Here is a 132,550-nt window from a genome sequence, read left to right on the forward strand (position 1 = left end):
ACTCGAGTAAAAATCAAAATAAAATGACCTAAGCTAGTAACCTGGGTAATTTTCTCTTAGAAAGATGCTACTTAATCCACTATCTTGTACCATTTTTAATGTTCTTATTACGTGGCGGTATTTCATTCGTCCAATTTTTCTCTAAATATATATTTTAAAAATCAACTTTTAATCGCTTTCCTTTTTTATTGTCACGTCAGGTGGATTAAAATGAAAGATTATATAATATTATTCATGAAATTAATACATTTGAATGTGTAAAATTTAATTTTTTTTTTATTATTTTCATAACATTAATTCTCTCTTTTCTAACTAGATAGCACAGACATGGAAAAATGGAAAACTTAAACACGCACACCGCATAACAGTGCTATATTAAGATATTCTGTGTGAAAAATGATGCTTCGTGTCTGAAACATTAAAATATTCGAAACATTTTTAAAACAGGAGATGTTGATTGAATGTCTATTAACGCATTTTTGAGTGTGAAATAAGAAAAAGAATTTTGACATAAAATGACTGAAACCTAAATGTAGCTGTAACATAATAGGGTACAATTGAAAGAAACTTCATAAAAAGTGGATTACAAATATTGAGACAATTATAAAAATAATTGTGAAGTGCTCCATATGTGAAAATTTATCATATTCCTCTGAAGGGGACATACACACTGTATGTATTTTCTTTCTATTAGTCCATTTCTAATACCACATTAAATTATCAATTCGGTAAAATTCTATCAAATATACTTATATGCAATTTTATTATTATGTATTTTATTTTTTTACTTGAAATTCGATTCCTGTCTTGTTCTAAGTTGGCTCTTATGGGTATTGGTCTCACCTTGACTCGAACTAGTCCTTGCTCGGGTCTTGGTCTTGTCTAGATCTAAGCTAGTACTAGTCCGAATCTTGATCTTTTATTGTCCTGAGCTAATTCTAATTCGATCTTTTTGATCACTTTGTTCGACTCACGGTATTATTTGGTTGTATTGATTGTGTTTGACTTGATAAATTATTTTTAAAAAATATTATTACCGAGACACATAATTATTATTTTTATTTATTCTATATACTAGTATATTTTTATCATAACTAAAATTAGTTGTCTATAATTAGATAGGACAGATATATAGTGTTATTCTAGAATTTTTTATGTCAAAAATGAAGTTTTATGTTTAAAACGTTTTGCAACATGATGTGTTGATTGGATAATGTGTCCGTGCTATACGCCTACAATTACGGGACCGGAATATATTATCTTATATTTTCATCCTATCTTATCAACAATTTCTGATTTAAAAGGTAGAGTTGCCAATGTTTCATTTCACTTGTACATTGTGATTCAAAATAGTTTCTGAGATTACCTACTTACAAATCTTTCCATGGAATCATCTTCATCCTTGAAAAACAGTGATGATATTTCTGTATCCGAAACAAATCAATATAAAGAAATCCAACTCTCAAACCTTGAACAGAAAAAAAACTGGCACCCAGCTCAAAACCTCCATTTATTCAAAGGCTTCTGGTTCTACCCAACCGAGTTAGAAGGCCTAATTTCATCTCAAGAACAATTCAAACCTCAACCCAACGACATAATCCTCTGCAACTATCCAAAATCCGGCATGACGTGGCTTAAATCGCTGTGTTACGCCATTATGAAAAGAACCCAATTCACCGATTCCACCGCAAATCGTTTACTCACTGAGTTACCCCATAACATCGTACCATTCCTCGAGACACCAGTTCATAACGATCTTCCATTATGGGCCACACACATTCCTTTTACTTTACTTCCAAATTCCATCGTTAAATCTAACTGCAAATTTATTTACATCTGCAGGAACCCTAAAGATGTATTAATTTCGTTATGGCATTTCATTGCCACCATCGGCGGGTCTGAAACGATTCCGTTAGAAGAAGCGTTTCAGAACTTCTGTGACGGAGTTTCTGCTTTTGGACCTCATTGGGATCATGTACTGAGTTACTGGGAAGCGAGTTTGAAATATCCTGAGAGGGTGATGGTTATTAAATATGAAGATCTTCAGGCTGATACGTGTGAGTTGGTGAAGCGAGTTGCTGAGTTCATGGGCTGTGGGTTCTCTGTGGAGGAAGAGAGGAGCGGGTTAGTGGAGCGAGTTGTGGAGCTGTGTAGTTTTAAGAGTCTGAGTAATTTGGAAGTGAATAAGAGTAAGAAATGTTTTGATATATGGCCGATTAAATTTGAGAACCGTGCATTTTTTAGGAAGGGTGAGGTTGGGGATTGGGAGAATTATTTGACTGGTGAAATGGCTACGAAGTTGGATGAAATTGCAGGGATGAAGTTTGGTGGCTCTGGATTAAGCTTTACCTGCTAGCTAGCTTTCTCTATATATTTGCATGTTTAATTTCGGAATAATCTATTTACGAGTCCCTAAACTATACATGTTTTGTTTATCTGGTACTTAATTTTTTTTATCCTTATCTAATCTGATCCTTTAACTAAATGAAAACGCATTTTCAAGTTCTAAATAACAGAAACGACGTTGTTTTGTTATTTTCGAAAGTGCAAATTGTTACTCTAAATGACGTCATATTTATAGATCAGTGACTGAAAAATAATTTTTCAATAAGTTGAAAGATCAGATAAAGATAAAATATAGTTTAAGAACCAGATAAACAAAACATATGTAGTTTAAGGACCTGAAAATGAGTTTTTCCTTTGATTTATGTGTTTATTAAGGTTTAATACTCTATGAATCACTAAAAAAATTAAGTTATTTCAAAAATAATACCACTTATTAATTTACTTCTTTAAATTCACCAAACTTTCAATTTTATTTCATTAATATTTGTCCATCTAATTTTGCTGCTTTATCCATATTAAAATTAAGAATATTGTTGGCTTCACCATTAAATAAGAATTAATATGGTTTTTGAATTTCTAACTTACAATCAAATAACCGAATCTCAACTATTTTAATCAATTAAATCTAAACTCTTTAAAATCAAATCAAATAACTCTTTCAAACATATATAATTTGTGCATCGCGCGAGTTTTATTCAAATGAGGAGTTATTTGACATGAGATTAGAAAGTTTAGAATCTATTTGATAATAGTGAGTTATTGATTTCGAATCACAAATTTAGAGAACGGATTAACATTTTGCTCATATTTTATTTTAAGAAGTAATATAGCTTTGTTGGCGTATGATTGAACTGATGATTTAAATGACTATATCAGCAAAATTAAATTGGAAATACTTTTTTGAAATAAAAATTGAAATTTGATTATCTTAAATAAATCAATTTATGTTTAGTATTGTTTTTGAAATAACTAACAAATTTAGTAACCCACATTGTATTTGACCTGTTTATTAAAATGTTAAGTTCCTCTATGTATGTTCTTTATTTGAAATAAAGATTTGATTGTTCTTCAACATCATAAAATTTGTTATCTATATTGGATTAATAATGAATTTCTCTCACAAGAATTTTGAGTCTAGGCAATAATTTCTCCACAACTTCTTTTAAATTTTCTCAAATCCGATATGATATGGATAATTACCTCATTAAATACTGAACTAATTGTCCAGATTAATAACTACCCCTATATTATAAAGTTTTAGCAATTTCATGTCAAGAATTTTTATTGATTTTAGTCAATCAATTTGATAAATCTTGTATAATGCTTGAACAACTGAAGAACCAGATTGCTAGCAGCCTAGCAGAGTCTTTAAAGTCGCAAGTTTGTAGCTTGATTAATCTTGTATATATGTAGAAATTCCATGGATCCTTAAAATACCGATTTTGAATAAGATAATATTTCGAGTGTAATATTTACATTCTGAAATTTTTTATTGAATGTTGGGCTACTGAATATTGGAGCTGTAAAAAATTATAATTCATATTATAAATAATATATATATTTTTTTCATAATTATAATATCAAGTACTATATTAAAATATAAAATATTAATTTGAATTTTTGTCAAATGGAAAAAGGGTCAATTTGATGGTTAAAACTGAAGGTGTGGATTTGGGCGATTATACTACGTAAGGGTGAAATCGAAAGGGGGTAAAAGATGAAGGGGTAATTTAAGAAATTAAGCCTAAATAAAATAAATTGGTATAAATGAATTGAATAAATTTGTATTAGTTAATCACCAAATCTTTTGGCGCCAAAACTGATGAGGTGTGCATCATCTTACTCTATGATCGGTTGCATGTGAGTTAATACAATTAGGGGCAGTTACAAAATCTTTCTGTTTATAAGTAAGAGTGGCAGGAGTTAATAAAAATCTCACAACTCACAACTCACAATAACCAAACCTGAGAGAAGATGAAGATTATAAAACTCTTCTCAATCATGCTAAGTCTTTTGCATTGCATTGTAGATTAATATTTAGCTTTAAAATTCGTGAAAATGAATTTAATTTTTTGTAGATTAATTCTTTAAATTTTTCATTTAGAATGATAAAGAACAACCTTGTGATGATGACCATACTGATTCGGATCGGACTTGTGATGATCACCATACTGAATTGGTAAGTGTTCTTTAAATTTTCTGTGTTTCTTTTACATGTTACAATTTCTTGAATGATCTTTCTTTTTAATTTCTTAAAAACTTAATGGTTTCTTTAAATTTTGTGTTTAGAATGATAAAGAACAACCTTGTGATGATGACCATACTGAATCGGATCAGCCTTGTGATAAATCGGTAAGTGTTTCTTTAATTTTTCTGTTTTTTCTTTAAAATGAAGCACAACATGTAACAATTTCTTGAATGATCTTTCTTTTTAATTTCTTGGATGCTATATGGTTTCTTTAAATTTTGTATTTAGAATGATAAAGAACAACCTTGTGATGATAACCATACTGAATCGGATTGGCCTTGTGATGATCATTATACTGAATTGGCAAGTGTTCTTTAAATTTTCTGTGTTTCTTTTACATGTTACAATTTCTAGAATGATCTTTCTTTTTAATTTCTTGAATGCTAAATGGTTTCTTTAAATTTTATATTTAGAATGATAAAGAACAACCTTGTGATGATGACCATACTGAATCGGTAAGTGTTATTGCTTTAAATTTTATGTGTTTCTTTAAAATGAAGAACAGCACGCTGCAATGATCTTTCTATTTAATTTCTTAAATATTAAATGGTTTCTTTAAAATTTTCATTTAGATTGATAAAGAAAAACCTTGTGACGATGACCATACTGAATCGGATCGGCCTTGTGATGAATCGGTAAGTGTTCTTTAAACTTATCTTTTGTTTCATATTAGTTTGAGTTTATTTCCATGTCATGAGCATGATTTACATTTAGATTGTTGAAAATAAAGAATCTAATGCATAGAAGATTTACATTTAGAGTATTGAAAATAATGAATTTAATTTCTGGAATCAATTTTTATAATTTAATTTTGACAAACACCAAACCAAATTTTGCATTCAGAATAATAAAGAGCAGCCTTGTGGTGGGGATGACAATAAAAGGAATAAGGTAAGTTACAATATATATATATATATATATATATATATATATATATATATATATGTTTCTTTACATTTATAATTTTATATTTTTTGATTTTCATTGAAGTGTTGTTGCAAACTAAGCAGAAAAGAAAAGGAGGGACGGGTCGGGGTTTGCAATATCAGCGTAGGCCTTATATGGGAGGAAGATGCCCACGCACGAACTGCATCTTTTACTTCTATTCGTTCAGCAGCATGACATACCAGTTCGACGGAACTCCTCCCCTTCATACAAACGCGGGCGACATAGAGCACAGTCATCCAACGCTTCATGTGAACCGGCAGGCCAAAAAGCAATTCTTTCAGCAGATAGTTCGCAGCCACCGCCACCGCTGTTTGTAGATGAGAATTGGTTTCATTTGAGTTGGTTTACATCATGGACCATATTCATTAGTTTAATTGAAGTCTGTCGATATTGTTTACATCACCATGTGATCAGTTTGAATGATTGATATCGTTTTTTTGTTTGGGAATGTGGAATGATACATTTGTATTTGTTGAGGAATGATTTTGGCAAACCATTCAAACAAAGCAATCGATTGTTAAACCATGAGCAGGTTTTGTGTTTTGATCAGTTAATTTAAAATGTAGTTACTTTGATTGAGAATTAGATGTCTACTTTAAAGAAATAGGACTCAGACAGGGTTGGTTAGTTTTAGCTTGCTGGTTTCAGAGACCTAAGAAGGTCCATTTGCTTGCTGCTTTAGGGAGATAACACCCGAACGTAATTTCCGCAAGCTATCTAAGCGGGAGAGGAGGCTTGTTCCACACGAGCTTATTGAGACCACTTCCATCTGGGTTCGCAAAGGCAGAAGTGGTGGTCGTGAACCAGCTTGAGGTCACCGTCTTTTTCACATTATAGAGAACTATTGTTTTGTAGTTTAGTAGTTGCAGAATTACAAAGGCCAAAGTGCCTGTTTTATGTTAGATAACTAATGGACATGGAGTCTGAAATCCTTCTATATTCTGAAGCTTCCAAGTCCCAATACAAATTATGCTTAACTAGCTGTTTCCAATCAACTCAATTTCCATTACAAACACATTATTTTATGATACATCATGGGAAAGACAGTCTCAAACATGTAAACTGATCTAGTTTGGAACACCTGCAGTTTCAGGCAACATGAGGCCTCTCAACGCACGGCGGAGATTGGGGATACTCTGTCAGAGTAGTGGAAACAATATGTTGAGCCACGACTCGAGTAAATTATAGGGCGGTCCCTCAACAAGTTCCCATAACTATTCTGTGTTCAACAGAGTAAACAGTCAAAACCCTAAAGCATGGTTCAATAATAGCTATTCTCCAACAAGAATGTCAATGTAATAATGAAAAGAGCAAAGAGTTGTATGAACTTTTGCGTTAGAGTCGATTAACTCACATATAGTCAATTGAGGACAATACTTTCTATTTTCTCAAATTGTACAAAATAAATGCACGACGATCAGGCCCGGCCTTAGGGCTAGGCCACTAAGGCCTACGCCTAGGGCCTCAACAATTACAAGGGCCTCATAGTTTTATGTCCATACATGAGGGAATGTTGCCTATCTCATAATTTTATGTCCCATACATGAGGAAATGTTGCCAAGTAAAACGTAAAGGATATGAGATATTTTAATATATCCGATTATGTCAACATAAATATTATTAAATGGCATCAAATCCTAATAACTTTTATGAGTCCAATGATATATACTAAAAGACCTTAAATTTTCTCAAATCTCCAAATTAATGCGATTTTTAATGGAGATTGCCTTAATAAAATTTGGTGCCTTTCAAACATTTTTCTATACACAATTGCTTCTGATTAACTATTGTTTTTTTAATTAATAATTTAGCTTATCACAAGTTCTTATACTCCTATTAAATTAAATTAATGAATTCTTTCAGACATCAAAGTAATTGATTAACTTCTTTATTTATATTATTTTGTTATTTATGGCCATTTTTTATTTAAATTATCTTTCAGCTACATTAAAAAATTGATTTATTTATTTTATATATTATATATTCAATAATGGTGACATTATAATTTCATCACACGTTTCTTTTTGAAATCAAATATTATTTTTGTTTTATTTATTATATTATCTTGTTTTAGTTTAATATAAAAAAAAAGATTGAGCAAAAGAATTACGTGGTGAATGCTTTATTTCAAAATTTTATAATTAGCATTATGTTTTGAAGTTTTTATGGATTTATTTTTGTGTATTTATTTACATATTATTTATTTTATTATTTATAATATAAAATGTTATCTATTATTGTTAAAAAAGATTAAGAGAAAATTACAGATTTATGCTAAACGCGGTCAATGTTTACATAAATGCTAAGCTTTCAAAATGTTTTCATTACTGCTAACTTTGACTTTACACATAATGTCTTAATTTTTATATCTATTTCACCTGACACTAAACCTCTCCTAAGAGCCAACACATGTAATTGTTTTTTTCTTTAAAAGAATGAGAAAACACACACCTTAATTTAATTATGCCTTTATCAATAATTTTAATTTCTTATGATTTTAAGGTTTAAAATTTCTCATTCCAATTTTCTCAAATGTAATTCCATATACACAATTTTAGATAATTTCATTTAATTTCCCTCACAAAATTGATAATATTTTTTAAAGTTCTAGGATTTGTAATTGAAAATTAGTATTTACCTCAATAAAAAAAAGCTTAGTGGCGAAGAAGGCAAATCTTTACGACTTGTTGAAATTTAAACCAAACTTTTTAAATTTTGCAATAATAGCCAAGTTGTATTTTTTTGTTGCAATTATAGCCAAATTGAATTCTTATGTGAAATATTTTGAGTTTTTTTGTCACTTCTTGTTACTTTTAATATATTATTATTCATTAAAAATAATAATAACCTAATATTTTAATTGAAAACAACAGGTTTGACTATTAATTTTGCTATAATTGCAATAAAAAAATACAATTTAACTATTATTGCAAAAATTGAAAGGTTTGGTTTAAATTGCAACAAGTTATAAAGGTTTGGGTTTTCTTACCATTAAACCTCTAAAAAAAAGATAGGTACGATTTGTTTTGTCCTCCATAGGCGTTGCTGCGGTGGAAGCTATCTTTTGACTTTCGACTCTTTCGCCATCTTCTCGGTGACTTTCATTGACTCTATTCCCTTTGGATGACGGTGCTGGAGTGCCAATAACGGTTTCATCCATTTAATTAACTCAACGAGTTAAATCAATAAGTAGGAGAAGCTACTATAATTTGTAAGCCAGGTAGGGACTGATGTGTTATAGAGTAACTGTAAGAGTAACACAGTGCTTTGCTATTTCTAATACAAAGCACTGGAGTGCTAATTTGCTATTAACTAACGAATACGTTATTGGTACATTTTTAATACATCTCTAATACATTTTCGATACATCTCAGATATATTAGATAATTATAAATTTATTATTTAAAAAAATAGTTAATCGACGCATACATGAGTTAATCTTTTTTTTTTAAATCTTGGATCGAAAAGTGAACTAGATGTAGTAAATTGAAGTTTAATTAATTGAAATAAATTAAATTTTTAATTTTTTATTTGTTATTTTTTACTTTTATCGATTTAATTGAATCAACCGATGAATATTTGATACATACAAAAGATATTTAAAAACATATTTGATACATCTACGATACATATACGATACACCTTAAATACATATTCAATACATTTGCAATACATATTTGATACATATTCGTTGTTCAGAACCTTTTTCTTACTGTCTTTTTTTAAGTTTTATTACTAACATTTTTATACATCTCAAAGACTTATCAAAAAATTTATTACATGTATTACATATATATTTTATATACATATTTGATATATCTCTGATAAATAATTTATATATATGATAGATATATTTTTAAAATGTATTAAACAGACACATCGTTGATATATAATTTATACATGATATATACATCTTTAATATTCTTTTAAATATATTTTTAGATACATCTTTCATATACAATTAAAACATCTCGGATACATCAACAATACATATCAGAAACAGCTCACAGAATATTTATATATATGTTTTTTAGATGTATTTGTTAGATACATCTTTCATATACAATTAAAACATGATAAATATATCCTTAATACATATCATTGATTAATATTTTATACAATTTACAGAGCATGTGGCATATTTTTATTTTAATATATGTTATTGATATATTTCAACTACCCGTAAATTATATATTCAATGCATTAAATATACAACTCAAATACAGCTCAAATGAATTTAGATAAATGAATTATTTATTTCAAAATTTAAAATAGTAATTAACAAAAGAATTATGCAAGCATCGAACATGTAATAGGAAGACACATTTTTTTATAGATACTTTTTTAATATAATTTATGTATTTTTAAAATATATAATACCTGTATCTTTTAATTTAAAATATATTATACATATACCTTAGAGGCATATAAATAATAAATATAAATAATATATATGTGTGTGTATGAGTATTTATATATTTATAATTGTTTTAAAAATAAGGAAAAATGATAAAAAAAATGTTTCCGATACATTGCGGATACATAACAGATACATAAATGATACATGTTTGAATATTTAACTTGTGACTGATGCATTTTTTTGACACGCGCGTCAAGCACATGTCTGAGCGCGCGTCAGGCGCAGATCTGACACGTTTCTGACGCGTTTTTGACCAATTTTGACACGTTTTTTACTTTTTTTCATTTGTTTTGAGTGTGCCATGTGTTGCATACTCATTGGAAAGATATTAGATGTAAAGTTTCAATTTTTTTAGGTGCTGATGTAATATTTCAGCAAACTTAGCATTTTTGTTATTTTCTTCCTTTTTTTGAATAGTTTTGTCATTTACTCAAAAATTAATATGTAATCTATATTTGTTAACCGCTTAGGGCCTCATTTCATCTAAGGCCGGCCCTGACGACGATTAAACTAAAAATATTCCCCCTCATAAAATCATGGCAAAACGAAATTTAGGATAGAAATAATCGAAATATAACAACCTAGACATCAACAACTATCCGATAGCGGATGTAGAAACATGAATATTCCGGACGAAAACAAAGAAAAAGTTTCAATAGTCCAGGCAAAACGCCTCTTTCGGCTCAATTATTTCGGAGTAAAGTCCAACTGATGCATTTGTTGGAAATGCAGTCCCTGAATACAATACAAATCATGCTTTCGAAGCTGCTTAGTCATTTTGCAGCAAGTTTAACATATATAAAGAGAGCTAAGTAAATTAAAATGTAAAAAAATTAAGAGACAAAAAAAAAAAAATTTCATTTTTCAATGAGAATAAATATAACTACGTTTTGGGAGAACCAGTCAGAAGCATAGAGCTGCAAAACCTTTTGTAGCATTGCTACAGGTCCAGGTTCTTCTACTGCCTGCAAACAGTGGAAAGATAATGAATATATAGATGAAAATAAATAAATGATTCATGGAGTTGTTCTGCTTTTAATATTCAGAAGCTACAAATTAGCCTTCAATAATTAAAATATTCTTTAAAGCATACGCACCTGGCTTTGTCCCTCCCTTTGCCAGCCATCTCTTTAATATCCTATATAGATAAGAGTTACTATTAGAGTAAAACTCTAAATTATTAGTCTAACTATTAAAATGGACTTCTAATAGAAATTGGACTTTTTAATTTGATTATTGCTATCCATATACAATTTCGTGATAGTGCTGATTAAAGATTAAGGTCTTTTTTTTATCAATTATCCTATTTAATCGAAAGTTAATTTATATAGTAGAATTAGATTTAGACTTGTACATAACTTCGTAATTTTAAAGATAATTACTAAAATGATATAGATATAACATTTTAGTGACGTTTGTAAAAAATGTTGGTATAAACTTCATACGACATTTTTTTAACCTTAAGTAACATTTAATCAATGTTACAATAGACCGTTCTTGTTGTAGTACAATTCTAATTCTAATAATTGTAATTATCTTAATTAGATACAGGTTAGTTATAATAAAAGTTTAGTTATAATAGGAGAGGACAAGTAAAATATTAATAGAAGACATATTGTAATTCTTAACGGGTCATATAGTACATAAGTCTATAATATATGTGAATATTCTAATTATGTTAATATTCTACATATGTGTCACGACTCAAATTATTGAGCCGAGACCGGCGCTAGGAAATGAGAGTGGTAGCTCCGAAACCCATAACTAGCAAGCCTAAAATCACTAATAATTTTTCGCATTTAAAAGTATCATATTATATATAAAACATTTTCAGAAAACTCTTTTAGATAATGTATTTCTAGATATTAAAATATCATAATAGAGTTTACAATATAAAATACTTTTTGAAGTCAAAAATGTCTATAATACTGACACCTACTGACTACTGCAGCTCTAAGAACTCATGCTTGTGCAAGTCCAGTGACTTCTGGCACAATGGAGATGGTTTGTCTGATCCGACTCTGTCTACCTGCAAACATCAGAGTGAGGGGGTCAGTATTTTGGAAAATACTGAGTGAGATCATTTCTACAGATGGTATTATAATCAAAATCATATAAACATCTAACATACTCGTAAATACTTGAATGATCAATTCATAGCTCAAGCATCAAACATCACACAGATGGTATTATAATCAAAATCATATAAACATCTACTTTTGCTATTTACGGAAACGGGCCCGATTTCAATAACGACTAATGAAAATATTAATTAAAACAAATAAATTAAATATAATTAATTAATTTAAAAATATTATTCTGTTCTATGTCGTTATAAATATTATGTATTTATCAGATTTATTTTTCAGTTATTTTGCAGTACAAGTGTGTTGATACAAAATAGGGGTGGGCATGGACCGATTAACCGGTCCATGAAGATAATTTGTAAACCAGTCTATTGAAATACGGTTTTTAAAATTAAAAACCTAAACCTAAAATTTTAAATGGTTAACCGGTAAATTGGTTAACTATAAAAAAACAGTTCGCTTTTTTGGTTTTGTGGTTTTTAACCATATAACCATTAGAAAAATTAAAAATAAAAAAAGATAAAATTTTAATTCTATTTGATTTTTTAGCAAACAAAAAAAACTTATTTAAATTATATTAAAAATATAAATCTAACCTATCTTATGAATAGTTAAATCAATGCAAATAATTAAAACTATTATTATTGATAAATAATTTATGAGTAATATTAAAAATAGGTTTGTATTTTTTGAATTGTTTGTGGTGTTGTTCACGTCCACTTTCTATTATTTATAGATTTAAATATTTCTATTTCCGTTAAATAAGTATTTTAATAAGAAAAACAAATTTCTTTTTTAAAATATTTTTATATATAAATTCTCTTAAAATATATAAATATTCCTAAATAAAATATCTGCCAATATATTTTTATATTTAAATTTTATTATGTATATTATAAAATTTATATTATTTTATAGATCATAAAATATATCTTATTAATTATTAAAAATATATGAATATATATATATATATATATAAACCGTTTAACTGGTTAACCACGGTTTTTAGAAATTAAAAACCTAAACTTAAAACATTAACCATGAAAAATAAAAATCTAAATCTAAATTTAAACTGTTAGACCGGTTAACTATATTTTCCGGTCCGATTTTTTAATTTAATTCGGTTAATCAGTTTGACCGGGTTTTTTCCCCATCCAAAATACAAAATGGATAATCATAATGGAACAATCCAGTAATTTTACAAAATGTTCCTATCGCATTCGACGTGGCACAAGGAGGTTCATCCTGTCCAAACTTCTGTCCACGTGTCCGACAACAGTTTGCACGTGTCAAAACCCCACAAACTCTCCTATATCTATATAAGTTCTTGGACTGACCATGACCAAATACACAGCAAATTTTAATCATTTACAGACAAAGAAGATAAGTGATTGAGAGTGAAAATGGCGTCGATGAAGGAAACAGCGGCCAACGTTGCAGCCTCTGCTAAGGCTGGCATGGACAAGACCAAAGCCAGTGTCCAAGAAAAGGTTTAATTCATATTTTATACCAATTTTACTTCAACTAATTTATGGGTTCAGAAAACGCTAATAAATGGTGTAATAATGCAAATTGTTTGCAGGTAGATAAAATGTCAACAAGTGACCCGGTGCAGAAACAAATGGCAACTGAGAAGAAACAGCATAAAAAAGCAGAGGCGGAACTGAACAAACAGGAGGCGCGTGAGCATAACGCAGCTGCCAGGCACGTTGAGAAGGCTGGCGGTCATACTGCTACTGTCGGTGGTGCACCTACTGCTGGCTATGGAACGCAAACTCATACCCACACCGGGGGTCCTGGTTACCCTACTGGTGCTGTGCCTTACGGTGGAGAAGTTGACTCATCTGGGTTAGCCAGGACTGAGCCAACTGGGTTGCCTGGTCACACCACAGGACATAACCCGCGAGTTTAGTGCACCTTCACCATCGGGTGGAATTGTCGGGTCTCGGTTTAGTCTCTGGTCCAGTCAGTGTTTCAATTTATGGAATATGTCCATCTGTTTTAATGTTTTTACTTTTTAGTTTGGAACAGTTTTATGTATTTAGTATTTACTTGAATAAACTAAAGTGAACATTTCCGTTTTACAGTATTTTCTCTTGATTTAGTTCAGTCTATTATTATTCCTTGCCAATGTGGGCCTACTCTGAATGGTTAAGGCGTCTCTAAGTGCATCGAGAAGTTGTGAGTTCGAATCAAACCTCGGTAACTAACAACTAACATAAGACTCTAAAGAGTCGATTTCCACTTTTGATAAAAAAAAAGTATTACCATCCCTTCTCTTTCATCAACAATCGCCATACTGATATTATTGAAATAATTATTTTAAATATTATAATTATTTATTCTTTAATTAAATATTACAACTGAATCAGATTTCTTTTATAGTATTTCCTTTTTGGGAAGTTAATTTTCAGAAAAAGAAAAGTATATTCTGTGAAAAGTTTAATATGCAAAAAAAGTTAAAAAATTGTTTGTTTTAGGTTAAGATTTTAGATAAATTTTCATATAGTTTATTATTTTTTAATCAAAAATAAACATTTTTTCTTCTTTTTGTATTATTAATTTGACATCTTAATTCAGTAATTATTTGAATAATTTAAATTTAAGAAAATGATAATTACTTTTATCTAAAAAAAATAAACAATAAGCATCCAAATGAACTCTTTATAATTCAAAATTTTATTATAAAGAGTATAGTTATAAAAAAAATCGGTCCAATAAACTCTTTATTCTTATTGGTTTAGCTCTCAACATCTAAGCCAAACTCACTTTTTATTTTTAAAACATACAAAAACGTTTGGATTGGGATTTTCTCAAGTTCATTTTCAACTTGAGAGGGTCATGTTTACGATCTACACCGTTCATTGTAAAATGAACGGTGTAGATCAAAAATGTACAATTTTAATTAAATTAATTTACACCGTTCATTGTATAATGAACGGTGTAGATCGTGAACATGTCCCTCTTCAGTTCATTTGAACTTGAGGGAATCCAATCCAAAATGTTTTTATCACTTCCCAACTCTCTCCATGATTTCTTATTTTTCTTAATAACTTCTATTTTAGCTATCTGTTTCCTTATTTTTCAAAAGATCAATCTCCATTGAATTATTATTGGCTAGCTGCTAGAGATGAAAATATGAATATTAACTGCAATCAAAATTTGTTTCTGGTCTTAAAAAAAGTCGCAGAAAAATTATTATGTACAATTCTTTATAAAATTGAAGAAAAAATTGAAGTTTACAATAGTTTTTCATTTTGAAAACTTATGGTAGCATATAATGAAATTTTCAACAATAATTATGATTTTATTTTGAGTTGTGGTTGAATATGGATCTAGTTGTGGTTGAATATGAATTCATGTAGAAAATATAGTTTTGAATCTCCGGATATGTATGAGGGTTGCTAGATTATGTTATTGCTTTGAGTGATTTATGCCGGAATGATTCACATTAATAATTCAAGAAGTTGTGTTTCACATAAATGATTTAGAACTGAATTATAATTTGAAGTATAATTTTAAATATCATTCATTGGACAATAAAAATATTAGCTGATTCAACACCTATTCAGTTTATTAATCATATACTCCTATTATTTTAAATTTTTCCAAAACTACATCACAAAGAAATGATCAGTGAAAAATATCTCATTTAAAAAGTAAATTGCTCTATATTTCCACAGTTGCATGGTTAAGAAGATTCTACATAAAAAGAAAATTAATGACAGATTAATGAAGCAAAATTTATCTAAAGATTAAGGTGCATCTGCAAATAAAAGAGAAAAAAATATATTACCAGATATAACAAAGAAAAAAAAGATGTGAAAATAATAAAATTAAAATAAATAAATAATCAAAAAAATAGATAATTTTAAAGAGTCTAATGAACACAAATAAAACAAATAAGTATTTAAGCAATTAAGTACCCTTCTCTCTCATTTCATCATCCTCTCTCTTCTCTCTAGCAAATAAAATCCACTCTTCAAAATCTTGGGCTTGAGGAGATGGTTTTCCAGCCTCTTGGCCGGCAAACCATCTCCTCCATTTAATTTTTCCTTATTTCCTTACTTATCTACCTATTTTGTTTAATAAATTTTTCCTTTTGGAGTTTTTTAAGATTGAATAATATTTTTAGAATGGTTTTCTCTTGTTACATGTCGTATTTTTTTGGGTCATTTTAAAGATCTATGGTGTTAGTTGGAGCTCATATTCAAACTTTTAATGATCCAAGAAGTTTTGATGTGGATAAAGAAGAAAATACTAGATCTATCTTGTTGATCCTTGTTGAAGTGCAAGCTTGTAAAGTAGGAACATAAAAGGTCGAGCGGTTTTACTGTTCAATCGGAGAGAAGAAAAATTAAGTCCCGCTCCTCCCTAGTTGAGGGCCTCAAATCAAGAAATGGAGGCAACGTCTTAGCGGATCAAAGACTAGTTTTCCTTTCATTTTCGATTATTTGTTGCTTGAATTCTTATAATTTCCTTTTTCTTACTTGTTTGTTGCTTAGAGTTTTGAAAGTTTTAATGGTGTGGTTTATATAAGACTTTTTAATACTTTGTAAGCCTTCATGTATAACTTTACTCATCAATCTATCTACTATCTCCAGAAAAAAAAAACACAAATAAAATTTCTACTCTTTATTTTCAAAGATGCTCTTTAGCATCATTGGAAATACTTAAGCAGTTTATGATATTTGATAGTTTCACTATACAAAAACATAAAAATTATTAATATTATATTAACAAAAAATATGTTAATTTAATGAATCTTAATTTTTTTTTAAAATAACTGTTCTTTAAAGTTTAAGAAGATTGCGATAAAAAAAGTTTAAACGAAACTATACTTAAGTGTAAATTGCTTTCTCAACTGACCAGCTGTTTTCTTTAAAAAAACACTAAATTTTTTTTCAAATAGCCCACAGAAGATAGCAAAAGAGATGGACACTAGAGTTGTTATCATCTAACTTTCCTAGATCATCCGCAATATTGTAGCAGAGACGATGGAAGGAACAGAGGAGAACTTGATTCCACCACCGAAGGCGTCTTGATATAAAATGGACAATTATAATAGCACAACCCATTAACTATATGAGGCATGTTTGATTCAATTGTTACTTGCAACTAATAGCTGTTAGTTGATAGAAGAGATATTATTATATAAACTTAATTTACCACGTCATCCATAAAATAAGCCAATTATATATATTATAACACGTCATGAAAATGATGATATTATTCTAATTTCGTTTGTTATTATTTACACTTTTCAATAATAATATTGCAATTACGTTATCATTTTAATAATGTGTTATAATGTGATTGGCTTGTCCATAGACGACGTGATAAACTAAATTTATGTAAAAATTTCTCGTTGATAGACAATATTTGTTCAATGTGATTTATTATTTATTGTTGATGTGTTAAAGGCCTAATTGCAAAATAAATTCAAATCTTTCATGATAGTTGCAATTTTGTTTAAATTTTTTAATTTTTGTTATAATAATAATCTAATTTCAAAATTCGTTGTAATTATGGCTCATTTTTTCAAGTAATTTAATTATTTCAAATTTTATTTGAACTTATAAATCAACTCCATATATAATGAGCAAATTTATTTTCAGAATTTCAAAATTTAACTTTTAAAAATTAAAAATAATCTTAAAATTTAATAATAAATTCTTTAAAAAAATTATGATTGAAGCAAAAAATAAATAAATCTAAAAGCTAAAAATGACCTGAAACCAAACAAATAAAACTTATACATATTGTATTGCGATTGAGATTCTTTCAAATTCATTTTGTCTTTTTCTTTAAGGCTACATAGTATTAGGACACGAAAGCTTGAGATATTTTTATAACGTTTATAAAATGCTGGCATTTAATAAGTTTGAGTTGCAAAATACAAAAAAAAAAGAAAAAAATATGATTTTTTATATAATATTTTGTATAATAAAACTAAATCGTTAAAAAGTTGAAACTTAAAATTTATTTTGGCGATTGTTTGTTTTTAATTACTTTATAAAAAACATGAAATTTATAACTAATTTTATAAATTACTTAATTGTAATTACTAATTTTATAAATTATTTAAAAAATTAATCATTTAAAAATAATTAAAATAATTGTACTATATTGTAAAATAATATATTTTCGTAGAGCATAGTTCTATTTAAATGATTAATAAAATCTACAATGATGGTGGAGGCGTACTGAAGTAATACTCCATATCCAGTCTCATTGGACGTGGCGAAAGAACCTTCGTGCTGTCCTAACTTCTTTCCACGTGTCCGACTACAGTTAGCACGTGTCGGAAACCCAGAAACTCTCTTATATCTATATAAGTTCTTCCACTGGTAATCACCATATCCACAGCAACTTATAAACATTATCGGAGAATTAACATATATTATCGTCGAGTGATTGATCGAGAAAAATTGTGAGTGAGAATGGCATCAATTAAGGAAACAGCGGCCAACGTTGCAGCCTCTGCTAAGGCTGGCATGGACAAGACCAAAGCCACTGTCCAAGAAAAGGTATAGTTCAGATTTCTTGTAAATTTATGTTTTTATTTGACACTAATACATGGTGTAATTTGTTTACAGGTAGATAAAATGTCAGCACATGATCCGGTGCAGAAGCAGATGGCAACGGAGAAGAAAGAGCATAAAAAAGCGGAGGCGGAACTGAACAAACAGGAGGCGCGTGAGCATAATGCAGCAGCCAAGCAATCGGAGAAGGTTAGCGGTCATGCTCCGTCGTATACTACTGCTGGAGGAGGTGCAACTACTGGTGGATATGAGAAACAAACTCATACCCACTCTGTGACTGGAGCTCCTGGTCACCCAACTGGGACCCATCAAATGTCTGCTATGCCTGGGCATGGAACCGGTCAGCCTTATGGCGGGCATGTTGATTCATCCGGGTTAGAGAGGACTGAGCCAACTGGGTTGCCCGGTCAGACCACGGGACACAACCCCCGTGTGTAGGGATAGGGTGAACCTGCTGTTCTATCCGTTTTAATTAATGTATTTTGATGTTTTTAGTTCGAAGTGTTTATGTATTATGTATTGAGTTGAATAAATTGAACGCTTCCAATATTTCTGTGTAGATTTTTATCATCTCTTTCAACATGGATGAACATACCAATCTTTTAATAATTAAGAGCGATCAAAACACATTGAGATTATTATGACAGGTACGATCAGAGCACAAAATGATAAAATACTGAATGAACAATAGAATAAACGGCAGATCAGAACAAACTGAAGAACTCGCCAAACTATTTTGCACTTTGCCAGCAAACTTCTTCGAGCTCAATTTCTAGTTCATTCTGGATAATGATAGTCATGATCTTTCCATGTTGATGACGGAATCATAAAGTCGTCGGATACAGAATTGTTTTTCAATGGACTTGACTTTAAATTCACCTTTAATTTTCCGGCAACTTAAGTTTAACCTATCTTTGGCTCTAAATTTATTACAAATTTATCTTTATTTTTAAAATAATCACTTCTAATTTTTCTAAAAAAAAGGATCACGTCCGGGGCTGAACCCTAGCTTAAGGGTAATTCTGTCCCTACATAGATTGCTCGACTTGATTTTTCATTCTCATATGAGCTGCTAATACTCTGTTTTATTTTCTAGAAACTGGAACAGCCAACTTGATGCATGGGTTGCCCACCTTAACCTACTTCACCGTTAGAATTATATACCATCTATTAAATGCATGGGATGCAGTGTAACTAAATGTCATATCCAATTAATAAGTATAACATCAATTAGCAATATTTTAATTAGAATTTAATGCTTTTTTATTGATTAATATGACATTTAATTACGTCAAGTATCATGCATTTCAATGGATGGCGTATAAGCCTACGTGCCGAATTAGGTTCATATTGCGCCTGAGATAGTTTGCTTTGGAAAATAATAAAACGTATATTTCTCAAAAGAAAATATGATGAAATGAAAAATAAAACATATAATGAATTTAGTGATTTTTTTAATATATTCTACCGTGTTTAATGAAAAATATATATAATATTTAATCATTTATATAATGATTGAGTTTTTATAATTTGGTATGAAAAAATTTGAGTATTACTATCAATTCAGGACAAAAAAGGTATTAATGTATTAGTGTAATATATATGTAATATGTACATATATAAATGTCACATGTTATATTAAAAAGCGAATGATGTTGCTCATAAACTAGCTAAGAGCTTCCGGTCGCCATTGGAGGTCCGAATGTTTTGAATTTCTTGTCATTCATCTTGCATTTGATGTCTTTATTAGCATGCATTAAATTTTATATAAAAAAAGAGATATAGTCTAATCAAGGATGATTGTCCAAAAATTTATTAATGTGAAATTATAATTATTATTTTGAAAAAGTAAAACCGCTAATAAACAGAAATAGTAGTTCAGACTTCAAAGTGGTTTTAAGAGTACTTACATTGCATATCCTATGTTTTATGCTACTTCTAGAACAAAATGCTTAATACAGCACATATTTTTTATTTTAACTCCAATCCAAAATGTTATATCGAGTGACTTTTTTTAGTAGCTACCACTTCACAAATATATACTCCCTCCGTTCCAAAACAATAGTCCACTTTTCTCTTTTCACACAGTTTAAAAATTACAATTAATGCTCTAACTTTTCACAAAATCATCTTCATTTTTCCTATTATACCCTTATTAAATGTTATGACTATAGGTTAATAGCAATAAATGATACACTTTAAATAAGAACAATATGGAAAATAAACACTCTAAATTTTGATTTACAAGAAAAGTGAACTATTGTTTTGGGACAAAAAAAATAAGGAAAGTGAACTATTGTTTTGGGACGGAGGGAGTAGTATCATAGAGTGAAGTATAATCAACCATCCTTCGACATTTACAATGTTACTAATACCTAAGAATTTATAAGGTCCATCCAAAACCATAGTTATTTAAAACAGAAAAGAAGAAAGCCAATGTTCAAGAACCACAGAGACAGTTAAACCCATTACAAACAAGGCATATCAAGAAGGATCGGGCATATTGCAGAGAGGAGGTTAAATATCTTAGGCATAACAAATTCATGCAGACACATACTATGATCAGGATTTCTAAGGAATTCAGCATCACTCATAACCCCATGTCAAAAATGTAAACAAATAATAATTTAAGAAGACAACTCTCACTGATACAAGATTATGCCACCACTAACTAAAAAGACTGAATCAAACAATTACACCCCTGACTTGCGTAATTCAGCAGCTCCATGAGCAAAGTGGCACCTTTCACCAAAGGTGCAAGACCCTTTTGAAAATTTCTCACATAGCTTTGTTTTGAAGTTGTTTCCTGACTGACCCTGATTCCCTGTTGGTCCAGGGGCATTCGCATGAGTTTTTGCCGAACTAATACTTGCAATCAACTCTGAAACCATGGCACTCGCTTGCTTGATTTGTTCAAATGATCCCTCAAATTCAATATTCCTGAGATTGGGATCTGTCTCATGGTCCCGGATGGACAGCTTAGCTCCCGTTTGGCGGCAGATCTGCTTTGAATTGATTCCACTCTTGCCAATTATTGCTCCAGCAAGGGAAGCTTCCACACTGATTTTTGCAGTGGCCTTGGCACCAAACCCAGCAGCAAGACCGTGGGGAGGAGGTGGTTCCATCCGACCAACCATTCGGCCTGGCATATTTCCGTAGGAGCGGGGATCATCATGGGGAGGAATGAAGGGCTTTCCAAGTTCCCACTCACCATGTGCAAAATTACATTTGTCACCGAATTTGCAGCCTTCAGCAGTGTTATATTTGTTGCACAAGCGGCTCTTAACTGCTGATGGAGCAGAACCATTAGGCATGGCTGGTGGAGGAGCAGGAATGTTTCTAGGAACTGAAGACACAGCTGGCCCCAGATTCATCATCTGTGCCACAGCATTATAACCACCGGGAACATAGTGTAAAAAATGGCAGCTCTCACCAAATGGACAGCCACCAGTACTGCAATCCAAAACATAACCAATCAGTTTCAAAAACATAACAACTATATAGACCACGATAGGCACTATAAACCCCATATAGCCACTGAGACTTGGCAATAAACAAAGATTGAGATGTTCAACTAGTAAGGATACCATTAATATATTAGTAAAACAGCAAACACCGTAAATTTCTCTGATATTTCAATGCAAGTTCCAGATGGAGAAGTAAATTACACAAAAAAAAGGACTAAAAAAAGATTAATTTAGTTAATGGGGCTCAGTTAAACCAACAGACAACACCATCCTGGGAACATACTGTGGTTACATATAAAATGATTGTTATCATAAATTAGAGGCAAACACATGAACAGATCGTATAACATGATCATTAGCACTAATAACAAAAGACAAGTTTAAATTTACAAATCATACCTGAATGCAATTCATCAACCCTTCATAAATTACCTTGTTTATGAGTAAATATGACTGCTTTAATTTTTTAGGTTCACTTAGACAGGTTCTGTATTTATAAATTACCAAGAGAAAGTTGTGTCCAACAGATGTAGGCCTATAGCAGACCACTTGAACACCAGAGATTACAATTCGGAATTATCACAATCAATTAAGTGGCAAAAATACTGCAAAAGATTCTTCGGGCATGAGTAGCATCTAAATCAATTAAAAATTTATAACATTATTTCTTTTTTACTCCATAGCAATCCAATAGGACTCCATAGTTAACGATTTTTGATAGCGCACAATTACATAAGGTACCTGTATAATGGCTATATACATACTCACTGCATTAGAGCTATGTAAATTCTTATCTTAGTATAATAGAAAATTGCATTCTTACAGTAATTTATAAACATTAGATTCAAAAATATTTATTTAGGTGAGAAAAAGATTTGAACCTGAAAAATTTGGTGCATGGCTTCAATTTGCTTCCTACACCACTTGATAAGGAGTCCATTTCTGTTACAAGACATTAATTGTTTGTTCTGAGTTACAAATTCTCCATGGTTTTAATTTTATCTAGCATTTCATCAAAATTTTGATTTCAGAAAAGTTATGTATAAGTATAAATAATAACAGTTGAAATCTCATGTACAAAGTTCCACTAGTATCTAACAGAGTGTAACTTATGGTTAATAGATATAGTTTCACAATAAGGTTCCAATATTTACCTTGTTGCCTGTAGGTACTACGTTTCAAATGTTTTTCCTCCTAATTTTAAGGACTGATGATCGGAAAAATCTGAACCTTTGCATGTTTTCCTCATGGTGTATGATTTATATAGTAATTTTTCCAATTGACCGAGCAGAGATTATTAGATTAGCATAGAATAGCCAACATAAGTACTTAATTGGTAAAAGTTATGACTTGAACTTTTTTAAACATGGAAACCAAATATCATTAAATTTCTTGGATTTCCCATATAAAAAAATCAATGTTTTTATGATTCAACAGTATTTTTTCCCAATAACTATAATTAGATATGCAGGGTTTGCACTATTTTATTACAGTGTTCCGCATTGCTATTACAACATGTAAGATTTAATTGATAAACATGCAACCATGCGGATCGTTTTGGTCATGTATCCAAGTTTTAGTTCCAAAACCCCTCTGGTTGCTGTTCTTGATTGAACAGATCGCAAATCCAAAACAAGAGCATAATATCCATAAGAGTGTATATCGATTTGGGCGACACCACAAGGGCTATTTCCTATTCTGCCATAAACACAACCACCACTACCGACCCGCCCTCTCCTCGCCTAAAGGCGGGGACACACATGTCAGGGATCAAGGGAGGACTGAAGAGCGGGTGAACAAGCAACACAGAATTTTTAGGGAAAAAAAGCTTGAATTTCACAAGTCCAGACTATAATTTGTACCTAACTATACAAGAACACTATATATCCGAACCCAATGCCAATATAATCTGGATTTTTTTCTTCTCCCGGACAAAAATAGCTAATTCTTGATTCACTTGTAATTTAAAGTAACTAAAACCATAATAAAGAAGAAACACATATGCTAAGAGTAGACTCTGCTTAAATCCCACTAATAAATAAACAAAACAATCTAAAAACTTCAGTATATACTAGTTTCTCGACTAAAGGGGTCAGCTCTAAATCAAATAACAGCATAAAAAATTATTAAAAAAGGAACAGCTTTGTTAAGTTAAAACAAAAAAAAGAACCAACCTTGTTTAGACTTCTTGAATCCGCCATTAGCATTGAACTCTCTCCTCCCTCTTTTTCTTGTATCCATCATCCTATTTTTTTATTGAACGGGAAATTACCACAGATCCAGATCCCCACCCAGTACTCCGAACAGCGAATTATAAAAAATTGTACGTAAGAACTGAACCTTGAGCTTGCCAATATAAAAAGAAAATTGAGATGTAATTGAATTAAATTGAATAAGAAAGTAAAAACCCTAACCCTAACCCTAAGGGGAGTGAGAAAAATAGTAATGGGGAGTTTGTGAAATAGCTGGCTGGAAGTGATGAGATAATATTTTAATGATTAAAAATTTGCATTTACAAGAAAAAACAAATAATTAATTAAGTGGTCTTCAATTCACATGCCTGCTCACGTGCTTTATTTATCTGTGTCAGAGCTTCACAACTTTTATTAAACGCAAAAATCTCAACAAAAATAAATACTTATCAATTTAAATTAGATTGAAATTATATTACTAGTAAATCTAAATTAATTTAGAGGTATCTGTACTTTATACTTTTTTTCTGTAAGTCTTTATACCTTAATTTTTATATTATCAGATCCCTCTACTTATTTATTTTTATTTTTAAATTTTTTTAAAAAAATTGCAGTCCTTTTATATAACTAGAAAAAAAAAATAGAGGGACTGAAGAAAAAAAATTGTAAATACAGAAATTGAAAAAAACTTAAATAAAACCTGAAAATTAAAAATATATAAATAGAAAGATCAGATAATACAAAAATAAAATATAAGGACATGTGTAAAGTACATAAACTTCTAAATTGATTAAGCCCTAGTATTTATTAAATGCAAAAGTATATCATTTTAAATTATTTTAACAAAAACTATACTCAAGTTTCTGGATAATCTTAAAAGTCACTAAACTATTATTTTTCTATTTCAATTATGAAATTTTAATGTATTTTTTCTTTACTAAACTTTAATTTTTTTCAAATGAGTAAAACTGCTTAGTTGTTAACTAGATTTTGAAATGTGGCACCGAATTTTGTTAGTTTTACCTTAAAAACTTATCACAAAAACGTTTTTAAGTCAAATTATGCATACATAACATGTTTTTATGTAATAAATTTTAGTTGTTATTTGAACATTTTTTACTGGAAAAAAATAGAATGTAAAAAAATTAAAATTCAGCGGCCAAATTAAAGGTTTGATAACTAAAATAGAAAAAAAAATCAGTGACCCTCAAAATCAATTATCCAATATATCTGAAACATCTAGCAACTTAAGTTTATTTCAATGAAAAAACAAACCATATATGTCTAACAGTGTTTAAAGAATAAAATATTTAATTTTTTAATTTAAAAAAAATAGATAAAAATTTATTATTTTTTTAAACAAGATAGATAATTTTATTAATAAATTTACTTACATTAAAATAGTATTTTTCATTTTAATGAAATCTTTTTGTTCCATGAAATTTGTCACTTAAAATTATAAGAGTATATTATTATTATATTTCAAACTTATCCTTCATTAATTTATTAAAAGAATATAATAAGATCAAATAAATTTAATTAAAATGTCAATAGATTTTAGAATATAATTAATTTAATAGTCAATTTATAAATTTAAACATAATAATTTAAACACTTGTTTAGTTAGAGGTTAAAATCGTGAGAAAAGATACATTTATATTTCGCTTCGAAAAACATCAAAGGCCAAAGTAGACTCATGGCAAAATATTAAGGTCATATATGCATTTTTTTTTCTTCTTCTTTTTTATCGCATGTTACCGTCTTCTTGGGCTTTTCGAATCACATGTTAGTATAAGTAACAGGTGTTTTACAACCCGTTAAGCAATGAGTTAAAATTGTGGGGAAAAAACATTAGGGTCATACGTACACTTTGAAAAATATTAAAGCCCAAAGTAAACCAATGGCAAAACATTAGAGTTGTATACGCATCTTTTTCCTTTAATATTTGTAAAAACCTATTGCCGCACAAGTAAAATTGATAAGAAAGCTGAAGCGTCCAATGATGATTTTCATATAAACTCGTCTGAGTGACGAACTAGCAATCCACGTGTTTGAATTTAAGCGGGTTAGATCAGTGCATAGTGACAAATTTGAGGGGTTGAAGTATACTTAGCTGCAAATAGCCTATAAAAGTCCAAAGGGGTCACAATAAAATCTAAAAAAATTGGACTAATTGCAATATTTTAGAAGTTTATGGGTCAATTTGTAAGTTTGACAAACTAAACTGATACCTAAACCTTTGTGGTATTGGTAGTCCTTTTTTATACTTGTAGGCATCAAAATAGATGTTTTTCCATTTCTTTTTTTTGGTATAGCCCACATAATTTAATACAAATTTAATTATTTAAACATCTAGGATAGACTTTTGACTCGACCCTAACACCTAATAAAATAGGACCAGTGACATTTTTGTCTTCTTTTTGTTAATTATTTTTCATTTTAGCCCCCATTTTCATTAATTTTTCATTTTGTGCCTTTCAACTCGTGTAACTGTTACGCGGGTTTAGTAACTCGCGGAACAGTTTCACGAGTCATCCTACGTGGCTCCAAGCTGGCCAGTCAGCGAGGAGCCACATAGGTAAACTAACTCGCGGAACACTTCCGCGAGTTACTTTATCTGACGTGGTAACTCGCGGAATATGTGTAGCCAGGTAATCTGATTCCCTAACTTCACTGATTGGGAGAGAATTCTCTCAATCATTTGAAAAATTACGCTGATTAGGAAAGTTTGTGGTCCCGGGTGTATCTAGAAGTCTCTGTGTAGGCTGATTTCACTAGACCTGAAAAGTAGGCGACGTAACTGGAACAAAAGCAGGTGGCGGTAGAACAAAAGGTGAAGAAGGTCCTGGTGGCACTGGATATGAATATGATCCCTGAAAATATTGATATGTCGAATCCCCGTAAAATTGGCCAGATGAAGAAGGAAGACCTGATGAAAGGGGAGGCGGTGCAGAGCTGGACCCCGTATAATAATAATGTCCCCTGAAAGGATGAAAAACCACTGGGGGGGCATAGGATCGGTGGGACACTGAGGTGGTGTAGAGGGATGACGCCGCTCTCGCCGTCGATGTCGCAGCACAGTCGGAGCTATCGGTGCGTAAGGTATGACTAGTAGTCGATACAACGGTGTAGAAGGCTCGATAGGGGGCGATTTAACATCACGACGGTCCTTTCTGGTGCCTCTCTGTGTGCTCAGAATTGGGCCCCGTTTGTGCCAATGAATTTAAAATTAGTTGTAGGCTTTATTTTTATAATTTTTCGGACCCATCCCATTCAACATCCTCCTGTCATGTTAGCAATAGTGGATCTATCATGTTATCATGGGCTTGGAGGCCCAAATTATCGGCCTTATAACTCCAAACCCTTTTTCTGCTGCATTCATGCTGGAAATCGACTCTGGTTTAGCCAATGGACTCGTATCAACCAAAGAAACGACTTCCGGGTTCTGACCGGATCTTGTATCCAGATGTATCGACAGACAAACAACAAACAACCACAGACATTCTAAGAAAAGAGATTCAAAAATAGTTCCGAACCTTATATGTATATCACATGAAATGTGAATGTTTATATTATTTGTTGCTTTTTATGCATGTCCAAATCCGTTATTAACAGGCTTAATTAGATAATCACGTTTACTTAGTTCAAAACTAATAAATTATATAGAAATCTTAGCATTGTCATGAAAATGTAATTAGTGTTTATATAGGAATTCAAGATGGTAAAATCTAAAATCAATCTCACGTATAAAACCAATTTAGGTTTTATGCATGCAAATAATATAAAAACCACTTATATTTGTTATATGCTAGATATCCCAATACTAGATGCTAATTTAGAAATAATTGATATTTGTCCAAATGTCAGTATAAATCGAGTTATATCCGCGTCTCAAATGTAATGCATGTTTACAGTTTCGCATTTACTTTTTAGTTCTTTACTTTCCTATTCTTTACATTACAACCCTTTATTTTCAGCTTTGTTGTTATTTGAATTTCATGCTTTGATGAGATGTTTATTCAGAACAGTGTTTTAAAAACCAAACTGGTGGCTGAACCAGTAAGGCTATCAGTTCATAGTTCAACCGGTTAAACTGGTGTAATTACCGGTTCAATCGATTTAATAAATTTTTTAAAATTTTAAAAAAACTTCGGTTCAACACCCGTTTTTTACCAGTTTGATCCAGTTCAATCAAAAGATCCGGTTTTTAATACAGTTTTTGACCGGGCCACCTGCCGGTCTCCGATTTAACCAGTTCGACCAGTTGGTCCGATCCGGTTTTTTAATTACTGATTCAGAATATGTATTTTAACTCGACAAAATCATCATGTACAAGATTTTTGGTAGTGTCCATATGCCCGATCTTTTGATCTGATACGCGATAATCTCATCCATAAATGCGTGAGATTATCTAGTCTAATTGAGTTAGGTGATAACTCCTTTTATTTTAAAACTAAACAGACCGAGGTCAATTATAAATCTAGGTGAGCGCTCTCAAAATCCGCTCCGCTCACAGTACTCAAATTTAACAGAATTTTATAATTGTTTGTATAATTAAAAATAAGGTACTAGTCGTTTGATTTTAAAATAAGGGATATTAAATTATAAATTATTACATATGTAGGGTCTTACAATAATTTATTCAAAAATAAATTTTGAAATTAAAATACATAAACAAAAATGAAGTGGCAAAATAGTACATTGAGTAGGACGCCAAAACCAAACAGGAGAGAAGGGAAGAGTGTTTAAGCCTGTTAAACCTCGGCAATTCCAAAGCTTCCTAACAGTTAACTAAACAAAACCCACATCGATTTCATCGAAACTCTTCTCCTAATCACATATTTAACCCCACTTTCTTATACCCTTTACTCCCCTCTTCTTCAACATCCCCACTTTTCTTTCAAACTTGGCATTCTCCATTAAGTGAGTTTCTATTCAATCTTACTATCACAAAGTTTTGATCTTTATGCTGTTGTATATCAATTGCTTTAGCTGTATCACATTGTTTGAATTTTGTGGTTTAATTTGTTTTATTGTTTGTATGGTTCATTGATCTTCTATAATCTTCACTACCCATTTGCATATATGTGTTTATGTGGCTGAATCCATTTCTTGTTTAGTTGTTTTTAACAAGATCTTTTGAATTTGATCATGTTAAACGAGCTGAAAGGTTTAACTGAGTTTGATTTTTGTTGTTATAAAGGTAAGGATTTGATAATGCTGCTCATTCTGCCTGTTAATTTGATCAATTTTAAGTAAAAACCTTGGATAATTGCTGATGCCATGTATTTGTTTTTTTTTTCATTTCCTGTCCATATTCAAGCTTTTGTCTTGATTTGGTTAAAAGCTATCGGTATAACAATGTACCTTTTTTGATGGTTGTGATGAAGTTTGCATGTTTAACTTGTGAAAAAACCTAGAATTGGTTTATCCTGGTAATTTTGGCAATTTGAACTCCCTGCACTTTGTATACTGAATACCTTGATGGTAATTCATTTCTGTGTATCAAGTTTTTTTATTTGCTCTTTCTTTTTCTCTTTACTTTGTGCAATTTAACTAAATTCTGGTTCATATGTTAATTCTATTCCTATTTTCACTAGTTATACTTATTGTTAGTCTTGCAGACCGTTTTAAATTTTGTAATTCGACATTACAAATTATGGCCGCAGCTGCAACTCCTACCACACATATGGCAACAATCAATCCTTGCATGTCTTCTTCTCGTAAAGTATTTAAGTCATGCGTTGCTAGTTTCAGTACTGAGTCTAGAGAACCATCTTGCACTAGGCTTTCAAGCTCCTCTCACATCTCGTCAAGGCGACCATTCTTTCAGAGCCTTACTTCAGTGCCTGTGAGTTTGAAACGGGCTTTAACAAGGGCAACCTCTGCTGCAAATGAGAACAAGCCTCTCCCGGGATTGCCTGTTGATTTGAGAGGTACTGCGCCATTGTTTGGACTTTTTTATAGCTTAACATTTAATATCTGCATTTTATCTCTTCGGAAGTTGATTATTTAACTAAAAGTAAATGGTATAACACCAAATTTATGGGAAGTGATAAGAACAGCTAACAAGATTCCATATTGTTCTATTTCTCCCTGCTGCAGGCTTGCCATATTTTTTTGCTTCATTAGAGATTTTCTTTATGGATTTGTTCCTAACTTTCCTCTGTATCTATGTACAGACATGAAATTTTTTGTAGCTGGCTAAATCAGTATGCTTTTGGAAACTGTATCATAGTTACATATGCAGCAGTGATTCTGATTTTCAGCTCAATCAAAATGTCTCATCTCTAACCTTTTTTAATAAATTTAATCTTTTTAAACAAAATATCTAAATACACATCGACGACAATTAAATGAGGAGTTAAATGTAATTGTAAAAGTCAATTTCTATCATATTACAGAGGTGCTATACAGTTGAGAAAAAAAAGCCAGGACTAGAAAAAGATGACATAGGTTAGCTAAAAATGATTCTATTAGTAAGTTTTCTTCAAAAGCTTTAGTCGGTCAATGGTCATTGAGAGCAAGTGAGGAACTGTCCTCTATGTTATTACTAAATTAATGCTTGAGGGTATGAAGATGGAAAAAAGAATGGACCCATAGCCTAGTATAACTTTTAACAAAGGTCACTTTCATATTAATGCTAAAGGCAACGGTAATCATACTCATTTTTGTGTGTATCGTTAGAGGTTGTAGGAAATAAGAAATTAAGGATTTACTCTTTGAGCATTTTCTCTAACATGTTTGGTTTGATTCTTCAAAACATTTAACAATGTTCATTCATAGGTAAGAGAGCATTTATTGCTGGCGTAGCTGATGACAACGGATATGGTTGGGCAATTGCAAAATCTCTTGCTGCTGCAGGTGCAGAGATTATTGTTGGTACATGGGTACCTGTATGTGATTCATCTAAATTCTCTTGTGCTGGTTGAGATTCTTAACTTCAGACAAAATGTAGAGTTTCTAATGGAAGTTTATGTTTCCAGGCACTGAACATATTTGAAAGCAGTCTAAGGCGTGGGAAATTCGATGAATCACGCGTGTAAATAAATATTTAGCATTTCTTTGATTATGAGTAGATCACTAAATAGAAAATGGTCTCTCACTTCCCCGTGCTTATTGATATCTAAATTATATTTTTCAGATTGCCAGATGGTTCCTTAATGGAAATTGTCAAAGTTTATGCAATGGATGCAATTTATGACACTCTTGAGGATGTTCCTGAAGATGTACTATAAATTTCATAAAATTTATTGATGAACAAACATGAAGTTACATTATAATTTATGTTCATATATGTTGGTTTGTGCAGGTGAAAACAAACAAACGATATGCAGGAGCCTCAAAATGGACAGTTCAGGTATCATTATAAATACGCATTTCTCATGTTCATGTCAACCGTTACTGGATGCTAATATGCTATATCTGAACCATCTCTTAGTTTATAACATGGCCATAATATGCAATAAAAATCTCTTCTTTTTTGTCATGTTTAAGGGCCATTATTAGAAAGCTCAGCATACACACGTTTCTCTTCTTGCAAATCACTGTTCAATATGCTTAAATTTTTATAATGAAAAGTCACTTCATACTTAACATGTCATGATCAATTTCCGACCTTGAAATTCATAAATATCTTCCTCTTCTGTTTTGCTGAATGGTTAAGATTCAAGTGTAGTTTCTGCCAGAGGAGTGGTCTAAGGTTTTTAAAGACCACATGAGTTACTGATTGGTAATATGTGATTATGTGATATTGTTGTGCAGGAGCTTGTTGAATCAGTGAAGCAGGATTATGGTAGCATTGACATCCTTGTGCACTCACTTGCAAATGGACCAGAGGTCTAGTGCCAAAACTGATGTTTACTTTTTGTACTACTATTATGGATTTCTTGTGGCTCTCAAACTATAAATTCTCCGCAGGTTAGCAAACCTCTTCTGGAGACATCACGGAACGGATATCTTGCAGCTATTTCCGCATCTAGTTACTCATATGTTTCCTTGTTGAAGCATTTTATTCCAATAATGAATCCCGGTACACTTCTTATTCAACTTTAAATTTCTTCATCCCTTTTAATGTTAATTTCAATTTCAGTGTTTTCCTGTTCCACTGTACTTCCTTCTGAAAGACCTGAGTTGTGTATTAAATAAGAATCCTTGGCCATCCCGAAAGTGTTTCCAGAATCTCAGTTTTTGTGTTGATATTACAGGTGGTTCTTCGCTTTCTCTAACCTACATTGCCTCCGAAAGGATCATTCCAGGGTATGGAACTTTTGGAGTTGCTTCAATTTCTCTTTTGTTCCATTTCTAGAAAAGATGAACTAAGTTCACTGATTCTACATGAACAGGTATGGTGGAGGCATGAGTTCAGCAAAAGCTGCATTGGAGAGTGACACACGAGTGAGCTTCTTGTTTTTTTAGCGTTACTGTATATCAGTTGCTGAAATCATTTTTGCAACAACTTCAAAGATTTCCAACTCTCTGTCAATGATTCAGGTTATGGCTTTTGAGGCTGGACGAAAGCACAAAATCAGAGTCAACACAATATCAGCAGGTATATAGCTGCTTAAATTTCAAAAGGCCCCATTCGGGCATTACCCAAAATGAGAATCCATGCAATTTCTATTACTGATATTTCTTGCATTCAAACTAAATAGTTTTCTGTGCTTCCCCTGAATACGTTACAATTGCTAGCTTCAAATTCAGCTTTCTAACAGTTGTAGCATATTGATTCCCAGATTAGGAAATAATTTTACTTCTGACAAAACTATCATTTGATAGATAACTAAAACATCATGGTTTTGGTCAAAATGATGGAGCCACATAGGCAGTTCCCTGCACTTTAACCAGCATGTCATAGCTGGTTCTATATGGACTACTTAAGAATCCATCCATCAGTTTCTTTTCGGTAACCAGATTGTTCACATTGGTGTTGCTGAATCTTCTGAATGCTTAAACGTACTACGATTGCCTTTGAAATTCAGAGCCACAAATTACCAAACCAAATGTTACGGAACTAATTTAACTGACAGTCGTAGTTATAATTGGCAAGATATTTTTAAATAATCGCTTTTCCAATCAATATGAATTTGTGCAAGTAGACGCCATTTGGTATTTTGACATTGCATGCTTTCTAAAACTGTCAGGCCCATTAAGAAGTCGCGCTGCAAAAGCAATCGGTTTTATTGATATGATGATTGATTATTCAATAGCCAACGCACCTCTACAGAAGGAATTATCTGCAGGTGAGCATGAACCATCTTATTATGGCCTAGTTTTTATGTCATTTTATTGATAATCAAGTCATTTCCGAGATATAGAAATTTGATTTTTTCAGGGAGTAATACGCTTCTTTTTGCATGTCATTTTCTCTTGTCAACCAAATGATTTATCAAAAACAATTGCGGTCCACTATGTTTTTCTTTTAAACATGTATAAGCTAATGTATGATTGAAACAGAGGAGGTGGGGAACGCAGCTGCCTTCCTGGCTTCACCTTTGGCTTCAGCTATCACTGGTGCTGTTATGTACGTGGACAATGGTCTAAATGCAATGGGAGTTGGAGTTGACAGTCCGATATTCGAGAACCTCAACATTCCAAAGTCGATATGATAAGTCAGGTTGAGATAACGACATTTCTTAGTTGATTTCAGATTTTTTTGTTTCTATTTAAATAAACATTTGTAACACCTTATTTGTTATTTGACTCGTAATATCTCGGGGAATATCTGATTTAATCCCCTTCGGATGAGAGGATAATCTATATGTCGTTTTAGTCCACCCTTCTGCAACCTTGATCTGCACAGACTATCTAGTTTCCCGCATGAACCCATGTCAGGCTAGTTTGAATCACTCATAGGTATTCAGGTTATCTGCATTTTCATGGTTCCTAAAAATCAACCATTAGAATAGACTCAATTCACCATGCTATTCGTAAACAAAGTCGATAAAATTATATACAACATTTGACGATATCCAAGTAATTCGATTGCATAAGTTTGTGTTATAGTTCTATTAGCTTCGTCAATAGATGACAATGATAGATCCACTCGAGTGGAGATTACATGTAATTTATAAGTGTTTTGGCCTGCACCTGTAAGAATGTAATAAAGATTCACATTTTAGAAATAATCATCACTATAGAGAAATTAATAAATATGCAACTCCATCAGTGCAAAAAACTGTTCAAGTGTTTTCAAGTCTAACTTCTAAAAATGAAATTAATGAATTAGTAGATTCCTAACTAAGCAAGTGCCGGGTTAACTGACTATCAATTTCTGCTATAGAATAAAAAAAAAACAATCGTCCACACTCCTATCATTGTCAACTCAACTCGATTTTCAGTTTCCTCTGTATATCAGCAGACCCCGCTCGAGCATTTATACTCGTGTTTTTTTCTTCTGGAACCAAGCTGCCGCTATTCCTCAAACACTTTCTGATCGGTGTGTCAGGTTCTTCTTCCTCCTGATTATCATGTGAGGGATTTGTTCGACCTCTATGCGGCATTAGCTCCTCCCCAGTGCTGACAAAAGCCGCCATCAACTGCAAAATTCATCAGACACAAAGCAATAGTATGACATATTTGCTTAAGAGGTTTAGAAGGCTAAACCTAATCAAATGTTGCAATAAAAAGTTCAAAATAAATAACATTGTTGGAAGAACTGTTATCAGCGGTTGGATTTCATCTAACGACTTCAACAGCAGTAACGGTTAAACCAAACATATCCGCAGTGTACAAAACTAAAATCAAGAAACAGGAAAGTTCAAAGAGGCAGTTGGGCTATGTTAAGCGAAATACAGTTAACCACTTAAGTAATCATGTACCTTCCAATCCTTGTAGTCAAATCTGAAGACGAAATGCCTGTATACAACCGCTCCTTTGGCGACTTCACTGGCAGATGCAGCATTCCTTGGAGCTGAAATTTAAAAGTAAATTAATAAACAATGAGAACTCCAGATCAGCCAAAGGATAAGAACTTAAGCTTTACAAAAATGAGACACATGAAAAAACATTTTAAATGATCTTACAAACTAAGTGCCAGCCATTTTCATCGACTTTAATTTCAGCGCGTCCATCTTTAACTAGAAAGGACAATGTAAACAAATTCTCTACTGTTTGTGCAAATGAGTTTCTATTCAATACTAAATGTTCAAGCCTCACACTTCTGTTCTTCCTTAAAATGGTAAACATAGTTGCCATATTTATGTCTGTATCTGTTCTCTTTTCTTCAAGGCCGTCAACCTGCACATTCATAACATGAACATTAAGTCTAGAAAGTCGATTCACATTGGATGCAAAAGTATAACACACACGTACACTCACACTTACCTTTTCAGGCTGAGAACTCTCCATAGGTTGTTTAATACGTTTCCTCGTGGTAGTTTTTCGCATCTTGAATTTGGTGTTCATAGGCCCTAGCCTGAGAAAGATAAAAGAATCTACAATCAATCAAAAGTTTAACTAAAATATGAAACAAAGCTCAAGAAAAGAAACAAAATCAAAGATTCTGCCGCTAAATTATACATAGTATGGCATCCAGAACAGGTCTTAAATACATCAGATACTGTAACTCCAATGTTTCTCCAGTTCATGGTTTCCCTCGCATCTTGTGTGCTAATACTGGTACACCGCTCGCCTCCATTCACATAGTCTCTGAGGAGACAGTTAACAAAATCAGAGGGAGTTATACCACCATTTGCCTGTGCCTTGACACACATTGCCAATGAGTTTGTGATACCCAAAAGGACATCTGCATCAATGACTTGTTCCCGCGGATTCCGAACTGAAACATTGATGCAAACAATGGTTAAAAAAACATTGTTATTATGGTGGCATCATGAGCAATTTGCATGAAAACATAAATACTGAAATTTGGAGTTTGAGAATCATTTTTTAAAATAAAAATGAAATCTAGGACTCGGATAACTTTTCCAAGCAACTACAAATCACAAAACCAAAAGTTGAAACCTTATGTTACGTTCAGGGGTGAGCACAGTTCGGTTTGTGTCAAAAAAATAAAAAAAATAACACAAATTTTCAATCCACCATCATTGATTATAAATTTTAAAAGCACCACTTACTTTTTGAGATTGTTAGTATATTTTGAAAACTAATTTTTTAATTACATTTTCATTAAATATAGTAATTGATAACGTAGTGATTCGCCCCTAAGACACATTATCAATAATTATTAGGGATGATTTAGAGAATTTAACAAAAGTGCTAATGAATAATAAATTGATATATATATATATATATATATCCGGTTTTTCAGTTCGGTTCGATGAACCGAGTCCCGAAACCAAACTAAAATGGAAAACCGAAATTTTTATAAATGCTAAACCAAATCAGACCATATATACTAACCACTTTAACCAATCCGTTCTCAATTTCGGTCCAGTTCAATTATTACTCACCCCTAGTTATAAGTTTTGAATTTAAAACAAGAATTTGAAAATAGTAATTAAAGGAATACCTAGTTCGTGCAAGCCATCCACTTGATGAATGATGGCACTGAACTTATCAGAATCAGCTCCTCCAATATCATTGGCTTCATCTACATCCAAAAATATTCCAAACCCATAAAACAAACTTCTTCTTTTAAAAAAAAAATGAACTTGAAAAATAAAATTTTAAAAAAATACCAATAGTAATGGTCTTGAGGGCTCTGTATCTCGGAGCAATATGAGCATAATCAGGCAGTACAATCATTTCCTTTTTATCAATAAAATCCGTAGAAGAAGGATGAACAACAGTGGTGACCCGTTCGCGTTTAGCCCGTAGGGTCATGGGTTTTGATATTGTAAGCAACTTATGAAACAAGAAAACAAAATTATGAGAATTTAGGGTTTCAACAAAGAATTACTAGATTACGGGAGAAGAATTTAAAGAGTCGTTTTTCTTTAATTTTCCCTCGTTTTTCTTCTTCTCTCTCTGTTTGCTCTGTTGTTTGTTATAATGGCGCCACTTTCACCGGTTTCTTTAAATACACGTACGTCTGTGTTTTTGGAGTTGGACGTGCGAATCTACGTTTTAATTTTTACCGTTCAAGACATTAAAATATAAATTCAATGTGATTAAATTGCTAAAACATTTTAAATATACTCTTCCTATTCCGTTTTAATACAATATAATTTCCTTTGTACATTTCTCATGCCATTATACTAATTTTTTGTTAATATAATATAAATTATTATTTTTTTAAAATAATATGCAAAAATAATTTTTTAATTAAAATGGGACGAGGGAAAATAATTTTACTGTTGAAATTTAATATATTATTTATATGTTTTTACGTAATCCAAACTTACTATATATTTACATACAAGGATACACTAAAAATTTAACAAATAATCTATTATTTTGTTTTAAAAGTTAATTATTAGATGAAGTACTATTGCTCACTTCTCTATCTACAAAATTATATTTACAAATAAAAATAAGAATTTTTTTTAATAATGTAGAGTACCGATTTAAAACAAAATACAGTCGACCATCTGATAATTAATATACATGGTGGACTAAAAATTTATTAATTATTAGAATTATTAATTTATTGGATACTTTATAAGACGTAATACTCAAATTGGTTCCCTAAAATTTTATTAATGATTAGAATTATTAATTTATTGAGTATTAATTATTAGAGGATCCACTGTAACTAGCATATAATTCATAAACATGTGTTTCATATAAAATTTAGAAATTTATTAAAAAGTAGTGTTGGGCTAGTCTAATAGCTAGACCTCTCTCTATATTCAAAGATCGTCGATTTAATTTTCAATTTATACTGCAGTTTTTGACTTGATCGAACATATATATTGAAAGAGGCTTGTTCTCCGTTCTATGTATGATCTGCAATTATAAAATATATATTTTAATATGTTTTTTTAATGCAATGCTAGCTAGTGGCAAAACTATAAAATGATCAATAATAAAAGATTAGGAAGAAATAATTTAAAAATAAAACCGTCGATAACCGGAGACCTAAGAGACGGCCGCCCAGCCCGCCCCTACTTGGTTGAGAGCATGATGCTAGCATGACCTAAAAAACAAAGTAACAAAGAAGCTGTTTTTGTGTATGTACAATTATTGAAGTTCAAATTGGAAAACCAGACAAAGTGTACATTTACCCTTTTATCAATATATTCAAGATCTCTTCAATTAATAGAAGATCAAGTGTTGATTTAAAACATAAAAAATAAGTTTCTTTATAGATGGTCATGTCGCCAAGCAAGAAACCCCACAAAATGACTCTAAAATATTGTTATGATTCTTGTTTAATTCAGATTGAAAATGAGATGAGTCTAATCCGAATCATATTAAGTTAAAGCTTGAGTTTGAATGTGTTAATACAAACTCAAGTTCGAGATTAAATCAGCTTAAATTACTAACTGTGAGTTTAAGCTCGGACGACATCCGATCTACTCGAGTTCAATAAAAAATATTTAATGATTTTTTTAAAAAAAATCATTGTAATATATACATCAAATAAGACTAAGCTTATGATTTTGAGCATCATTGTTACAATAGGTATTTTGACATTTTATCTCGTTTTACACAAATGGTCTAATAATTTACTGTCACTTTAGCTCGAAATGCTCCAATCATTTTGCGCTACCTCAGCTAATAACATAAAATGAGCCAAGTTATGATGTTTTTGTCCGAACCCACAAGCGCGCCCTCAATTGTGTTTTATGCCAAGTTAAGGGAGCAAAAGGAACCTTTGTTAATTGTAAAATTTACAAATAGTAGGCATATGTTAAAGTTTATATTTATTGCCAAGATCCATTAGAGCTCTAAAAAGCCAATTCAAGTTTGAGAAAACAATAGATGCTCGATGTGTAGAATCATGTAAGTCAGTATTTCTTGCTGTTTATATCAGTGCTTGATCAGAAAATTTCAAAATAATTATTTGTACCAAGATCCATCTAAAAATTTAAAATTAAAATTTGTGCAGTTCATCTCAACATGCAACCTGATCAAGTACACAATTAGGTAAATGAATTTTAGGCAGTGAAGTGAACAATCTGGTTTAACAATTTCTAAAGAATCGGACCAAAATTGGTGCAACTTCTATATCAGCAATGATAAATGCAACTCCACAGATGAATGCCACTAAAAAGCTGCTCCATAATTTGAAAACTCAGATGTTTTAAATTGCAGGCTGTAGACAATTGTACCATAAGAAAAGTAAAATCTTCACAAGAATTATAAGGGCGAATTGAATCAGGCAAACTGCGCTACCATTCGGCGGCTCAAGCAAGAGACTCCAAATTTACAATAACAAGAACAATTTAATTGACTAATTAATCACCATCTACAAAGCTTTCAACTGCTAAAACGAAAAAGCAAGTAGCTTATTTCCCAATTGTGCAGAAACAGTAGGCCAGGTTTATGTTACAAAATACGGTAGCTTTTTATAATCCGGAGACCACAGATACGTCAGAGTAATAGGATTAGTAAAGGGAAAAATAATGTCACCCGATTGCTTGGTTTTCGACATGCACAAGACGTTATGTTAGCCCTCACTGTGATGCTTTTTATGTCGAACTCTTTTCACAAACTCTATCCCCGGTCCATTGCTGGCATGTGCAAGAATTGTTGTTCACCTAATTTGACACAATAAGGCAGGTAAAAAAAGAAACTTTTAAAGAATCAAATCATCATGTCAATGCTGACAGGATATGCAGGTTGAAATTTAAGCTTCAGACTGAAACTGTGATCAGTAACTTGTTTCAGTATGTGGACACTTTTCTAAATTCTGAATTATTCAGTTCAAATTCTATTGAAATCATGAATCATCAAGCACAATGCTAATTTATAAGATAATGAAAAGATTCATTAATAAATAAAAGGATTAATTACTATCCCACGAGTTTAGGTCGCAATTATTGTTTTTAAACTGAAAGCCCCCTTCAGTTATCTAATACCTAAAATTCCAGGAAATAGAGATTTTTCAAAATTCAGGAGGAAAGCGGTAATGTTGACCTAACCTCATGGGTGATAATAATTAATCCTCTGCAAAATAATGAAGTAATTGCCAGTACTGTACAAGTCGAAGAGACAACTGTCATCTTCAAACAAAGGGTATGCCATGCATGTATAAATTTGTTACCGCTTTCAACATCAGACGCATCTGCAAGCCGAGCAATTGCTTCTACAAGTGCCTGTTCATGCTCCTGCATTATTCCAAAAAGTTGAGCATGAAGCCTTAAAGCAGCAAGGACAAAGTTAAAGCATAATGATCCAATGATCTTACTTTTAGCATCTTTTTTGCTTTTTCTAGCTCGAGAGGATCAGGATGACTCAAAGAGAACACCTTCTCCACCTGTTACATGAATTCCAAGCAACAGTGATCAAACTGACAAGCCTGTCACGTAAAACAGATTTGAGGCTACAGTACCTCCTGAACCAGTGATTCTGTGTTAAGTAATTCAATGTCATCAGAATCCATTTTTGCAAAACCATTCTGCGGAGGCAGATACTCTCTCTTGTTTTGACTCTTTACGGATCCCCTCCCTCTTCCTACACTAGAAACACCACCGTGGCTGCTGGATTTCTTCACTCCCCGGCCTGGCCCACCATGGACGCTGTATAAAGAAATTCCTGGATCCTCATCTACCCATTGGATATCCTCAGGAGAAATCTGCAAATGAACAAAAAAATAACACTGCCTCTTTAAATGATCATAACTACACAGAAGAAAAACAGTTGGAAGCATATCACAGAAAAAACAAGCTGATGAAGTTGCACAATTAGAAATTTGTCCCAGTCTAGACATAATACAAGAAAAACTGGAAAGAGCATAGCAAGAAAAGAAAAAGAGTATCCCGCAAAGTTAATTCGCTTCCACCGCTTTGTTAATAGAGAGCTGAAACATAACATTATTAAAAATTTAAGCATCTATCAGTTGTCACTGGTCAGCCGTCTCGATCTATCAGAGGATTTCAAGCTCAACATTTTAGGTTATGCAGTATATTTCAAAATGATGGAATAGTTTATGAGGTCATATCAATGTCACTCATTCTATCATGTTCGTATCACACCATGTTTCAAATTCAACCAAGCAATTCAATCCAAAAATACTCTGTAGCAAATTGAATTGAACCATTTTGGGATTAATGTAACATATGGAGCACAGCATCTAAACTAGGCTGTGCAATAATTGATTAAAACCGATTAACCAAATCAAACCGAGTTCGAATTCAGCTTTTGGTTTGATTTTTGGTCATATATCTTTTTTGAAAAAAATTGTTTAGGTGGTCCAGTTCGGTTATGAGAAAGAAAAAAAACAATAACCGACCAAAATATGAAACTACATCGTCTTTATATATATATATCCTAACCAAACCTCACTTCTCCTATCTTTTTCTTCCTTCCAAATGAGTTCCTTTAATTTGTTTCAATATTCCATCCTCTTTTTTTTCCTTCAATTGGTTCCATCCTTTTATAAGAATAAAATCCTTCCAATTTGTTCAAAAGCATAGATGGAAGATTAAAATAAATTTTTTTACTCCTTTTTGATTTGTTCCTTGCTTTTCTGTTTAAATTTTGTAACAATTGAGAAAATGCTTAAAATTTTGTCATCTTCCTCTGCTGCCGCTGCCTTTTTACTGCTGCTACCCTTATACTGTTGCTAGTTGCTGCTACTGATGCGTAGCTGCCCTTTTAATTTTTTGATAGTTAATTCTGCTGGTAAATATTGTTCTTAAAGCAAATAAACTGTTTTAGCTAGTTGTTTTAGGTCTGTTTATGTCCTTAAAGCTTTAAATTTTTGATGTTGTTTCACTCCAACTGATTTAAATTTCTGCTTTAAAAAATCGTGTTCTGTTAAACTAGTTTACTGCTTCAGTTTTTGGACTGATGCAGCTGGTTTATTAATGAAAATTTGATTTTTTGACTGAGCCAAAATATTTTGGTTGTCAAATTTGGCAGTAAAATAATTTTGTCAATTCAGTTCGGTTACCAATTTTTTTTAAAAACCGATCGGATATTATATTTTGAGTCGGTTCAGTGGATACACCTAAGCTAAACTATTTAGAAACAAATATGCTTCACAATATAAAACATGGCAATAAAAAAACCTACCCCTAATATCATATTACTTCATATCAATTGAGCCTATGATTAAACTATTAGAAATGGAAGAAATTATAAAAAGCAGGCTGCGAGTCTAATGGATACTGAAATGGGAAAGTCAGTTTCAGTTTTAGCTCATAGAAAATAAAATGAAATTACCTCTTTGAGATCAACCAATTCAAATGTTGCGTTTCAGTTTAAGTTTTAGCTCATGAAAATGAAAAATAATATGAAATTACCTCTTTGAGATCAACCCATTCAAATGTTGCATTTGCTGCACCTTTATCATAGACTAGATAGTGTTTGCCCTGTAAAGAGTAAAGTAATATATCAAATAACCACAGGCGAATAAAATTCAACAAGTAGAAGTATATGTCAGGAATAATAACAGGGAAAGATGGAGTGACAAAAATGAGCAATTAAAATTATAATCATGTAGAGCCCTGCAAATGTATCACTGTGTAAAATTAGTAACAATGACATCATAATGATAATAGTAATTTATAATAGTTTCATCTTTAACAAAAAGGAAAAGGATAGTAGTAATAGTTTAAAAGTGTAAAAAACCCATGTTTTATTTTCATAAACTTACTCGGTCTCTTCTAATTAAACCTCCAAAAATCCGTCTTACATTGTGTTGCAATAAGCATCCTACTTGTCAAATTGCAAGAGTTACTATTTTTACAGGGAAGTAGTAAAATTGTCAAAAATGCTTAACATAGCCTTGAAAAATATTAGAATGCAACTTAACCTGCCAAATAGAGCTGAACATAAAACAACTATAACACTGTTCGGGAAATTGCTTAAAAAGCCCCCCTCATCTTCTTTTCACTTCACTCTTCCACTATTTCATATTCTTTCATTTTACCACATGAATCCCAGAAAACCAAAAAAAACCTCTTCCATAACCAGGGGCCTGCCTTCGGTTCAAACTTAAGCGAACCAAATCAAATCCCGGACCCAATAACTGATTCCTATTCTAAGAATTTAAATGGTAGACATCAGTCTCTTTTACCTCAGATTCCATTCTCTATACCCAAAACATCGTACTTCATTGCCTTTGACCCTAAACAAGCATATTTCCCAGAATGCTTGATAGTGTACATGGCTGATATCGCACATTTGTCTATATTTTTCTACAAATTATAATACCTTAATTCTCAAGCCACAATCTCAGCTGTGTATATATATAAGTATCATACGTTTCAAATCCTTATACTTACTGAAGAAGGGTTGTAACTTATGATTTCAGCTTCATAAAAGCTGTTGTCATCAGGCCATCTTGTCAAGACTTTCCTTCCAATTAATTGATCAAAAGCTGCAGCTTCAGCAGGATCATTTGCTGCAACAGCACCAGAATAACTATGGCTGAAATGATGGTGATTTCCAGCAGGACCTATAGAAGGATACTGCATATACTTCATAGAGGATAAACCAGGCATTTGTTGACCCTGCTAAGCAAAACACAACAAAAGGAAATCCAAATGGAGGTCAAGCAACAATTATATTTGCAACCCTTTTAACCGCAGTCAATATGTGAAACTGGTAATTCGTAGCTCTATCATGAGCTCCATATGACAGTTACATGCAGATAAAGATTATCAAACCAGCAACACCAAAGAAATAAAGACAAAAACAAAAGCTAGACAAGATAATGATATCCAGAGAGCTAGTAAAAAAAACAATAGAGCAGGAGGCCACATAAATGCTAGATACATACCGCTAGGGAGGTCTTTTGTCTTTTGCGAGAGCCACCTGAAACAGTTGGACTCAAAACATCATCTCGAACTAATTGTGATGCAGTAGACCGAGCAGCTTGGTGTCCACCTGCCTGTCTCCATTCCCTAGAAATGTAAATCCACATAAGTCATTGCCTATTAAGTACTGACTCTCAAATTTCAGTTGCGACAATATGTAGGCAAACCTGATGCTTTGGATGATCTCATCCCCATTAACCCTAGTTAGAAGCTCCCTGTGTTGATCATCTGATACTCTGAGCTCTTTCCTAAGTTCGGTTATTAAATGCTCTTTCTCCTAAATAAAGAAATGCGACATGGCATCTTGAGCATATGATATGGAAACATGTAATTTAATATCTGGAGACATACGAACAAAGAGAAAGTGCATACCCAGGAAATGGCATCAGACTGAGCCTTAAAAGCACGGAGCACAGCACTATAAGCTTCTTGCTCAAGGTGACGAATATGAGCTTCCATGTCCTTTCTACAGTATGTGGGTGAACCTACAGAAGATCTACCGTTTCCTAATATTCTTTCTCCCTTTGGAATTAAATATTGACGCGATGGAGGCAAATCATCATCAGTTCCTTCAATTTTGAGCTAACATCATTAAACTGGGAAATTAAACTAAAAGACAGTCATGCAAATGTTATTGAGAGTCTGGCTAAATGGATCATTAATTACTCAACCCTCAATTGAAGACTTCATACACAAGGGAATGAAAATTCAAAACTCATTGCTGAAACACTAAAACACAAAAGAAGAAATAGGCAAAATGCCAATAAAATTCAGACAAAAAACACATGGATATACAATGTATGGAGAGCCAAATTTAGATCTCCAGAAGTGGCTGTTGCAGATAATGTCTTCAGAAGTAAATGGGTGTAGTCACGATCAGTTAAAAAACAACAAGAAACCAACTCAATGTCGACACAAACAATTATCATGATTCTATGTGGACGAGAATAGATTGATAAGGTATTTACTAGAATAACTCCTTAATGGGCGTTCCATAACTTTATATCTCTCTTATCAATTTAAGTTTTGCCATATACAATACATAAATCTAACATATTTCATCAAAATCATACGGGCAAAGCTCAAAGTTCCCCTGTTTTAACCACAAGTACCAAAAATTCTTAACATCAACAGTCATTTCTAATTCTTACAAGAACATAAACTCTTCCCATAAGTGTCTGAAACAATAAATCACTCTATAGTCTACATATCCACTTTTCGAACAACTTAAACCAAATTAAATCACATGTCGAATTATTGGCAATCCATTTACAAACATTACTTTAATTAACAGCAACACTAGCACTTTTAAAAACTATCCAAAAACCTAACCTCGTACAATGTTAAAGCTGAATTAACATCCTAAGCTTTCCTAAACCAAAATGAAATAAGCCTAAACCTAATTTCATTTCAATAATCAATCTAACTGACAACGGAAAATAATACAGCTAAATTTTTCAAAACCTAATACCTCACTTAAAATCTTATCCACATAGAAATATCCAAAATAACCTAAGAAACACAATTATTTTGAATTAATCAAACATTACATAAAAGAGCAAGTAAACAGAAACATACCGCTACTTTCACAGAGTTCATAGTCCATAAGAAAGAAGGGCTTGGAGTTTAGTAATGCATTGTAATTGCAAATGACGGAGTTATATTACATATACATACAATCGAACAAAAAGATAAACGGAGCTTGAAGAAGACAAAAAACACGGGTTTTGAGAAAGAATTTCGTGAGTTGTTTGATGGGTTTAGAAGGCTAGAAATCGAATCGGGTTGATTTGATTTGGAGCGAGGGAGAGGGGATGAGGAAACTTGAATTGTTCTTCTTTCGAAAAAATTAAATTTGTTTTTGGGGTTTTGAGAAGCAAACGATAACCTGGTATTAATTGGAAGTAAGAGCGGTCGGGTCTTTTGTTTTGGTCGGTTTGGATACTTAGATACGATGTTGTCACAACTTTACTTGTTTTACAATTAGATGACTCTAGTTTTCAGCTTTTTTTTTTTTTAAATTCTACTTATTTTTAAATTTACCAAGATATTCATTTTTAAATTTCTTTTCTTTTTACTCCGAAAAAATCTGTTTGTATTAATTTTAATGTATATTTTGCAAATGATTAATTTAGATTAATTTTTTATATTTATTTATAAAATATTGTCAGATCCAATTTTGAAGTTTTGACAAGTCCATAAATATAGGCCCATTTTTACTCCAAACTCGTCTTATTTCAAGAAGCCATGGTCTTGATCCGAGCCCGTTGTGGTAATTATGCATGGAAACATAAGAGGTAATTTTTGTAATGTGCATGGTGGTTGAGAAAAATATACGCAAATAGGAAGAGGTGGAAAACGCAACATATGATGTTGGAAGCCAAAGAAAAAATCTATCCACACCATCTAGGAATTACTTTTGGACCATAAGTCTTGCTCGACAAGTAGGTTGCAGCCTTAAATGATTTTGCTGGTCGAGCATATCATGAGATGGTCTTATGCTCGGCGAGCATATAAGGTGAATGAGGATTGAAACTCATCATTCTGAGACCATAAATGAGGACCAAGAGATTCTATCTTGGATCCTCCTTACTTTATATAAACCACCATTTATATAATTGTTGAAGTAAGCTAGAGGTGAGTCATTATACAAACATATACAATATGTGGGTTATATGATTTTTTAAAATTAAAAGTGCAACTTCTTGGAGTTACCCATTACAAGCCTTTGAACATGGGAAAAGTTACTAAAACGTATATGGAGAGTTACCATAACCGTGTATGAGAGTTACGATCATGCTTTCTGAGTATGGAACGATGAATTTTTTTTACCTGAACTATCTCATTTTGGGCTCCTATGATATAATATAAATCTCTAATACTGCAAATATAAAAAAATACAAGAGGTTGTAAAGATATACGAGAAGTTGGAAATCAAAAGTAGAGGATAAGCATAAAGAGCCTATATATACAACTTCAAAGGGAGAAATTACAACTTCACAAGGTCAAAAGAATACGCAAACGTGGAGAAAACTTCAAATGTAGACAATTTTATTTATTTTTTTGATTTAATTTTGAATATATGAGGGTCATATTAGCATAATTGATATATATATATATATATATGTATGTACATACATATATATATATATATGTATATGTATATATATATGTATGTATATGTATATATATATATATATGTATGTATATGTATATATATATATATATATATATATATATATATGTATAAATATATATATATATATGTATGGCACATCAATTATAATTATATTGATAAAGAATGTAGGAAAACAATCAATTTTTATCCGATTTGACATAAAATATAATGATTATGCTAAAAATAAAAATATGAATCATTACTCGCACATCGCCTCCAAATAAAATATAAATAAATTATTTAATTATATTGATGTATACAATTTCATCTAGTTATCCATCTCTTTACCCTGTATAGAAAATATATTAGCTGTTTTTATAATTTGGAAAGGATAGGGATTTGCCTTTTTTGTATCTTAAGAGCTAAGGGCTTTATGCTCTAATATTTGCAGCTAAAAGCAACATGTCTAAAATTGATCGTGTTATAAAGAGAATTAGCTAGACGGTTCTAACTAGTACATTTTAAATGAAGTTGAACTCATATAATAGAAGAATTAAATGGTGTGCGAGTGCACGCGGTCTCCTCAGGTCACATACATGCAGGTGGCTTATGGGCTACATAGGTAAATTTTTGCAGGATATATACTCTAAGCAGGGGATAGGGTATGATTTACAGTTTGTATCTTGCTTAGAATACCAATTTTAAAAATTTGAGAGTAATTATGACAGTCAAACTATGAGTTTGTTAAGAATATCAAGACTCAAGTTTCAAAAAGTTATTATTGAATATTGAAGGAAATTCAGAAGATGCTTAATTAAAAATAGTTAATAAAATTTGGCATGTTTACAACAAGATGAATAGAGCCGCTGATAGATCGATGACTTTGGAATTCTCCAAAAAAAATTAGGTTGTACAATATAGCATATTAGATAGCATATATGTTCTTCCAAGATTCTACTGAAATTGCATTTATTCAACAATGTTTGAATAACTAATGTCTTTAGACTTTTAAACCTCCTTTTGTATAATGATTTTCATAAAAAAAATGAAAGCCTTTTAATTATTATTCTTTTCTAGTTTTGAATTACAAATCACTTCGTCAAATATTTAGTTATTATATTGTTTCAACTCTAATAAATTTCAAGTAAGGATTTAAAAGTGTTGATGTAAAATATAAATTGGAGACATATATTAAAATAATTATTATACTTATTATTATGTAAAAATAGTACAGTCTTTTGTATTGTATTAGGATTAAGATGTTATATTCTAATATTAGCCTCCGTCTTTTTGTACCTATGTTTTTTTTTCTATTTCTCTATTCAATCAAGGTATTTGCAATTTTCTATTAATGTTATTTTGGTATTAAGACCAATTTTTTGCTCGTCATTGATTTTAATTGTGCAGCTGGTGTAATTGGTGATGTTCTGTTTTTTTTTTTACGATTTTCTTTGGTTCGTTTGTTTGGATGTACGCCTTCTCTACTCGTCTTTTGAGTTTGTTCTCTCAGATTAGTTGATTTCATTTATTGCTTCCTGTTGATATTTTTAATATGGCTAAAACTAAAGATGATTCGCTTCAAGCAGTTAGTTTTCAGTTAGATAGTAAAAATTATGCATATTGGAGTTATGTGATGAATTATAGACATTTATTTTTCGGATAGGTAAAAAGTGATTAGGAAAAGCATCTAATGATGATTTTCAGAGAATTCTATCTGGATGATGAGTTACAAATTTGCTAGCTGGAATCCAAGCAGGCGTAGTCTGTGCACAACTGCAAACTTGGAGGATTAAACCGCAATTAGTTTTGAATAGCCCATAAAAGTCCAAAAAGATTGTAGTCTAATTCCAGAAATTGGACCAATTGCAATGACTTAGAAATTTGTGGGCCAATTTATAAATTTTACGAACTGAAATTGATCATAACCAAACCTATAGGGTCAAGTAGCCTTTTTTTATACTTTTAGGCACCAAAATTGATTTTTAGCATCTCTTTAATAAGCTCGCAAGCCAAAATACGAATATAATTAAAATAATAGTAAGTTAAATCTAATCCTAACACCTCTAAGCATATCACTTAACACTTTTTTAAATCTAACTCAAACTCTAGAAGGACAAGCCCATAAATACACTTGAACAAATCCTGACCCTAATTAGATCCTTATAAATACACCTTAAGTCAACCTAACTGAAGGTGGCACACAAATTCTAGAAATCAGACAGCAAAATATGATCACCCCCTAGAATAGCATAGCCGAATATTCCATCACACACACATCAAATCATACTGATTTTCGCTCCTTAAACACTGATATGTGTTAATTCTCCAAAAGCGCAACACAAGCATCAGATTTGAAGCTGGATTCTGCATCCACTTCGCCAGCAAACGAGCTAAGGACTCAGACCGGTAATTATGAGGACTTTTTAATTATTCCTTTAATTCCTTAAATATATGCCATAATAATCATCATATTTGCTAAAATTACATGATTTAGGATGTATGTAGTTATTTGCCAATTTTAACCATAAAAATTTCATGTTAGACTTAATAATTCAAATGTTAAATTGTCGTAAAATCATTGATATGTGTGTTAATTAGTTGTAATTAACTGTTTTTATGCTCAAATTCAGAAACCAAATTGATTGAAACCCTTAGAATGCACAATCCTATGTTATTTAGCTATTTTTACCATGAAAAATACCTAAAATAGTTGCTGGAGTTTTATATTTCTTTTGTTCAAATCACCTTAAAACACTTCAAGACTGTCATTTTTGCATTCCTTATTCGATTTTATGCGTTTTTAACTACTTTTGCATGAAAAACGAAGCTGAAACTAGTGAGAATTAACAGAAAATGAACCAGAAAGTTGTTGAAAAACGACTTCACAAAACCGCCGCCGCCAGCCACAAACGGCGGCGCCTATGGTTTCTAACTGTCGGCGTCGTGTTCTTGATTTCTAGCTTCCAGAACCTTGCTTCCCATATCCTTCCAAACTCGATCTAATCTTCCAAACGTGTTTCCGGACTCGTTTGGGCTCGGAATTAAGCTCAGTTTAGAACAAAAAATAGGAATTTTTATGTACTTTAATTATTTTCCATGTGTCGGGCCAAGCCCGATTTAATACGGATCAAGAAGTCTACTAATGTAACATAGTGTTTAAATCGGGCCCACGAGCCCAAATCCGGGCAAACCAGCAACTTCTAGAGAAGATTCTAGGTTAACCCAAACTTGAAATCGACTCTGAATCAAACCAGTAGAACCAGATCGACGAGACGCGCAGCTCTTGTGATCTGACAGAGAACCCGTTCCGACCAGACCGATGGCCCAAACCCGCGCGAGTGCCATGCACTCAAAATCAACGAGGTTAAAAAGTATCATAAACCTTGTATGTATATCAAACTGTCCTAGAGCATGCCTATAGTGTTTTCCGCTTTCCAAAAGCATATAAATTAGCCGGTTAAAGGACTAATCAAGTAAGTTAGCCAATTAATGCAATTCCAGCCCATCGCTTAGACATCGTATGACTGTTATGAAATGAGTAGTAACGATTGTATAGGTTTTTTAAGATCATTAATAAAATCAATCAATCAAACGTTTACATCCGGTTCAGAGTTTCTGCACGTAAAATATCCAGACCAGCCAGACTTTTGATACTTGCTAGAAACCTCTAAGGTTAGATGTATGTTTAAGAATACCTATTACTTGACTCAAATACCAGTCCAGATCGAGTCATATGCGTGTCTAACGTGTTTACTACTTTCATACTTGTTTATTTACAACTTTCATATCATGTGAATTGCATATACTGTTGAGATGAGGTAAATGCAAATATGTCCGACAAATAAAACTGGTAACCTATAAGCCAAACACACGAGTCTCGGGGAGGTCCACGAACCCTAGTTTTTGGTCATGCACGGTAATCTTACCAATAAGCGAGTAAGGTTACCTAGTCAGTTAAAAGGCATTTCCTAGTTGAACTAGGTGGCGACTCCATTTTTTCGAAACTCATTTTCAGATCGAGAAGTCGGCCATAAGCCTTGGGCGAGCGGTCCCCGAATCCCGCTTCTCTTACATATTTTTTTTAAAAGGTAAACAAAAATGGGGTATGTTTCAAGCAATGTTTTCAAAAGCGGACCGGACCGGACGGTCGGATCGGGTTAACCGGGAACCGGTCACCTGTCCGGTCCGGTTACACCTCAAAATCGCAAAAGATAAAAAATCGGTAAAAATCGGATTAAACCGGTGAAATCCGATTTTTCACAAAAAACGGACGACTCCGATTTTCATAAACCTGATACAAATGGCCATGCTTACTGTTTAGTATAACTTAAACACTGATTTTGCAAAGATTATATTCAGTTCCCGTTCATAATATATATATATATAGAGAGAAAAAAGAACAGTAATTAATAGTAAAAGATAATTAACAAGGAAAAAGAAAAGATAAAAGTAGATGATCAAAGTAATAAGCAGTTTATGAAAAGATACAAAGTTACAAAATAGAGAAGAAGAAGATGGGTCAGCGCCTCAGCGGCGGTAAAAAAAATGGTCTTTTTTAGTATTTGTTTTCATGTTAGGGTTTCTCTTTGATATTACTAAATTCTTCCCTATTTGTCCTTTTGCATCCCCTCACTCACGGGCCAGTCTATAAGCCCAACTCTTTTAACATTTTTTTAACTTTTCTAAAATTGTTTGATTTTAGGGCTTATTAGGTGTTTACCTAAAATAAGAAAATAATAGGAAATATTACTTCAGTGTGGAAAAGATATTAAAAATACCTCATGATTTTTGTCTAATTATTTTTATACTCTCCGTGTCAAAATATTCAGAATTTTACTCTCATATAACTGACAGCCTCTCTCCTCTTTCCTCTCTTCTCTCTCCTCTCTCCCTTCTCTTTCTCTCTCTGGTTCTCTTTTCTCCATTTTTGTTCTCTCCTTCTTCATTATTTCTCCGCCATCACCTCCGACATCTCTCCGACATCGCCTCCATCATCGCTCCGCCATCGCCTCCGCCGTCGTTCCGCCATCGCCTCCGCCGTCGTTCCACTATTATTTGAGATTTAAATTATCGATTCTGTAATTTTTATGGTTTATTTTAACTTACAGACTTAAAAAATATCGATCTTGCAATTTTTCAGTTTTCAGATCTAAAAATCTGTAGAAAAAAACGATTTTCATTTGAAAAAAATAATTTTCTGCAAAAAAAAACGATTTTCTGTGAAAAAACAGTGTCTGATTATCATATCATAATCACTACATTATCATGTTGTTATCATAATACTGCAGAAAATAAAAAAAATTCCATGAAAATAATGTTTGATTATCATATTGCTATCATAACATTATCATGACATACTTTGTCATAACAGTATATTATCATAACATTATCATGGCGTATTTTATCATAACAATATATTATCATAACATTATCATAACCTACTTTATCATAATAATATATTATCATAACATTATCATAACATTATCATAACGTATTTTATCATAACATTTTATTATACCTTATCATATTATTATCAAACGGTATCATATTATTATCATCAAATTTATCATACTATTATCATAACATTATTTATCTTTTATCATAACTATATCATACTATTATCATAATATTATCATGACGTACTTTTATCATAACTGTATCATAATTTTTTATCATAAACTTATCATAACATTATCACAATATACTTTATCATAACAGTATCAAAAAATATTATCATAACATTATCATGACGTATTTTATCATAACTATATCATAACTTTATCATACTATTATCATAATCTTATCATATTATTATCATAATCGTATAATATTATGATATTGATATGATAACGTTAATGGTATAGATATGCTAACGTTAGTGATACCGAAATGATAATCAAGCACTTTTCTTAATAAAAAATCGTTTTCGCTACAGTGTTATGATAATGATATGATAACGTCATAGTGATAACGATATGATAATCAGACGCTGTTTTCTGCAAAAAAATCGTTATTTCTGCAAAATATTATTTTTTTCATCATAAAATTGTTATTTATGCAGATTTTTTAGATCTAAAACGGAAAAAATTGAAGAGCAATTTTTTCAGATCTGAGCGTTAAAATAACTCGTAATAATCACCACGAGTTAAGAATTGACGAGCGACGAAAAATAAAGATAGAGAAGAAAAAGAGAAGGATTGACGAGCGACGAAAAATAAAGATAGAGAAGAAAAAGAGAAAAAAAAAGAAGAAGAAGAAGAAGAAGAAGAAGAAGAAGAAGAAGAAGAAGAAGAAGAAGAAGAAGAAGAGGAGGAGCAGTAACTGCTCTGAGAGTATAAAAATAAATTATAAAAGAGAGGGAGTAAAAACTTAAATTAAACAGGTAGTTATATTAAAAAAAGCCACGTCAGAGTAAAAACAGAAATAAAAAAAAAACGGGAAGTATTTTCCATATCTTTTTTTTGGTGAGGTAATCTTTACAATTATTTTAAAAAATGGAGTATTTTTCCTAATTTTCTCTTGATTTTATTTATCAAAAAGAAGAAGTTTAATTTTAAAGCATGGTCTCCAAGTCCAATTTTTCTTAATATTGTTTAACTGTTAGGCTTGAGTTTGGTTTAAGGCCAACTTTTGGTACAATGTAAATTTTTTCGGTATAATATAATTTTTATATTATTACAATTCTAAAAAATTATAAAAAATAATAATAAAATTAAAAAATCCGAGTTAAACCGGTTGAACCGGTCGAACCGTGAATCCTTCACGAAGCCGGTTTGATCTCCGGTCCGGTTTTAAAAACATTGGTTTCAAATGCTTTTGTTAAGTCTGAGGATGGTAAGTCGGCTAATTATGTGACTTTTTTTAGATAAATGGGAGGTAGTAATTCCAACATCATTACTTGAATAAATAATTTTGTTAACCATTTAATAGTTATCCAGTTAACAAAATATGAGACAACTAAGAAAGTTTGAGATGATCTAGTTAGACTATAGACACATTCTAACTTTGCAAAATAATACCAGATGAAGTGTAATATTTGTGTTTTGCCTCTGAAAATATGAATATCCAAGAATTTTATCATGTTATGACAGAGTTGTGAAAAAATTTGTGTTTTGCCGCTGAAAAATATAAGTATCCAAGAATTTTACCATGTTATGACACCTCTAAGGCTTATATTAAAGGTGGCCACGGTTCGTAACTCGACGATTTCGGTTCAGAACCGCCGGATCACGGTCTAAGAAATATTGGAACCGGCCCGGAACCATCTAAGTGAGATTCCATGACGGTTCGGAACCGACTGGTTTTGGTTCCGGTTTCGGGCGGCTTAAAAAAAATTAAACTAAAATTAAAATTTAATTATAAAAAATTTTAAAAAAATAAAATACCACTTGAAGATAATATTATTAAAAATAATAAAATATTACAACTTTTATCAACAAAAATTAACAAAAAAATATAATATATCTTATCGCAATAATAGATTTATAATATAAATAAATAATAAAATAAAATATATATTATATATATGATAATATATATATATATATAATTGAAAATTAAATAATTTTTTATCGACGGTTTCGACTCTTGAACTGCCGGTTCCGACCCGGAACCGCCGATCCACGGTTCATAATATTTGGAATCTGTCCGGAACCGCCCTGTCTACGGTTCCGGGCCGCTTTTAGCCTGGTTTCGGGTTTGACAGGTTCCGTCAGACCAAGTTTGACCGAGCCGATTCAGGGCCGGTTCACGGGCTGATCCGGCCCATGGCCAGGTCTAGCTCATATTGCATAAAAAGAAGAACAGAGATTGGTACAATTTTTAATGGCCTTCGTAATAAGTTTGTAAAACCAGATGAACTATACATGATGTGAAAATTAATTTCACATACAAAATTAATTTTAAAACCGAAATCCATATAAACAATAATTAAAACTAATTAATCAGCCATCAAAATACAATTTTTAACCATCCTAAGTATATAATTTAAACTCAATAAAAACAGAAAATATAGTCAAATATTTAAGCTTGAATTTATACTTTGATCGTTGATTAAAGTTTAGAATAACGTTCTACGGAATTTTTCCGTCAATTTTCGTTAAGGAAATTTTGTGAGAAATTAAAAACATAAAAAATGGTGTTTGGTTTTTGGGAGAATTCAGCACCCACACAAAAATGGATAAGAGAATGAGTTGCTTGGGGAAGAAGAAGGTTTCGTGAAATATTTAGATATTTATTTCATGTTTCATTTATTTACAAGTTTGCCATTATGACATTCTTGTAAATAAATCGAACTTTAGAGGTAAAATAGACTCAAGTTTCTCAAATATTTTAAAACTTTAAATCATAAGCATATAGGCTGAATCAAAATATTTTTGGGCCTTTAAAATATTTAAAATAATTATTTTAATGGTTTTTAGCGAAAAATCGCAAAATTCACTGTTAACACGTAAAATTGCCAAAAGTCAAAATTAAGGCAAAATACACTCCAAATCATATTTTCACACTTATATATTCCTCCCGTGAATTTATTGACTATTTTCAAAGTCCTAATTAATTAAAAATTGGACACGTGCGGAAATAAACACTACAAATACTAAGGAGTATTATAGAATCTATTTGAAATGGTAACATGCAAACTGAATGAGGGAGGTTACCATTTCGGTGGATAATGTTTTGCTAATTTATAAAGCATCCGTTTGCAAATCAAAATTATAAAATTCAAATTATAAAGATGAAACCCGTAAAAGTCAATTTGCACTTTTATTCCCGTAATATTCACATTAAAAAGGTTTAAGCCCGCATGTAGGCTAATTTCCTCTATTTGAAATTGATTAGAGAAGCCCAAATATAAAAAGAGGCTTCTGGCCTAAATAATTTGGTTCTTGTCCAGCTACATAACAATGTACAACCTAGAAAGTAAGAAAATATGGATTTAAAGTCTTATTTATGGATGTTCAATAGTTTTGATCATGAGCAAATTCAAAGTATATATATATAAACTATTAAAACTTGTTATAAAAGGGCACCAATTTTTATTTTTTTTCAAATTTATATACGGTGTCGAGGTACATCTATTTATTGAAGTAATTTATTGAGGTGGAGGCATTTTTTAATCCATTTTTTTAGAATTGGCTTTTCTAAATATTTTGTGGCAATTTAAGAGATGATTTAACCTTTGTTCCTCATTATATCCATCAAGTTGATTAAATTGGACTCCCATGACTCTTGCAAAATTGTTCATATTTAAAGAAATATATTAAGGGGATATTATATATCATTACACATGGAAGGAAAGCTCATGGTGAAGTGCAATACAGTCATGGTTCCTAGAAAGTTCCACAGGCTATAGTGAAGTTAGTACTAAATACTAATATTATGTGAGTGATTCAATCATAATTCAAACTTAAACTGACAAGCCACCTAATAAGTCTAGATTTATAGTCGGTGTAAAAAAATGTTCTCATCTTAATCTAGCTATCAATTATTCACATTTCTAGATCTTCTTTTCTTGATCAAACTCATAATATCTTAATCAGAACTTCAATTTCTATTACTAGTTTAAAGAGATTCAACGGATTTATTTTACAGATCAAAGCTAATTAATTGTTGACTACCTAGTGTTTCAAATCTGGAATCACGGCTACAACACATATCTTCTTAATTTATCAATTCCTAATCTCACTATTAAAAGTCTATTTTTTATGTAATAAAAAATAATTTTTCATTAGGGTATTATTTAAAAATTATGAGCCGAAAAGGGATGGAATAAAACAATTGATGAAAAATATCAAAAAATCATATGTAATTATTGGTTAAGAGGAGTAATTGTTCGTTCTTCATAATTTCACCATGACTAGTAGATTTTTAAAAATAAAACTGGATCTTAAGGCTCAATCTGTTTGAGTGCAACTTGAAGGTCCGTCGGATTCGGATTTTCTTTAAAAATCACGTTTTTGGCTCAATTGTTTTGAGTTGAAAAATATCATACAAACCGGTGAATTATTGAACCGGTTTAGCCGTAAAACCAATTGATAAGGCGCTCTTTTAATTTAAATGAGGTTGCAGGATCGAACCGTATTCATGTATGCAGTCATTTAAAATTTGAGGTTAGAATTTGTCTCCCGCAAAGAACCTACACGGCTCGAGTGGAGATTAGTCTGAATGTAGAAGGCTTAAAGGTGCCGTCTCATGGTTGACATCCGTCCAGAAAACCTCATGGATCCTATATAAAAAAAAGTTTAGATTTAATTAAATCTTTAAAATAGAATCTAATATATGGTATTCACAAAAAAAGAATCTAATATATAATGGTAAAAATTTTTAAATCTATCAGTAATAGTTAGCTTTTGAAGAGAGGGTCAACGCGCCCCCTGAACTTGTGATATGAAATCATCTAATTTAATTTTACTTTTCTAAGCAACTAATTCCAAAACTCTTCACTTTTTGATCAAATAACTCCATAATTATATTTTTAAAATGCGTAAAATACAAATCGGAGGTGAGCAATGTAAAAAAGTAATTAAATACTTCTCTAATTGTTGCGATATAATTATTTCAAATCTATTTTTAGAAATAGAAATAGAAATTATGGGATTATTTAATCTAAAAATGCAGAATTTTGGTGTTAGTTACCCAAAAAATTACACAATTAGACCAGATAATTTCGTATCATAAATTCAGAATGCGCGTTGATCGTTTATTCTTTAGCTTTTCTATATGAGAGGAACAGTTAAATAATAATATTCATCCATTAATATTTATCTAATATAAATGACAGATTGATGGCACTAAGATGTTCCATTTTCTTCTTCTGCTGTTCTAATATTTGTAAGGTAGTTACTACATATTAGAAGGGTTTAATTAAAGAAAAGGACGAAGAACATGCTAATCTGTGATTATTGATTAGGATTCACGTGCCGATCTCACATGAAAACAACTCTACTTTATTCCCATTTTCAGGATTTTCATGAGATTACAGATTAAAACGCAGTTTAATTAGTTATACATCACATGATCATTTTCCACATAGTTATTTTAAAGAATAATGAAATAATTTTATGATTAACTATAAAATTAATTAACTTTGTTAATTGCTACCTATCAATGTGAATGTCTTTTAAGCTCATTTTGTTATACTATTAAGTCCTAATTGAATCTTACGTCAGGCATGATCATTTCAGTCAAATTTAAAGTGCAAATTGATCAATTCATTCATTAAAAAATAATTAATCCGTACCAAATTCATAATTATGTAAAATACTGTAATTATTTTTATCTAATTAAATAGTAATTGTATGCAAAATTAGTAAATATAAAATTAAAAAAATAATTAATGAGTGTGTATATATATAGGCCAAATATACGGATTGGACCCTTTCATTTGGTTCAATTTTCAATTTGGACCCTAATAAACTTTTTTCGATGATGGTACTTAACGTTATAAAATAATTTCACATCAGACCCTCCGAACCTAAAATGCCACGTGTCTGTTAGTGACTGGCCAACTTAACTATGACATGTTAGGTTTGCTAGTTCACATTTGCCAATCATTAATGGCCATGTGGCATTTTAGATTCGGAGGGTCCGATTTGTTTTTATAACGTTAAGTACCTCCATCACTAGGATCTAAATTCAAAACTGAACTAAATGTGAGGGTCCAATATATACATTTAGCCATATATATGAATAAAGGGTCAAACCGGTTCATAAATTTGTGACTCAATGTCAAATAACTCATTTTCAACTATTTTGATTAATTAAGGACGACTAAAACCATTCGCAGTTTTAAAATAATTAAAAACAATACTTTTTAATTTTAGGTCGATTAAGAATAAAATTATGTTATTTTAATTTTTAATTTTTATTCATTATATATAATTATGTCTTTAATTGACTAAACAAGTGGAGGGTAGTATTTTTAATAGATCAAAATGGATGAAAGTGAGTTATTTGACTCTGAATCACAAAGTGATAAGTTTCTGTCCTTATATATAAGCTGATCAATTAAATAACGATTTAATTTCCTATATTTTTTTTCAATATTTTCTTTTAATTTGAGATTATAAAGAATATTATGTGATTAAATTAAAAAAATAATTCATATATATAATCCCTTATAGTAGTTTGAAATATCATAAAAAAACATATAGAAAACTCTAAAATATGTCCATACCAAATTGTATAAACACCAAAGAAATGAATACACTCATCATATAGCACGTGGAGTGAGCCCATTGCCCTTATAAACACCAATTCCATCTCTTAGCTTCAATCTCCATTTTTCCTTTTGCTCTCATCATTTCATACTTTCTTGTTGATGAAGAAATTTAGTTTCAGAAGTTATATTGCTTTATTTTTATTAATCATGATTAATCATATTCTTTTATGTTCTTCATCACCTTGTGCTCTGCATGAAGAGAAAAATAATAATATTTTTTCCAAAGAAAATTTACCAAGAAGGCTATTAGTTCCATCAATGGCGTCATTAAATGGAAGAAGAAGAAGCCATGGCCATAAGCCGGTTAGTATAGGAGAAGCCGAACAAGCTTTGGAGCAAAGCTTGAGGAAAGCACCACCAAGTGTTTTTAATCCTATTCAAAACAAGTAATCATTAATTTTTAGATATTTTTGTAATATTAGTTCTAGCTCCAATTAATTTTTAGATAATGATATTTTTATATGATTTTTTAGGATCTTTATGTCAAGTTAATTGGTTTCAGTAATTGTAGGAAATGGTTGTAAAAAATTGTAATTTTACTTAGGTAATAATAGCATTGAGAGAGTTTTTATACCTATACTTAATTCATGTTTTATTTATAAACTTAACTAATTAATATTACAATTTAGATATAATATTCATCTTATGGCAATTGCTTATGGATTGCCATTTTTTTTTTATCATAATCTAACAATCAAATTAACTTGGGAATGAATATCGCCAATGCTGTATAATCAGTTATTAACATTTTTGGAAGTTTACATTCACATTAAAGTTAAATCAATAATGTAGAATTTTTTTCATAAACTCGATTGAAAAGTGTATATATGGTGCTGCATTTCATGCTTGGTTTTACTTAAATTTGAACGTTGCTTCTTATTCTACTTTGGGAACTTGTATAAATTATCCGCATGTGCTTTTCTTTAGATCTTAATATGTTTATAGATTTACTGGATTAGACTCGATCAACCTGTGATTTGTATAATTTCTATTGAATAATAGTTACCTTACTCTTACATGAGATCTTAGAGAAATGAATACTATTTATATAATTTTATGAATAAATAAATTACTCTACTATTTATTTAATAATAGTTAATAAATAATTTAGTCAATTTTATGAATTACTTATTATACAATTTTATGAATACTATTTATATAACTTAATTATTACTCAATTATATCTTTAAATTAAATAAAAAATAATTTAGTCTTGTTTTTCATATATTCTAATAATTTTATATATTATCAACTGAATGAGACTTATTTTTATTGACATAAAATGATTATCAGCTATCTGCTAATAGCTATCAAACTATTTATACCAAGTTAATATCACTAAAAACTATTGTATACACAATCGATCTGATTAGTGATGAAAGATCTTGATTACATGTAGATTCCTCGAGTTTTTCAAGCTGATATCATCAAACAACTATTGCAATGATTGACTTGCATACCTTAGCAACTATTTATTTCATAATGCAAAGAGAATTACATCTCCTTTTTAGCTAAATATTAGTATAATTCTAAATGTACATGATATGGTAAAATATTCTACTTCAATAAGATTTTTTGGGATATTTATAATCTATCAAACATGTAGTAAAAAATGTATCTCGATATTTTAATTAAATAAGTATTTTTATTTTATTTTTTTAAGTGTTTTTATAGTATGTCTTTTAGTAAAATTTATTTAAGATGGTAGAAAATGGTATGATTAATATTTATTTATATTTCTCTCAAAAAAAAAGATTATTATTTATACACCAGAAATTAAAAATATTAATTTGAATTTCAAAGAGTAAAAAAAGAATTTATATTTGTATTTCTTCCACTACATCTATTAATATTGATAAAAGTTTGTTACCTTTATAGTGAAAATAAGAAAATAAATTCTAGTTTCTATATAATTAAGACACTCAGCACGTTCCAAATTGATAAATAGTTTAATACAAATAAAAAAAATTAGTTCAATCAAAATGATGTGTATTGTTTCATTAAAAAAAATCCACACTTACTCTTATTTAATATAATAACATTTTTTTCTTTCTAATATATTTTACAATAATATAACAAAAATATACATAACAATTAATCATTCAAATAATAAATGACTATATATAACTTGAGATAAGAAAAGTGAAAATACAAATTAATAAATAAACTACGATTATTACTTTCTCTGTATCAAGCTAATGTATATTATTTGAAGCGTTAATTTTAAAAAAGATTATGAATTTTAACGTGTTTTACAATTATAATATAAATTTTAAAAATTAATAAAATTAGTCTTTTACTTTATTCATTAGCAAATCAAAACCCCGACCTTGTTTTGAAAAAAATGTTGAAACCACTTCAAAAACAATATATATTTTTATATTCACATAAATATTGTTTCAACGAAAAATATCTCGGTATTTTGATTTGCCAAGATTTAAAAGGTGGTGATTAAGAGATATGGAAAGAGACAGAGAGATCGCATTATGCCACAATCTGTTGGTGAATTCAGTTCCTTTCACGAGTGCTTCCCTTTATAATTATTAAAATATATATATATAAAAGATAAATAGGTGTTTAAGAAGATTTTGGAGTGATAAAAGAGGAGATTTTGAAAGGCAAAAGCAAAGAGTAATAATTGCATAGCAACCACATGGACATAGTTTGCTTTTGAGAAATGAATACAAAATCTTAGGCATTACACAGCTTGTCTCATACTTCAAAAGACTTGTAGAACAAATCATGGCTACATATGAATCCATAAGACAGATTGGAAAGTTGAAGAGCCGCACGTTCACTTGTCACCTTCTATTTTTTTGTTTCCTATTTGGCCCATTCTATCTTTTACCTACATTTGGTAATGGCCTCTTTACAGCCCCAAAATTAGTGCTTAATTTGGCCCATTATTATTATTATTATTATAATTATTTATTATTATTGTTTGTAATAAATTGGCCAAATGTGCAATTTCAACTTTCATATTAGACGTGATTTTTAACCTGGACCGTAACATTATCTTTAGTTTAAAGTTGTATCCAACATTATTAAAAATGATAAAATGGATCACCCTTCAATAGAGTTCTTTTGCCATTATATTTGTTGATGCCAACCACATATGTCACGCATTGTCTATGTCAGTATGAATAGTATCAAAAAAATCAGATAAAAGAGTCTCCATTTTGTTACTTCTAATAACATTAGGTACCACTTTTTAAAAAAATAAATAAATTATTACTGTTCGAGTTAAAATTGAACCAATAATGAAAGTTCAAATTGTATATTAAGCTTAATAAATTTATAATTTGAGATTTAACATATTTTTAAAAGTGGTTTTATTGTGAATCTAATTTCGTAACTGCTAACTATAGTGTGTGAACACATTAATGTGTGAAATATTTAAACATTAAAAATTATATCTTTTCACATGAAGAGAGTTGTTCCCTCTAGTTTTCCTATAAATTGAGACTTTCTCTTCATTTGTCAAACACATTAAAACTAGAACTTTTCCTTTGAGTTAGAGAAAATATAGTCTTGTGTTATAAATATAGTCTTTTTTAATTTAAGAAAACATAGTCTTGTGCTATAAAAAAAATTCTTTTTGAGTTAAAAAAAAACATGGTCTTATATTATAAACAATATTTTTTTCTCCGAGTTAAAAAAAACAGTCTTGTGTTATAAACACTTCTTGAACAATGCAACCGAGTGTTATCAAACTGTTATCATAGTGCAGTGGTGGCATTATTTTTTGCTGTTTTATTTTGAAGACGACGTGTTGATAGTCAGTTTTGTACCTTCGAGCTGAACCATGAAATAAAAGAGAGCGACCTAGTCAGCGGCCCAGCTTTTTCTAAAATTCACATTTCAACCAGCAACTGTCCCAACAATTTTTAGACGCGTCCCTTAACAGTTGCTGCCATGAATTCCGAAGAGGTTGCGAAACAAAATATTAATCGTGACAATTTTAATCAAATTAATTTACACCGTTTATTTTATAATGAACGGTGTAGATCGTGAACCAAGCCTATAAAATAAGGTACACGCTTGAAAACTTCTTATTTTTGTAAAAAATTTTCGTTTTTAGAATTATCTTGTAATTTTCTCAAATTCGAGTACCCAAGCTGGGCTCTTTTTTCCTACCCAATAACCATGACAGGTTCGTGCTCGAGTTTAGGCTAAAAAGTTGAGTCCGGTCCATACTCGACTCGGCCCATTACATGAATAAGAATAGAACCTCTCTCCTACGGGAACTACTCTGAAACCTGTCGTTTCCAAATATTTCGTACTCACTTCGTTTGCAGTTCAAGAAAATCGTCCATCTCCATTTTCATCTGTTAAAAACCTTAAAAAAGAGACTGTAAAAACCTCATATTCTCATACGCATTCTCCTCTGTTCTTCACTTACCTAATGGACACAGACGAGAACCAAGAAGAAGCACTCCGTCTAAAATCAATAGCAGAGAGCAATTACAAAGACTCCCACTTGAAAACAGCTCTCAAATACGCCAAGAAAGCCCACAAACTCTCTCCAAATCTCGAAGGTCTCTCTTCAATGCTCACATCTTTCAAAATCCTCCGTGCCGGTGCCGCCAATTCTGATGATTTCAGAGACTGGTACAAAGTTCTCCAGGTAGAACCCTTCTCTCATGCTAACACAATCAAGAAACAGTACAAGAAATTAGCTTTAGTTTTGCACCCTGACAAGAACCCTTTTTTAGGATGTGAGGATGCTTTTAAACTTGTGGGTGAAGGGTTTAGGGTTTTGTCTGATAAGATTAGGAGGAAAGAGTATGATATGAGGTTGAGGATTAAGCTTCAAGATGAGAGGGTTAGTATTAGTAATGATGGCGATGAGACTTTTTGGACTGCTTGTTTAAGGTGTAGGCTTTTGCATCAGTTTGAGAGGAAGTATGTGGGGAATGTTTTGATTTGTCCTAGTTGTAAACAGGGTTTTGAGGCTGTGGAGGTTGTTGAAAAAACTGAGAATGATAATGGGGTTAGAGTTAGTGAGAGGTTGAAGAGAAAGGTTGCTGCTTATGAGGAACAAAAAATGGGTAGAGTTGAGGAACTGCGTAGTGGGGATTTGAGGAAGAAAGCAAGTTCGGGTGATGCTCAATTCCAGAGTCGGAAAGCGAAAGGTGTGAATTTGGAGGAGAAAGAGGGTGGCTTTGGAGAATGGAGTGGCGAGAGACTGAGGGGTGGAGGCTTGAGGAAGAGAATGAGTACTGTCGAGGAGGTCCTGAAGAGATCAAAGCCGAAGAAGGTAATTTTTGCTGATGAAACGATGACATTAGCAGAGATGCTGTTGGATGCGAAGAAAAAGGTTCTCCAACAGAAAGCAAAATTTAAGGAGAAGCAGAAGGATGGGGCAAAGAACAGCAATGAAAAAGAGAAGGAAAAACTTGATGTCTTAGAGAAGCTTAGCAACATGAAGAGTAAGAAAAGTGAAGCTTCTAAGAAGAGTGTGGCAACGGTACTGGAGGTGAAAGACAGTGTGCATAAGAGTAGTGATTTAGAAATTGAGAGCTGGAGTAGATCCAGGAAGAGCGCAAGTTGGAGCATTGAGCGCCACACAAATTTGAGTAATGGGGATTTGGAGGTAGTGGATACTGAGGATTTAGACTTGCATGACTTTGATATGGATAGGGCAGGAAACAAATTTAAGAAAGGGCAAGTATGGGCTATATATGATGATGAGGGCCTGCCGAGACGTTATGGTTTGATTGATGATGTTGTTTCTATGAACCGATTTTTGATAAAGTTGATTTGGTTGGATCGGCAAAGCAATGCAGATGAAGGTGCAATTTGTTGGGAGAAAATGGGATTTCGTATATGCTCAGGGAGATTTAAGATTTCCAGAAGGACAACAATTAATTCCCTAAATATTTTTTCACATGTTGTGGATTGTGAAAGGGAAGCAAGAGAAGTTTTTAGGATTTTTCCGAAAAAAGGTTCAGTATGGGCACTTCATAATGAAATGCATTTGGGTGCAGAAGAAAGAAACGTCTCAGCTAGCAATAAGCAATGCTATGAAGTTGCTTTGTTCTTAACCACTTATAGTGAGATGTATGGCATGAGCATGGCCTACCTTGTGAAAGTTGATGGGTTTAATAGTGTATTTACAAGACGTGAAATTGGATCTCATGCTATAAGATGGCTCGGAAAAGATGATGTTCGGTTACTTTCACATCAGATTCCTGCGAGGAAGCTTTCTAATGATGAAGTCCCTGATCTTTTCAAAGACTGTTGGGAACTTGATCCTGAATTACTTCCTTGAAATCTGCTTGACACTGACCGAGGAAGATGATTGGGTGTTGAAATATGATAATCTCTTTGTATAGTTTTTTTATGACCGGTCTTCAAGGTAGAAAATGCTTTCAATGACTATCACACATCCAGTGAGGTACTTGTATTATTGGCCGATTTTGTTCTTCTGTGGCTGAGTGAGGTGCTGCATTTCAGTATACTTTATTTATAATGTATCTATACATGTCTGACCCTTTGTATTTTTTACACTGATCAAAATTCATTTGAAATTATCTTAAAAATCCATGCCCACATACTCGCATGAAAGGGTTATTTATTACAGTATCATGTTATTAGCTAGAGAATTTATCAGAACATGAAAGACTCATTTATGATAGTTGATTTCCTATATAGATACTCGGTATGTATCCATGTGTAGCATTGGATTTCTGCAGCAAGTACTTGTGCACTGGCATTCATTCTATTTAATTGCTGAACAAATACAAAGGCGTAGTTAATCTTTGATCTATATACGGATTGATTAACATAATTAAACCATGAACTTTACGTTGATATAGTTTGTTGATGTAGTCTATACCTTCCAAAGGCAAAGTCTGAGTCTAAGTAATTATCTGAGCCCATATATCTCTAAGCGGAGATGCTACATTGTTTATATATTTTATGGAATCCAGTAGCTGCAGAGAGATTGCCTATATATGTAAAAGATAACTGCCATCACTTCAGTCTTCAACTATCCTCACTGGCTGATTTTTTTCAGGAAAAAAGAAAAACAAAGAGAATCGCAAATTTTTGAAAAAGGAAGAATGTGGTTGTTTTGCAGGAAAGTCCATCTGGTTCTCATTATCTTCAACAACCAAACAAGTTACTCAAGGGATTGTTGGCCCAGGTTTCGTTGCCATTGTTACAGGTCCAAAATTTTACCTTTGCTTTCCTCATATTTTTAAGGTTCTTTTTTGCACAAAATTGAGAGATATTTTGCTTTGTCACATAGTATAGCTGCCGTTTTATCTAGTTCTACTTTATTGCATTTGACACATGAAAATGAGAGTTGACCAACTACTTTCTATATGTTTAATTGATTTTCCAATGAAAAAGGAATATGATAATTTTGGGCTTTTGATGTTATTTTCATGCTATGTTTCGTATGTGTTAGCTGTTTCAAGTTCAATTAGCATTTGACGCATATGAACTGTCTGCCATTTGGTGATCTTTTAATGACCAAATCAGGTGGAAATGACACAATACAATCGTTTTATATGCGAGGTCACTCAAATAAACTCCAATAGGATGCACTTTGCTGTAGCTTTTGCTCTATGTTTGTTGATTTGCTACTATGGAGGCTCTGTTTTTGCAAACTCGGTGCTACTTTATAGCAACAGGTTTCTTTTATTTTCCTTTGGGTTTGGTTTTTGCATTCTTCAATGTTTACTGTTGAATTGGTAGAACATTACAGAATTATAGGTTTCATTGATAGAAATTAGAAAATATAGATTTTTGTTTGGATTCTTTTGACCTTCAACGGATTACCATGTTCGTCACCTGTATGTAAAGTATTGTATCACCCACTATTAGGAGCATCTAGTAGCATTTTGCGCTAAACTGCCTGAATACTTTTATTTGTGGTATCCATGTATTTATGGCAGAAAGAATGTTGCTGCTAGAAGAAATTGGACCTCAATGGTTCTGCAAGATAGTTTGCATCAGATGTCAAGCTGTGTGTTGTACGGAAACTTGTTGAACCTTACGTTTTGACATTTCGTTTTCATTTTCAGAATGCTTCTAAAACTCCAAATTTTTTATAACTGCAGCATATTCATGTAAAAAATATAATTTTTTCGTTTCAACATTTTCGTTTTCGTGCAGCATAAAATTCCTTGGGTCTTTCAGGAACATCAGTGTAAGAGTGATTTTGATTTTTTTTGATTTTGGAGTACGATACTAAGTTGTTTGCTGATGTAAAAATCATATGATTGATTAATTTATGTTCGTTTTTCTGTTTACAATTGTATCTCAAGTGATTATATTTGAATAAAGTTTCAACATTCTTTCTGAAACCATTGAACAGTGCAGATGCTTTGAATAAAGTTTCATAAAGTTGCAGGAGACAAAGCAAATTCACCTTAATTATGAAGGCCATTTTCATCTAAGTTCCTACCAAAATTGACAGTTTGCATTAAAATTGTTAAGAAATGCTTCTAGTTGATGAAATTATAAGTCACAGAATAACTTGCTAACTTGAAGCCAGAAAAATTTGTCTGGTTTGCTAGGATATATTTACAAAATCCAAACTAATAAAGTACCAATCCGGTCCCTAAACTTATAATTTGAGGTCAAATAGTTCATTTTTGGCCATTGTAGTCAATCAAGTATAACATTTTATTTAAATCAATTCAGGAAAAAACTATACAATTTAAACAAGTTGAGAGATCAAGAAAATCCAATTTTGTCCTTAATCGGCCTAAAAATAAAGATAAAGATCAATGTCCTCAATTGATCTAAAAATTAAAGGTACTATCCTTAATTGATCAAAATGGTTGAGTGAAATTCACCTCCACTCACAAGGTGAGCCTCAACTGACCTAATAATTTGAGCCTCAATTGTTGAGGGATCTAATTGACCCTTTGCTTAAATCCAAACCTTTAAAATCTTTTAAAGATGGAGTAATAATTGAAAAGAATTTAAAAGTTTGAGTCATTTTTTATAAAGAAGTTAGAATCCCATCCACAAGGCCAGATCAACAACTACCAAACTGAAAATGTTAAGTACCAAATGAGTTTTAAATTTTTTAAATTTTAGAAAAAAAGTGGTCTATGAAGAAGGAGACAGAGATCAAATGACCAGATTTTTCCATGTTAAAGCCCTCACTCTCTTATATGTAAAGGAAGTTTTGGAATAAAAAGAAACATAGCACAGAATAAAAAGATCTCCATTGATGCCTTCACAATCTTCTTTTACACTTCCATTAACTCTTGACTGATCTTGGCTGAGCAAACTATTGGTTCGATTCCATTATATATCGATTGATTTTACCGAAATTTAATTATTTTAATTATTTTATCGTGTTAATGTCAAGCTGGCTGAATTAGCTAAATCGAATTAATTTAATTGACCACATTAAACAAAATTTATTAACCGAACCAGCTAATATTGACTTAGACTTTTAACCGAACTTAACCAATATAAATTGGTTACTTTAGTTTGATCAAATTTTTGCTCACCCCTATTTACTAATTAGGTACGCACTCTTGCCCTCTCTTCATCAATTTTGAGATCTATTTAGCTAATTTTTCAACATTGCTTCATTTACTTGCTAATTTTGATATTTTAAGAAATGCTTGTTCTTGAAGTAATATTTTATTACTTTGAAAGAAAAGAAGTCATAGCCAAACAAGTAATGTAAAATTTTAGTTTGTAACCTGCAATAAGCAATTTGTGGCACTGGGCTGACAAATTTATTTGATTTATGTTTTTTTATAAAGAAAGTTAGTTCGGTCTATAAATTTATGTGACAGAAAAATTAATTTAATCAATTAACATCAAGTATACTCAAGATTTTTAAAACAAATTATATAGATTCAAATCGAGATCTTCGCCCACTCAAATTTTAAATTGAAATGAAATAATAAGAGAAATCAAAATTATTTCATTTGAAATTATAATATTTTAGGTCCAATTAACCATAACTGAAATTGAACCTAACTAATTATGTCAAATAAATTTATAAACCGAAATAGTTTTTTTAATGTTCAAATCGCAAATTTTTCTGCAATTATTCCTGTTAGCTGCGATCCTTTTAAAAGATTTTTTTTGCCATCCATCGTCTTGTGGATGTGCTAATAATGTTCATTTACCGAAAAAGAAAAAAAATCTATACTATCATGCCAATTTATTTTATATAAGAAATATATAATTTAGATAGTTTTAAAATGGACAAATGTCGTAAAAAGGCCAAACCTTTCACAAAAGTCCTGACCTTTCAATTTCGTCGATTTTGGCCAAAAACTGATTATTTGGTTTTACAAAAGTCATGACCTTTCAATTTTGTCGATTTTGGCCAAAAATGAATTATTTGATTTCACAAAAGTCCTGACCTTTCAATATATGTGCATGCGACGTAGGCGCCACATAGACAAATTGAAATCAAATTGAAAGTTGGCCACAATTGAAACCAAATAATCTGGGCGTCAAAGATCGCGGGTTCGAACCCCGGCTACGCCCTTTCTTAATATGGAGTGGTTGTGGTTGGATTGCTGGCTATTATAGCCCGGAATTACCAGGTATGTGGGCTTGCGAGCGGTCCACATCCCGGGATTTGACAATGATATTGAATTTCGACTCAGTAGAGTGAGTCCTCGTCACCAAAATAATCTGTTTTTAGCCAAAATCGACAAAATTGAAAGGTCGGAATTTTATGAAATTTTTATAAAAAGTTTGACTTTTTACGACATTTGGCCTTTTAAAATCTACGAATGCTCCATTTTTATAAATTCAACAATATGGCGTAAAATTCATACATAATCTCTCGTGCTGTTTCAAGTCTATGTATGTACTTTGTGCTCATGTCATTTGCATGTGCTAATATGATCATAAAATCTCCTTCCTTTTGATTTAGATGGAATAATCCTCATTTTTTCATTTTTTTTCCAAAGCAATGAATTAGATAGCTTATTTAACTTATCAAAAGCATACGTGTATTATTAGGGTTTGAATTTCAACTTTCATCAACTTTTTTTGGTGAGAGAAAATATTATACCTAATAAAATTTGGAACTTCAAAAATTCTCATTAATTATAGTCTTTCTAAATTTGCTTTAATTTAAATGTTTTTCTAACCGAGTTGTTTTATACTATAACTTGAGCATAGGCTTAGTCCCTATGATTGTTTTACATACAGTCGACCCTCTGATAATTAATATACATAGTGGACAATTTTTTTATTAATTATTAGAATTATTAATTTATTAAATACTTTATAAGACATAATATTCAAATTGGTTCTCTAAAAATTTATTAATTATTAGAATTATTAATTTATTAAATATTAATTATCAGTACATACATCATTTATGTTTTGCTTGAAATTTACATTTGGATATTTTGTTATAAATTAAGTAATTATAAAGCATCAAATTGAGTATTTAGACATTAAGACAAAAAGAAGACGTGGTCGGAACGAACCCATTGGTGGAGGCCGGAGGAGCTTAGAAGCTCTGATTGAAATATACTTTTTAAAATAAAGTTTCTGTAACAGTTAGATTTCATCATCAACAGTTCTCATAGCAATACCAATAATTTAGTTGGACTCACTAAACATATATATTCTCTCTTCAGTAATATTCCAACATATCAATAGTTTCTAAACAATGATAACCTATCATATATATTAATGAGTGATAGTTCAAATGATATGTATCGAGGAGCAAAATTAAAAATTCTACAATAATAGCTGATTTATACAAAATAAAATTTGAGAGGGCTAATTATAAAAAAAATTAAATTTAGTGACTATATTTAAAAAATTAAAATTAAAAAGGTAATTTTGCAAACAAATAAAATTTCTACCTCAGTCCAAAGGCTGGGTCCGCCCTTATATGTACGCTTAGCAAAGTTTTAGTGAAGTTGTGAAATTAATATTTTTTACAAACACCAAAAATTTCCCTTCTCAATGATAGAAGAAAAGCTAACGTATCATAGTCCTAACTTATCAAAAGATAACTACTGAATCACTGATAACTAAAGTGAATGTATATAAATATATAAATCCAAATCATATGTAGATAAATTCATTTTATTACCACTTAATTATAAAAGTTTGAATTCAAACCCTAAACCTCCAAAAGCATGAAACTGGACCAACATATTGTAGTGATTGTGAACATGATTGGCACAATCTCCAAAATAATAAGCCCTTTAATTCCCAATCCACAAAATGACCTACTAAATTTGATGTACTTGTCTTTTCTTCTTCTTCATTTTTAGTGATCCTAGAATAAGTGTACTTGTTATTATCTTGAATGGAATTATATAAACTCCTAATTTATTAAGTCCTACATGTTGTGGTAATCTCAAATTCATGAGCCCTAGATTTTAATAGCAGGTAGGGCATCATTTAAACATGATTTCACAATCACCATTTAAAATCACGAAAATCCTATGATTTATGATTTGATTAATTTTAAAAACAAACTTATATGATAAAATCGCATTTAGTTTCTTAATTTAATATTGATTTGGTGGTTGGATTATATATATATTAATTCGAATTCGACAACCCCATAATTCCAGCATTAGTCAAAACCTCATAGTTTTTCATAAAATAATGATAAAGTTAAAAAACAATAGTAAATCTTAACAAATTGTGGTAAGAAGAAACAATTAATTTTTTTACTTCAATTATTATCTCAATCATCTGCCCGTGGTACAACACCAAAATAAACATATAGTGACAAGTAAAAGAAGAGAAAAATAATTGATTTACAAAAAAGGAGGCATTATGATATGATTAAAATAATTAATAAAAAATAATCCAAAATAAACGATGAGTGAGGACCGGTAGCAGTTGCCGGTTGTCCATCTGCACCTTAGTTCCACCCCGACTAAAATACAAAATGTCACCGGCGGATCCGGCTGTCGGTAAATCTGCAGAATTCATTGTAACTATGCATAGCAAAGAAATTTAAAAGGATAGGTAACATGGTGATTGTGGGATACTGGGATGGTATAAAATTATTAATTTCAAGTTTTATTTAACGAATCCCACTAATGTTGATTGGAATAATTCATCAAAAAAAGAAGTTGATTGGAGTATTTTTATATATATATATATATATAAACAATTAAAGGGGAATTACTAGAACAAAAATAAGAACATAAGAAGAAAACAAAACTATACAATTCACTAATATTGGAACCTTCTAATTAAGTTGCGAGAATTAATTAAATAATAATAGTACCATTACTACCATATCCAAGAAAACAATTGCATAAATTACCTTCTTCTTCATTTCAATCTTTCTTAACCATTAATTCCCCATTTACATTAATAATCATCTCAAAAAGTACAAAATCAAAAGGGAATTAAGAAAATATTCTAATCAAAAACTAAATTAAATAAATTAACCATATAACTCATCAATATTGCACTCACTCATCAATTACCATCACTATGTACTTTCCTCACCCCTACCAATGTAATTCAACATATAGAAGAATGGGAAAGCTAAAAAAGAAAAAAGAAAAAGATACAAAGAAATAGAAAAAATCAAAATCAAGAAAATAAAATTTAAAATTTAAAAAATTCTCACATTCACATGCTTCTAGCCATCATTTCTTGGAATCTCCTATATGATTCTTGCTTCTCTAACTTAAACTTTTCATGACAATCTGCAATAAACATATCTGCCAACTGATCTATCTCATTACCAACATCATCGTCGTCGTCGTCTTCCTCGTCGTCGTCTTCCTCGTCGTCTTTTCCTCCATTGTTATTACAACAATTATTCTTTTCTTGATTCAACTTCTTCTGTTCTAGCCAATGGAGGTACCCAGAAAGCTCAGCAGAGGATGATTCGTTATTTTCTATGGATTTCCACGTTGAATCATAAAATAAATGAGATTTAGAAGAAATACCATTAAGAACCGGTGCTGAAACTGGTATAACATGTGAAGAACACCAGTTATAATGTAACCTAAATGATCCAAATAATATTTTTCTTGCTTTATGTTTTCTTTTTGTATGGTAAGTGAAGTTTATGGGTTGGTTTTCTTTGAAAATCTGAATAATTATGGCTTTTGCTTTCGATAAAGCTCGAACGATCCGGCACACGTGTGAGATTATAATAGTGTGGATTAGGGTTTTGATCTTCACAGTGCTTAAGGTAGAAGAAGAAGATGGTGATTTTGTAGTAGTAGTGGAGAAAACTTGAAGAAGGGTCACCATTTTTTATTGGCTTATGTTTCTATTGAGGTTTGTTTGTGAGATTTATAAAGGATTTTGATTACCAATTTGCCACTAGACTTTTAGGTTATTTAGAAAAGAAATAGTCATTTACATTTGTTTATTTTAGAGGTATTTTGGTACTATTACATCACTCCTTCTTCACTTTTTCTATGGAAATTATCATGAAATCACCACAAATGAAAAAATATTATCAAGAAATTTTGACACAATACATTTGAAATAACTCATGAGGGTGTCAAATTTTGTAGGTTATTTTTTTTACTTTTATTTAATTACAAAAGGAGTAAATATATTCTATTTTATTTTACTGTTACCAAATTTTGTAATTTTTTCATCTGATGATAACTTATTTATCAGAAAACGATACTAATTTATTCATATATTTAACAATAAATTCCACGTCATTTAAAAGTTATCATCATTTTTGATATTAAATTTATCATTTAATAACTGGTAAATTTATATCTGAAACTAAAAAATAAAGATAAATAAATTTGATTTCTCAACTTCATTTTCCTTTTAAAAAAATTCATTAAATTATAAAAATTTCAAAACATTATTTAAAAAGGCCTAATGCTATAATCCGCTGACCTTTTAACTCATTTTCAATCCTACCATAACGTTGAAAACTGGTCAATTTTACATTATTTTGTATTTTTCGTTTCAATTGTAGTCAATTTTTCAATTTTTGACAATTATTTTACTTGAAGGATGAAATCATTCAATTAGCTAAGTTTAACGATAAAATTAGATTTTTTTTCATTCAAAAAAATATAAATAAGTCCTTTATTTTTAAAAACTAACTAAAAACCATAATCAAATTAAAACTAATTTAAATTCTTAATTAATTTAATTAAATCTAAATAAATTTTAAACATATACAATTAATATATGCTATATATGGAAAATATTTTTGAATATTTTTTAAATGAAAAGGACGTCAATTTAATATTTTAAGGTACAATTGAAACACAAAAATGCGAAATAGGATAAAATTAATCAGTTTTCAACGCTAGTATAAAATTGAGAAGGGGCTAAAATGTCGAGTTTTCCTTCTCCACTGAAGGAGCAGACCCAGATCCGGGTCTGCTCCTTCATCGGAGAAGACAAGGAGCAGACCCATAGGTCTGCTCCGATAGATGTGGCCGGAATTTTTTCGAGCGGTGGTTGGTCGGACGGCGGCGAATGGGTTTGTCGGAACTTTAACGGGTTAAAGCTATAAATGGTTTTTGTATTTTTAATAAAAAAATTTAATAAATTTTTTAGTCTTAATTTTAAAAATTAATTAGTTATTAAATTGATTTGATTTAATTTAATTTGTATGGTTTGAATTGGTTGGGTTAGTGTTTTGGAATACTGCCATGTCAACTAATTTTGGTGAGTTGAAAGTGACATGGATGACACATAGGCAATAAATCCGGTTCGATTCGAAAATGGCTGAAAAAGAAACACAACATCTAAGGTTTGATTAAATTTGGTGCTTTTTAAAAGTTTGGCTAAATCTGACATAAGACGTATAGATTTGGCATTTTTTTATGATTAAGCCTATATTAAAACATAGTAAGTGGCCAAAAGAAACACCATTATTCACCAATCTACGCACAATAAGACTATGATTCAAAAGAAGACGAATGCATATCAAACAAATATGGAAAAATTATCAGATAAATTCAGTTTACCACGTTATCCGTAGAATACATCTATCACATCATCATAACACGTCATTAAAATAATAAATATTATAATATTACAATTTAATATGTACACATTTATTACAATATTATTATTATTATTTTAATAACGTTTTACGATGTGATAGATTTAGTGTACGGATAACGTGATAAACCGAGTCTACTGAATTTTTTTTTAAAGTACAACCTGAATTTTAAAAAGTTATCATACTGGAGTAATAAAATCTAAAATACTGGCGTTTCTATATAAAAAATTCCCTAATAAAGCATTATATTATATTAATAATGAAATAATTTAAAATTTAAACTGTTTATTAAAATTTTAATTTTAACTTTGTTAACCTTATTATCTCTACAAATAAATATTATGAATGACTCATTTAAAACTTTTTATCAGCACAAGACGCGCTAATAATTTTTGAAATCAAGGAACAAGCCACTTTGTTCTTGAAAAATGCACCATGGCAGGACCATGTTCGTCACTTGGGAAGGAAAAGGTTACAATTTCTTTTTCATTGAAGATAAATTTGAAAAAAATGATAAAACTAAAATCGGAAATTTCACCATTTAATTTATCAAAATTGTATGTAAAACAGTTGCATTTATAAAAAAATTAAAAAAAATATATCTGATAATATGATAAAGAACAAACATTTTGCCTTAACACATACACATTGTCTATCCACAAATCTACTTACAAAAATTTAAAATTTAAAATAAATTATCAAGTTTTTTTTAATAAAATGAAGTTATCAAACAAATTTCTCTATCACTTGTAAACTGATTTTTAATTGGTGTTTAATTGAAATTAATTAAGATTAATTAGATCAAATGTAGTATTCCGCTTTTTTTTTTATAAGAGGGTGAAACCGACACAGTTTAGTAAAAATTGGAGTTTTTCACTGATTTTGTAAAACTTCTTTTTTTTTTTATCTTTCATACCAACTTAAGGGGTGAATTTATCATTTGTTTCTAACTTAATTATAACTCAAATTTCTCTTGAAATGTATACAATTGTAAGAGTATTTTTTTTCTAGTAAAAATACTTCTGATTTAGTGTCAAATTTGGAATCATCAAGAGGTAAGTCAATAGAACGATTTTATTTAATGTCTGCATATTAAAACAGAAACAATAAACCTTTAAGAAAGAACAGAAAAAATAAATCTTTCAAAAAAAAAAGACAAACGGTAAAATAAGTACTAAAAAAAATAAAACCACTGTAGTCTTTCCGATTTTTGATTCATGGTAAAATAAATTTGATATGCGATCCTTTGATAAATTATAATGCATCAGACAATGAAAAAGAATCGGCTATAATGACTACCGTCAACAATAAAAATAAACTATCGACGACAGCTGGAAAGAAAATACGAAAGATTAGAGACAACTATGTTTTAGAGAAAAAAACTTAAAAACGGGATTTAAAAATTACGTTATTAATTATTGGATAAATAACATTAACTTTTATTTGTGTAAAAATCTATTTAAACTTTATTTTATATTTAAAATTACTTTTGCGTACATTTAGAATTTTGCATATATTAGTTCTCAGGTACCTACTAAAGTTATTTTATGTTTTATAGAATAAACGTTACACAATTGAATGAATTATTATTTCATACAATTATAAAATTAGTAAAGTACATAAAAGAATAAAATAACAGCGGGAAGAGTCTAGTTTTAAACACATAATCATGGTTATTTTAAATACATATATTTTTTATTATATTTTTACTTTATTCATTTATTAAATTAATTAGTTTTAATATTTAATAACTTTTCCACCTACCAAATATGTTTTTTTTTTTTGACAATACCTACCAAATATGTTAGTTATAACAAAACTGGCTACAAATTCGAGAACGGCTATTAAGGCTTAATCTTCGTTAAAATTATAAGCCCAAGAAATAGATATATAATGTCACCACCTGCTACTGCTAGTGATATTTGATTTTGTAATGTTCCTGAGGTAATTTATATTTAATTAATTACTGAAACAGTAATTTACATTTTTTGATTTTTTTATAAATTCTTTATTAAAGCTTGCTTTGTTTTCAATCATATGGATTTACTGATAACTTGAAGTGGATAACCTGGAATCCCGGGATCTTCAACTCCCTTTCTGCGAGAACCAAGAGATAAAATTAAAAAATTTACCATCAAAATAAAAGAATAAAATTTATTAAATATAGATTAAAGAACTGACTACCTTGTCAGGAATCTACTAAAGTAAAAGATTAAAACAATTAAATTAGTTGAATTTTTTTAAATAAGATTACAAAAAATTATTAATCGTGACAAATATGCAAATTTTAGAAATTTTAGATAAATTTATAAAAAAATAAAAAATATGCCTTTTTTTACACTATTTGACCTATGATTATATATATTTAGTAACTAAATTGGCTAAAGATCCGAGTTTTTTTTGTAATATTTTAATTAGCTGATATTGATGTGGAAATTAATTAGATACAAATGCAATGGTTACAATGGATGGTGACGAATAACGATAGAGCTAATGCAAGAGACTGATCTTCTTCACCAAAATAAAAAATGTTAGAAAATGATCATAGAAAAATACTGACAGAAAATGTGGGTTTGGTGTAGACTTTGGTAATTGACTAATGTATATATACATAAAAGCTATAGCAGAAAATAATAATTTAAAAAAGTTAATTAAGAGCATAGTATGACTAAAAAGTGAAATATTATATTTTAAGAAATTCTATAATATGTTTAAGGATGTCAATTGCCAAGAAATTAGATTTAATCACTTTTTATAAACACTTTGCTCAAATAAGATGGTTCCATTGCTTTTCAACTTTCTGGTAACTATCATAGAAGTTGGATAAGCAAATCACTTCAATTTCACGACTTTCATTTAAAATATGGATTAATCTTCAACAATCCTAATGCTTTATGAGTGAGGTAAATTCTAACCAATAATTTACAACAATGACTTAACATTGATTATTTATGTAAAAATTCCAACTAAATGCTTTGTGTGATAATTTGTATGACTACTATAATTTTAATAATTATATGTCCGCAACAGAGATCTGGAATGCGCTGCAAAAGATGCATGATACAGAGGAGGCTGGAACAAAAAATATGATGTGAGCCGCTTCTTGAAATATCATATGGCAGGTTACAAATCTATCGAGACTCAGTCTCATGAGTTGCAAAAATTGCTCATGAGTTAATCTTAGAAAGTATGGTTCTTGACTAACAATTTCAAATTGTTGTTTTGATTGATAAACTGTCTCCTTCATGGAAAGATTTCACGAATTCTCTCAGGCACAAAATCAAAGAATTCTCGTTGGAAAGTTTGATTACCTGCCTCCGTATTGAGGAACAGGCGAGTAATCAGGTTCAGAAAGATGAGGTGCTTATTGTTTCAAATAATACTAGAAAGTTCATATCTGCGGTCCTGAAGCCAGATGGCAAAAAATTTAAGAATCAGAATCGCAATGCAACTCGATCTAAAATGTGAACCGTAACAGAACGAATCAGAATGGTAATCCTACTAGGAACCATATTGTGAGACAGTAACCACTTGTCAGAAATGGCGTGCCACAGTTCCTGTGTTTCAACTGTGGAAAACCAGGTCATATGGCACAGAAGTGTCAGAAAGACCAAGTGCTGCCTCTGAGGCTAACCTGGCTGAAGAGCTGTTTGTGGCTATTATTACTGAGATGATGTCTAAGATCAACCTTGTTGGTGGATCAGATGGGTGGTGGATATCACCGACGCATCTCGCTATGTTTGCCATGATCGTGCTATATTTAAGACGTACACTACCTGTAATATTCCGTGTTTTTCAGTCACGTTTCAAGATGATTTCGGGATCATTTTTCTCGTGGTTTGATTCGTTTTGGGTTTGATTTAGGTTCGGATTGCTTTCACGTTCGATTAAGCGTCGAACCGGCCTTTCTTTGGCCTAATGCTGATGTGTTCGCCCGCGCACATAAAGTGTGCGCCCGCACACACCTTGTGTGCGCCCGCACACATCGTATTCTGAAATCTGACAGGTCTATAAATAGACCTGTCACAGCACGAAACTTTCTTTTCTATTTTAAAACGAACCCTAGCCGTCTGGAAACCCTAAAACACTCTGAAATACAATACCATTCATTCCTTTCACTCGTTTGAGTTCCACTTTCAGTTATAAATTGTTATTTTATCAAATCATATCTTGGGATTATAAACTATGGCTTATATTTTGATAAAATGGTTGGGTCGGGTTAGAGTTGAGTCACCCGACATGTGAGGGTAGTTTGGTAGTTATCGTTAACTCGGCTAATCCACTATTTGGAAATGGATTTAATTTATTATTTGAACATTATTTAAATAATACTTTTCCGAAACGGATTTTAAAGCAGAAACTCAATAGACTTGACTTGTTATGTTTTGTTAATTATCTGAGTATGGTGTTTCTCTAGAGTGTTTTACCTTGACGTATTATTTGTGCTAGTTCTATGTTGTGTCTAGTACTCTATAGAGTTAGGGTCCATTTTAATAATTACTTATATTGTTTAGACTCGTCGACTCTTCGTGCTTCGGAGACGAACCAAGATTAGTTGATTGTCAGGTTATCACGTGGATTAACAAGCAGTGAGTTTGTACTTACTATTTACCGCTTTATTAAGTAAATTGTTATTTTACTATATATATATCTACTGTACGTATATTTTGAACTGTTTTTCCATAGTGGCTCTTAGTTGGAACATGCTATCTTATGGGCTTCATTAGGACTGCGTGCGCACCGGTAAATATCTGGGTAAGGTATATACATAATATAAACTATTAGATCACCATAAAGAGAAGCATCTATTTTAACGGAGATAGAACTATTCTAAGTTACTTGTTAGCGGGGGTTAGCGAAAATTATTTAGTACCATTAAAACCCTTATTTTATATCAAAAATATTAACTTCTACTTTAAATTCAAATTCTCACTATCATATTGTTTACGCCAAAATTAAAAATATGGCCCGAAGGCCATAAAGCCCATATTCTATTAAAAAGATACAAAAAGTTACGTGGAGAAATTAATTTCAAGAGATTTGACTTTTCCAAGAGATTTCCAAGAGATTCGACTTTTCCAAGAGATTTCCAAGAGATTCGACTGTAAAAGTTAATTCCAAGAGATTTAACTGTCAGAAGTTAATTCCAAGAGATTTGACTGTCAGAAGTTAATTCCAAGAGATTTGAGAAGTTAATTCCAAGAGATTTGATTTTCATAATTCCAAGAGATTTGACATTGAAAAGTTAATCTCAGAGGTTTGTTTTTGACCTTGACCTGATCTTGGAGTAAAGAGAATTTCAGAATCAAAAGGCTAGAAGCCCGTTAGAAGAAGAAGCTCAGAAGCTCAATTGGCCAAGGTCCAGAAAATCACGTGCTTTTTGTAAAGCGATGTTTCAGGAGCAGTTTTTAGAAGTGGGAAGCGTTGTGAAGACGTGGGCAGTTAAAGAGGCAGTTATCACCTGGCAGTTTCCACAGACGCTATAAAAGGGAGAAGACGACGACGATTTGAACCCCAGCCAAATTCAACAAAAACTCAATACTCTCAGGAGATTATCAACACCAAAAGCTTTTATTTATGAAATCCTTTGTAAACAATTTACAGCTTTCACAATTTCAATCTTTTGTTTTAACATTATTTCAGCAGTAGTTCATTTACAGTGTTGAATTTTAGATTTCAATTGCAGAAGTTTATTCTTGTTTTCAAAGTTTCTTCAAGAGTTTTTCTTTACGAACCGTTTAGATTTTTTACGTCCTTTGAAAATCAGTCACAATCGCTTGATCAATTTTTAATTTTCAATTTGAGGTCCAACCTCTGGCACGCCTGCACACACTTCAAAGGCACCAACCGTTTTCTTAAAAAACAGGGAACCAATTTGGCACGCCCAGTGGGACTATCAAATGATGGCTCCAAGGACTCGCAATATTTTAGGGAAAGATGTATCCGACTCTCAGGAGGAGGAAAGCGCGCCTGCAACAGCAGGGCCAGGAGGAAAAGTTCACACAGTGGTTGAACAGTTTGAGAAGTCACTTGCGCCTCCAAATAATGAAAATCAAGAGGCGCCACAAAATGTCATTCCTGTAGTAGGACCTGTTACTGCAGAAGAAAAAGGAAAGGAGAAAGTGGTTGAGGATTCTCCTGAAAGCATCATGGCTCACATGATGGATTATTTCAAAAGAATGGAAGTAAGGCAAGATAAATTTGAAGAAGAAGTCAGGAAACAGGCCACAGAAAGCAAGGCACAATACAGGATCATGATTGATACTGTGGAAAAATTGCAGAGGAGTTGGGCTCAGAAGGAGGAATCTGAAAAGAAGAGTCTAAAACAAGTCGAACTCGGGGGGCATGCATCTGGAAATCATGTTCAGGAGGTAGCAGAATCAAGTTTTAACCATATGGGAAATAATTGTGGTGGAATGCCAAGAGGAAATGCTACTCCAGTGCCTATGTTTCAACCTCGTGTGATTCAAAACCAGGTGGATATTGATGTTGTCAGAGAAATGGTTCAAGAACTATATGGCCCCGGCTTAAAACAAGTGGGAAGGCCAGAGTTTCACAAGCCATACCCTGAAACAATTGACAAAGATAACCCATATCCTAGAGGTTATAGAGTTCTTGATTTTTCTTGGTTCTCAAGAGATGAAGGCCAGTCAACTCTTGAATATGTGGCAGGATTTACCATACAGTGTGGAGAGTTGGCAAAAAGGGCAGGTGAGCGGCTAGGCGAGCAACTGAAGATGCAGCGGCTGGCAAAGGCAAGCGCGCTACTGGACCTGTTGGCAAAGATGATCGCGCTGCTGAGGAAGCGGCCGGAGGCTAGCATGGATCTGTTGATGGCGAGGCCGCTAGAGAGGCAGCGGCTGGCGAGACTACACAGACCTACCGGCGAGGAAGAGCAGCGGATGGGTGAGCTGCTGCTGGCGAGGGAGTTGCTGAACTTGCTGGTGACCGCCTGGCGAGGAAGCTGCTGGCCGCTAAAAACGCAGCTGGGGAAGACAGGCGAGCCGCTGCAGTCACCGGGTTGATGCCATCCGTTGAAGGAGACGAGGCAGCCGGATCAGCTGGTGGAGGCGACCGGCTGGAGACGCGCGGCTGGAGGCGTGGAATCGATGGTGAATAGGACGATGAGCAGCGGTTGGACGAAGGTCAGCGGTTGGGCTAGCCGCTAGAGACGCAGCGGCTGGCGGAGACAAACCAATGGATCTGCTGGCGTGATGACACGGACCTGATGGCGTGGAAAGTTGTTGCCGCCACCGTCTTGAGAACACAGGATCAACAACTGCCGTCCAGTTTGCAGGTTTTGGAGCGGCTGTTGAAGACGCCGGAGCTGAAGAGATGAAGCGCTTAGATTTAGACTCATCATGGTGGAATGTTTAATCAATTTTGGATAAAGAACTATATATAAATGGCTTTATTTTAAAGCCAATTATATAGGGGGCATTGTTTACGCCAAAATTAAAAATATGGCCCGAAGGCCATAAAGCCCATATTCTATTAAAAAGATACAAAAAGTTACGTGGAGAAATTAATTTCAAGAGATTTGACTTTTCCAAGAGAATTTCAAGAGATTTGACTTTTCCAAGAGATTTGACTTTTCCAAGAGATTTCCAAGAGATTCGACTGTAAAAGTTAATTCCAAGAGATTTAACTGTCAGAAGTTAATTTCAAGAGATTTGACTGTCAGAAGTTAATTCCAAGAGATTTGAGAAGTTAATTCCAAGAGATTTGATTTTCATAATTCCAAGAGATTTGACATTGAAAAGTTATTCAGAGGTTTGTTTTTGACCTTGACCTGATCTTGGAGTAAAGAGAATTTCAGAATCAAAAGGCCAGAAGCCTGTTAGAAGAAGAAGCTCAGAAGCTCAATTGGCCAAGGTCCAGAAAATCACGTGCTTTTTGTAAAGCGATGTTTCAGGAGCAGTTTTTAGAAGTGGGAAGCGTTGTGAAGACGTGGGCAGTTAAAGAGGCAGTTATCACCTGGCAGTTTCCACAGACGCTATAAAAGGGAGAAGAAGACGACGATTTGAACCCCAGCCAAATTCAACAAAAACTCAATACTCTCAGGAGATTATCAACACCAACATCTTTTATTTTATGAAATCCTTTGTAAACAATTTACAGCTTTCACAATTTCAATCTTTTGTTTTAACATTATTTCATCAGTAGTTCATTTACAGTGTTAAATTTTAGATTTCAATTGCAGAAGTTTATTCTCGTTTTCAAAGTTTCTTCAAGAGTTTTTCTTTACGAACCGATTAGATTTTTTACGTCCTTTGAAAATCAGTCACAATCGCTTGATCAATTTTTAATTTTCAATTTGAGGTCCAACCTCTGGCACGCCCGCACACACTTCAAAGGCACCAACTGTTTTCTTAAAAAACAGGGAAACACATATATATAAAAGTTTAAAGAGAATAATAAAATTTTCAAAAATTAGGCTTCAATTATATCAATTGCCATTTAGCTCACTTATTTAACATTCCTACAATAAAAAAACAAAAATTTACATTAATACCATCCGAATAGGATGGGGACGCGCACGTCATGACGTCATCAATAAGAAAGAATCTTCCCCAGGTGATCCACGCTTCTCTCAACTATATAAGCTCGAACCAATTATATTACAACACATGGCTGTCACATTTAATTACCGGCCAGTTATACTATCTGATCATGCTTTTATTTTTCAGTTGCCAAATGTTGCAAGAAATTTTACTAACATTTTGTCAAAAACAAACAGTTTAGTCTAAGGTTTTTTCTTATAGAATTAATGCCAACCTGAATGATCTATTCTAAAATAAAAACCCAAATAATTTTTCTGTTTTTTTTAAAACACAAATGATGTAATTATATATTTATGTATTTAAAATTTATCAAAAATTTATCTCTTATAAAAATTTCAAAAATACTAATATTAATATTAATTTCAAAAATATAAATATATTAAATTTTAAAAATATAAAAGTACATGATACACAAATGATATAATTGTAAAAAATGTAATTTTATGAATTACTTACCGAATACATTGTTGATACATATTGAATCTGCTTTGAAACATAAATAATATATGTATCATATATAAATTATGAATCATCTATGTAGCTATCAAATATATTTAAAATATAATATTAAAATATAAAAATACATTAATTATATATACCGAACACGAGTTTGATGCATAAATTATACATTAGATATGTATATATTAAGTACATTTAAAAAATATATCTATCATGTATAAACTATGTATCATCGATATTGATGTGCATTTAAAAATTTACGTGCATTTAAAAATTTACATTTTTAAATAGTAAATATACATCGTTGATACACATTATATATAACTCAAAAAACAAAAATGTATCTATCATATATACAGTATATAGTAAACAAATGTATCTATCATGTATAAATTATGTATCAGCGATGTTTATACAATGTGCATTAAAAATATCTTTATCATGTAAAATTTATATATCAGAGATGTATACATATAAAAACGAGCCGAACGAATTACTCGATTGATTCAATTAAATCGATAAAAATAAAGATAACAATAAAAAAATTTAATTAATACGGTTAATTAAACTCCAATTTTACTATCTAATTCGCTTTCTCGATTCAAGATTTTGAAAATGTATCAATTATATATATAAAATATATATGTAATAAAATTAAAAGAAAGATGTATAAAAAACAAAAAAAAAGGTACCTTCGATCGAAATAGAAAAAGTTCAAATATGTTTTTTATATTATTTTTTATTGTTCTAATTTTATTTTTATCATAAAATATTTCAAAAATGAAACAATATGAAGAGTATATCTGAATTTTTTTCTACTCCAATCTAAAAAAATGGCTATAATTGAAACAGAAAATTAAAAATGGACTAAAATTGAGAATTTTTAAAAAGATGAAATATTTTAGGGATGGAATTGGGGTGGGGGTGGGGAAGCTATCCCCATCCCTGTCCCAGCTTCTATGGGCAATCCTCATTCCTGTTCTCATTTATTTGATGGGGATTAATCCATTCTTATCCTCATCCGCGTGGATTTCCCATCCCCATGGGAATCCCCACATTGCCATATAATTTTATTATAAATATTTAAATATTTTTATTATATTTAAGAAACATTTGAAAAAATAAATATGAATTATTCAATATCAATAGTATAAAATATTATAAATTAAATTATCCTAAAAATTAATTATTCATCTAAAATATTTAGCAATCTTAAATATTCAAATAAAATAATTAAAACAAAATAAAAAATTCTCTCAATTTTTTTGTCTCGTTTCGTAAGTAATTAAAAGTCTTTTTCAAACAAAAAATAATAATATTAGGGGCGGGTCTCCATAGGAATCGGGAAATTATAATATAAATTATATTAGGGGCAGGTCTCTAAAATTAAATTATTAAAAATTATGAATAATATATTAAAAATTATAATATAAATTATATTAAAATTATATTAAAATAGACCGGGTCTTCATGGAGATGGGAATGTGGATCCCATGAGGTTGGGTCTACACCCCCGTCTCCTTCCCATCCCCGTGGATGGAATAATCTTCCTCCATTCCCGTATCCATGGGCGCAATTGGTGAGAATTTTTCGTCCCATTAGAGGTGGGTCTCCATAAAAATCGGAAAATCCCCTCCCCATCGCCATCCATGAAACATTCTTGAATGATTAAGCCTTATAATTACAATGAAAGATTCATACTGCCAATTTTCAAGACAAATATATATTATGTGTTGTAGCCTCAAATTTTCATGTCTGAATTGTTCAAACCTTGTGGTAAAAATCGTGAAATTTGAAAGATACCCCTCGGTGACAATAAACATTGTATGGCCCATTGACATTTTATGGTTACTCTCTTTAACTTTAACACAAACATTTACGTATTCCACTTGTTTCAGAAAAGATGCTACAACTTATTATTCCAAGTTCCAACCCTAATCAACACTTGTAAATTTTCTCTCATCCTAAAGAAAAAGCTGCCATTTATTTCACCTCGACCTATTCACCATGTAATTAGGAAAACAATTATGCTTAAAGCACTTTCAGAAACAAGAAGAAGAATAAAGGTGGTAATTGATTACTCCCCTAAAGTTTAGATTGAGAAAAGGGATGCATGATGTGATTGATTCTCATCAGATCTTTATCGTTAAAAATTTAAATTTTGTAAAAGGTATAAGTTAAATATTCAAATCTATGAGTTTTTAGGTTTAAATTTCATGGTTTCAATCTATCGTATACCTAAATAAATTATGTTATGATTATATGAAAACAATATTCATATATCCTAATAAGAGACGAATGACCATTTTGATTCGTATCAAAATGGATTCATTATTTTTACTATTTTATCTCGATTTGGATCTATTTAAACAAATTTTAGAAAATTCTAAATCTTATTTAAATTGAATGTAGTTGACATATGACATAAAATTTTATGGGCGGAAATGACCTTTCCTCCCTCTAAATAATAATATTGATAAATAAAAGATGCTTATCAACTATACTAATTAAAATCTAAGCATATATGAAAAGATTATTCAAAGAATTAAATTTTAGTCATTTGAAAGTATAAATGACTTCATTCTCTAACAATCATTTGAACATGACATAAACACAAGAGACATTAGGTAAGTAAAAAGCTAGATGATGATTTAATCCAAAATCACAAATCGTTTTCAAATATGGATTTGATAGTTTCTGTACATGAATGTGTGATATGAATGAGCATGTTTTATGCATCACAATATATTAAACCTTACTTCTTTTGCACGTCAACATTTTACAACAACTCAACAGCTAGCTAATAGTGGATTTTCAAAATAAATCATCATCAAATTTAAGTTTTTTTTCCTTCTATATAACTATACAAATTAGGCATATTGACCATGTCATTATATTTGCACAATTGCACTGTTACTTATAATTAGAGCTTTAAGTGTTAATTTGACATAAAAGATGACAATTGGTGTATATTTTATATGTAGATTATAATTTTTAACGCATACTCTACCTTTACCTTGTTGTAGTTTTTTTTCTTAAATGGGTATATGACCATTGTGTACAATAATTGGAGATTACATTCGTTTAAGTCTTATATTTCTTAAAGAAATAAAACTTGTCTCCATGTAGGCAAGGGGTGTGTGCACAAACCGAATCGGATCGTAAATTTAAAAATATGGTGTGGTTACTTAATAAATAAATTTTGGTTCGGTTTATAACTGTTTAATAATTTGTTGTTCGGTTTTCGGTTTGGACATTTTGAAAGTTGAAACAACCAAAAAATCAAATAAGAATTTTTTTTTAAAAGAAAATTAACAGTATGAAAAATTAACAGTATATAAAATTATTTAACAATAATTTTTTAACATTCAAATTAATTAAAAATAAAAGATATGTAATTTATGTATGAGTTTTTAACCGAACCGAACAGAAATGAACTTCTTGATCCTATTCAATTTGATGTAATTCGAGCTTATAGTTTGATGTGGTTAGGTTTGGAAATTTAATAAATCCGGTTAATTAGTTTTAACCGATAAATCAAACAAATAGACCGATGCACAATCGTATTTGTATGACAAGCAGTTTTCTATTCATACTTAGAGTAGGGTATCACCTACATTGAGAAAAAGTAAAAACAAATTTATATGCAATTTCTGATCCTTTATTTTTGGTGTAGGGACTATTTGGTATCTAATATCTATAAGTCATTTGGAGGCTACACTCTTTTAATTTAGTTCATTTTACTCTGAAAGTCATTTTATTTATAAATAAATTTATTTCATGTAAATATTATCAATTTTACAAAATTTTAAAAATATAGATGGTAAGTAAATTTAAAGTTAAATCGAATATAACTCTATGAAAAAAATCCAATACACTACTAGAAAACAGGTGTTTAGCGACGGATTTTTCCGTCGCTAAACACCTGGAATCCGTCGCTAATTACAATTAGCGACGGATTACCGACGGACCGAGTCCGTCGGTAAATTTTGGGTCGCTAATTGTAATAGCGACCCAAAAGACTGTCTGTCGCCAACTTACCGACGGAATATTCCGTCGGTAAGTTGGAGGCAGACGGTCGGGAAATTGGTCGGCCAACCGACCAATTTCCCGACGGCGTTGCCGACGGAATTTCCGTCGCTAACTTGGCGACGGAAATTCCGTCGGCAATTCCGTCGCTGTTTCTTTCAATTGGCGACGGAAAATTCCGTCGCCAACTGCAAGAAACAGTCGTGTCATGTTTAATTAGCGACGGAAAATCCGTCGCTAAAGTTAAACCAGGTAGTCGCTAAATTACCTATTTTTGGCAAAATTTTATTTTTTTACGGCTTATTTTCATATTTTTTTCTGTTATTCGTTACACCTGTTAAATATACCATTCAAATACATAAGAAACAATAAATATATATAACCAAATCCGTAATATATATATATATATATAAACGTCAAAAAGCATACAAAAAACATTAATATTAAAGTATACGAACAAAAAACATAAATATGTCCAAGTGTATCAGAAGCCTACTCTAAACTGGTGGTGTCATCAGCAGGAGGGGGTGGGGGTGGTGGGAACTGCGGGCGTAACTCGGGTGGGAGTGTAGTCATCAGCCGCGCAAGCTCAGTACGGATCCGCTCGTCGAAACCCGCCTCCACACTACGGATCCGCTGCTCGACCCGCTCTTCGAAACCCGCCTCCACAGTACGAATCCGCTGCTCGAGCCGCTCCTCAACCTCCCTAGCAATACGCTGCTCTATGTCCTCAGTACTAACGTTCCCCTGCTGGGATGATCCGCCGCGGCGCAATCGGCTAGCGCTGCTCTGGCCGATGTAGGATGCTGAAGCCGATCCAATACCGTAGACTCGCTGCTTCTTGACTGCCTCGAGAGACAAAAACAGCTCGTTCTCGTCGATCGGCTCTGGAGTCGACGAACTCCCTTCTCCAGCTGCCTGAGACTGTGTTGCTGCAGCAAGCTCTGCCTGAAAACGGTCCTGAGATTTAAAAAATACAAATTTTTAAATTAGTTAAACCTACATTTCTAACTAAAATTGGGCAGCATTTTGTCTATAATTTGATCATCACCCATTTTTCAGGGACATCCTGCAAAAACTACAGACACTCTGTTCAACTATAAGTAACAGCAATCACAACACCCACAACAAACACGTAAACATCCTATAAACAACGTCTATATAATTAAAGTTATATATAAGTCATATTAAACAGTCACTTAATGTTAAATAAACTTACATTTTTATCCTTTGATCTCTTGTCAACAAAGACAGTCCGATCTGCTTTGGTCAGGTGCAACCGTACATGCAACTCAGCCAAAGTGGGCTCTCGACCAAGCTCCTCAGTCTATTATATGAAATGAACAAATTAATTAATAGATAAACAAAATATTTAACACGATTATTAATATTAAAAACATACCATAACTGTCTTATGCCTCGTAGCCGATCGCGATCCTGCGGTATGTCGAACAGGTCCGGTGCCAGCTCCGGACGGCTCACTCATCCGATTAGCTCGTGCTATATCGGACTTTTTCTTAGCCTCAGCAGTATCCCAGTCCCGCTTCCATGACGCCCAAGTATCAGCACTAACACTGCCCTCTTTTTTATCCGGCTTCATGTTGTGGAGAGTATCTTTATACCGATTGCCCGCATGTCGGTAGAAGACCCCTCTAATCAGATCCTCAGGGTAGGTCGGGTCCCAGCAAAAACCCTTCTGCAAACCATTAAAAAATAAATATAATTAGAAATCAAAAAGAAAGTTAAACATATATTTAAAATTTTAAATATTTAACAACCTTGAACTCCTCGAAGTAGAAGCCCTTATGCTCTGCTGTAATCTTCTTCCACGAGGAACCCTCAGCAAACCATCTAGATCGGAAAATGGGCAAAATCGCCCTAGATGCTGTCCCGCTGTCGTTCCTGCTATCCAGTAATTTTTCTCTGCACATTACAAAAAACACTTAGTTTTCACATTTTTTAAATTAAATTATTTTTTAAAAAAAAGTTGTCAATCATACCTTGCAGCATCTGGTGTAACTCTAACCCTCCCAGTCTCGTCCGTCGCTGGTGGCTGGCCCTGTGGTTGCGGCTGTCTCGCCGCTCTCCGCGGCGCAGGTCTAGCAGCTAGCACCTGCTGCTCAGCCCCGGGATCCGAGTCCTCAGGGGCATCCTGCTCTGGGTCGCCGCGTCCACGTCCGCGTCCCTGAACTGTATCCCTACCGCGGCCTCGGCCGGCAGAAGAACCACCTGAACCTCTCATATCTGCAAAAAAGATTACAAAAAAATATTCGACAAAAAATAAACAAACACAACTATTATAAAAACCATAACACATAATTTATTAACAAAATAAAGTTACCACATCAACAAATGTAAATAAAAGTCAAAATTCTACATAAATGACACTTAAACGAATCATGCAATTTCTATATTATCTGCCGCTACAATGTCTTCATCGTCTGACGAAGATGGTGGATAATCATCTTCCGTCTCCACTAATGGAGGGTTGTGTAATGCAGCCTCGTCCGCCTCGCCATTCGGATCAACTAAATTTGTCGGTTCTTCATTTGTTATGACATCGAGCAGATGATCTGCACTATCATCTTGGAAAGCTGGAACAGTTGTTGCAGGCATGTCTATCTCAGAGCGAGCTTTTATCTTGCATACTGCCCACCAGTCTTTTTTGTCTCGCCTTTTGCTAGGATAAGGTAAGTAATGTACTTGATCGGACTGTTCAGCTAAAATGAAGGGTTCATATTTGTTGTACCTCTTTCTGTGATTAACATCCACTATGTTATACCGAGGATGGGCTAACATACCAACTTTTTTCGTAGGATCAAACCAATTACATTTAAATAAGACCGTCCTTTTTATCGGTAGAGCTGGATACTCTAACTCGATAATGTCAGTCAACACTCCATAAAAGTCGCTTTCAGCCGGACCGTAGAGTGATCCTTTTACACAAACTCCGCTATTCATTGTAACCCGATCCTCCCCATATTCTTCAGTATTGAATTTAAACCCGTTCACACAATACCCCTTGAATGTTTTGACAGATCTAAGCGGTCCTTCTGCAAGACTTAGAATATAGGGATTGGTACAGACAGTTTGGTCTTTCACCTGTAGCACAATTATTTATACGGATCAACACGATAATATATACAACTACGACGATAAAACAACATAAATACTTACATATTGCTCGAACCAAAAGGCGAATTCACTCTCCAACTTGACTACAACTTCGGTCTGTGTGATTTCGGGGTTGATTTCATACAACTCGCCTTCAAAAACTCTATTTACAAGAATACGAGCGAATTAAGACAAATTGTATAAAATTCTTCAATATTGAACTTAAATGTGGATATGAAGACATACTCTCTGAAAGGTTCGATTTCAGTGCAATTCAGAAGGATATAGCTTCGGGCAGCATTATATTCAGCATCATCCAGATATCTGTTCCGAGAAGCACCTATAGGTCGCCCTTTCGGTTTGAAAATGGATAATCTGTCGACATCATCATCAACGTCCATTTCGCAAACTTCATTTCTTTGCATCCGACACGGTAGCATCGGATCACCATCCTTGAAATAGAAAGATGCAAATTTCGCTGTTTCCTCTAATAAATATCCGCTGCTGATGCTTCCTTCCACTCTGCCTTTATTCGAGACCTTATTTTTGAGTTTTCTCAGGTATCTGCATAATCAAATAATTAGTTCATGCATGTACCAACCACTCGATCGATGAAATAGAACTGTAGATGTAGTACCTTTCAAACGGATACATCCAACGATACTGAACAGGTCCTGCCATCATAGCTTCGTATGGAAGGTGTACCGGGAGATGTTCCATCGAATTAAAAAAACTCGGTGGAAAAATACGTTCCAACTTGCACAGTATCTTCGGGATATCAAGATCCAATCTCTCAAGATCTGCCTTTTTCAGCGATGTGGCAGTTAATTCTCTGAAGAAGATACTTAGCTCTGTTAAAGGTTCCCACACTTCGGGCGGAAGAAGCTCACGGAGAGCAATTGGCAAAAGTCGTTGCATGAAGACATGACAGTCATGACTTTTCATGCCCATCATCTTCAAACTGTTTAAATCAACACACCTTGACAAGTTGGACACGTAACCGTCCGGAAACTTTAACTTTTGAATCCATTCGAGCAAAATCTTTTTTAAATCCCTGTCCAAAGCATACAAAGCCTTTGGATATCTACCGGTTTCCTGATCTTGTGCTAGACCGGGACGATCACAAATCTTATTCAACTCTGCCCTAGATTTTGCCGTGTCTTTCGTCTTACCAGGTACATTGAGTACGGTATTAAAAACGTTGTCAAATACATTTTTCTCAATATGCATGACATCGAGATTATGCCGGATTACATTTGTCTTCCAATACGGTAAATCCCAAAAGATACTCTTTCGATTCCAACCACGGCCTTTAGATAGATCAGCATTCGTAGCCTTAGCATCTGTCTCATAAGCCCTCTTAAACCCCAGACCGTCAACCTCTGCTAATACTTCATCTCCAGTCCTCACACCTCCAAATTTGTGCTTTACTTGTTTGCCTTTTCGAAATTCAGTAACATTCCGACGAAAATGATGGCCCGTAGGTAAAAATTTTCTGTGGCAATCAAACCAGGACTGTTTACCACTATCGGGCAACGTGAATGCCTCGGTATTTTCCATACAATGCGGACATGCCAGTCTTCCTGATGTGCTCCACCCAGACAACATTGAATAAGCGGGAAAGTCATTAATTGTCCACATAAGCGCCGCCCTCATTTGAAAATTCTGCCTCTTTTGAACGTCATACGTCCGAATTCCAGATTCCCACAATTGATTCAACTCCGCTATTAACGGCTGCAGGAATATATCCATCTGGTCTTTTGGATTTCCAGGTCCCGGGACAAGTATTGTCAAAAACATAAACTCATCCTTCATGCACATGCCTGGAGGCAGATTATACGGCGTCACAATGACTGGCCAGGAAGAATATTGTGTTCCAAAACTACCAAATGGTTGAAACCCGTCAGTACATAAGCCTAGTCTGATATTTCTTGTTTCATCAGCAAAATCTGTATGCAACTCACTGAACCGTTTCCACGCCGGAGAATCAGAAGGATGACACATCTTCTCGTCTTCCATTTCATGTTCAGCGTGCCATGTCATATGTTTAGCCATGGCTTTGGAAGCGTACAACCTTTGCAGCCTCGGAGTTAAAGGGAAATAAAACATTTTTTTATAAGGAACGTTAGCCCTTCTTTTGGCCGAATTGCTTTTCGTAACAGGTTTCCACCGAGGAAATGTGCAAACTTTGCAGTGGGTTAAATCCTCGTCCTCCCCCCAGTAAATCATACAGTTGTGCAAACAGCACTCAATAACCTCAACCGGCAACCCGAGACCTTTCACCAGCTTCTTGATATTAGCAAAATTTTTCGGCATTTTGTTGTTCTCTGGAAGCAGTTCTTGTAATAAACGGCAGGTGTCGTCAATTAAAGATATCGACCCCTGATGTCGACACTTAATATCCAAAATTTCAACAGATGCGGACAGGGGTGAGTGTCTGCTATTTCCGGGCCATATTTCTTCTTCTGCCGCACTCATCATATCAAAAAACTTCTGAGCTTCTTCATTCGGGGTCTCTTCCTCAAAAACTTCAGGACCAGCAGCATCAATAACCATTCTCTGACCGGAGTTTAAATCTCCCCCTCCCTCATTATAGTAATCGTATTCATTAACCGGCTGCTGAACAACAGGAGGGACATTCACCTCACCGTGGTGAATCCAGACATAGTAATCTGGAACAAACCCAGACTGCAAGACATGTAGTTTCACAACTTCGACATCTCGAAAATTCGTATTTCTACATTTTGTCCTAGAACAGGGGCATTTTATCTCTTCTCCATTCATACACTCGGGATGTTGCACAGCAAAATTCACGAACTCTTCAAGATTAGGGAAAAAATCTGGCGGCAGGAAGCCTCTGTCATGCCTCGTATACATCCAGCTGCGGTCTGGATTCATTTCTGGAGGACGTACAATTAGGTACTGGTTCATAAGCTCAGTAGCAAAGTCAATGTAATTGACTGCTAAAAGGGTAGGGTCCTATCCCATTCGCAAAACTGGCGCCCCATAATTCGATCACGATATATGCATGAATACGGAAAAAATATTCGGCAGCCTTCCGGCGTCGTTCCCCAGGTGCATTACATAATATAGGGTGTGTAACGCTAATTATATATTCCGTAAGGAATAAGCGTTACACAGCCTATATTAAATAGCCACCCGGAGAACATACGCCAGAAAACTACCAAATATTCCTATACCATATCCATACATATATGTTTTTTCGTGATCAAATTACGCAGACGACAGCAGTTTTACGAACTGTACACACGTACAATCCCGTGTCGTTCAATCTCTTGAACACACGGGACGGGTTTCTACGGCTAGGTAAGATTTTATTCGGTGGGAATAAAATCTTTGTTAATTAAATTTAACTGTTATTGAATTTACTCAAACTAATTAAAATAAAATATAAAAATACAGTAACACTTACTTGTTGAAGAGCAGAACCGCAATAAATATGAGATATGAATACGGTAGACGCGGTGTAAACAGACGACAACGGCTATGATCAGTGGCTATCAACAATCGTCAGAAAGAAACCTACATTAATAGTTTTGGATCAGATTATCATAACAATACAAATTAATACTTTATCAAGATACGTTTTTTCCAATATTCTAAGTGTTATTATATTTTTAACGAAAATCCGGCAGCATTTCCCCTAAAAATGAGCATCACCCATTTTTCAGGGAAAACCTGCAGACAAACAATGCATATTCTAACAATTAACCAAACCAAAAAACAAACCATTTCATCTCAATCGTAAACTAAATCCTAAACTAAACAAAATAAAATTGACTAAATAAAATTTTGTTAACAATTAAAATATTAAATTGACTAATTTAAACTAAATCTTAAACTAAAAAAAAATTGACTAATTTAATTAAATAATTTTGTTAACAATTAAAATATTTACTATTTAAAATAATAAAATATCAATTTATGCTTTACTTGTTTCTAACAATTAACCTAATATAATGTAATTCAAACAATTAACGTAATGATTTAATTCAAACAATTAATCCTAAATTACATTAAATAATTTAATTAACTCTAATTAACAATATACCGAATATAATCTAATTCAATTAAAATATAACTTAATTATAATATAATCTAATTAATAATAAACCTAAATATAATAAACCCTAATTAATAATTAAACTAATATTATTTTACCTAATTAACAGTTAACCTAATTAAATCTAATATAATTAATAACATAAATGTAATAAACCCTAATTTAAACTAAACAAAACTATTAAAATGTTAAATAAATAACAAATTAATAATCACTTACTTGGGAGGAGGACTGCTGGACGGCGGACGGCGGACGGCTGACGTCGGGTACAAGGCGGAGGATGGTGGCCGGCGGGTGAATTAGGGATGGAAACTCTAAGAAATTTTTAGACAAAATTAATAAACCCTAACTATTAAAAAACTATTAAAAACTAAGGAAACAAAACTTACCAGACGGCGATGTGCGGCGGACGGCGGTTGGAAGGGGAAGGAAAGGGAAAGGGGACGGCGGTTGGAAGGAGAAGAGAAAAGGGCGGACTGCGTTTTTTTTCAGATAGAAATTAATGGCTGGGGAAGACGCTGCTGCGTTTTGTTTATTTAATGAAGTTAGCGACGGACTGTACAATCCGTCGCTAACTTCATTAATTAAATGAAACGCAGCGTTTCATTTAATAAATTAGCGACAGATTGTTTCCGTCCGTCGCTAATTATGTGAATGAAACGCAGGGTACCATTCACTGAGGAGGTTAGCGACGGACAAAAACAGTCCGTCGCTAATAGGTAGAAATGTGAAAAGGCGGGCTGTCTCCCGCCACTTTGGCTACGGATTAGCGACGGAAAATCCGTCGCTAAAGTGGCGGGACTTCACCCGCCAAAATTTCTCCCAAATGAGGCGACAGATTCGATATCTGTCGCCGATTCCGTCGCAAAAGACATAATTAGCGACGGAAATGAATTCCGTCGCTAATTTCCGTCACTAATCACCAGATTTCTAGTAGTGATATAACTATAATTCAAAAGAATTTCTTCAAACTGGGTACTCTAGATAGAGGTGAGCAAAAACCGAATCGAACCGAAAAACCGAGTCAAATCGAACCGAAAAACACCAAACCGAAAAATAAATGGTTAAAACGGTTTGATTTGATTTAGGATTTATAAAATTTCCGGTTTTCGGTTTCGGTTTGGTTTTAATGGTCGGTTACCAAACCAAACCGAAAAAACCGAAATTATGCGAAGGGTTATTTTAGTATTTTCATATAGTACTATATATACTCTTTTAACCCAAAACCCTAATAATTCTTCTCACTCTTTCCTCAGCCAGCCGCATCTCACTCTTCCCTCATCCTCTTCACTCTCCCATCATCCTCACCCACACCAAATTCATGTCCTCACTCCTTCTTATTTTCTTTTAACCTAAATCAAACATAAACTCTACCATTTTCTACTGTTGCCGGGCACTCTCTCGTGCGTTTTGTGTACCCGTGACATCAAAAAAGAGCGAAGAACAAAGATCACTATTATATGTGGAAATCGGCCAATACATATATCGCCGGAAATGATGAAGATTGTTGATTTTTTTGATTTTTTCAGTGGCTATAAAAAATTTGCTTTAAATATTTGATTGTATAACTGTTGAATATTTATTTTAAATCTATTGTTGAGTTCATATTTTTGATTTCAGATTTGTCTTTTTATTTTTACTTTGATTTTTTTTTTAACTTTAATGATTCTAAAATTTCGGTTAAATGGTGCGGTTCGGTCGGTTAAAACCGAAATTTCGGTGTACCAAACCGAAAAAACCGTGCACCGAAGTAGGTGGTTTGGTTTTCAATAAACTAGGGGTGGTTTGGTTCGGTTTTGACAAATTGCACTCCACACCGAATCGAACCGAACCGTGCACACCCCTAACTCTAGATATGTACAAATTAGGTTTCTGGTTTCATATGATTTTGTCTTTTATGTCTTAGAAGAAAGAAAAAACAAAGGAAAAATTACACAAATAAGCTGTTTGCGGGGTATTATAACAAAAATGCGAAATTGCCAATTTATTTTCATTAATGCTAATTTATTCTTTACATTAGAAAGCTAATAATAGTGAATTATTACACTTTTTACGTGTTTCAACTAAGTCTTACACGTGTTGTTTTAATTGAAAAAAGTGAGAGATCATGTATTGCCGTTTTCTTCTACCTTCAGACTCTCACCACCGCTCCGCCTCCAAATTCCGAATTCGATAACCAAACCAGACTGACAAACTTCTCTCGCGACACCAAATAACGGCTACCTTTGTCCACCAAGGAAACTTCTCCTCCTCCTCCTTCACAATGGTTCCCGGCAGACTCCACCTGATGCTACTGGTTTTGGGCTCCATTTTAATCGGGTGGGTCAGGTCACACAAGGAGTCGGGTGAGTGGAACTGCGAGTCAGACTCGACTATCCAACTACAAGCCGAGTTATGACCGGGACTCATCACCCACGACGATTGCGCCGATGATTGGAAGGACATTGATGGCTCTGCGATTTCTCATCTTCTTGCCCTTGACCCCGATGAGGAAAAAGAGTACCCAGGTGGAAAAAATGACAGTTAAGGTTAGTTAATCATTTTTATGTGATTCTACCAACAGTGTGATCGTGGGTTTTGTTTCTTTTTCTTATTTTTCATCAATTTGAATTGGAATTCTGTGTGGGTTTTTGTTGTTGTTAATGGAACTACTGCTATGTTGACTCTTTAATAAACAATTGTGTATGTGAGTTTGTGCTCTTGATTCTCTACAGTTGATAATTTTGTTACCCTTAATTGTCTTTAAGTTATAATTTCTTTGTTTTTGAATCTATAATTTGCAGCTAGTAATTCATGTTACAAAGGTGAGTTTATGACTTGTCATGAACCTAAAATTTCTTTGCTTTCATATGTGGCCCTGGAATCTGTAATTTCCAGCTAGTAATTCAAATTACAAAGCTGAATTTATATCTTACATGCTACAGCAGATTGAGAAAAATCCATTATAGCTTTAAATAATTATAAGATTATGTATCAAATGTGTTGTATAGATGTACCTGAGATATATTTTTTAAATAAGTTTCATTAATAGTATGTGACTGTTTTCGAGATACATTTTTGATACGTATCAGATACATATGCTATACATATCAGATACATGTCAGAAACAGCTCAAACACATTTATTTTTAAATATATATATATTGATTCATCAAAACGTGTTTGACATGTTTTTTAGATGTATTTATAGATAAATTTTTAATATATAATTTATACATAATGAATATATCCTTGATATGCGTCTTCACTTCAATGGTGGTACCTCAATGCCTACGAGATACATTTTTGATACATCTCTTATACATTTTCGATACATCTCTGATACATCATCTATACATATCAAAAACAACTCAAAGAATATTTAAATATTATTGAATAAAATTCTATGACGACATTATATTGTTACTATTTCATTTTTTTTATTTATATATCATGTATATACATATTGGATACATCAATGATACATTATAGTTACATCACATAATACGTCATAGATGTACCACTGATACATTGTAGATACATTACAGATACATCGTACATACATCAATAATACATTACCGATACATCGTCGATATATTGTAGATACATCGATCGATTTTTAAACTAGTGAATCATTATAGTTGTAGAGTAACTGTTGGTATATGGTTTACAATAATTGAAGATATAAAGAAATGCTTATCTGAGCGATAGTTATAACTTTTTAGCATCACTTTTTTCTCGGCCATTTTATGAATTTAAAAACTAAGTTTATTCAGTCACACCTTGAAAAAATTTGATGTATATATGACATATCTGAAACGTATCTTAGATGTATTTGTGTTTTTCTATTTAATATATAAATTATACATATCAAAAAACAGTTCAAATATATACATTTTAAATATATATTAATTTATTAAACGTATTTTGACATGTTTCTTACTTGTATTTGTTAGATAAATCTCTAATATTTAATTTATATATATATAAAACACATATTTTTTTAATATGATATATGTTATAAATACATTTCAGATACACGTCATATGTTTTGATAGATATATCGGAAATAATAATGCTTAAAATATGTTAGAATTATCTTCTACATACATACAAGATACACATAATCTTTAAATGTTAGGCAACTAAGCTAAAAAAATGCAACCAAATTATAATGATGTTTATATCGAGTAACAAATTAAAATGTTATTGATGCGTAAATTTTAATTAAAATATATCATACATGTAGCTTTAATTTAAAATATGTTATACATACACATTAAAGACACATTATTAATACATATAAATAATATGTGTGTGTGTGTGTGAATATATATATATATATATATATATATATATATATATATATATATATATATATATATATATTCATAATTAATAAAAGAACAAGGCACGCATCAAACATGTAATAGGAAGAACATTTTTATGGATACTCTTTTTGTAACATAATTTATGTATTTTTAAAGTATATGATACGTGTATCTTTCAATTTAAAATATGCTATACATACACCTTATATGGATATAAATAATAAATACAAATAGTATGTGTGTTTGGATGTATGTATACATATATGTTTGTTTTAAAAATAAGAGAAAATGATAATTAAATATGTTTTTGATACATTGCTGATACATCGCGGATACATAAATGTTACATGTGAATAATTTTGACAAACTGACGCGTGACTGACGCAAGTCAGACGCGTTTCTGACACGTTTTTGACCAATTCTGACGCGTTTTTGACTTTCTTTTATTTGTTTTGTGTGTGTCATGTGTTGTATTTTCATTGGGAAGGTATTAAATGTAAAGTTTTAACTTTTTTAGGTGGTGATGTAATAATAGAGATGACTTAGCATTTTTGTTATATTGTTCCTTTTTTTTGTGTAGTTTTGTTATTTACTCAAAAACAAATAAGGTTTCAAATTTTCGATTGCATTGCAGATCATAGATAAGTATATGAGCTCTGTTATAGCCCAATTATGAAACTCAAGTCCACAAAAATATTAAATCAAAACATAAAAAATAGTTTTCAAGGTTGAGAGAGTCCAAACAAATGGGCCAAATCTCTGAAACTGAGGCTGTATTCTAAAAGGCTTTTTATATATAATAGGTAAATGGGCTACTCTTTATACGGACCAATTTATTTTTTACTTTTCATACGAGGTAATCTAAAAAAACTAACCTTTTTTTTTGAAATTTTTTATTTTTTATTTTTTACCATTTTCTGATTTTCCTTTTGATTTGACAGTTTCTTCTTACTTTTCCGCCATTTCCACACTTGTTCTCCACGGTTTTTTTTTTGCGTTATCTCCATTACTGCATAACTCCATTTCGTTTTCACCTTTTCATCTCCATTTCTCCATCTTCTCATTTGTTCATTATTATATAATTGCCAGTGTTCTGTTTTTTTTTTAATTTTTTTTCAATTCTTATTGGTACATGTATTTTTTATTTAATATTTTAAATTTGATTTTACTTATGATTGTGTATTAATTTTAGTTGTTTTTAACTTGATTTAGGTTTACCTGTAATTGTTGTGGTTTTTAAATTTTTTTTGTACTCAGTTTTTATTGTTACATGCATTTGATATTTAACATTTGAATCTGATTTTACTTATGATTTTGTGTTAATTGTAGTTGTTTTTAATTTGATTTAGGGTTGTACATGTTTTAGGTTTGTAAATTTATTTTAAAATCAGTAGTTAAACTGATTTTTATATATGATGTAGATTTATAATTTTAAACTAATTTTATTAGTAAAAATATTTAGGTTTTGTTTTGGATATGTTAATGTTTATGTTATTGTTTTGCTTTTATTGAAATATTTATATTTTGTTTAGTAATGATTCTATGTGTTGGATTTGTAATTTCAGGCAATTGTTCATCGTTTGTTGAAATGGAGCATAAGTCTGTTGGCCATAGACGGAAAGAAGCCAGTCATCGGTCGAAACTGATTCTAAAACTTCGAACCGTGACAATGTTGGCGAAGTAGCCGACTCTCGGCAATACCGATAATGTTTCTGTTGTTGAAACGACTCAAGCAGTGGAGTCGTCTAAAGGAAAAGAATCTGATGAAACTAGTGAAGAGGATGATTCGCTTCATATTCCCATTGTTAAAGAAGAGGAGACGTTGTGCAGCCTAGCATATCGGAAAACACTAAGGAAGCTGCGAGCATGCTTCGAAGATCGCCAAAACCTACACTGACAATGTCAATGATTACTCAAAGTCGGCTGAAACAGGCTGCTTCTCCTGTTGTTAAAAATATTGAAGAACCATAAGCTGTTGTAACTGATTTACAACAAAATGTTGAAAATGTAATGGAACCGGCGGGTCGATTTTCGAAGCGTGCAAAGATGTCTGAAGCTTCTTCTATTGCTGCTGAAATGGCTAAACGTACACCGTCAGAAAACCAGTCAAGTGTGTTTGTTTGAAACAAACAAGAAGTATAGCCGTATTGAAGAAGCTGTTGTTGCAGAGAAAAGATAACAAATAAGTCTACCGGTGGTGCGAAAAGGAAAGTGTCATTTGAATTGATTAAAGATGGCAACAGGGTTGATAAAACTGCTAAGGTATAAACCTATGTTTATTTCTTATTTTATGTTTATTTTATTATTGTTATTGTTTTTATTTTTTGTTGAATATAATTTTACTTTATTTTATTTATTTAAAAAATTTAACTATGGTATGTAGTGAAGGACAACTTAGCCTTTAATAAACTTTCGATCTCAATTAACCGCTTAATATTTTTAAATAAGAACAAGCAAACCCTCTATTCTAAACCCTCTATTCTAACTTGCTCTAATTTAAAAACATTAAGCGGTCTATTGACATCGAAAATTTATTAGAGGCCCCCCAACATACTATAGGAGCATATTTGCCTCTTTTCCCTGCATATAAACTAGATATAGAAAATAGGCCTAATCACTCAAAAACCCCTCACCTTTAATTTTTTTTTAATTCCACCCGGACGTTGAAAATTTGTCAATTTTATCCACTTTTAAATTTTCCGTTTTCAATTGTACCCCAATATTTTAATTATTGTTAATTTTTTTACTTGAATGATGAAATCATTCAATTAATTAAGTTTAAACATGAAATTAAATTCTTTTTTATTCAAAAAAGTACAAATAAGTCCTTTATTTTTAAAAACTAACTAAAAACCATAATCAAATTAACACTAATTTAAATTCTTAATTAATTTAACTAAATTTAAATAAATTTTAAAAATATATAATTAATATATGCGAGACATGGAGAATGTTTTAAAAAAAATTCCAAACGCAAAAGACGTTAATTTAATTTTTCAGGGTACAATTGAAACACAAAAATGCAAAATAGGGTAAAGTTGACAAATTTTCAACGTCAGGATATGATTGAAAAGGGGCTAAAAGGTCGGGGTTTTTAAGACATTAGGCCTAGAAAATATATACTAGATGAGGTAATAGTACAAATAAGTAATCCCGATCCCATCATCAAATATGGTAATCTTGCAGACTCGCACCATTTTTAGATAATTGGCACATGTTTGGAATTTTATATGATGCTCTCTCCTCAATTATAAAAAAACGCATAGTTTAAAACTAATACCAATTATTTTAGAAGAGAATAGTTCTTCCATGAAGCATGGAAATTCTTTTGCCGTCCAAAATTCTATCAAAAATAGGCAGCATTTATCTTTGATTTTTTGTTTATGCCTGCTTTAGTGGGCACAATTTAAGGTCCTTGTCTAATTTCTTAGGTACGATTTGCCTAATTTAAGCATCTAGATTCTGTAACTTATTAGCATAGTTGAAGCCTCCAATTTTTTGATTATTTTCTTTTGTGCTGCATATTCCCAAATTAATTAGTGTTTCAAATCATATGGTATATTTAAAGAAAATCAACTAATAATATCAAATGAAAATAATTGATAAAACTAATAATTGATAAAAAAATATAAAAGTTTGTGTTTAGAAAATAAAATATAAAGTTTTGGTCACCATTGTAAAACAAACATTCAATGAACATGATTGTAAAAAGGTCTGATAGTTTTCTCTCAAAAAAAAGGTCTGATAGTATAAATAAGTAAAATAATTCATTTTTAGGTTCCTAAACTATACATGTTTTGTTTATCTGGTGTTTGAACTATTTTTTGTCCTTATCTGGTTATTCAACCAAGCAAAAACGCATTTTCAAGTCTCTGAATAATAAAAACGACGTTGTTTCGTTTTTTTCGAAAATGCAAATTGTTACTTTAAATGGCGTCAAATTGTCAATTAAAGACTGAAAAATAATTTTTTGCTAAGTTACAGGACTAGATAAAGATAAAAAAAATAGGTTAAGGAACAGATAAATAAAACATGTATAGTTTTTAAAAATATATCAAAATCTTTTAAAAGCTTTAAATCTATCTCAATTTGTCTAATTTGTTGAAAATCTATTCGATTTTCTAAAATCAATTTGATATATATCAAAATTGATTTATCCAAATCATGTCTTATCACAATTAACAATCCTTTTTCTATTCAATTTTGAATAAGAATTCATATATTCAATTGATTTTGTAAGAATAATTAAATCAATTTTGATAACATAGATATATTTACAATGAATTTGTAAAATTTGGATAGATCACTTTTGAAAGGTTTGAATATATTTCTAAAAAGCTGAATTTATTTAGCTTTTTAACAGCATTAGTCCTTGTAATTTCAATAAAATACCAAATGTTTGCCGCTTTTATATTTCCAACATGAAAAATAAAATATATTCAATTCTGATTCTTAAAGGAATCACTTTCCTTCTAATATTCTATTAGGTCATATCTCACTAATATAAAAGGAGTTAAGATATATCTATACTCATAGATTCAATATATTTTATTTTTCAAATTAAGGCTAAACTTACTTAAACATCAGATTGCCAATCAGATCACCACCGCCTGATTAGCTATTTACCTTATTTTACAGGTCATGACCGTCGATTGTAGCACGTAATCCATCACTAACTATTTTTTTAAATCAAATTTATTTTAACTATATAAAATATATTTTGTTAAATCTTTCTTTTATGTCCAATACAATACATATTTAATAAAATTGTGACTAGTTTTTAAGTCGCATTAAAATTTAACTACATGTTTCATTCTTTTTTAAAACAAATTTACTAAAATACAATTAAAATTTTAAAAAAAATTATATTTCCAACATGAAATATTTTAAACTTTTTCTTATTTTTATTTACGTTTTTACTAAACGTTGGGAGAGTGGTGGTCAGATACAGGCGGAGGACGGTGGCTGTTAAATGGAGTTTCGCTTGTTGGTGATGGTCAACGGTGATATGTTTACCATAAATCGTGGACCAGTTTTGATATTGGTTTGTCGACTGTTAATTAAACTGGATTACTAAACATCGCCCCTTTTTATTACTCACCGCCCCCACACATTACCTTTTTGCCTTTTTTTATAAAAAAAAACAAATCCCTTGAATTCATTCAAATCCATCAAACGAAAACCATATCCTACGGTGTAAATGTTGAATTCCAAGAGAAATAGAGATCGGGAATCGCCGGTAAACATTCAATTTTAAGTTTTTTTTTATCGTATTAAGATTTTTTAATTTTTTTTGAAAAAATTTATGGGGGGACGTCCCCGGTTCGCGTAAGCCCTGAGGACGGACGTCCCCAATAGGCGTCCGTCCTCCAGGATGATGCGAACCGGGGACATCCCCCGAAAAGTGGAACGTGAAAATGGGGACGTCCCTTCTGGGACATCTCCCCATCTGGGCCGACGCCCCCAGTTGGCGTCGGCCCATATGGGAATTAATAAAAAAAAATTAAAAACTAATTTTACGTCGGAAAAGCGGGAAAAAAATATTGTGAATTGTCGATACTCGTTACCTGACGAATTGTAATCGTTATCCGTCATTTTAATCGACGTATTCGAATGTGATTTAGAGTTTTAATTTTTTTTAAAGTAGGGAAAAAAGGCATTTTTAGGGGCGGTGTCAAGTAATTAGGGGCGGCGAATATATAGTAAAACCCTAATTAAATGTTACCGTATATTATATACTATATGTGAATCTTAAGTGTAGTTAGGTGGATATTACTACCAAAACTCGATAATATTAAGTCTACCGAAATGCAACAAAAATCTACCAAAATTTACCGTCGGATTATCACTATGTTTTTACTAGATTTTAATGGTTTTTTAAATTGCCACATTTTTACTAATTTTTTTAATGATTAGTTACTATTATCTCCATGAATTTACAACCGAGTTATTTTTTTCTCCATGAGTTTTAAAATATAACTATCTTTGTCATGTTTTTTTCTAACTAACGTCTCCTTATATAAGGAAGTTTCAGTTATATAAAATATAAAAGTCAAGGAAGAATAGTAATTTTTGAAACTTGAAGGGGCAAATAGTAGTTCGAATGTAAATTGTCATCATAACGGTAAATCAACATAAGCGTTAAGGTTTAGGTTAGAATTTCCCTATAAGTAAAAGTATAAGGTAATATAAAAACTAGTGAAAATGAATAGAAATAATTTCAATTAATAAAATTAAGTAAAAGTTATTAAAATTAAATTTTATTATTAATTTATAAAAATTAAAAAATATCTGTTCTTTTTTATTTTTCATTAACCCTTTCGTATATGTATATAGACTCTATACACAATATCACCTCATCAAAGCGTAGGCCAGCAAAACAAAAGTGTCCCTCCGATGCCTGAAAGGGTCAATTATTTGACATATCCAACAAAGATGGAGCCAAATATACCTTTTATTTATTAACCCTTGCACATATTTTGTTGTCTTAACATCTAAAATTATTCAATTAATGAATCTATATTACTAATACTTATCTGTTTGTTTTATAATAAATACTAAAAATATAGTATTAAGAATTATTTGATCTTGTATTTTTTGTTTTCTATGTACCAAACAGCAATAAAATTATGATACATAAAATAGTTTAAGTGCATCCAATCCTAGCTTGAATAGTGTCCTTTTATTTAACTTCTAGCTCCTTTTAGACATAGATGTGGACTAGCATTGGACAATCAGATTTGTGATTATGTATATAGCTAATGTTTAGCTGGTATTTTTAATAATATTTCTTGACCATATTTATGATTGTATCAATAAAAGTTCAAAAAGAGAGCTGAATATGATATGATACAACTTTCACTTTTATTAATTAAAATATAAATTATACTTTTCTATATCTTTTTTAGAACTAACTATTCTGAACACCCTCACAGACGTAATTTACAATTTTGTTTCTTTTATTTAAAAATTAAACGATACAGTTTTTTATTTTAATTTTCGTTAAAATTTTAATCACTTCGTTCATTTTTGCTGTGGTCAACTAAATCAGAAGACTTAATTATATTAATGTGGCAATCAAAATCCTTCTCCTCCCTCCAAATGCAATTAACAGATCAGTTACTATATAAGACGATATGATAAATCGATATAAAAAATATTAAATTAATAAGAATAAAATTTTCATGTCGTACAGAAAGGAATTGTTCAACCATTTATATGTAGCTATATATCTATAATTTTTTTTCCTAAAAGTATGGCTTTATCAAGACAAAGGAACAAGGTTCTCAACTCTCAACTTGCTCCATTTTTCTATTTTCACATATTTTTAATTCATTTATGCAAGCATCTCCAATGGAGTGCTATTTTTTATGCTAAATTTAGCATGAAAAAATGGTAAAATGCTATAAATAGCATAGCATTCTAATTTGTTCTCCAATGCACAAAGTTGAAAATAAGTGTTATAATTATTTATTAAGATAATTATCTCTGAATTTTATTAATTTCTAATTATTTGATAATTTTTCAAACAAAAATTAATGTATTTTTTATATATAATGATGAGCTTATCAAAAGAAATAATTAAGATAATCGATGAATTATATAAAAATAAATTATATTTTTTTTATTATATTGATATATGATCTATTATTAAAAAATCAAATCGATGCCGTAAAATTAAATTGAAGCATAAAATTTAAAATGAAGAAAGTAAAAAGGTAAAAAAATGTTAAAATAATAAATGCAAAAAAAATTACGGTGGTAAAATTGTAACTAATAAAGAAATGCTATTGGTTGTTGTAGTTTAGCATATGCTATAGTCTGTGCTAAATTTAGCACGTGATATAGCATATGCTAAATTTAGCACAAAGTATAGCACTCTATTGGAGTTGCATTTTAAGACTTAATGCTAAATTATAGCATTAGCACTCCATTTTAGCATTGCATTGGAAATGCTGACTTAATGCTAAATTATAGCATTAGCATTTCATTTTAGCATTGCATTGGAGATGCTCTAATGCTTTCTTAATTTTGTGGCCTCTTTTTTATGTAATTTGAAATTCTTTATGTCTTTGTTAAAAAAAAAGAAATTCTTTATGAATATTTGTTGATTATTCCTAAAATACATGTGTTAGTTAAACATAAGAGCACAGCACTGAACAAAAAGTATGTTCCTTTTTTGACCAAAATTTAAATCTAACAATTCTTCATTAAAAAAAGAATCAAATGTATTATAATTTATATTTTCTCAGCGACATGTTATCAAAATTTATTTGATGCGAAAATAAATAGGAAAATTAAATAAATGAAAGATAAATAAACAAACACATGGTTCAATATAATTTATGTCTATAGACAAAAAAACGTTTATTCTGTTTGCAGGAGTTACTAGTATTTATATTATAACCCTTGAAATATATTTTAGACGTAATCTCATGTTGATTTAGACTTCTAACCTAAACAAATAGCAAAAGGCACAGTCTAACTAAAAAAATAAAGATACCACAAATTAGATGAGCCACAATTACTAGGTCTATTTGAATGTTGAAATTGATTCATGTGTGTAATTTTTAATCTTCTCTTAGAAAAGAAAAAGGAAATGTGGTTATTTCTTTGAAATGCTGAATTTTTTCTTATTAGATTCTTACTTTTTTGTTATATTTTTAATAAATAAAACCTTACCCTAAATATGCCAAATTAATTAAGAATTTGTATATTTTCCCAATAACAAAACCATAACTAATGAGAAAAGAAATTTTTGTGATATATACACAATTCTTGTTATCTTTTTATCTGGTATGGGATTTTGTTATGGAATAAATACATTAATTTATATTATTTAAAAAATAAATTTATTGTTAGAATTTATTTCAAATGATTAATTTGCTAGATAGTTATAATTAACATTTCAATGCATAATATTATATGAAGTTAACAAATAATTTCCGCTAACAACTAACCCTAGAGTAGGTCTATCTCTGATAATAAAAAAAAATCACAACCACTTTATTGTCAATGAGGGAGTTAAATATGATGAAGATTAAGTTTGGGGAGTCAGTAATAAATTGAAATTGAAATATCTAATTATAAAAAACATGATAGTTTCAGAGACCCAATTAAAATTTTCTATTTAGTTATTGATAACTTGTGAACGGGATGCTTGTCTCAGATTCGGAGGTGTCTTCAAGGGCGTACCTGAAAACCACAATACAATCTAGAAGGGCGCCAGAAGAGGATTCCGATAAACGTTCGGACGGTCATATCAATAAGTGTTTTAGTGAGGGAAAGAAATGAGAAGTTAAAGGAGTTAAGATTTGAGAGAAAAAGAATATTAACTCTTTTTACCTACTTTTTCCTAATCTTTTATACTATATATTTGTTCCTCTTTGTACGAGCCGACAAGTCTGTTGTAATTCTCTTTCTGTGTAGAGATTGTTGGAAATGTTAGAATACCTTCTGTCAGGCAGTCGTCTAGTAATCAGAGAGGTTATGTTCGGTAAAACCGGGATGTGTGTCTTCGGCTTTTGGTATCATGATCGATTTGTCAGAGTTTGTCTTTAATCGGGTTTATATTCTCCTGAGTTGGGCCTTTGTGGTATGTGTTCATATGTATGTCTCGGTTTATATTCGTCCGGTTATGTCTGTTTCGGTTTTCGTAGCCTCTTGTTGAGGTCAGTCCATTTGCGTGTTATCAGTTATGTTAATAAATTTTACTGTAATGTCAATTTCAATTGGCCTAATACATCATTTGACCTCTAAACTATATGCTTTTATTCTCTGAGACTCTTAAACTAATTTGATATTTTATTGGACCTCTTAACTTTATTTTTTGTTCTATTTAACCCGTCAACTGTAACTTTTTTGCTGATCTGACCTTTTTCCTCCAATGTGGTAAAAGCGCGTGTTTTCAATTTTGAAGCGCGTGAAGGATAATTAAAATGCATAAATTGTTCTATTGAACCCCCGAACTACACTATTTTGTTCTATATGATCCCTGGACTTATTTTATTTTCCTATTGCACCTTCAAACTTTTAATTTTTATCCATTTAACCTTCTCAAAAATACGATTGTTTAGATTTTTATCCATTTAATCTTTTAAAAAAATAAAAAAATATTGAAATTTAGTCAATAATTACATAATATAACTTCTTATACATTATTTGTTTACATTTCAATAATGATAAATGAAGTTTGTCTGTTTTTAACGATATTATAAAACCTATAAATTTACTATACTGTGATAATATTAAAAAAAGATTAAATTTTTTAAAAAATTATAATTTTTAGTGTGTCTCACGAATTTCCAATTTTAAAAATTTTAATACACCAGCTTTTAATTTTTTGCAATTTCAAACTTTTCAAATCAATTCTGAATTTTTAAAATTTGTGTTAAAATTGGTAAACACACTAAATTTCATGATTTTTAAAGTCTTAAATGATTTTTTTTCAAATAATATGTAAAGTACGTCATTTTTTATTTTAAATTAAAAAAAATATTTAGGCTTAATATATTTTTTGACCCCTAAACCTTACCCTTTTATTCCCTATGACCTCTAAGCTATTTTAGTGTAACATTAGACCTCTTAACTATTTTTTTTTTATTCTATTTAACCTCATATCAGCAAAGCCATGTCAGCAAGTTTATCCACGTCATCGCGTGTGTGTGCACATTCCGAATGAGGGGTTAAATAGAACAAAAAAAAGAGTTAAGAGGTCCAAAAGAATACGAAATTAGTTTAGAAGTCGCAGAGAATAAAATAGTATAGTTTATGGGTCAAATGATGTATTAAGCCATTTTCATTTGTCCGGGAGTAAAATAAGATGGAAATATTACTAGTGGGATCCAATTGAATCAGGCTAAAATTGAAGGATATAATTACAAAACAATGATAGTTCAAGGATCAAAATCTGGATTTTGCCTTATTGGCTCTATAAACTTAAGATACCCAGATGCTAAAGCCAGTAGCTAACTCCAATATTGACATATTGTCCGATCAGCAATAAGTCAATAATGATTAATTAATTCTGATGAAGAAGATAATGATTAATTAATACTCTCTTCATTCTTAATATCTACTTAATATCTACTTAAAAACAATTATTCTTATTCTAAACATGGATTTATAAATTAAATGTAATATAAACCATTTCCTTCCACTGCTTCAATTAAAAAAATTATCTTCACTGCAATATTTGAGTTGCTTTAACATTAATAAAAAGTAATTAGTCATATCAGGTGATCTTTTTAAAGTTTAAACTACTTAATAACATTTTTTTTATGAATATTGTGTAACATTCTTAAGCAATTTATATTCGATAGATGTATCTTTCTATGGTTATTTTGGCTTTTTTTTGTATGTAAATTTACTTTCTTTTAAAAAAACTTTTAAGAATCAATAATTCAATAAATAAGAGTTTTCATATATTTAGTCCAATGATTCATATAATCGTTTTTAAACAATTTATGGTAACAAAAGTTGATCATTTAGCAAAGATTATGCTAATACATAAAAAACATACTATTTTCATCAATTTCATATAATTAATAAATAAAAGTAAGGTTATTAGAATTCATCAAAAGAAAGCAAGGTTATTAGGAAAGTAATTAAAATAACCACATAATTAAAATAGATTATCACATGTACTAGAATGCAAAGAGTGAAATTAAGATTAATCGGAGATTTCGAAAAAGTAGCAATGATGAGTCATCGCTGCAGGTTAATATGTTTTTGGGTCTTGGAATTATTCAAATGGCAGCAATGCCATTGCCAGATATATAATCTTCTTGTTGATTTGATTCAATCTTTTTTATTTATTTATTTATTTATTTCTAATTTTTCAACAATGAGAGTATCATTCAATCTGTATTTTCTTAAGTTACGAATACAAAATTCTTTGAAACCACCAAACTCTGTTGAGCTGGATTCTAACAATTGACAGAAAATTAAATTATACTGTCGAGCAAGACAATGATGGGTATTATTAATCAAGTAAATGTAGATTTTTTTTTATACTAAATTCTATCCAACATCGTTTTTAGACATAATTAAGATTTATTATAGAATATTATTACATGGTTGAACGATTGAATTTTTAGTAAAATTAGCCCTAATGACTCAAAAAAATTCATATATTTGCTGTGTTTATCAATACTAACCGAAACTTTTAATATTATAAATTAACTATTGTCCGATTTGAATGATTTAGTATCCATATTTTCTATTTGAATAAACTTTTACTCGCATGTCTACCCGGTCCATGAATTTTCCATGCACCTATTCAATGAAATAGTAGAAAATTTAACACAATTTTCTCTTTTTTCTCATTTTTTTTCTCTTTTTTCTCATTTCTCTAACATTTCGTAGGTTCATGAACCGGGTCTTGGTAAGAATTTTCTATTTCCTGTTATTAAATGATAGTAGCATGTTGAAGTCACTATCCATTCAATTGATTAATTGTCTGCTACATGAGTAAAATCAACGTTAATTACAATTCGAATAAACTTCTAACCATATACTATAATTAAAAAATTAAAAAAATTAGTTGGAACTGAAAAAATAAGCAAATAAAGAAAATATGCGTTTAGGATAAACAAACTGTAATGGCCCATGCATCTATAATAAGGCACGGGCAATGAACTAGATAGACTATCAAATTATGCGACACGTCATAAAAAATAACGGAATTAAAAAAATTAACATCAAGAACAACCAATTAAATTATCAAATACTAATTAAATAAAAAGACAGTTCTAACAGAGAGAAAATAGTTCAGAGACGCTTAGTGAAAATTATCCAAAATATTAACAATTATTATACAAAAGAATAACATCTTTTGGTGTTAAATAGTATCTTAAATGGAAATAAGCTAGGGTTTTTAGTGAACAAAGTGCCCATAAGTATAGTGGCTATGTTCTTTACAAGAATAATAGTTCTGGTGATGTGGATGCAATTGGGTTAATGTCAACTTTACACATATACTTGTTCTTTCCACACTTTCAAGAATCTTACCGTTACAATTCCATTGCACTTTCCTGAATTAAACATGCACATAAATACGTTCCTGGAAATTTCAAACCCACCTTGAATTTTTAAAAAATTAGAGAACTTTCTATCTCCATATTCTAAAATAAAAGAGCCAAAACAAATTTGTAATATTACCCCATCTTTGTTGAGTGGGTAAAGTGGGCTTTATCCGTATCCATTCAAGAATAATTGCAGATCTATCTTCCTATCAATTTATGCCAGTATCCTCTATTCTATGTATATATATAATCTACTATGCCATGCACAGTCACAGATGCTTTCTTAACATTATTCTTCTCTTTTTTTTACATTTAATGTACTCTCTTGATCCCAAAACAACTCGTAATTTCACTTTTTACTTACAGTTTAAAAATATATAATTAATATTCTAAGTTTTAACAAATTATCTTTATTTTTCTTATTATAATTCTATTCATTTATCTGACTAATTCACTTACTTAAACTAATGGCAATAAATAGTGAACTTTAAATACAATATAAAAAGATGAACAAATTACTATGATATAATTCACACTTTACTCCCTCCTGTTTGAAAACTAAACTATATGACCCTTTACTGTTACTTATTGTGTGATTTAGTAGTCGAAACATTTATTCTTTAAATTCCTTTTCTATCTATATACTGACAAACTTTATTATTCTTTTAAGTAGGTTTGTTTGTTTTATGCTTTGGTTATATCAAACAGCTGAATTTTCGTTCCTATCCATATATATTAATATTAGGAATAATAACTACATAGGAATATATATTTATATTAGTGAAACATTATAAATATTCATGTCTTGAACATGAAGTCTTTGGGAATAATTTTATACCAAAGTATTCAATATAATCGTAGTGTTCCTTAATTACCCGATAAATCCACATCTTTCTTTTTCGTAAATTTTTTCGTGTATTTAGCGTGGCTTTTAGTCTTTAAGTAATTCACAGCAGAATGAATAATTCTGATACACTTTCCGGCACTAACCAAGAAAACTGAACATTTAGTCCTTATTTTTTCCTCTGTTTTTATATTCTTGGACTATTCAATTTGTAAATGAACACTTCAAAGATTGATTTCCAAGAAAGAATTCAACAAAACCATGGCATGATCAGTAATTTTCCTCTTCAATCTTCTCAATTCTTTGGTAATATGGAGATTGGCGCACAGTCGTCAGGTCAGCTGCAACAGCAGAATTTGATTAGGCCTGATCATCATAAGCAGCAGTACAGCTGCAACAGTATAATGAGCCGTTTCGAATCACCAGCGTCGGCTTTTTATGCAACGGAAAGATTATTCATGGGGTTTCCACAGTACGGATATGGTCAATTAAATTCTCCTGTAACTTCATTTCCTTATTACTCCAAGCCGTATGGAGAAAACTATGCTATTGATCCTGCCGATCAGCAGTTAGATCATAATTTGGAATTGAGAAGCAATCTTCAATCAATTGTCAAATCCCGTTTCTCTGATAATCATTCTTCACAGTATTCCGTTCCTGTCCGAGGAGATCAAGATCATAATCGAGTATATCTTTTTATCATTTCCTGATACAGATTCTTGTTTTTCAATATCTATTCTTAATTTTAAAATTCTTGATCAGTTATGTTTTTCGACAACAGTTTGGCAACAATTCGTATGCGCAGTTAGGATTTTGTTCGAGACAAGAGGCTCACTCGCCGGGAGTTGGTTCTGCGAATTCTATGCCTGCTCTTTCGAATAAAACTCGAATAAGATGGACTCAAGATCTTCATGAGAAGTTCGTCCAGTGTGTGAATCGCCTTGGAGGAGCTGAAAGTATGTCAATTAGTGGTTTCTTTTTGCAAAAATTACTATCATCCTACGAGATTAGCTGAAATTATTTTGAATTCAAGAAGAAAATATCATATTTGAGTTTTTAATTATTTGATGAATTGTTTATCAATTGCAGAAGCAACACCAAAGGCAATACTGAAGCTAATGGACTCAGATGGATTGACTATTTTTCATGTCAAAAGTCATTTGCAGGTTTTGTTCGCTTTAATTCAAACTTATTTTCAGTTTTGTGTTTTTTAGTTCTGAGTTCTGTTTTCAGGATCAAGATTTTTACATTTGTTTTCTACCCTGTCTTGCAGAAATATAGAATTGCAAAATACATGCCAGATTCTTCCGAAGGTAACTATTTTATGATACTATTGAATCAGAGAAAGTTTTATAAATTTAATTTATTTTGATCCTCAATTCCTAACAATATAGGTAATTAAGTCTTACTTTGACTTGACTTAATTTCGATAAGTATATTTCAATTGCAGCCATCATGTAATCGAATTGCCTTATTGTGATGCAGGAAAGGCTGAGAAAAGAAATAGCATAAATGATCTATCACATATGGATCCTAAAACGTAAATCTCATTTTTTTTTTTTTTATCTCTATCATTATAATTATCTACAGTTTCAATAAATTGTTAACTATATGTAACAGTGGCATGCAAATCACGGAGGCTCTGCAACTCCAATTAGATGTCCAGCGGCGTCTGCACGAACAACTAGAGGTACTTACATCAACGAGTATTTTCGCCATTTTCGTAACTCTTAATTGAAATTTATAACTTACAATGGAATTGCAGATTCAGAAAAATCTACAATTGCGGATCGAAGAACAAGGCAGACAACTTAAGAAGATGTTTGATGAACAACAACAGAGGACGAATAATATCAGTAATAACGAGTTCAGTATCGAAGACGTTGAGATTTCAATTGTAGATGAAGGATCTAATGGTATTTCTAATTTTCCATCCAAGATTAGTTAGTTTGGTGAATTTCAGCAAAAGATCATTTATTCAGGAAGAACATTGTCTACTCTGTGTCTATAGAGAAAGAAAAAAAGTAAATAGAGAAGAAAATGGGTGGTAAAAGTACATAACAGGAACACTGTTAATTTACTGCAAATATGGATAGTTTCAGAGTTTTGCATTGAGTCTAGGCTGTATTCATTTCATGTATCACAGTTTCTACTTCTTCTATACTCTTAGTTTACTTTTGCATGCTTCAGATTGCACTTTTTTTTTTTTTTGAAAGCGTAGTATATTAAAAACTAAGCTGAAACGTCAGCCAACACGAGATGAACAACATCTGGGGGCACAGAGCTCCTCCATTTACAATTACAAATAGATTCTCTAAGCGCCCTTTTAGCTAGGCTGTGAGCTACTGCATTTGCCTTCCTACTGGCGTGCTCAATTCCTAAACAATGCTGGTTTTATGAGGCACTCAATAAATGTTGAACGCAAGTGTGGGACTAGCCTAATTGGAGGCATCTCCAAGTGCATTTGGAGGTCGTGGGTTCAAACCACTTCTGTAACTAACACCGAACAAAGGATCACTTTACCCCCCGAACTTGGCGCAAAGTATCAAAAATGTCCAAATTAGCAAAACCGGATCACTTTTACCCCGAACTTGTCAAAACCGGCTCAAAAAACCCCTTACGCTGACGTGGCACCTTAATTGGAGAGTGAGTTTTATAAATTAATAATTTATTCTAATTAAATTCTAATTAACCAAAATTAAACCTAATTAACCAAAATTAAACTCTTAATTAATTCAGGGACTTTTTCGAACTTTTTCAAAACAAAAAAAAATTAATTTTCTGATGTCTCCCCCTCGCCGGTTCTGGGTTCGCCTCTGGCGAACCCATCTCTGTCTGGGTTCGCCTGAGGCGAACCCATCTCTGTCTGGGTTCGCCTGAGGCGAACCCAGACGCATTTCTGGGTTCGCCTCAGGCGAACCCATCTGGGTTCGCCTCAGGCGAACCCAGATGCAAACGCATCTGGGTTCGCCAAAGGCGAACCCAGACAGAGATGGGTTCGCCTCAGGCGAACCCATCTGAGTTCGCCTCAGGCGAACCCAGATGCAAACGCATCTGGGTTCGCCAAAGGTGAACCCAGACAGAGATGGGTTCGCCTGAGGCGAACCCAGATGCGTTTGCATCTGGGTTCGCCTCAGGCGAACCCGTTTGTGTCTACGAACAAGCTCAGGCGAGGACTCCTCCTCGCCTGAGCTTGATGAACAGACTCTGTTCATCAAAAGATGAACCGACTCTGTTCATCTTTTGATGAACAGATTTGTTCATCAAACTGATGAACATTTTTGTTCATCAGTTTGATGAACAAAAAATAGACCCATGGGTCTGTTCATCAAGACCCATGGGTCTGTTTATGATTAAAAAAAAATAAAAAAAATTAACTTTTTTTTTGTTAAAGTTTTAATATTTTTGTTAAAAAATTAATATGGGAGTTAATTGGTCATATATATAAAATTTAGGGGTCAATTTGTTATATAAAGTTTTAAAATTAAAAGGATTAAATTGTATTTTTTTAATTTATTAGGTATTAATTTATATTGTGAAATAAATATTAGGACTATTTTAAACCTTTTTACCACTAAAAAACCACCCTATAAAACAAAACCACTATTAAAACCGGAGAGTGTATCTCACTCTCTGAGGTGAGAGTGGGGAGGGGGCTTTTTGTACTAAATTTAACAAGTTCAGGGTAAAAGTGATCCTGTTTTGCTAATTTGGACGTTTTTGATACTTTGCGCCAAGTTCGGGGGGTAAAGTGATCCTTTGTTCAACTAACACCTAACATATGTGACTTTGATAGTTGGATGCCATTTATGTTAAAAAAAATAAAAATAAACGTTGAACCAATGGTTTCAAAACTGAACTACTAGCAGAACCAGTGAGGCCATAAATTCTGGTTCTCTTGCATTTCCGGTTTGACCAGTTCAAATGCCGGTTAGCCAATTCAATCGTCGATTCAACCAGTTAAATAAAGGATTTTTTTACAGAAATACGCTTTTTGACCCACCTCTTAAAAAAATTATAAGCTTAGAAATACGCTTAGAATTTATAAGCTTCAAAAAAATTATTAGTTTTTGAAATCAACCCATCATTTTAAAAAAATTAATATATTTTTATTTTTGTTTTGAAGAGTTTTTTTGACTTTGAAAATTATAATTTTATAGTATTTGGTGAATGCAGTATGCCTAAAACCATTACAAAAGATGAATATTACTATTAATGATGGTGGTAATTTCCTAAAATACATGTTTTGACAATGTTTTTAAAACCGGACCGGAGATCAAACCGGCTTCATCGGGGGTTCATGGTTCGACCGGGTTCAACCGGATTTTTTAATTTTATTAATATAAATTATTTAAATTAGAAATACATGTATTATAAATAAAAAGTATGATAAAATATTTAAATAAAATTGTTTTTTAAATTTTATTTATAATTATAAATAATCAATGTTTAAGAATATGTAGAATAATTATACTAAATGAGGAAAAAAATAAATTTTTAATTTTAATAATAATAATTATTAAATTAAAGTTATACAATTAAAGTTTATAAATAAAAAATATGACGACACATTTAAATATAATTAATTACTAAATGTGTGAAATACGATTATAATTGATGAACATTTAGGGGTACATAGAATAATTATATTGTATGAGAAAGAAAAAAAATAACTTTTAAAAAATAACTTTCAATTTAACAATCATCATATTTTTATTTAAAATTTAAAAATAATTTATTGTGTGAAATATAATTATAGATAATAATGTTCAAGAGTATATAAAAGGATTACTTTATATGAAAAAAAAATAAATATGTGATTTTTTAATTTTAATAATTAATAATTATAAAATTATAAAATATAATATAACACTTTTTATCAAATAAAAAATATGATAATATATTTAAATAAAAAATAATTAAAAAAGTTTTTTATGTGAAATATAATTATAAATAATTAATATTTTAAAACATGTAATGGTATTAGAGAGAGTGTAATTAATTTTTTGAGTGAAAATATTATTTTGATGAGAGTTGACATGTGACATGAAAGAGAAAATAATGTGTAAAAAGTAATCATTTATGAGAGAGAAATAAAGTGTTTATGGGTAAGAGGAAAAAAAGACACATGGCTGGGGGATCACAATTGATTTTCTGTTAGACCATCTCCAAGGGGAGTCATCAAAATGGAAATTGATGACTCCCCTCCAAAAGAGTCACCAAAATGCATTTTGGTGACTCCCTCACACTCTCTTTCATCAAAAATGGTGAAGGAATTTTTCCTTCACCATTTCACTTTTTGAATATAATAATGTGGTTAATTTATATTTTGGTACATATAATTTGTTTGTAGTTGTATTTAATTAATTACTTGCTTTTTAAATAATTTAACGAGACAATGATATAAAAATATTACATGACTAATTTTATAAAACAATAACATAAAAATCTTACATGAATAATTTTACGAGACAGTTAAAAAAAAATTACATAATTAATTTTACGAGACAATAATATAAAAACATTACATAGATAATTTTTACGAGATAATAACCTAAAAACGTAACATACTACGACATTATATAATAAATAAATAGAACACATATTCTATCAATAATCTGGTAAACGAAACATACTACGACATTCATAATTAAAAATTAATAGCAATTTATTTTTTTAAATATAAATAATGTTATAATTCGGATGAATATGAGCATACATAAGTTTATGGGTGTAATTGATAAAAAGTGTATAAAATGTTAAGAATTAAAAATGATTATTATATTAAAAAGTAAAAAAGAATATTTTTTGGTGAAGAATTAGGTGATGATCATTGGAGTAAATTTGGTGAAAATTCACCAAATTGAAAAATGGTGAGGGAAAAATGGTGACTCCCCTTGGAGATGCCCTTATAAAGTGCCTTTTTTGACCATTTTACTAAAAACCGGATTTTTCTGGTTTTTATGGAAAACCGGATTTTTCCGGTTAAATCCGGTTTTGACCGATTTTTTCACATTACGATTTTAATAAGAAACCGGACCGGACAGCTGACCGGTGCCCGGTTAATCCGGTCCGACCGGCCGGTCCGGTCCGGTTTTTAAAACACTGCTTATTTACATCTTTACCTGCCAAGTTTTGATTTTTTTTACCTTTTTTTATTTACGAAAAATACCTTTTTGTTTTTTTGATTTCAAAAATATATTTTTTTTTCGGTTTCCAATTTCGGTTTTCGGTTTTTCGGTTGGTCGACCGAACCGACCAAACCCACCGACAGTTTTTTTATATAGTGTAAGATTAGTGTATATAGAGTTAATTTTTATTTTTTTCTGGATTTTTAATTTATTTTTTATTGTATAACAGTAGTGTATATATAGTGTTTTTATGGTGTTTATATAGTGTATACTTAGTGTATATATAGTGTATAAGTAGTGTATATATAGTGTATAAGTAGTGTATTTATGGAATTTTGTAGTGTTTTTTGTGGTTTACACCGTGGAACACTGCAAATACACCATTAACACTGCAAATAAGCCATAAACACGGTAAATGCACCATAAATATACTAAAAAACGGCAGAAATACACTATAAATACACCAAAAATACACTAAAACTTAAAATATATTATAAAATTACTACAAATGCAGCATAAATCAATTTTTTATTTACAAAATCAGTAGCAATAAACAAATCTATGAATAAGAGAAGACAAAATAAATAATTATATGAATAATAGAACAATTTTATAAATAAAAAATTATAGATCTACAATAATTTATTTACAAAATATTTAAATCATCACAAAAAATCTAAAAAATTACACAAATCTAAAAAAGAGTCGAAAAATCCATAGCGCGAACGGAAGAGACGAATAAACTAGCGCGAACGAAAAAGATGAACGAAAAACCGACCGGAAACGACGAGAAATCCATCGGACGAAGACGAACGAAAGCGCAACCGGAAAGATGAACGGAAAAATAATCGGAGGAGATAGACTGAAAATCAAATGAAAAAAAAGAAGAAAATAAGAAGAAAATAAGAGAGAAAGAGAGAAAAAAAAGAAAAAAATGTGGCTATTTAAAAATTTAACTTAAAATGAGATAAGACTTTTTTATATAGTGAATATTTTTGGTAAATAAATTAGCTTATTAGATAACGTAGTATAAGAGAAAAAAATAGGTTAAAATAGTGTAAATACTTTACCCAAAACCAAAAAGCTCGCACAGTGGTACTGGAATTTTAGGTATATTTGCTTGCTTTATAGATTTGGTTTTCGTTGATTAGCGTATAATCATTCTAAGAGTGTGCAAGTGTTATTATCATGTATAAATTTTCTTGCATTGCATATATATGTTTACATGTAAAAATCTTAAATTAATCTTGATTTTGAGGTATTAATCAAGAATTATGTTTATGATCTTTTGATTTGTTGAGTTGTATATAGTTGCCAAGTGGCTAAAGTCATTTTTCATGTTCAATAGTTGACCATCTTAGTGATAGACATGTTTATGAATTTGGGTTTCTTACTCGCCCGCCCAGATCGGTCTCCTTAAAGCCGAGATTGGACACCAATCTTTTGTCCAAAACCCGGCCTGTCCGAATTCGAAAAAAACCCGTTTTAATGGGCGCGCTTGACCTTTTAATATTATAAAAAATTAATGTAAGTTTTTCCAAGTCTGGGCGATCCCGTAAGATTAGTGCTTTAGGCCAGGTTTGAATAGTATATTTAAATTCCGAACTGAGCTCGACTCGGGTTTGGACTTGTCTTTAAAAAGTCAAGCCCTCTCAAGCCCGCCCATGAACAGGTCTACTTAGTTGCGGCTCAAAGGTTGCGGCTCGTAATTTTTCATCAACATTTGGTTCGTCGGCGGAAGCAGCTGTAAAGACCTTCTGCTCGTTATAAGATCATTGCTTTATTTGACGGTATCAGCTAGTTCGTCGACGGTGGAGGATGTGAGCTTTATGCTTGGTTTGATTGTTGTTTGTTTAAATGGGTTTGTTGATCTATTAGAAAAGAGTGTTAATTTGTTTGAAATGTTCAATTATTTTAATTTTTTCTTCATCGGCAGCAGCTTCTTCTCCAGCGTCCACCTGTTCACCAAAGCAACATTCCACTTCATCGACAATCATTTTCTCGGATTGATTTTTCTATGCTTGTTGGGTTTTTTGATTTTAAAAAAATGAAATTGTTGAGTTGTGATAAATAAAAAAGATGAAGCATAGAGATACGAATGTGTTGTTTGATACAGAAGAAAAAGAGAAAAAATTAGCCATTTAGGTTCTTTTTGTTTGCAGTTTAGGGAGAAAAGAAAATAAATTAAAAAAAAGAGTTATTTTTTCCTATATGTAGCTTAGGTGGATGCTTTTAAACAATTAATGCGTTTTAATTTAAAGTGTGAAATCATGTGCATAATAAACTTTTATTCAAGGACTTATGCTTGCGAATTCGTAGAGTTTAGAGATCAATAAAAAATAAAAAATAGTTTAAAAATTAAATAATAAAAAATGGTATATTTTAATGACCAGAAAATGGGTTTTCCTAATAATATTTTTAGTTTTTGGATGAATCATGGACCCTCGTGATGCCCTAATAAAGATCCTCTATTATATAGACTCTCTTTAACAATATGTCAATATCATATCATTAGGATTAGACCAAATATATAAACTTCATAGAAATGTAAATAATTATTATTAAATTCATAAAAACCGGTTGATTTTTAATTTCAATTGATTTAGTGATTCATCCGTCGTATCAATTTCAATTTAAATCAATTGAACCATATTAAATTGTTTTTAAGAGGATCAAATTCGGAGTGGCCTCCGGTTCCAAAACACTGGTTATACCAAAGAAAAAGATAGAGAGAGAACATAAATGATCAATAATCAAATCATTCCTAACAAGACTAGTAGTAATTTTTTAAGGACAGAAACTTTGCTATTCTTGAAATATGTTGTCATTTATCGACATGTTCTTTAGAATCATGTAAGGATGTTGTCATTTTGTACCATGCAATTGGTACATAGTAAATTGGCAAAGCATCGAAATTAGAAGATATGGTCAAATTAAAAATTGGGAAAACCCATCCTAAAGTATCTAAATTTTACTACATTTATTCAGAAAGCCATTGCTCTAAAAACATTATCCAATCTTTATATTTGCCACATCTCCATTTTCATGCTCTTTTTTATGATTGAAAAAAATATATTAAAAGTTAGAGGGACTAGAGCATAAAAAAGGGCATGAAAATTAAAATTTAGCAGATATAGAAACTGGAAAAAAAATTCAAAATTCAAACTTCCTGAATAAAAATAATATAGTATAAAGGCTTCGGGATGAGTTCAGCCATTGAAATTTGAGTTCTGTTCTTCTAATTTTCTAAAGAATAGTTAAATTAATTGGTTAAGTTTATTTTATATATGAAAAATGTGAAGAATTATTCATACAACTCTACCATAAATTATGATACTATCATAAATATAAAAATGTTGGATTAGATTCAAATCGAGATGGACTGAACTAAAATTTAATTTTTTTATTAAAATCAAATTAATTCAATAAGGTACATTAAAAAAATTAAAATTAAACTGAATTTATCATCATTATAATTGAATCAAATTAAAAATTATTTAAATTAATCAGTTTCAGTTTGATTTTACACACCTCTTATTATGATGCTCAGTAAAATAAAAAAATCAGTTTAATTTTCATGTTTATAATGTAGTGCACATTATTTTTGTTTTGAGTTTAATTTTCAAGATAAAAAAAACTTTTTAAAATGCAATTAATTCAGTGTCCAACTAAATAAATCTTAAATGTAAAACATTTTTGTTATTTTATTTTCTCCATTCATATTTAAATTAATTAAAATTTCTCACGGTTTAACACACATTTTCTTATTAATTCATGAGGTTTTCTGAATGGATATCAACAATGAGACGACCTTTAAATCTTTCACATTAAGACTAATACCACTCGAATCATGTATGTCCTTTGTAGAAGGCAAACTCTGTCCCCAAATTTTTAACGACTGCATATATGAATACAGTTTGCACCCCCGATTTTACTTAAGTTGGAAGAGTGCTTTACCAATTCACCTGCATCTTGGGGTTTAATGCACATTTTTTAAATACACGAGAAATCGTCTTTTTATTTTATCCATAATATATAATTAATTAAATGAAAACGAGTTGAGGCAGATAACAAAGAAATAACTAGCCATATGGATATGGCAAAAATATTATTTACTTAATTATAAACATGAAAGCAAACTTAACAATTAGTTCAAATACCATATATGAAAATACATCTTAAATACTTAGACTATGTTAGATTTAGTTGGTTCATTTATTAAATTATCTTTTATATGTCGCAAAAAAATTCTATGAATTTTAATATTTTTGTTTTGAAAACATTACATTATAAATTATAAATTTTAACATATAAGTTTGGATCTTGAGGTTCTCGATCTGAGTCTCGAGTGGGGAAGGCTTAGGTCTAGGGCCACGACCGGAGTATAAGTGAAGGATCTAAGGTTTGAGGTTGATGATCATAATTTAGGAGTTAGCATTACAGTGTGCATATTTATTTTTTTATAAAATTGAAACGAATAAAATTATAATAATTTTAAACATTTCAAATCAAATTACAGTGTATAAACCAATTAACTTTGTTTTCGTTTGATTCGATTTTTCAAACTCGGTTTATACCAAAAACAAATTAAAATTGTTTTTACTTTAAAAGCAAGAAAATAGATTACATTATAAAAATGTTTAAAATGAACTAAAATTATCGGTTTAGTTTCTTTATTCGATATGATTTGGTTTTTACACAATCTTAATTAGGGTAGAGTGTGATGAGCTTGAAGTTGGAGTTTTAAAATTGAAGGTCTAAGGTAAAAATTAAGGCTATGTTTGGTTCATAAATAATGGAATAGCTATTTCATTAAAAAAACTAATAGCTATTTTATAAAAAAAAATGGAATAGTTATTCTTTATATTTTTAGAGGAGTATTAATTCCATAAAATAGAGGATCATAATTTAACTTTTAGAATAGAAGTCCGGACACGAGATTAAGGTTGGAATCTAAAATCAAAATGGTAATTCACAATGAAAATTATAAAATAAAATAAATAATAAATGTAAAATATATATATAAATAAATAAATAAATTCAAAAGAATTATTAAGTGAAGAATGTAAGTTTTTCAGTTTCATAAGGAATTGATATTCAACAAATTTAAGAAAATAATATTCCATAAAACATCTATTTATATTTAAATTCTAAACCAAAACATATATTAATAATTCTATACAAAATTTTTATAATATACGAGCCAAAAGTATCTTTAATTCTCATACTAGAAATTGCACATATTACACATGATATTAGCTTTGCCGTTCTGAACTGCGTAAAGACAAAAATCCTTTGGCCTACATGTATTTTTTTTGTAATATATAAAATAAAATCTATGTTATTATCGGAAAGAACATACATATTTCTTCCCGGAGATCTGCCACCGGAACCCTAACATGGTGCCAACCGATTTAGATGAGCTAGCATCTGCTGTTTACGCTGCTGAATGTTATTTGGATTTTCAACAACATTATGAAAATATTGTTGATCCTAAAGATATTGCAATACACGCGCCACCAAGTCAATCATCGGGAGATGAAATTTACGAAAGGTTTCAAAAGAATCCGTATAGCTTTCTTTCTCAGACCACCGGTGGAACATTTGTTCAGCTTCCTGAAGTAAGTTCGTTTCCAATAGAGGATGGCTGTAGCAGCAGTGCATCTTCAAGAAGAGGAAGTGGTAAGAAAAGAATGAGATGGACTGAACAGCTTCACGGCAACTTCATCAACTGTGTCAACATTCTTGGTGGTGCTGAGAGTGAGTCATCAATCATAGATCAGTTATATAAATTAGCTTTTCTAACTTCAATTCATATATTACAAAACAACCACTTTTATTGATTCATAGAGGCAACGCCAAAGGCCATACTAAAGATGATGCAATCAAAAGGATTGACTATCTTTCAAATCAAAAGTCATTTGCAGGTAACTAGTATAATTTTTGGCACAATATATACACCAGAAAATTCAGACTTTTTATAATTCTAATCAAAAACTTTAAAACTTTTTAGTATATTTTAGTTATTCGCAACTATTTTAGTTAATTTATTCCAATCAATTTATTAGCATGCTCCTGTTCCATTTCATGCCAACATACAATTTATGGACTTATATTTCGATATGAAATTCTAAATAAAACTTTAATTTTTTTTATAATATTAACACAATTGTAAATAATAGGCTAAAAATCACTGCAAACGTTTGAATTTGCACCAAAGTTGATGATGAATTTTAAATTTTGATAAAAAAAATTAAAAAATAAAAAAGATTTGAATATTTTGGTCTATTGAACCTATCTTATTTATTTACTTTTTATTTTTAATCTTAGTGAATCATAAACTTGATTTGTGATATAATCAAGGCGGAACTACCCTTAGTTAGGATAGGCTCCGCCTCGGGCTGGGATAAGATTATTTTCCTAAATATAGATAAAATTTATTGTGAATTTAGGATTAAGTCTGAAATATTGTCGAAAAATCATAAATGAATTAGAAGTTAAGTTCGGACGGAAAAAAATTGTAGATACATATATAGTACTTTGACCATGTAGAAATATAACTTGAGTTGTGATCTATTTACCGACGTTGTTGTCTGCAGAAATATCGAGCTGAGAGATATATGTCTGAATATAAACAAGGTATATATATATTTGTGGAAAAAACTACATCAGTAGTATAGCTTTTCTAGTTTTGCTCTTTCAGTATATGAACTTATATTTTTAAAATTAATATTTGAACTTTTTAAAAGAATATCAAATAAATAATTTCAGTCAGCTTCGGAAACCATCGTACTAAGTAATAAATAACTTCATATTTAGGTGGCGTTTGATAAAACTGAAAATTAAGTGCTGAAAATTAAGTGCTGAATTTTAAGTGCTGAAAATAATAATTTATGAGTTTTTTAAGTACTGAATTAAATAAGTCTGTTTGATAACTGAAAGTCTGCAATTACTAAATTTTATTTAAATTTTTATTATATTTACATATTAAACCTTTAAAGATTAACTATTTTAGAAATAAATTACTAAATATAAATTATATATTATTTAAGTTTTTAAAATATAAATAAATAGTATATAAAATATATTATGAATATTACATATATCATAAATAAAAATCATAAATTTTAGTTGCATATGTAGATAATTAGTCCTTAAAGATTATAATGATGTTTCCCTTTAACTTGAAAATTAACCTTTAAAATATATTACTAGTTTTTAAAATTTTAAAAAATTGTTTAAATCTGATAATTAATGTTGTGTATTACAAACAGAAGTTCAAATAATATTAAAAAGCGAAAATAATAAATAAATGACATAGACTATAAAAAGAAAAATAAAGATAGAAAATAAAATATTTATAATGAAAAATATAGTACTTTGCAATTTTAAGTATTAGTTTAAATATGTGAAATAAAATAGTTTTATTCGTGAGTAATAATTGGAAATAATAAGAATATAAAATTTATTCAATGATAAGACTAATATTTAATAACTTAATGTTTTCAGCAAAAAAAAAAAAGTCAAAATTTCTGATTTATTATTTTAAGTGATTTTTGACTTAACTGAATAAATTAAGTTAAACTTTTTTGAGTTATCAAACCAACTTAAAACAATTAAGTGCTTAATACATTAATTTAAGTAATAAGTTGGGTTATCAAACACCCACTAAAGATTCATTATAATGTTAGAATAATAATAATAAACAATAATATATATATATATATATACGACATTTATTTATGTGAAATTAAAATGGTAAACCATATTTAAAATTAATATTTGAACTTTTTTTCAGGAAAACGCGAAACAAGAGACTGTGGCATACCCGACCTCTATTTAAAAGCGTAAAGTTCATTTAGCTTATTATATTTCTAGCTTTAATTATTTGAGATCTAAGTATGCTTTTACCATAAACGTTAGTATTATATATACTGCCATATGCAGTGGTGAGCTAACTTGCACTTGATGATATTATATTGGTCAAATGTCGTAAAAAGGCCAAATTTTTCATAAAATTTTTACAAAAGTCTTGATTTTTTAATTTTGTCGATTTTGGCCAAAAATAAATTATTTGGTTTCAATTGTGGCTAACTCTCAATTTGATTTCAATTTGCCTACGTGGCATGCCAAATATTGAAAGATCAAGACTTTTGTGAAACTAAATAATTCATTTTTGGCCAAAATCGACAAAATTGAAAGGTCGGGATTTTTATGAAACCAAATAATCAGTTTTCGGCCAAAATCGATAAAATTGAAAGGTCATGACTTTTGTGAAACTTTTGTGAAAGGTTTGGCCTTTTTACAACATTTGACCTATTATATTTAAGGAACTATAAAGACACCAATTTTGGAGTGAGCAAAATTTTACTCTGCCGAACCATATCATCCATTAGCTATTTTTCAATTTGTTTTAGACCAAATCAATTTTGAAAAAGAAAACAGTTCTTCATTATTGTCTCTAAAATTAAAATTAAAATAAGTTGGCTCCTGATCGATTGTCTCTTGTTCTTCATTATTGTCATTCCGCCTTCGATTATCCGTCGTTTTTTATCGATTGTATTCTCACTTTTATTTTATGATTTCGCATCAATATGAAAATACATTGACAAAATTCATTTTTGGTGATGCAGTAGCATGCAAATCAAAGAAGCACTAGTCCTTCAACTTGAGTTTGAGAAGCGTTTATTTGAGCAACTAAAGGTATAGAAATCCCTTTTTTCGCCCTATTATGATTACACTTAATGGCAAAAAAATATCCAAATATTTACAACTTGTTGCAATTTAAACTAAATTTTTTAATTTTTGCAATAATAACCAAATTGCATTTTTTATATGAATTTTTATGAGTTTTTTGCCAGTTGTTGTGACTTTAATATATTATTATACATCAAAAAATAATAATAGCCTAACATCTTGATTGAAAACAACAAATTTGAATGCCAATTTGGCTATTATTGCAAAAAAAAGATGCAATTTGATTGTTATTGCAAAAATTAAAAAATATAATTTAAATTGCAACAAATTGTAAAGATTTAAGTTTTTTTTACCATTAAACTTTATAATTACCATAATCATAAAATTGGTGAATTGGTTCAATGCTATAGCTTCTAAATTTGGATTTCTCAGATCTACTTTTTATTATTTTTGGAACACAGATACAAGAAGACCTCCAATTAAAGATAGAGGAAAATGGGAAACAGCTGAAGATGATGATGCAACAACAAAACAAAACAAATTAAAACCTTTGACTTTATTTCGGAAATTCTTAAAATTTAACCCCTCTGGAGTTTGGATTACTAATTAATATTACATCATAGTAAAAACTTCCGTTTGCATAGTGATTACTAATTGTGAAGTTTTAAAAAAAGGGTCAGAACAATATACATTTGCTTCCTAAATTTATAATATCTAATCTACTACTATTTAATGATTTGCTACATTAGATATTGTTGTATAGTTTTACCCCTCAACTTCTTTTTTGATATGGTTTGAAACCTTCAATTATGAATAATTTGTTGTCCTCGTTCATATTTTTTATTCCACGTGTAAATTCAGTACAAGTTAGATATTTTAGACTACTATTACAAAAACTACTATTAAGTCATCTTATAATTACATCGTTTACAAATCCCGTCATTTTGACAAACGATGTTAAAACAGACGTCTGTAGCTTCCGTAGTATTTCATCTTTTACTATATAATCTTCTATTTTCTAAAATCTTGTAAATCCTTAATTAATGTCACAATTTGCCGAGTTTTGAATTCAAGACTTCAAAAATCTTGAAACTCACTCCTTGCCATTTGAATTAGAGCTCATCTTTCCTCGTTCATTTGTTGCTTAGCATTATTCTTAATATTTTATATTTGTACAATAAGTAGCATGTATATAATTATTTATATAGTAAGAATAAGTCATTTTCCCATTATCCCACACATGTCACCTTTTTTAAAATTTGTAATTAAAAATCATCGACTTTAATTTTGTATTATCCATCATATAATAAGAATATGAATATATGATGATGACAAAATAACAATTTTATTGTGGAAAAATTATATTAATTGATTTTTGTATTAGAATATATCTCCTTCTCCTATTATGATTAAAGGTTCATATCCTTAAAAGTTCTTATTTGATTAGAACTATTCTAGTTACATACATATATATATATATATATATATATATATATATATATATATATATATATATATATATATATGCTTGTAATCAATTTATCATTATTCGATTCAATAATATATATTTTCTCTTCTCTAATTATTTCACATGGTATCAGAGCAAAATTGATCCTTGATCTCCGCACATCTACTATCTACTATATATATATAAAGCAGGACGTTTTCTCCCTTTGATTGACATGTGGCATTATTACAATGACTCTTATATATTCCATATTCATAATATCTCTTTATACCTTTAATAATTTTGAATTATTAACTCCCTTAATATTGAATCATTTTTAATAATGGTAAGTGTCTTAGTGGAAAAATCATCTGATTACTGTCAATTATATTTCCTACATATATAATTAATTCTATAATTTTTGAAAGGAAATAACAAATGCATAGGTGATGAAGTTTTATAAAATATAATATAATTTACCATTAAAAATGAAAAAGTGAATGGAAAACTTTAAAATACGAATAAATTTACAACATTTTTTTTAAATATTGTCGAAATAAATAATTTATTTATTTGAATTAAAAATATTAAGTAATTTGCATGTACATGTAATTTTATAAAATGATTCGGTTATAACTTATACAACTGATATTAGCTAAATTATATATAGCAAAAAAAATATTGTTGTATTTTAAAAGTGTCATGCTTATTCTTTTTTTTAGAATTGGTATAAATAAACATTATAAAATTGTTAATATAAACACTATCAAACATAAATTAGTAACCTCTAATTTAGAGCTATGAATACTAAAAACAATTATTACTATCACAAATGATAACATCACACATAATCATTCCCACAATATTTCTTTTAATTACTATAAACGTTAACAATTAATTGCCAATTCTTACCTTATTTATTGATTTGTTTTCAATGCAATCAAATAAAAATTAATACTATAGAATTGTAGAATATTAAAAATATAAAATGACATATACAATTATATGAAAATAAAAAACTATAAAATATTAAAATTATAGAATGAAACATGGAATTATATGAAAATAAAAAGCTGTAGAATATTAAAAATATAGAATGACATATAGAACTATATGAAAAAAAATTATATAAATTTAAAATATTTAAAATTTAAAATTAATATTATATTTTTTATAAATAATTAACATTACATTAATTGATTTGTTAACTACATTTGTAAGTTAATAACCTAATATGGAAACAATTAACTCACATTTATGTTATTTTTTAATCAACCTAGCTATAAATGCTAATTATTAAAAATATACCTTATTAGGATTTTAGCTTTTCATATGCCATAGTAAAATCGTTGAATTTTTTCTTTGAAAACTATTGATTGCTTTTTTTAAAAATCTAGAAGCCTAAACAATTTCATATGTATTAATGATAAAAGATTGATTTACCCTTAAATCACCACTATATATATCCATAGCTTTTATCTTCTTTTTCTTAGGTAAATTTTCTATTTCTTCTCTTATTCACTATAAAAAAATTATTTAATTGTTTTAGTTTTTGGCCTTTTGTTCTATTGTTATAAAATTACATGCTTAGTTTTAACTTTCTGGTTTAATGATTGCAGGTTTGTGTTTAACGATTAAAATTAAGTAGAATTATATAAATTCAAATTGAACAAGAACTACAAAGAAGTAGGATTCAAATAAGTTCTTAGTTTTTTTTTCTGTTAGGTTATGTACATAAAAATATATCTTAAAAAACATATTTTATGCATGATAAGAGCCTCTTCCTCGGTGCTGGAGAAGATTTTGTAGGTGGAGGCCGAAGTTTTCTTATAGGTATTAGCAATATTGAATTTGTTTATATAAATAATATATCAATAATTTTAATTTATTTGGTAAATAGTTTTCTCTTTGCCAAAAGTTTTTATTAGACAATGAATTTGATTATGATATGATAATAACAGTTTGATTATTTTTATCTCATTTATGGTTTTTACTTAAAGCAATTACTTTAAGATAAATTAAATATTAAGAAAAAGAAAATTAAACTTACGTTTCAAATATACATAATGTTTTTTATAATCATCAATATAAGACTTCATGTGACATTATCTTTTAATTACTAACATTTATATATATATTTAATAATTCTAATAATTCAATGTTAATTAGATTATAATTTATATTTTTATCTTAATTAAGTAGCTCATACTAATTTGAAGTAATGATTTTTTAATTAATTAATATTTCATTTATTGGGTTATCCAAACAAATATATATTTTTCTTTTGAATTGTTATATGTTCCTTTTATTTTGGTATGGTAAGATTGGTTTGTTAATCTAACTTGGTAAAATTATTAATACTATTTTATTTGATTTTAGTAACATAATTAATATTATCTTAATTAAGTGATAAGATTGGAAAGAAAAAAAAAATTTAATCTAAAATATATGTTCAGTAAATTAAATTGATTGACACTTCCT

At 30.8% G+C, this 132,550-nt stretch overlaps 13 protein-coding genes across 20 annotated transcripts; 7 read left to right on the forward strand and 6 right to left on the reverse strand.

Annotated features, from left to right (window-relative positions):
- Nucleotides 1-1,262: 1,262 nt before the first annotated feature.
- Nucleotides 1,263-2,669, forward strand: LOC126678212 (cytosolic sulfotransferase 18-like). Its single transcript, XM_050373116.2, has one exon. The coding sequence runs from the start codon at nucleotides 1,385-1,387 to the stop codon at nucleotides 2,354-2,356; it is 972 nt and encodes a 323-aa protein (XP_050229073.1). The 5' UTR covers nucleotides 1,263-1,384; the 3' UTR covers nucleotides 2,357-2,669.
- Nucleotides 2,670-13,412: 10,743 nt separating this feature from the next.
- On the forward strand, nucleotides 13,413-14,133 carry LOC126676685 (11 kDa late embryogenesis abundant protein-like). The gene is made up of 2 exons (XM_050370950.1): nucleotides 13,413-13,539; nucleotides 13,632-14,133. The coding sequence occupies exons 1-2, from the start codon at nucleotides 13,453-13,455 to the stop codon at nucleotides 13,959-13,961; spliced, it is 417 nt and encodes a 138-aa protein (XP_050226907.1). The 5' UTR covers nucleotides 13,413-13,452; the 3' UTR covers nucleotides 13,962-14,133.
- Nucleotides 14,134-18,399: 4,266 nt separating this feature from the next.
- On the forward strand, nucleotides 18,400-19,153 carry LOC126676684 (11 kDa late embryogenesis abundant protein-like). The gene is made up of 2 exons (XM_050370949.1): nucleotides 18,400-18,579; nucleotides 18,649-19,153. Exons 1-2 carry the CDS (start codon nucleotides 18,493-18,495, stop codon nucleotides 19,030-19,032), a joined length of 471 nt encoding a protein of 156 aa, XP_050226906.1. The 5' UTR covers nucleotides 18,400-18,492; the 3' UTR covers nucleotides 19,033-19,153.
- A 2,009-nt stretch (nucleotides 19,154-21,162) lies between these two features.
- Nucleotides 21,163-24,546, reverse strand: LOC126678099 (zinc finger CCCH domain-containing protein 14-like). Its single transcript, XM_050372972.2, has 3 exons — nucleotides 24,236-24,546; nucleotides 22,943-23,003; nucleotides 21,163-22,047 (listed from the first exon to the last, which is right to left on the reverse strand). Exons 1-3 carry the CDS (start codon nucleotides 24,303-24,305, stop codon nucleotides 21,288-21,290), a joined length of 891 nt encoding a protein of 296 aa, XP_050228929.1. The 5' UTR covers nucleotides 24,306-24,546; the 3' UTR covers nucleotides 21,163-21,287.
- A 4,408-nt stretch (nucleotides 24,547-28,954) lies between these two features.
- On the forward strand, nucleotides 28,955-34,029 carry LOC126677776 (enoyl-[acyl-carrier-protein] reductase [NADH], chloroplastic-like). Of its 2 annotated transcripts, none has more exons than XM_050372555.2 (13): nucleotides 28,955-29,176; nucleotides 29,870-30,189; nucleotides 31,040-31,149; nucleotides 31,240-31,295; nucleotides 31,398-31,482; nucleotides 31,566-31,613; nucleotides 32,018-32,092; nucleotides 32,174-32,285; nucleotides 32,461-32,512; nucleotides 32,599-32,650; nucleotides 32,747-32,804; nucleotides 33,397-33,495; nucleotides 33,710-34,029. In XM_050372555.2, the coding sequence occupies exons 2-13, from the start codon at nucleotides 29,913-29,915 to the stop codon at nucleotides 33,859-33,861; spliced, it is 1,176 nt and encodes a 391-aa protein (XP_050228512.1). In that variant the 5' UTR covers nucleotides 28,955-29,176; nucleotides 29,870-29,912; the 3' UTR covers nucleotides 33,862-34,029. The 2 variants fall into 2 exon arrangements, with proteins under 2 accessions (XP_050228512.1, XP_050228513.1); XM_050372556.2 differs by having other exon boundaries at nucleotides 29,878-30,189.
- A 368-nt stretch (nucleotides 34,030-34,397) lies between these two features.
- Nucleotides 34,398-37,250, reverse strand: LOC126677777 (non-structural maintenance of chromosomes element 4 homolog A-like). The gene is made up of 7 exons (XM_050372557.2): nucleotides 36,895-37,250; nucleotides 36,726-36,806; nucleotides 35,774-36,032; nucleotides 35,579-35,669; nucleotides 35,278-35,491; nucleotides 35,074-35,165; nucleotides 34,398-34,791 (listed from the first exon to the last, which is right to left on the reverse strand). Exons 1-7 carry the CDS (start codon nucleotides 37,037-37,039, stop codon nucleotides 34,573-34,575), a joined length of 1,101 nt encoding a protein of 366 aa, XP_050228514.1. The 5' UTR covers nucleotides 37,040-37,250; the 3' UTR covers nucleotides 34,398-34,572.
- Nucleotides 37,251-39,362: 2,112 nt separating this feature from the next.
- On the reverse strand, nucleotides 39,363-46,017 carry LOC126677704 (protein EMSY-LIKE 1-like). Of its 3 annotated transcripts, XM_050372467.2 has the most exons (11): nucleotides 45,667-46,017; nucleotides 44,461-44,657; nucleotides 44,256-44,365; nucleotides 44,052-44,175; nucleotides 43,555-43,782; nucleotides 42,571-42,639; nucleotides 40,656-40,898; nucleotides 40,512-40,580; nucleotides 40,368-40,431; nucleotides 40,246-40,270; nucleotides 39,363-39,861 (listed from the first exon to the last, which is right to left on the reverse strand). In XM_050372467.2, the coding sequence occupies exons 1-10, from the start codon at nucleotides 45,692-45,694 to the stop codon at nucleotides 40,263-40,265; spliced, it is 1,140 nt and encodes a 379-aa protein (XP_050228424.1). In that variant the 5' UTR covers nucleotides 45,695-46,017; the 3' UTR covers nucleotides 39,363-39,861; nucleotides 40,246-40,262. The 3 variants fall into 3 exon arrangements, with proteins under 3 accessions (XP_050228424.1, XP_050228425.1, XP_050228423.1); XM_050372468.2 differs by lacking the exon at nucleotides 40,246-40,270 and having other exon boundaries at nucleotides 44,461-44,684; nucleotides 45,667-46,016; XM_050372466.2 differs by lacking the exon at nucleotides 40,246-40,270 and having other exon boundaries at nucleotides 45,667-46,015.
- Nucleotides 46,018-63,667: 17,650 nt separating this feature from the next.
- Nucleotides 63,668-67,393, forward strand: LOC126677700 (uncharacterized). Of its 5 annotated transcripts, none has more exons than XM_050372461.1 (3): nucleotides 63,668-65,826; nucleotides 66,448-66,597; nucleotides 66,918-67,393. In XM_050372461.1, the coding sequence occupies exon 1, from the start codon at nucleotides 63,832-63,834 to the stop codon at nucleotides 65,698-65,700; it is 1,869 nt and encodes a 622-aa protein (XP_050228418.1). In that variant the 5' UTR covers nucleotides 63,668-63,831; the 3' UTR covers nucleotides 65,701-65,826; nucleotides 66,448-66,597; nucleotides 66,918-67,393. The 5 variants fall into 5 exon arrangements, with proteins under 5 accessions (XP_050228418.1, XP_050228420.1, XP_050228417.1 ...); XM_050372463.1 differs by having other exon boundaries at nucleotides 66,511-66,597; XM_050372460.2 differs by having other exon boundaries at nucleotides 63,668-65,871; nucleotides 66,918-67,228.
- A 4,832-nt stretch (nucleotides 67,394-72,225) lies between these two features.
- Nucleotides 72,226-73,728, reverse strand: LOC126678037 (uncharacterized). Its single transcript, XM_050372897.2, has 2 exons — nucleotides 72,994-73,728; nucleotides 72,226-72,328 (listed from the first exon to the last, which is right to left on the reverse strand). The coding sequence occupies exon 1, from the start codon at nucleotides 73,626-73,628 to the stop codon at nucleotides 72,996-72,998; it is 633 nt and encodes a 210-aa protein (XP_050228854.1). The 5' UTR covers nucleotides 73,629-73,728; the 3' UTR covers nucleotides 72,226-72,328; nucleotides 72,994-72,995.
- Nucleotides 73,729-88,859: 15,131 nt separating this feature from the next.
- On the reverse strand, nucleotides 88,860-90,660 carry LOC126676458 (uncharacterized). Its single transcript, XM_050370667.2, has 5 exons — nucleotides 90,419-90,660; nucleotides 90,197-90,341; nucleotides 89,821-90,114; nucleotides 89,638-89,745; nucleotides 88,860-89,378 (listed from the first exon to the last, which is right to left on the reverse strand). The coding sequence occupies exons 1-5, from the start codon at nucleotides 90,658-90,660 to the stop codon at nucleotides 88,911-88,913; spliced, it is 1,257 nt and encodes a 418-aa protein (XP_050226624.1). The 3' UTR covers nucleotides 88,860-88,910.
- Nucleotides 90,661-90,721: 61 nt separating this feature from the next.
- Nucleotides 90,722-91,956, reverse strand: LOC126676459 (uncharacterized). The gene is made up of 3 exons (XM_050370668.1): nucleotides 91,779-91,956; nucleotides 91,596-91,695; nucleotides 90,722-91,520 (listed from the first exon to the last, which is right to left on the reverse strand). Exons 1-3 carry the CDS (start codon nucleotides 91,931-91,933, stop codon nucleotides 90,816-90,818), a joined length of 960 nt encoding a protein of 319 aa, XP_050226625.1. The 5' UTR covers nucleotides 91,934-91,956; the 3' UTR covers nucleotides 90,722-90,815.
- A 21,823-nt stretch (nucleotides 91,957-113,779) lies between these two features.
- LOC126679189 (myb family transcription factor PHL5-like) lies at nucleotides 113,780-115,976 on the forward strand. The gene is made up of 7 exons (XM_050374168.2): nucleotides 113,780-114,480; nucleotides 114,576-114,750; nucleotides 114,884-114,960; nucleotides 115,068-115,107; nucleotides 115,280-115,334; nucleotides 115,415-115,484; nucleotides 115,560-115,976. Exons 1-7 carry the CDS (start codon nucleotides 114,010-114,012, stop codon nucleotides 115,740-115,742), a joined length of 1,071 nt encoding a protein of 356 aa, XP_050230125.1. The 5' UTR covers nucleotides 113,780-114,009; the 3' UTR covers nucleotides 115,743-115,976.
- Nucleotides 115,977-125,179: 9,203 nt separating this feature from the next.
- On the forward strand, nucleotides 125,180-129,240 carry LOC126679192 (myb family transcription factor PHL5-like). Its single transcript, XM_050374172.2, has 6 exons — nucleotides 125,180-125,685; nucleotides 125,776-125,852; nucleotides 126,525-126,564; nucleotides 127,724-127,772; nucleotides 128,559-128,628; nucleotides 129,084-129,240. The coding sequence occupies exons 1-6, from the start codon at nucleotides 125,325-125,327 to the stop codon at nucleotides 129,165-129,167; spliced, it is 681 nt and encodes a 226-aa protein (XP_050230129.1). The 5' UTR covers nucleotides 125,180-125,324; the 3' UTR covers nucleotides 129,168-129,240.
- The last annotated feature ends 3,310 nt before the right edge of the window (nucleotides 129,241-132,550 follow it).

Source organism: Mercurialis annua, linkage group LG4 (genome assembly GCF_937616625.2).
Source record: "Mercurialis annua linkage group LG4, ddMerAnnu1.2, whole genome shotgun sequence".
Taxonomy (NCBI): domain Eukaryota; kingdom Viridiplantae; phylum Streptophyta; class Magnoliopsida; order Malpighiales; family Euphorbiaceae; genus Mercurialis; species Mercurialis annua.

Bases quoted from the DNA above. Each gene is read 5' to 3' on its own strand.
- LOC126678212 (XM_050373116.2), top strand. From the start codon at position 1,385: ATGGAATCATCTTCATCCTTGAAAAACAGTGATGATATTTCTGTATCC.
- LOC126676685 (XM_050370950.1), top strand. From the start codon at position 13,453: ATGGCGTCGATGAAGGAAACAGCGGCCAACGTTGCAGCCTCTGCTAAG. The intron at 13,540-13,631 runs GTTTAATTCATA...AATTGTTTGCAG, and splicing joins AAGCCAGTGTCCAAGAAAAG to GTAGATAAAATGTCAACAAG.
- LOC126676684 (XM_050370949.1), top strand. From the start codon at position 18,493: ATGGCATCAATTAAGGAAACAGCGGCCAACGTTGCAGCCTCTGCTAAG. The intron at 18,580-18,648 runs GTATAGTTCAGA...ATTTGTTTACAG, and splicing joins AAGCCACTGTCCAAGAAAAG to GTAGATAAAATGTCAGCACA.
- LOC126678099 (XM_050372972.2), bottom strand. From the start codon at position 24,305: ATGATGGATACAAGAAAAAGAGGGAGGAGAGAGTTCAATGCTAATGGC. The intron at 23,004-24,235 runs GTTGGTTCTTTT...GTCTTGTAACAG, and splicing joins ATTCAAGAAGTCTAAACAAG to AAATGGACTCCTTATCAAGT. The intron at 22,048-22,942 runs GTTCAAATCTTT...TTTGGATTGCAG, and splicing joins CCATGCACCAAATTTTTCAG to TACTGGTGGCTGTCCATTTG.
- LOC126677776 (XM_050372555.2), top strand. From the start codon at position 29,913: ATGGCCGCAGCTGCAACTCCTACCACACATATGGCAACAATCAATCCT. The intron at 31,150-31,239 runs GTATGTGATTCA...TTATGTTTCCAG, and splicing joins TTGTTGGTACATGGGTACCT to GCACTGAACATATTTGAAAG. The intron at 31,614-32,017 runs GTATCATTATAA...ATTGTTGTGCAG, and splicing joins CCTCAAAATGGACAGTTCAG to GAGCTTGTTGAATCAGTGAA.
- LOC126677777 (XM_050372557.2), bottom strand. From the start codon at position 37,039: ATGACCCTACGGGCTAAACGCGAACGGGTCACCACTGTTGTTCATCCT. The intron at 35,670-35,773 runs GTATAATTTAGC...TATCTTTCTCAG, and splicing joins TGTTCTGGATGCCATACTAT to GCTAGGGCCTATGAACACCA. The intron at 34,792-35,073 runs GTACATGATTAC...TGAATTTTGCAG, and splicing joins TTGACTACAAGGATTGGAAG to TTGATGGCGGCTTTTGTCAG.
- LOC126677704 (XM_050372466.2), bottom strand. From the start codon at position 45,694: ATGGACTATGAACTCTGTGAAAGTAGCG. The intron at 44,366-44,460 runs GTATGCACTTTC...TTCTTTATTTAG, and splicing joins AGTCTGATGCCATTTCCTGG to GAGAAAGAGCATTTAATAAC. The intron at 39,862-40,367 runs GTAACAAATTTA...GTGTCAAATTAG, and splicing joins TGCGTCTGATGTTGAAAGCG to GTGAACAACAATTCTTGCAC.
- LOC126677700 (XM_050372461.1), top strand. From the start codon at position 63,832: ATGGACACAGACGAGAACCAAGAAGAAGCACTCCGTCTAAAATCAATA.
- LOC126678037 (XM_050372897.2), bottom strand. From the start codon at position 73,628: ATGGTGACCCTTCTTCAAGTTTTCTCCACTACTACTACAAAATCACCA.
- LOC126676458 (XM_050370667.2), bottom strand. From the start codon at position 90,660: ATGAGAGGTTCAGGTGGTTCTTCTGCCGGCCGAGGCCGCGGTAGGGAT. The intron at 90,342-90,418 runs GTATGATTGACA...TGTAATGTGCAG, and splicing joins GTTACACCAGATGCTGCAAG to AGAAAAATTACTGGATAGCA. The intron at 90,115-90,196 runs GTTGTTAAATAT...AATGGTTTGCAG, and splicing joins TCTACTTCGAGGAGTTCAAG to AAGGGTTTTTGCTGGGACCC.
- LOC126676459 (XM_050370668.1), bottom strand. From the start codon at position 91,933: ATGGACGTTGATGATGATGTCGACAGATTATCCATTTTCAAACCGAAA. The intron at 91,696-91,778 runs GTATGTCTTCAT...TCTTGTAAATAG, and splicing joins GAAATCGAACCTTTCAGAGA to AGTTTTTGAAGGCGAGTTGT. The intron at 91,521-91,595 runs GTAAGTATTTAT...ATTGTGCTACAG, and splicing joins CCTTTTGGTTCGAGCAATAT to GTGAAAGACCAAACTGTCTG.
- LOC126679189 (XM_050374168.2), top strand. From the start codon at position 114,010: ATGAACACTTCAAAGATTGATTTCCAAGAAAGAATTCAACAAAACCAT. The intron at 114,751-114,883 runs GTATGTCAATTA...TATCAATTGCAG, and splicing joins TCGCCTTGGAGGAGCTGAAA to AAGCAACACCAAAGGCAATA. The intron at 115,485-115,559 runs GTACTTACATCA...ATGGAATTGCAG, and splicing joins GTCTGCACGAACAACTAGAG to ATTCAGAAAAATCTACAATT.
- LOC126679192 (XM_050374172.2), top strand. From the start codon at position 125,325: ATGGTGCCAACCGATTTAGATGAGCTAGCATCTGCTGTTTACGCTGCT. The intron at 125,853-126,524 runs GTAACTAGTATA...TGTTGTCTGCAG, and splicing joins AAATCAAAAGTCATTTGCAG to AAATATCGAGCTGAGAGATA. The intron at 128,629-129,083 runs GTATAGAAATCC...TTTGGAACACAG, and splicing joins GTTTATTTGAGCAACTAAAG to ATACAAGAAGACCTCCAATT.